The sequence below is a fragment of the Rhynchophorus ferrugineus genome, unplaced genomic scaffold (assembly GCF_030347505.1).
Source record: "Rhynchophorus ferrugineus isolate W39M unplaced genomic scaffold, kcgeb_rfMv2 rfM9, whole genome shotgun sequence".
Taxonomy (NCBI): domain Eukaryota; kingdom Metazoa; phylum Arthropoda; class Insecta; order Coleoptera; family Curculionidae; genus Rhynchophorus; species Rhynchophorus ferrugineus.
In genome coordinates this window covers 26,470,193-26,614,371 of record NW_027472588.1, presented here as the reverse complement: position 1 = coordinate 26,614,371, position 144,179 = coordinate 26,470,193, and the positions used below count along the sequence as shown (strand labels likewise).

Below are 144,179 nucleotides of genomic sequence, written 5' to 3'. Positions count from 1 at the left end.
CCGCTCATCATCGCTACTCCATCGTAGCTTTGTGCCATCAGTTTGTTGGGTGAATTATGAATTAAAGGATCTCTAATGCTTAAAGTAGTTCATCACATTCTTCAGGAGTTAAGTAGTTCCAAAAACGCTCAGTTGGCTCACAATCGCGAACATATCTAAAAATAACTACCAGTTGAGATTTTGCAGCAACATCAGTTAATTCGTGGCCATGATCGCCAAAAAATGAAGAATTTTTAGTATCCTCAACCATTTGTTCATGACAAACTTCAAGCATACACTGTAACCGGTCGTTATGTATTTCTTTTTAGGTACTTTTAAATACCGAAGCATTCTTTAGGTGCTCTCTTAAAGTTACATCTAGTTCAAAAATATATAGGTCCACGAAATATCCCCGGATTCTGGGAAGTATCGCTCTCATCATGTCCCCGAAGAGCCAATTCAAACGTTCCACAAAATTTAATGCAATGTATTATTTTTGATAAGACATACTTATTTTTTGATACATTTTGATTATGTTTCTGTTTATCCAATACGCAGAATTTAATTGAGCCATAATATTAGTTGAGCCTATTAATGCAAAGTCCATACCATGATGAAGATGGATTTTAGATTTTTCATGTCCGCCGAAGTTTTAATCCAATCTATTCTAATCCGTCCAAGCCACCAAAAAGTAAACACGGAAAAATCCATTCATTTTTTAAATAAATGTCTTTATTAAATTTGAAAATACATGCGTAACTTTTCGCTCTACTTGCATAAGATCATTCAATAATATCTGGTAATGGTCTACCTTTTCCTTTAAATTCCAACTTTTCTTCCTAATAATTCCATAGCATTTCCATTTCATTCTACTTCCATAATCACAGTTATAATATTTATTAAATGCCTGAAATTAAGCTGGACTAAATACAGCGAAATATCCACATAAATCGGCCTATTTAGAAGTGACAAGGGGATAGCAGAGCGCCGCGCGGGTGTTTGAAGGAGCTCGCAGAGCACGTTCGTGTGTCTCAGATAAATAATAGCGATAGTGACATCACACGCTTTTTTATCGTTTATTACAACAAGAATTCGCGAATGCTAAGTGGGATTTACTTTTTGGTAAGTAGTAGAAAAAATATTTTAATATTTTAGTGAGACTACATAATTATTTTTTGGGAGCTTCTTTTATTATTTTTTTAAGCTCTGCAGCACTGCAGCGCTTGTGCACCAGCCGCCACTTCTAGCATATTTTAAGAACCTCACTGAGAAATATTCAGGCGTATTTTCATAATAAACGAAAATAATGAATTTTAATCAGTTGGCAGTAATATTTAAAGAAAAAAGAGACTTTTAAATAAAGATTTATTGGGAGTTTATTCGGTGTAGCTCAAAACGAGCAGGAAGAACCACAAATTGCCACGCCACGATAATGAGCCGTTAATAATGAACGTAAAACCGTTCAATTGCATCTGTTTGTGTTTTCGTTTCGTATTTACATCCACATTCGAAATGCGCAAACATTATACTTATGTCGTTTTGTTGAATATTCGGCTGGCAAAAGAGGGCCAATTAAGAGGAACGAGCGTATTATTATAATAGTGGTTCGAAACGCGTATGTGTACACAACGGCGGCGGATCGCCAGTCCCGAACGACATTATCGTACGGTCTTGACACTTTCCCGATAATTGTTTCAATTTAACTGTGTCCGTGCTGCGGATATTGTTACCTAAGAATGGTAAATTGGCAGATGTACTCGCCGGTAATTATCTAAATTGTTCGCAAAGTAAAATTGCCAATGCTTTTACATAACTTTTTTATTAATAATATTTTACATTAGATATGCTTAGTACATACTTAATTTACAAATTAGTATATTACTACTGTTTTGTTGTAGTTGCATTAACATTCAAAGAAGGCGAGTACGGGAATAATAGATCAGTAAGCTAAAGTTAAGAATACGTTTATAGAATAAACAAGTTCGCGTAGTTTGGTTCGCTTCAATGTTCTGATTTTCTGAGTATTGTCCAGTAACTGTATTGCTTCCATGTTGCTGTGATATAGCGACCTTGTTTAATGTTTTAAAGCGAAATCTTGGATGACTTCGTATATTTATTTGATTTCGAGATCATTGTACAGCTCTTCGTTGATCATTGTACAGCTCTTCGTTGGTTACATAGCGATAAGCATTGGTAATTAATCGTAGAACTTTGTTTTGGGTGCGTTGGATTACTAGTTGGTTTGATGTTTTAGTTCAACCCGATATTTGCACCCCATAGGTCCAACGTAGCTTTATGAATGACATAAATCAATCTTTTTAATTTTTGGTCAAGTTGAGAGTATCTTCCGACTAATCCGTACAGTTGTTTGACTTTGAGTATAATCTGCTCCGCTTTTTGTTTAACATAATGTCAACTTAACTTACCATCGAGATATATTCCGAGGTATTCAGCCGATTCTGAACGAGGAATCGGGCTTTTGCGTTCATTCGTTTAATTTTAATTAACACTTTGAGTTAAGTAACGTTTCAAATTCTTAACTAAATGGTTGGTTTTGGTGCTACATAACCCGACATGGTGCTTGAAGATTATCAGAATTTGTTTAGAGAAAGCATTATAATTGATTTTATAGGAATACCTTTTGTACTAAAATATGTACTGAAATTCTTGAAATATTAGCTCTTGGTCTGGAGCCTTGCTTATTGATAAATTTAGTTAAACCAAATCAATTTACGGTCTTGTTAAGGTATTAACTAAAGATTCGCACAGACGCCCTCCCATAACCAAGAACTGACATAAATCCATTTCAAATTCTGAAATTTCTGATTCTTCCCCCTTATGTAACATTATCTTTCTTCCATATAATTCCTGTTTTAATAAAATATGTCAATTATACGATAGCTTTCGGCAGATATAGATTCTGCTTGTGAAGAAACGCATTTTTATCTTCCTATTGTCTGCTTTTTGTCTTCCTAAAACTCGAGACAGTACGCGAGGAGGTTTACTAACAATCGACAAAGTGTAGACAATGAGATGCGAATTGTAAGATAAATGATACTATGTTCGTTGTCATGTAGTTTGTTTATAGAACAGTAATATAAATGATATAAATGAATTTTAATTCTTGAACTATTGGCTTCTGGAGTGGAGCCACGTTTTTAAAATATCTAGCTGAATTATCAACAACATCGTAGTTTTAATCTGTGATCTTGCTAAATTCTTAACTAAGACTCCTCTATAACTCAGATATACAAATCTATATCAAATTAATTACTTTGCTGATTTTATAAGCATGATACGGTTCATTATGTAGAGATTTTCATCATGCCGAAGCTTACAGAGTTATCCCCTTAAAATGGCCTGGAAAATATAAAATAAAGAAAAATGTATTATTATTTATAATTAAATTCAAAGTAAAATAAGCAATTCGGTTTTTGCATAAGCTTATTATTCACGAGAGAAGAGAATTTTCCGCTATGAACATCAAATCAATGACATGCAGCAAGAAATAATAACAAATATCACTTGTTACGAAATACCTTATAAGGAAAAATAGAAGGAAAGAATTGTCTATCTATATCTTTCTCTATATTAACTAATAGTTTCCATTTAGGGTTATTGAGTTATTCAGTTTATGCACCCGCTCATTATTAACACTCAAATTTATATTTTCGACATTTTTAAATTTTGTTTGATCTGGGAAATCTGTCTGTTGATGAATACTATTTCTAAAATTCTTTTACATTCATATCTCCAATTGTCGATATTATTTCCGACGATTTAAAAGTGGTGATATTAATGTCAATACCAAAAAGTGGTGGAGAAAACCAAAAAAGCTCGACGATAGTTAAATATAAAATTTATTAGGCAAAAACCTAGTTCAAATTTTTAATGAATTTTCTGAGAGCTTACCAGTTAATGCTTACACGCGATTGGAAATTGACTGAAACTCGAAATTATTGAAAATACTATTTCGATATGGCATTTTAATATGGTGATTTCATGTCTAGCTAGGCAAAAATAAACTTTTCTATGGAAAATTGTGGCTGGCGATGAGACGTGGACCTACTACGATAATTGTATGTGCAAAAATGTATGGGTTAGCCTAGGGGGGGCCATCTATATCTATATAGAAGCAGAATGTTTATGGTGTTACTGTGCATATGGTGGAATCAGCAAGATGTATTGTTGGAAAAGCATCAGAGTAATGAACGGAAAGTCATCCTCTTGCATGATAACGTCCAGCTACGTGTCGTAAGAGTTGTGAAGGATACACTGTTGTAGCTTGAGTAGGGAAGGGTATATCGACTACACTACGGTAACTACGGTACTGCTATGTTGGCAGAAAGATTGGAAAAAGTTTTTGGAAATTGATGAAACTTTTTTTTATTAATATATATCTGAATACATAAAGGCAGTTAAAAAATCAGATTGCATATAATTGTATTGATAAAATTCGAAAAGCAGTCCAAAGGTGATTTAAAGCATCGAAAGGAATTACCAATATTAAGGATCATTGATATTGTATACTGGTTAGAGAATGTTATGAAACAACACAAAATGTACGTATAACTATTTGATGATATATATACTTTTTGATATGAATAATACTTACGCTATAGAACGTTATTGCTCGAGATATAAAATGAAATAAACAAATTCGACGGCCATTCAAACTGAATTGAATCAATCGAAATAAGCGCTGATAAGCAATTATCTCCTTGTCGAAAAAGCATCCCGGACGACCGAAAAAAGAGCAAAAACGGACAGAACATCGGTTCGGTATCAGCAGCATTCTTCACGATACACTTATAAGGAGCAAACGACAAATGCGTGTACGTTTCAAGTGTTATTACACGGTCCCCGGTACGTGGACGTGATTCGTTGGCATTTTCGTTTGTCTTTTGGTGGCCAAATTACGGGGAACACCGGTCGGAAAAAGTTTATACGGACGCCATAAAACGGCCCTTAATTGAGAGTTCGATAAAATGAACCCGATAGTTTTGTACGAAAACCGAAAACTGTTCCGAGAAGGCATCGAACCGACGAAACAATGCCGGGGATTTTTTCGCACCTCGTTCTTGCTCGCGGTCGTCTCCGAAGCTGTTCTAGTTTTGGTATTGTGCAGTATCGTCTCGAGACCTGTCCTGTTTTTCGTTTTCGCGTTAACGAATCAGGGACATCAAGATGAAGTAATAATAGATCGACTATTAGATAGAGTATTAGATCAATCGTAGATGAAGAAATTTCATGTCAATAAAACCATTTTCTTGGACAAAAACATATTTTTTCATTCAATTTAGTTTGTTGGAGTTTTTCAAAAAGAACCGAAAATAATTTGAAGTAAAATACAGAAAAAAAGGTTATTTGGAGGAAAATCTAAACCATCCGTACATTAAAAAAAAATTAATCTCTTGGAACGTCAACAATCTGCCCATGGGCAATAAGTATATTATTATATGATTTCCATTATATAATGTAACGATCCTGATATTTAGAAGCTCACTTCAGTAAGTGATCTTCTACATTTACAATAATCGCTGTACAATTTATAATCTAAATCTTATTCTAGATACTATTCTAACTTATTTTAAAGTCTATCCTAACTTATACTAATGACTATTCTAACTTATTCTAGAAATTATTAAATTTCACTCTATGTGTCTATTAACCAGTTCGTATGGTAGTTTGCGTTTGAGTCTACGCACTTCACTGTCATCGCGCACATTTAACTGTTTGGCGAGAGCATTAAGAGGCACTAATAGTATTTCAGAGTACTTTGCACTAACACTTCGAATCACACTCGTTATGGGTTTTATGTGGATATCGCGTGGAATCAGTTTGTTGGACACGTAATATGGGGCATCGACATTGACTCGCAACACTTTATTCTGAAACCTCTGGAGGATATCTATGTTAGATTTGCTAGTAGTACTCCACAGTTTAATACCATAGGTCCAGATGGGCCTAAGTATTGACTTATACAGCAAAACCTTGTTATCTAATGACAATTTAGATTTACGCCCTTTAGATCAGCCACTACATTTGGTTTAGTTTAAGCCCAAGCTGTTTGCGTTTGGTCACTATATGTTTTTTCCAAGTCAGACGTCGATCAAAATGCATTCCCAGATATTTAAGGCTGTATTCTTGCGGAAGTTCATATGGGTAGATTTTGTCTCATTTGCTTTGATACGCCACGTTTTCAATCACAATTCGACTTTGTTAAGATGGAGTTGGAAGTTTTTTGTGGCTTATATTGGATTCTCGTTTGATGATAAAACCGCTGTATCGTCAGCATATGTTGCCACAGTAGTGTTTCGAGAGGTCGATAGGTCAGCTGTATACATAATATATAATAATGGGTCGAGAACACTACCCTGCGGAACACTTGAATATATGGGCTGTAGGTCAGTGTATTCGTCACCCTGTTTGACAATAAAATGTTTGTCTGAGAGGTACGATTTCAGCAACTGAAAGTGCGTATGGGGCAAAAGCATTTTCAATTTAACGTGCAGTCCAGTGTGCCACATCTTGTCGAAGGCATCCGTACATGATAAGCATACCTGTTGCTGCTGTATAAGAAGATACTAAAAGCTAATATCGATCTACACATTACAAATATGGGGATGTACTACTAGAAGTAATATCAACATAATGCAATTATTTCAGATACTATATCCAGATACTATGGGAAAAATTATTTACACCGATACCTTGGGATTTCAACTATCATAGAGGGAATTAAGATATTCACAACAAGACATGAGGAAACACCCATGTACAACTCTTGGACAATTCTGCACTGGGACATAAAGTGGATTAAATAGTAAAAACACTGGAAAAGTATTATCGAAATAGTGAAAACTATTGAATATTGAAAATTTTTGTTTTATTAGAAACTAAGTAAGGGCCAATGTGATATACGCTGATGACATTGCCCGTTTTTCTATACGTTCTGGCCCAAACACTACTTCGTTCCAACTGCAATGCCATCTAAATAAAGTCGATAAATGGTTTAACCAGTGGGGACCAAACCAATTCCATTCATGTTACTTGCACACTGGGAAGAGAAACCTATCCGTCGGTAAAATTACATAATGAAAATATCCCAAAAGAGGAACATGCAACATATTTGGACGTTTACTTATATCCTAGATTAACTTGGCAGAAGCACATCTAAACTATGTCGATATTGAACTTTGTGGTGTGTATTGGTTAACAGATCGCCACTCCCACTTAAGTAATGAGAGAAAATGATGGTTGCAAAGCCCATCTAAATTATCAAGCCCATCTGGATATAAGACATTCAACTTAGCGGTGCATAAAGCAATAACAATATTGAAATAATAAGAAGATGCGAAGAGCGATGTCATTGCTCAAAACATGCGTATCTAGACCTCAATGTGACAACAATGAAGCAGGAAATAAGTCAGCATAGCATAAAGTTTCAGAGTAGACTTGGGCAATATATATATTATGTATATATATATATATATATATATATATATATATATATATATATATATATATATATATACAAGCTGGCATCAGTCCCATCAACAGATTTAGGTATAGGGATGGGAGCTGCGCCCATAAATTGAAGCTCTCTTATTAAAAAACGTAACAAACGTAGTAAGTACTTCAGTAGTTAGATAAGACGGTGGATTATTGTTTAGAGAAAGATTGTAATGCTCTAAATATTTTTTTTTCAGATATGTTCGCAGAGATGTTATGTAAAACTGAAATGTTGTGGCGGCCGATTTGGAAGTAGTTAGATCGAAACGTGAATACCGGAAATTGTATTAGATATTTAGAATATCGAGCGACAGTAGTAAATAAATCTATCAACAGCGATATTCAATCAGTAGAAAGAACCTTCGTAAAGGCAAACGATTATTATCTCGAATGATAAAGCGAGTTCTACAATAGCTCTACAATAATGATCCACCACAAGATTTAGTAACTCAGCTAGTAATTGACATCCCAGGAACTTCATTTTCTGTTGCCGAGCCCATAAATGATGAATTGCGAATACATTTAGCATTAAAGTATTTGTCGTGATGATATAAATTATTGAGGCTGATGGGAAATTATTGTTTCAACGGCTTCATGTGCTGCTCACACAAATTAGATGATAGGACAGAGTACTATCAGCATGGAAGAAATCGATGATTGTTCAAAGAAAAGGTGATGGTTAACGATCGAAAAACTATCGAGATATAAGTCTCCTATCAACTGAGAAGGTATTTATGAAAATCATGCATATGAGGTTTCAAAAAGCTCGCGAGACAAGCCGAGAACAGTTGGGACTCAATTGCAGTTGTGTAGATAAGATTTTCGTACACCGTCAGATCACAAAACTTTGTAGAAACATGTTGATGAATGTGTGAATGATGAGGGTGAATAGGAAATGTGCAAATGTCATATTTATTTAATTTAATTTTATTCTCCTGAGAATGATTGAACTTCTTCAGGCATATTAAGATGGTTCCATTAGCTGTGTGTTACACGTAATAATCGACGCTATTATGCGAAAAGTTTTTAACAACATATATGATATTCACTATGATGCTACAAACCTTTTGATCGATCTGATATTTGGTGATGATAGCGCTATATTCGCTGCTACAGATGTTATTCTAGTATTATAGTCTAGAATATTGAACGCATCAAACTATGATTGAAGTACGGCATTTAGGTACCGAAATCAGGTACCGAAAATATATATTGTATATATATTATATACCGTATATTTGATATTTGATATTGGTTGGTTAGCGGTTGCTAGAGATGTCCATTTATTTCGAAGAAACCGGGGATTATTTGCTTCGAAGTGCTTCGTGTTGCTCGTGAAGCTCAAAAGTCATACATTGTTTTATTGTTTTGTTTTAGACTTATACGCTTAGATTTAAGATTCGTCACCTATGTAAAGGTTATATACAGTTCTGGAACACTGCGATTTTATATCTCGACCATTGTTTTGCACCAATTGACACGAATATCTTAAGCTTTCGTCAAATTACCCGCATACCAACATGAACAAATCTTTTTCACAGCTAAATGTTCAAGCAATATTTTTTTGATGCTCGTCATATAAATGCCTAAGGATGACTCAATCCTTGTAGAATACGTTCTATGTACATGTTTCCTTTAAGCGATGCAAGATGATTTCTTTAAGGAATAGTCGCACCTTATATGTTTTTTGTTAGATTGAAAAAACCTTGTAAAATCCTACGCTCTGATTGAATTAATCCCTAAGAAAATTCATTCGAAGATGACAAAAGTTTATAGGTACTTTCGTTAATAGTTAAAAAGTGGGCAGCTGAATTTAAAAGTAATTACTCGAAGATTATTCACGTCAAGAATAGCTAAAAACTGCAGCAATACTGAAAACTATCGCAAAAATGCCTGATGTTGTGATGCGGTATAGGCGATAACGGAAGAAAGAGTGTTATTATAAATAAATTATGTACAAAGAATTAGGAATGCATACGTTCTGCGAATTTACTGAATTCAAATATAAAACAAATGCAGAAACAATTTTTGCTGTAATGTTTGGACAGTCTTAGTAGCAATCGGAACGATTGTGTGTAGCGATTTGTAACCAGGGATATGATAAGAGAGTTTATCACTAAACAGCTGAAATGAAGAAGCAGCAGAAGAAGTCCATTGCATCTATCGAGGTTCGTGGCCAGTGTAGTTTAGGACGCGGAAAGGATTCTCTTAATGTATTACTTTTAAAATAACCGAATAGTCGATAACTTTTCATGAGGTCATTATTATAGCCTGGAATGGATTTTTGAAAGAGTGCACTATAGTGTAATATACCACTATAAGCGTAACTATAGCGTAATGTACTTAAACTATATTGTTATACACTATAATAAATGTTTAATATGTATAAATATCATGTTATATATGTATATGTAATAATAAATATGTTTAAATATCATGGTATTAAGCATGGTATTCAATTAAAATATGATATTCTGCTTTCTTAATATTCTCTTTGTTTTTAATATCTCTAAATTGGCACTGACTCCATGAGCTCCCTCGAGAGGTTTGGATAATGTGTATCGAAGAGCTAAACACCATTATTTACGATAGTAGCAAGAATATAACTTACATATGGGTTCCATCTCACGTGGGTATTGAGGGTAATGAGAGAGCCGATCATCTTGCGAGGAGGAAAACATCGTTTTCGGAGAATTTTCTTCATTGGAACAGAGATCTGAATTCGCATTATACCGCACTTTCTAAAAAACTAGATCAATTAAACTGGAATTTGATGGCTAATAATAAACTATGCAAAGTAAAAAAAAATTATTTTACCGGAATCTTAACATTCGTGAGATGGGTAGGTGCAAATTAGGAATCTTCTCCCAACTTCGAATAGACCACTGCAAGTTAACCCATGAGTTTTTTCTTAAGGGAGAAAACCCAGCCATCTGTAATACGTGCAGATCCCTGCTGAGCACTTCTGACAGACCTATCAGCCTACTAAGTTCCATTCCCAAACTTGCTGAAAGAGCAATTCCTTATGCTCTTAATGATTTTATGAAGACAAACAATATCCTTCCAGATGAACAATTCGGGTTCCGCGCCAAACACTCAGCCGTTCATAGGCCCATCGGCTGGTCGCAAAAATCAACTGTGCTTTTAACCGACGTGAAAGACTTGGAGCGGTTTACTTGGACCTAACCAAAGCCTTTGACAAGGTTTGGCACGAAGGCTTAGTGGCGAAATGCATCCGATTAGGTCTACCTGATGACCTAACAGCTCTTATCAAATCATTTCTGTCAGGACGATCGTTCCAGGTGAAGATTAAAGATATTCTCTCTAGTCCGAAAACCATCGACGCAGGAGTTCCACAAGGCTCCCCCCTGGCACCCGCTCTATTTAATATTTTTCTTTCAGAGATATCCCTAGGAGACCACAAGTTGAGGCTGCTTTTTACGCAGACGACACTGCTTACTTTGCTTCTTCAAGAGTTGCACCGCACATCCGAAGCAGACTCCAAAAACAACTCGATGAGACGGTCCAGTGGTTACATTTCTGGAGGTTGCAGGTCAACCCATAGAAAACCCAGGCCATCTTCTTCCACAAGAAGCGTTTTGCACCGAGTATTTCGCGTCTTAAAATCAAGAACGCCAAAATCCCACCGTCAGAAGAAGCCACCTATCTCGGTCTTGTCTTCGATCGCAAATTTAGGTGGAATTCCCACATTCAAAAGTCCCTCCATAAAGGTCAAGGTATTGTTAATTTGCTGTTCCGGCTTATCAACCGGACCAGCAGGCTTCCTCTATCTATAAAATCTCTCCTGTACAAGATGCTGGTTCGATCAGTCGTTCTATACGGCTCCAGTGTCTATCTAAAATACGTTTCACCTAGCCAGGTGGAACGTCTTCAAGCCTTTCAAAACAAAATTCTCAGGAGAAGAATCAATGCCCCCTGGTTCGTCAGGAACAATCAAATTCATAGAGAAACAGACGTCCCCCAAGTTCACGATTTTATATACGAGGTTTACTCGAGATATTTCTCCACTCTTCGTCTCTCGGGCAATAGATGTATTACCGAGCTGGCCGATATTTTAGGCCAATAACTCATTCGGCTCTTCGTAGCCTTATTCTATCACAGCCGACACTATCCCGTCGAGCTCTAACTCCAAATTGTCTCGACCTTCTCCGGCGAGCGATTATCTCATGTACTGCAAGCTGCGTGGTGTGATAACGACGCCACGTCCTTGCCTGGCCCTTGTGCCTCTTAACGGTGTTACCGGTTACGGGCACCCTCCTTACTAACAGTAAGAAGTATCAGTTAGGGTCATTGGATCAGCTGATAGGGTGGGGTTTAGTGGGTAGCCCAGAGGTAGTCTTCACATAACCAGTCCAACTCGCTTATTCCTGCGGGTCTTCCCGACCAGGTATCCGTAACAGGATTCCCCTACCCGTTTCCAGGCTAAAAAAAAATCCCCGCTGAGCATCAGACAAATGATCCTGGTTGTGTGCCATGGGTACGCCCTCCAGAGGCGGTTCTTTGGCCTAGTGGCATCCATGGAGTAAATTCTTTAGTTGAAAAACCTTGAGCGGTTGATGAATTATAAGGTAGCCACCGGAATACTTCAGTATATATGATTAAGGCTATCAACATTTTACACTAATTTTTTTGTACTGTTACGTGTTAATTTATGCATTTTAAACTGTCCATATTTTACGCTTGATATTTTATCCTCTTACTTGTTTTCAAATAATCTTTTTGTATCTACATTTATAAGTATTCTTGCATTTTATTTATATTATAAACTTTTGTTTATAATAGTATTCTATCTTGTCTCTTACACTATTTATATTGTTTTCTGAACGTTATATTGTACTAAGTCCTAAATAGCCCATGAGGCTGACGGGCTTTTAATAAATAAATAAATCCAAAGTGGCAGTGATTTTTTTCCAGTAGCCTTATTTAACAGATTCCAATATAGAATAGTTTCTAAATTCGCATTTTTGAAATCATTTGCCGGGTATGATGCAATCAGTTAATATGTTTATTAATTAGGTTCATATAGCGGTTGATACTATGATTAAAATTCATAGTAAAATATGTTTTTCTTTCAATTCCAGCAAAGATTTTCTTTCAATTCCATCGCTATTGTCTATTCCTGACCGCATCACGGTTTGTACATCAACGGAGTATGGTAAAAGTTTTATAACATAAGGCGAGTCAAAGAGAATGAGGAAAAAAAGAGCTTGCGGTTTCGGGAGGCGTTTGACAAAAATCGGAACGAAAGTTTTGCATCTGTTCGATTACAGGCCGGCATATTTTCCCATTGTTCCGACACTTTTATTATCCGACGTTGGTGATCTTAATGAGACCGGTCTTTAGATATGGTTCAGGTGTTTCGGTTGTATGGAAATCTGTCGAAAACCGCACACTTCGTTAAAGGGTATACACATTAAGACCTCCTGTGTGAATCTCATAAAATTAGTTCAAATATATATATATATATATATATATATATATATATATGTATGTATATCATATATGTTATCTATAATTCAATCTCCAAATTATTTCATGAAAAAACCCTTTTTGATCAAATATTTATTAATATTAGGTGTTGATATTTTTTTTTGCTTTTTAGTAATTTTACCTTTACTAGGGCATTTATTGAGAAAAGTTGATAATATTCGATTCGATAATAATATACTCTATTTCGATATAAACCTAATTCAACATAATTACTTCGGAGAAAACTGTAGGGATATTCAGCTCTTTGAGGGGTGTTTAGTCATCCCTCTTCACACACCGTTAGAAAAGCTAGGATCTAAATGGTTATTTTTAATAACTCAAAAAGAGTTTACGGAAATGTTAGAATAACGTTTTATTAGGTTTCGTTAGTTACAATATTTTTTATTAAATCATTGCAGATATATGGCTTCATTTTTGGAGCTCATTTACACTGTAAAAAGAAGCATTGTCTAGAGTAATTCCTTTATTTTCGATTAATTCAATCAGATAGGCAGAAGAGGAAATTGACAAATGATGGAATTGTGAACAAGGGTTCGATAAATTAGAAATTAATAATTTGGAAATTAACTTAAACAGTGATTTTAACTTAGACAGTGACAATTAACAGAAACAACTAAAGATGAGTATATATTTAACATCGGATAAAAATAGAAAATCATATGGCAGGGTGTGAAAAATATGATAAAATATGTGTATAATTGTTTAGAGTATACCTAATATTTTGTTATATATATATATATATATATATATATATATATAGTATATAGCATATAGTATATAAGGATATAAGGATCTTGTATGAATAATTTTGATATTTGTTTTTATTTATTAGACTTAAGTTTGGAAAAATCAGTAGTTAATTTAATGGCTGCAAATACATACATAAATGACCTAATTGTGTTTGTTGTTGCTCTAATATGCATGGTAAAGTCAAATATCAATTTTAAAATTGATTTATATGTTATATATATTTTCTGTTTTTTTCTGTTTTCTGTTTTTATGTACAAACATTTATTCATTTATTATCTTTTTTAGCCTGAAACCAGAAAGGGGAATCATGTTACGGTTATCTAATCAGGAAGTTATCTCTTATGGAAGAAGATGACCTGGTTTTTCTAAAGGTTGACTTGCAACCTCCAGAAATGCAATCATTGCGTCTCATTGAGCTACTGCTGAACCGTGTCAGCTGTCTGCTGAAAGAGTATCTTTAATACATACCTGGAACGATCGTCCTGGCAACAAAGACTAACCGGACGTCACTAAGCTTTTATGCCAAACCTTGTAAAATGTTTTGGTTTAGTTTAAAAGAACCCATGTGAAATATCATCAATTCCAAGGGCCTTTTTAGGATTGAGGTTGTTGTCAATTTTCGTGGCAACTTTCATTGGAGAAATTAGATTTACAGCTACATCGGTCTGATAAACTGGATTTATATCTATTGTAGGATCTATTCTATATCATTCTGTTGGAATACGTTACTTAAATGTTCTGCGAATAATGGCCAGTAATCTTTGTCTGCTTCCGGGCTTAGTTCACTTACATATTTTTCAAACCAACTCTGTATTTTGATATTGACGAGTTTTAAAAAATCTTGAAAGTCAAACCAATATCTTCGTACGGCAAAGTCAGAGAGCCGAGAGAGAGTCTGTAGAACACGACACATGCCCGGCATTTCTGAACGATCTAATGCCGCAATATCGTTTGAGTTTCGTCTATGTACAGAAGTGGCAGTGGCTAAACCGGCCTTATTATTTCGCGACCAAATCTGTCCGTATCACCTGAACGAATTCGATAAGGGAAAGGCGATTAATGGTCGCGTTCCCGGCCGGCTCTAATCTAAATTAATTTGCAATAAAGTCGTCATAGAGCCGGAGCTCTTCGGGCGGACGCGGTCGCTCTCGGCATTCTCCCTCGTCCAACGTCGCTATAATTAACCGGCATCGGCCGCACGGACATCAAAAAATGACCGAGCCCGGCGAACGGACAAAAACGTCGAAATGTCGAACATTCCCCGTTGCGTTTTAGTTTAAATGTGAATACCTTGAATGTTGGCCGTCTACGAATTATCCGAACGCGACCGCCATTGATTTTTGTTCTATAAAATTACGCTGAAGCATTTCGAGTGACCGCGTTAACTGGAAAACGTTGACGAATATGGGCGGTTTTGTTCTTTTTCGGTCGCCGCATCGTCGAATGAACCGAGACGGGTTCTTATCGGTATCGCGAACAATGAAACGATACGAATCGGCTCCGTACGCCGACATCGTCTGTTTTTACCACTGGACGGCCAGCGTCAGAATCGTCGGAGTTGACGGCTTTTTTTTCATCGTAGAAAGTAGAGAAATTATTGCTTTTGTGTGAATTATCAACAGGTTAACTAGTTTTCTTTTATATTATACTGAACGAATAGGCTGCAATTGTTCTCCGTTTAGACAAATATTAGGTTGGCAAATAATTATTTTGATATTTACTAAGACTCTTGACATAACAGGCAGTCTTACATAACTAGGAAGTCTTTCTTCTAAGAGGATTCCATTTCCTTCTCTTAACCAAAAAAAAGATCAGAAGGTTAAAGCGGACCAACGTATTAATGCAAATATAACCGAACAGTAATAATAAATTAATTTGTAAATTAAGATTGTACTAAGGACATTTGATATAACATGCAATTAATTTTTAAAAAATTACAAAGACGCATCATCATCCATTAATTGTGCAACTGTGCACTGATCGCATTTTAAGTAAAATTTTGAAATATAACAAGATAACAGATGTCAAGCTCTAACGGTATCCCAGTCTCGATACAGAAGGTTTGTCAAGATACACATCCTGCAGTTCGGTTGTCTGCAGCGATTCTGTTTATTACTTCAGAAGTTGATGTCATTTTATTTTTCTATATTAACTAGACCCAGATAAGATTTACAATAGCAGACGATCCGTAAATTCTCAATACTTTGGTCCTTTTTCGTTATTCATCTCAATACATTAATTATCAATTATCAATTAAATAAAATCATAAAATCATGAAAATAATAGAAGCCTCAACATCTGTACCAGCGAATAAAGCTCTATTATCAGCGAACCTACTTATTCTGTAGGAATTTGTACACTACAATGTTGAAAACTAATGGAAATATATCTCCTTGGCGACCATCGGGTTGACATGAATTTGATAAATAGTTTCGCACTCGCCGGTAGTTAATGGAATCATCGTAAAATGCTAGAAGAAGTTTTATAATTTTTAAGAATACGTATTCAGCTTCTAATGTGCACCAAAGAAGTACAGTACACAGTCGAAGGAATGGCGAAAATTAATAAAAACGACAATAGCATGCATTTCACATCTAATACGTTCCTCCATAAACTGTCGGGAGTGCGAAAATCTCAACCATATAACAGCAGATTTGGTCTAAATCGCTACCGCTCTTCTCAAAATTTCATTTGTATGATACTATAGCAATACTGTCATCAATGATTATCTTTGGTAATACTTATTCAATGCTAATATGTGTATACATACATGTCTAACACTCCATAAAATATTTTTGATATAAAAGTAGCGTTTACTTAGTGGAGCTGAAGAAGAGATTCTAGAAGGCCATTTTTGTAATGCGTTGTTTTTCTTTTTCCAAAGATGAAAAAAATCAGAATAGGTTCTTCTTTTCATACTAGAAATTGTGAACTTTACCTTGGCTGGTCAATAATTGAAAAAGTCGATGAAATTTTTTAAAATATTGAGGTAGCTCGATATATTTCATTTCTTGACACCACTATGGAACTAAACTTCGACCATAAAACTGTTTTTAACATTTAACATAAGACCGGATATTAAAAGAAATTTTATATTTTATTAATATGTGAATTAAAACATTCAATCAGGAGAACGAAAAATTAATCACGTAGGATCATAAAGTGCGAAACGATCATGATCGAAGCCCGAAGAAGTTTCCAAAAGTTTGTAAAGCCCACAATGGTATCAAGGAAGGTGGTTTGGTGAGATCCAAAAGGAATTGTTTATCACAAGTTGTTCAAACCTGACCAAGCCGTCAATTCTAATCTCTACTGTCAACAACTAATACCACTGAAGCGTTCAATTAAAGATTGGCAAAAGCAATAGCAAAGACGATTTCATCTATCCAGACAACGCTAGACTACATAAATCTTCAGAGAATCGTTCAAAATGGAGGGAGATTGGCTGGGAAGTTCTAATATTACCTACCGTATGGCTTGAACCTTCTCTGGTCCGATTACCATTTATTCCGATATTCGCAAGTCTGGATTTAAAAGAGGCTAATCAACAACACATTGTTCCGTTTTTTTGCTTACAAGAAGTTCAGTACATAGACATTCAGAAATACAGTGAAATTATAGTTTTATTAGAGAAAGAGCAAAATGTGATCGAATAAAATCGGACATATATTGATTAGTATATGAAATGTTTATGAATTTCCAGACTGGTAACAGACTTATAGGACGATGCCACCCATGACGTCTTCTGATTTGGGAATAATAATTATTTCGGCCACGTTTCAAGTGCTAGGGACGTAGTTTAGACAGTTCTTGTAAGATTCTTCCCGTTATTATAGTTAGCATTAATTTATTTAATTATTGTTCCCTTTACTTCTGAAAATATATTTTTCGTGTTGTAGATTGGATTGGAGATGGATATTTGTTAAATATGTTTTTAGATGTTTAGAAAATAACATACATCCACTTTTTCTTGGGCATTTCTATCCCAATAATGATCACTATACTTAATAGATGGATTATGTTGTTCGAGTCTTTTTATCTGTTTTATTTTTTTCTAGAGAGAAAGTTCCGTTGCATCAGTTGGTGTTAGCTTTTGTAAATATTCTTGTCTTTCTTGGGTTTTTTCACTATTTATTAGCTCCTTCAGTTCTTGTGTTGCTTTATAATATGTGTAATTTCTGGTTTTCTTCTGTTCTGTTTGTTTTCTGTGACATTCCGTTTAACAGAATGTAGATAATAAACAGCTCTCATTGTAAATGGCCCGTATACTAATAGTTATACTGGTGGATTTTAAATGGTCCTAGCTGAATTTCTATCTTTCGTGATGTTTTATGTTTTCATGAATAATATAGATGCCCCCTTAATGTGCTTTATCATCTCGGCATTTTATGTGATATAGCTTGTATTTGTTGCTTGTATGGTTGTATTTTAGAAATCAATATTATATCTATCAACATCATCAATCCATAGCAAACGCTATGGGAGACTTTCCACTTCCCTGAAGTCTTTGAACTTGCTGTAGGTGAATGCGTGGTGACCTAAAGGGTCGTAGCGATCGCTACGATGGCATAGCGCAAAAATTTTATCTACGCAACCTCGACTGTGTCTGAAATCTGCCTGTTCTTCTCGGCCTTTCACACCGCGTTCCCTTTGTAGTATCATGATCTTCATCAACTATAGGCCTTATACCATTCACTTTCTTTTGTGTTGATGGTACTCTCTTCGATCACTGTATTTGTGTGAACAGGACGTGAAGCCGTTAAAACATTTCCCCAACAGCCTTAATAATTTCTGTCGTAACATGGCTGACTACAGAGCTTTTAAACCACACTTTATTGAATTTATTGTCGTATGCGATTCGTCGATTGTTGGCTCGTTATCAGAAAATAAAATTTCTGAAATGACAATTGCTGGCAGAGTTGTTAAACCCTGTGGTGGGTCATAATTGTAAAGTTGCTTGAAGAACTCTCTTTGTCATTCGATATGCTCATCATGTGACTTTCCATATTTCCATCATCGTTCCATCTGATCCTTAAATGTAGTCGTTAGTAGATTTATTCCTAGTGCTCAATCTCTTAAGCGTTTGGTACAACGTTCGATAGTCACGTTTGGATGCAGTTCATGGAACTTCCAAATCGGCGGCTATGTTATTCCAGTAGGCTTTCCTTTCTAGTTTTATTTTTTGTCTAACATATCTATTTAATTTTCGGACTTTCTTGAGATCGATTTGCTTGTTTTCAATCTTCTACCATCTGACATTCGTTGGATATCCCGGGTTGTGTTTTATCGTCAGCCGATGGGAACACTTTACTGGTACATTCGACAGTTGTTTCGGATATTTAGTTTTTCATTGTATCCGCATATATATCGCTTAGGTGTTCTAGTAGAGTCATGATTGGTTGTATGCGATTATGTACACTTTGTCCGTTGGAGTCGTAGCTGCACTGTTGTATGGAGTAGATAACGGTCAGATCCGCAGGGAGGTTCTCGCATCACCCTTGCATTATTTACATTATAAACAAAATATAGTCCAACACCGCTAAATCAATTCATTTTGGATTCCTTGTATGTTAGTTGATGTTTCAGAGGCTGTTAGAATACAGTGTTACCCACCACAAAGTTATTCAATAAAGCAAATGACACCAAACCTAAGCCGTTGTCATTAATTTTTCCTAATTTACCAATACTTACCAATACCAGCTCTGGCTAAACTTTTATGTGCATTAAGATATCCACACTGAATAAATGTACTAGTTACAGTTAAGTCATTTTTAGCCATATCTGAGTTTTGATTTATTGATTTGGTTTTGTGGGGAGTCGAGGGCGCAGGAAAAAATGTCTTTGTAATTTGAAAGTAAAAATGACGATAATATTATATTTTATCACCTATTTTATTACAAATTCATTAAAAATGACTCATTTTAATTTCAACGGGGTACAGTACTGACCACAGAATTAATACAGTTGTTCTTCTCGCATACTTCTACGTCATTCGTCGAATATAGATACATTATCCCGATATAGATTACTTATTCATACGGACGAGCGTTTTACGACATGGAATTATGATGTCCTCGCAGGTACCGGATACCGAACTTCTTTTCTAATGATTTTCATCGAGAGCGGCGGCCCGATCGCATTGTCCCCCCGACGAAATTTCAATAAAACACAATCCCGAATTCGAATTGGCCATAAATCATATTCCGTACGAACGCGACCGGTGTATGTAAATGTACATCATTGTCATTATATAAGTTTATGTTAATGGCGCCGAATTAAATGCAATAACACAATCGAAACGGCCATTGAAAGGACCATTAGTCATTTTCGTCTCAACTTTATTCCGTTTCGTCCGTGTGTGTTTCATTTTTGTTCTTGTTTTTCTCCGTCTACGTCGCCCCGGCTCAAGTCATCCTAGTCCGAAGAGGCAGCGTTATTAATAGTTCGATTAATATTTCGAAACGAGCGTAATTGATAAATATACGGCCAGACAATAAGGTAACCTGTCTGCATGTGTAATGTGGAAGCCATAGCGTAATCATCGCTTCTGTATGCTATTTGATGGCGATAAATGACTATTTCATGCAAATTTAACGATATTTGCGATCATTTTCCTTGTTTTCGTGTGTTCCCATTGTTTTAATTGTCGGAAAGAAACCGTTCCAAACCCGTCTAACGATCTTGCTTTCCCTACTCAGTCTGGTAATATGTCGTTTAATTATTATCTCTGGTGAGGTAAGCACCGACATATGGATTTAAACATCAATTGAAATTTAGAATTTTTATTCTAAGTATTTTGTGAAAAATACTTAGAATAATTATTTATTTTTAATAATTAATTTTTATTAATTAATTATTTATTTGAAAATCACAGGTTCGCAGGCTAGTACTATAAAAGTGGTTACATTAAAAATGTTTAAACAACGTGATTTCTTTGTGCTCAAACCGTATCAATCTTTGCCTCAACAAAACATGTGGAAAAAGCAGACTTTTATTTCAATTTGGAGAATAAGATCATATAACATTATAGCAAGCATAGGATGCCAAATATCTTGGTATGCGCCTAGATGGGCAACTAGAAGAAGCACATACTCGCCAAATGGAAACAACTTTGACTTTTGACCAAATCTTTTGGCTTAGAGGGCGCAAATCCAAGTTATTATTATATAACAGGATACTATTGTATAAATTTATACCCAAGCCTATTTGGTCATATATATATATATATATATATATATATATATATATATATATATATATATATATATATATATATATATGGATCAAGCTTATTTGGGCTTATATATTTAATAATCTTTTAATTAATCTAAGTCTAATATATCCGTCATACAATAGTCTCAAAATAAAGTGTTGCGTGCCATTGTCGATGCTCCGTCCTATGTTTCAAATGAAGTGACGCAACGTGATATTCCTCTAGAACCAATAACGAGTGTAATTCAACGTGTTTGTGTGAAATACTTCGAAAAAGCGTCAGTGCATCCCATTGTACTCGCTAATCAGCTAAATATGTGAAGTGATAGAGAAATGCGTAGAGTAAAACATCTAACACCATCCGATCTGATTATTGGATATATATATATATATATATATATATATATATATATATATATATATATATATATATATATATATATATATATATATATAAGCTTTAGAAGAATACTAATTAAATCATATAGTGATATTGAAATAATATAGTGAAAATATTGAGTTAGAGGCGTATCGGACCATAAATCATGCAAAAATCAATAGGATCTTGATAAAATATCGACAGTGATCCAACAAGTATTTTAAGACCGTATCAAAAGCACGGATATGATGCAAAACAAAGAAATTGGATTCAATATCGACTTAACTCAAAAGCAAAATTCGATTTTCTTGCATTGAATCGCAATCGATTATGGAGTTGTGACGAATACATCTAATATTCATAGAAGAAACTAATGCTTCGTATATGGTGGGATCACATCGGGCTATTCTATTATGAGCTATTCCAAGTTACCGAAACCAATACTGGAGAAAGTTGTCCTTTTAACCTTAGTCGCTATGTTAGCAAGCCAGTGCTTTTTTCGATCACCATTTGTTCTGATCGTGGACCAAACCTTTGATACATTATGGCATGAGGGCCTCGAATACAACTTGGTAAACAAATTACCTAGAACCTCTAGTCCTATATTTTCAATAGTCGTCATCTGAAATTCATTTATGCGGATGTACCATAAGGTAGTGTCTTTGGACCAATATTATATTTAATATATTGTATATATCTAAATGAGAATGAGTAACAATGGCCACATCTTATGATGATAAGATGAGAAGAATATTGAGATAACTGTAAATAGAGCACAAATTGAGTGGACTAAGAAATGGCGAATAAAATTAAATGCTACAAAGTCTACACATGTGGATCTCATGTACCAATAAAATCTATTTTATTGGTCCTTACCAATGATATACGAACACAGCATATATTTGGGTATGATATGGGTATGAACAGAGTTTTGTATGTGTCAGTGCTGAAAACATTTTGAGGGTTGCTTGGACAACAATCCACAATAAATTGTTATTGCACAAGCAAGTTTTGAAGACAGTGTGAGCATTTGAGTTGCAATGTGAGACGGTGTGTAATTATGGGATTGCAAACGGTTTTCGAAAAAAAAAAGAGATATTGCGTGAACATAAAAATGTCGAAGTGTTGCAATCACTCGACAATAGTGGACTTTCCCGGATGATGAAGAGGCAAAAAACCCTTTGAACTAACATAGTTTTGTGTGAAAACCAGTCCACCAGTGGTGGTACATCCGTCAAATGCTAATTAAGTCTAAAATCTGAGATTTTGAGAACAATATGAATCAAAAATTACTAAACACTAGTAGTTAATAACTAGTTGTTGTATGTGTGATACGTGATTTGAATAAAACAATTTGGTCGATAATTCATGGCCAGGTTGAGTCATTAATTTTTGACAAAAATTCCTAATTGGGTAAATTATTGGAACACCTCAGGAAGACTATAAAATTGTTCAATGCGAAATTCCTATACTGCTTGAAATATGTCGATAAAATGTTGAATAATTGAATGGTTTTTCCATGTCCCTCATAACTAATTTATTTATATAAATTTTAGACACTATTCAGTGATATGCGGTTTTATTGTCACCTTTCTGGAAAAATGTCGTTTTACACGGTTAAGAGATTTTGATAGAGACCGGAACAAAATGTAGTAGGACGGGATAAGGTCCGGACTATAAAGTGGAGGCATCAAAACCTCCTAGTCAACTTCACCCCATTTTGCCTTTCCTGCTGATCAACCTTAGCGATTTTTAAAAATCGCTAGCATTCATTAGCATATCGTTGTTAAGGATAGAAGAGTTAGTAATATTAACATCGAATTAATAGAATTAAGGTCCGAGCTATGTTATAAAACTTCCCAGCCAATCGCTCTCAATTTTTGCCGAGTCATTATTGATGCGCGTGGTCTATCGTTGTTTTGATGAAACATTCTTTCGAACTAAATAAATATTTTATTGATCAATCTGATTTTTTTCATCGCTTGCTTAATTCGCATTACTTGTTAATAATAGAGAAGATGATTCTATTTCACTTCGTTTCGGCAGTATGGCGATTCGTCATGAATACCGAAATTTCTTCAATGAAAAAAGCAAATACCGGTGAAATATAAGCTCTTATTCCTGTAAGCATCAATCAATTTTCGATCGACCATGCGGCATTTTATGTTTCCGGAAGTAGAAAAGTAAAACAGGACGAAAATTACCTTCTGGAGCCTTTTCAAATATATACATACTACAGTAATAATGTTCATAAATCAATTAACACTGTTTTCTTCTGTTAAATACACTTTATTGAAATACAAGATCGTTCCTGGTTTGATTCTTCTAAGTGTGTCTCAATTGTTATCCAAGAATTGTAATGCCCTTGTGATTCTCTTGATTTTTTGACTGATAATATCTGACGGTATCGTTGTAAGTACTTATTCTTATAATATTTCGGTGCATCTACGATAATTCTTAGGCTTTTGTTTCCTGTTTGATATATATTACTTATTGAGGAACATCCTCATAACCGAAAACTGTTTTAGGGCTTGCCCGTACAAGAGTAACTTATTATGTGAATTTTAATAATTGATATTTTCTTCCAATAATCAATATTTTTGTTATTTCTTTCAGGAGTCTTTCAAATGCGATTCTTAAGGAAAACTGTACATGTTTTTCTTTGAGGTCGAATTAGAATTTTCACTGCGTTCAGCAAACAGTTGAGGAAAGAATTCAGAGATTCATAACATTTGGACATGTTTATAGAATGAAGGGTGAACGAGTTGCTCTCAGTGGCGAAATCCACCTTTTGGATGGAAAACTCAGCGAACAGCTCCGAAAAATATATAGATCAACATCATAAAAAGTAACATTGTCCGAAGCTAGAATGTATTTCGTGAGCAATGTGCGAAGTTCTGTAGCATCAACTGTCGCATATTGGTTGAGAATTAGACACTCGTCTCGAGCACAGGCTAGGGTTTGATGATGATGGGGTGCATTCTATTGATGGAAAATGTTTTTTCTTTTGTAAAAAGGATTCTTGTATTTGATTGATCTAGAACTTAATATAGTCATCTGATTTTATTGTTTTACCAACATGGAGGTAATCTGCGAACAAAATTTCATTTTTAAATAAAAAAACCGACACTAACACTTTCTATATGTGTAACATATGTGTGCGTTCCTCACTATTACTTTTGATCGTTTTACCGCTCGAATATTACGTAACATAATCAGTTTACAGACAGTGGCGATTAAGGTGCATCGCATCGCGTAAAATCGAGCGATTATCTTGGTTCCTGCATAATTCGAAACGAAAATGCACACCCGGATAGGATATGTAAATTTCGGCTAATATTCGTGCACTTCCTCTCGGAGTCGAGTGGAGGGATCGCGTGCCTCCGCGTGGTCTGTCCCCGGAACGCAATATTAATCGATAATTATGAGACATTAAGTTTCGAATGCCGTAAAAGGGGAAGCGAAGGCTCGTGCTCGCCTTGATGTAGGTCAAGCTCACGCAGCTACAAAAGGTGTCCACGCCAATAATTACCGACTAAATGATAACAATCCCGCCGCAGGTTGTTTCGAAATCTTTAATAACCGCCCGGCAAAACGAAGATGCGTTTGGCGATTTGCTGATTAACAGTGGCGTCGGCATGTCTCATGGAAACAATTGCAGACCAACGTGCTCTATATACAAGGAACTTTTTAATATAAATCTCCCAAAATCTTCCCGTGGCCAATAAGTATTTTTTATGAATTCCGTTATACAATATAACTATACTGACATGTAGAATATCGCTTCAGTAAGTGATCTGTAGTATAAACTTATAATCCAAATCTTATTCTACATACTATTCTAACTTATTCTAGAGATTATTATATGTTTATTAATTAGTTCGTATGGTAGTATGCGTTTGAACCTACGCATTTCACTGTCATCGCTCGCATTTAACTTTCTTTATCTTCAAATGTGGCTGTTTTTCGGGGATTTCGTCCTTCAAACGTTCCAATAGCGCTATGTAATGGTCGTTGTTGATGGTTCTTCCTTTTTCAAGGTAGTCAATGAAAATTATTCGATGCGCATCCCAAAATACAGACGCTATAACCTTGCCAGCTGACTGTTGCGTTTTCCCACGTTTTGGAGCGAGCAGTCCACTCGGATGACTGTCGATTGGACTTCGAAGTGAAATGATGGAGCCATGTTTCATCCATTGTCACATATCGACGCAAAAACTCGGGTTTATTACGCTTGATCATCTTCAAACACTGCTCCGAATCATCAACCCACTTTGCAAAGAGCTTTCTCATACCCAAATATTCGTGAATGATATGATATACAAGTTCAGTTAATCAAATCTTTAGAGTGTCTGCTATTTCATTCAATTTCAACTTACCTCTTTTGGGCGTCCACCGCGTTCACCGTCTTCGGTGCTCGTTTCACCACGTCTAACTTTAGCGTACCAATCCTTGATGGTTGATTTTGGTGGGGCAGTGTCCGAAAACTTGGCATCAAGTCCAATTTTTGCTTCAACTGTACTATTTCCCTTCAAATAGCAATATTTTATCAAGACGCAAAATTTCTTTTTTTCCATTTTTTCACGGTAACAAAAGTTGCTTCATTCAAAATGCTATAAATTCACAAACTAATGATCCGACAGCTGTCAAATTTATACACGCATCTTTTGATGGTTATCATCTATGTGTCAGGTCGGGGACTTTTCCATTGACCTGTTATTAGTATTATGATACTATAAACTTTCAATTTGCTATATAATTGGGTGTTTCTATGTTTGTTATGTTTATGTACATAACTGTAATATGGCAATATTGTTTTCGAACTAACTTATCTTTACGTTGTCCGGTGATCTGGTGTTTAATTTAATTTGTTACTTGATTATTGAAAAGTGTGCATTAGTTTCGATAATTATAGTTCTATTTGTGAAACTTTTCAATGGAATCATAAAACATATGGTACACTCTTTCCATTTTATAACTCGATTAACATTATCCTATTACATACACCCTACATGATAATTCATGGAGACGTAGACAGTGGGCTCCAAAAAATATCTTTGCTCGTATTATAATAGTTGAAGTAACGGACGGTGATTTGGCTGAAACGAGTCTGTTGTAGATTTAGATTATAATAAGATAATTTTATTTACCAATGATGCTCATTTATAGTTTAATGACTACGTCAATAACCAAAGCAGTTGTATTTAAAATTAATAATCAAGTCTATATTAATACATTGCTATATGCAGAAAAACTGCTTAGTATTTTATAGACTAATTGAATCAAGGTTTCGTACTTTTAAATGAATGGCTACCAGAGCGTTAGATCTAATGGGGATCGCTATATTTTCGATGCGGATGAGCTGTGATTTCAGCAATACGGTACGATAAGTTATAGAACTCGTGCTACAACTACAATATCTACAGCAATAAACAATAAACAAGCAAAAAGGCGATACACGATTTCTAAGACAACATTCGTGTATTATTATCAATATACGGTCCCAAATGTTGGAATTTCAGGTTGGATTACATGCGAATCAAACGCAATAGCCAATTTCATGCAAATTCATATAATTAATTTTTGTATTTTTAATAAAGCGGTAGTTTTTACAAGGAACAGATGCGGAGAACTTCCTTATCGTCTACATCTATCTTACAAACTTTCTCCGACAATAACAATAGCCACTTTGTCAATTATCGGTGAACTAAACCTCCTGTGTACTCATCGGCAGGTCTTTTATTAGGTCTGATGATGATATTATGACTGTCAGAGGGCATCCGATCCAAAACAACAATTTGTATTTGTTTAGTGTAATGGATCTGGTGACGGGCCGATTGGGTCAATTTTAAAATTTCTGCGGCACAATTGGTAACATAACCATAGGACAAAGCAACTACAATATTGCTGGTTGAATTTATTGGTTAATATTGACTAAATTGGAGAAATGACAAACGTTTGTTATTTCTCCAATTATAAGTGATGTTTTGGCTCCATTATCTCGTTCGCCAATCCAATGTCTCGTTCACTGTTCTTGTATTTGATGTACACGAACTCGTTGTATTCTAAGCCTATACACTTCATTTCTAGTCATTCATTATTACCATTTTCTACATTTAGTTAGTCATCAGTGCGCTTTATAATATATAATAGATTTACAAACTATACTTTATCATAAACAATCACTATATATTTCAACTTTACTCTTGGTAGCTATTTGTAGACTATAATTAGAATACGGCTTGATATTAGTGTTAGTTTTCATGTTGTCTAATCGAGATACCTATCAAAAAATATCTACATTTGTAGAAAATATAAATTTTTGTAAACCATTAAACGGCCAGTGCCTAGAATTTATCTTCAACGTTTAATATATTATAGATTCTAATTGATTTTTGATAATAGTGGCCGGTAGTTTTAATTAGTATTCAATATTTAGTTACAAAAAAATGACGATTAGATAAATTATTATAATTATTATATATATATATATAATATATATAATTATTATATATATTATAATAATATATATTATATTATTATTTTTATATTATAAATAAATAAAATATAAAATAATACTAAAAGAGAATGAAACAGAAGGATAAATTAATCAAAGAACAAGAATAACAGCGGCAACAATCAGCCGGTCGACGAAGGCTCATGGTCGGGACGACTACCAGATCGCCGAGAAGAAGAAGAAGAAGAAGAAGATCAATTAGAGATGTTGCGCGGCAGTTACTGCCTTAGAAGTAATAACTACATCATAAGAAAAGAAGCGTAATTGTGAGCGATAGTGGACGGGCGAACAGTGATTGGTCGAGAACTAGTATCGATGCGGCGATTCCCCGAATCGATCTCCTTAGCGGCTAATGGTTCTAATTAGCCGTCTCTGAGATTGTCGCAATGGGCGCTGCCATTCCATATTGAAGCCGGTCGCAGGACTGCACGTGCCAATTGTACCATACGTTCCTGTTTGGGCGCAGAACGCAGATCCGGCGATGCTTTGATAAGGCGATCGGCTTTTCGTATTGTTTGTTTTTCTGTTTCTCGTCTTTAGTGAAACAGTTGGTGAATTGGTAGTCTTATTTGTGTATACTAGAGTGTTACGTTAAAAGAAAAGGATTTGTAATTATAAAGATTACTTTATTTTTCAAATATTAAAAAAAGTTTTTCACTATATGGTCATTTCTCCTCAATGTTGTTCTTAAAGTCCATATCTAAAATTTCACATCCAAACTTATTTAGTATTTAATGGTTATTGTCCAATTGGTGTACTCCACATATATTTAAACAGCAAATAGTTTTTACGCATAGCTTTATTTAAACTAATTCAAAGAGTTTTTGTCTCCCTTCAACCTCAAGGTCCACTGTTATCGAGCAGTTGTAAAAATTTGACGTTTTTGTGTTCAAGAAATCTCACTTATAATCATTTTAATTTTTTCGCTGACCTTTTCGCTAAGTCTCTAGATTTTATCATTTATAATATATCATGGGACATAAAATGCTGTAAAGAACTTTTTGTTTTCATAAATTTGGATCATGCTGATCTTGGATTTCTTTTCGAAAACCCATAGTTTCACTTTGTTGACCACTCTGGCTTCAAAATATATTTATATAATAACAATTAGTTGTGAAATTATGATTCGGATTCTCGCCCAAGTAACTACCACATTTTGAGCCTGATACAAAGTTCTCCTCGTTTATTTTAACATGCTCTTTCCACTTGAGCTTGGCATGCAGTGTCATGCCTAAGTATTACGCCGTGCTCTAATATGGAATTACTCTAGAACCAATTATCAGTGGCAGGTAATATATTTAGTATGTAAACTCTACATGTGTAGATTACGTAATATTTAATTTTACTCTAAATTTATTATTCCACTAAATAATATTATTGGCAGCTGTTTCTAGTTTACTTACAGTTGTGTCAATATTTTTACTGCTAGCAAGTAAGCCAGTATTACCAGCAATGTAGCTATTCTTACTTTTTGATATTTAGGTATTCTTAATCAGTCTTACACTGTATATGTTAAGTACAATTTTAATCTACAAATGAATTTAATACTATTGTTCTACTTGCATCAACACAAGTCAGGCAATACATAGTGAGTGATATAATATATGATTTACCCAAACACTGATTATCCACAATGCCCATATAATTCGATATGGGTTGCTTTTCTTCAATAATTGGTGTTTTGCCAACGACTTTACGAACAATTTGGGTATGATCGGTAGTAATGATATAGTATTGGTCCATAGGTTATCATTGGCTGATTATCTAATATAGGGATCATAATTTTCGCAATATCCACTACATGAGTACATATTGCTGTGTAGCGTTGAACAGTAGTACGTTCTGTTGGTGAATTGTTTAAAAGTGTATATCCCAACAAATTGGCGATAATTTTTCCTTGATCTATTATTGAACAGGAACTCTCGAAAGAAGAGTTTCAGACCTTCTCTTGGCCTCTTGCTTTGATTCAGAATGAAAATCTTCAGCTGCAAATTAAACTCTCATTCGTAACGCCGACAGGATGCTCAACAATTTTATAATCCTTCTTAAAAGGGCTCTCGAATGTGTTTTGTTATTAGTTATGTATTGTTGTAGCAAATGTTATACCCATTGTATACAAGCTTGTCATGTCTTTAAATTAAATTTGTCAATTCGGTTGGTACAGTGTTCAAGGAGTCAGGACGTCCATGTACTAAAGCAATATGGATATCATGGATTCCAATCCTACTGGTGTATGGTTGTACATTTATGGTTGTGATAGTTTATAATTGTGATATACATACGGCAAGAGTGTAAAATCGGACAAGGGAAATCACCACAGTCATGCTAGTAATCAGGCTGATATACAGATATCTTCTGTGATGATCGCTTTTGGTCACTCGTCAGATGGCTGGTTTAGTGCCGAGGGCCATGGTTTGGTTGTTACGATATATATTGTAGTCCAGTCTATAAAAAAAATAGTAAAAAGTCCACTTTAAAACAGAAAAAACATGAAATTTAAATTCTTCTTGCATAGCTGATAATGAGGCTATCCAAAAGTCGATTCGTACTAGTACAATTCTTTAAATATCGAGACAAGTTATACTCCGAAGTAGTGTATGTTATCTTGTTAATACTGACTGAGTGGGGTATACACAAATTATTATACACTATTTGTTTTTATTTAATTATCAAGAGACTAGCAAACATCACATGATTAAGGTTTATATTTTTTAATTCTAATTTAATATGTTGTTAATATAATTTGAGAGTAGTTTTAAATTAACAGCTACTGTAATAATTCTCAGAAAAGCTTGTTAAAGTCGTAATTAATACATTTTGTGGTTTATTCTTTAATTTAGGGATTATCTAGTTTGATGATGATGGTGTTACAGTTCGAATCTTGATATTTCAATGAAGTGGTGTTGTGAAAAAGATACTAGTATAAAAGAATGAAATAAATATCTGTAATATATGTAATATGGAATTAGATAAACAGAATTTTGTAACAGTTTCAAATCATACGCATCATATTTTGTAAAATGGCATCAATCTCGATGGTAGCTTAAATTGGAAACATTATGTTAGACAAAAAGCAGAGCAAATTAGACCCAAAGTCAAGCAACTGTACTGGTTAGTCGGAAGATATTCTCAACTTGACTTAAAATCAAAGAGAATGTATTGACAGTCAATCGTAAAGCCAATTTGGACCTATGGGGTGTAAATATGGGGCATTGAAACAATATGAGCACTGAAACATCAAACCAATTAGTAATTCAAAGCTGCCAAAATAAAGTTTTACGTGCTTATCGCTAAGTGCTGCATGATGACCTCCAAATCAAATAGATTTACGAAGATTGAAGGAAACCAAACTACAGGGTCTTGTATAGTTTATAAGTGTTATTCTTAACTTTATCTTAACTAGTTTGTTTAACATATAATAATACCTCTAATTTGTAAATTAATATTGTACTAATCATTTACAATGTAATGTAATAATGATGTAATTAACAAAAAATACTTTTTAATTTTTTTAACATTTGTTGAATGGTAAATATGATTTAATTCTATTCTTTAATGTTATTTGTATCTATTACATTTTTTATATTCGTCAATTAATTTACGCACAGCATTATTTTATATCTTATAAGTGAAACAGTATTAAATGAAAAGATTCAGACAATTTATTTTATTAGTACACTAAATAGGATACACAAACATAGGACAAGAAAGATCAACTGAACGATATGAACTTATGTAAAGTGTACTTGTATTATTTTAAAATAGTATAATAATGGTATAAATCGAAAGTAGTAATACAATTGATTTATAATTAGATTAGGTTAGGATTGTACTAAGCGTATTTAATAAGTTATATAATATATAGTTTCTAAATTTAGAATATGGTCTCTTTGAGACGATACATAAAATTCTATTAAGTTAAAAAATGAATTAAATATTTTATCTTTAATCCATTGTGTTTCAAAGGAGATGACAAAAAATAGTATTTGCCAGAAACAATGTATATAAACATTATAGGTTCAATAAAATAACCTTGAAAACTATATACCATACCTTACAGTTACAGATTGTTTTGAGGCAAGCAAAAACGTCTCTGAATGTATTCGCGGTAACCGAAACCACTGGCGGTTTCTTGAGGCAATGCCGACATGTGGTTACAACTGAAGTGTCGCAGTTGTCTCGAATCAAAAAGGCCGCTTTTTACTCGTCAATAATCATACAATTAGGCATGAAATGAGGAAACATATTGCTTGACTTTTTATAAAATTATATCATATGCATTTCCTGCTTTCCGGGAACATGTGTTCACGAGGCATTAAACCAGTTGTATAGGTGACATCGTTTGTTTTTACATTTACCGGGACAATAAAATTACGGCAGGGTTGAATAAGAAGTTTTAGTGGGTTTTAGATGTAAGATTATCAATTAAACCATATCGTTACTGCAATTCTTGGAGCCGCGACATTCTATCGGATTAACTCAACTTAACTCGCAAGTGTATTGGAATTAAATTTAATATAAGTTGATGATCTGGACAGAAATCACGGAAGAAACAAGCGGGCGTTGGGCGTTGTTTATATGCGACGTCCGTCTTTGTTTTACTTCACAAATTGACATATATATAAAGGTTTTACTTAAATAGGTGAACCCGAGGAAATGTTTTTCGTGGTCCAACCAATGCTGGCTCTGAGACCACTTTTTTTTATTGTTTCGTTTGAATTGTCATACAAAAACATTTGATTGTCTCATTTCTACATCGCGATTGTTTGTTTCAGTTTGTTTATGACGCCATTTATCTGTGTCCGACATAGAGTACGATCAGAATTTTTGTGACTCAATTTTATAATCACTATTATTTGATTATAATGCATCTTCAGTCTGAAAAGTGTGGTGTATCCAGTCTATGTGCGGAAATAAAAAAAGCAACGTTTTCCTTGGAAGAAACAGCCCAATTGAGCTAGATTAGGAATGTGTATGTGAATTAACACTATATTTACGTACACAATTATTTATATAAAGTATCTGTGTTCTTATATAAGTATATTGTTTTTACAGGAATGCAACAAAAGATACAATCATGAAAATACTATTCACACTTTAAACCCAAAATGTGTCCTAATGGGCTGGTTACAAAATTACATTGAAGGTAAATGTGATTATACTACAGAAAAAATGAAAAATTTTACTGCAAATACATTAGATATATATAGAGTCAAATTGTGTTGCCCTTTAAAAAGTTGTTTGTAACTTGTCATCAATTAAAAACTATATTATTTTGAGGAAACTATATTATATTAATTAATATTTTGGCTTAAGGTTACTTAACCGAGATAGGTGGAATTTTTTTGGTGTCTACGCAGGAAGTCTGAGGGAACAGGAAAAATTTATTCTTCAACAATGTTAAAAAAATACATTAATACAAAATAAAATAATACAATTTGTATACCAACAAGTTGAAACTGACTTTATAGACAAGATAGTATCTCGTAATTATTTTATTATGTTGCTAATAGATCCTTAAGCTGTCTCTTTTAACTCCTCGATTTTGCCATAATAAGAGCACATCAGTAATTTTGATATATATAATACATTTTAATATTTTGTTACTATATTGTAAGTATTAATTTTTGCTGTGTATGTAAAAATAATTATTTGTTACCAAAAAGTAAGCACATTATTAGAAGTAATATTAGAATAACAGAAGGAATCAAATTCCCCCAAAATTTGTATGCATATATTTTGATTAGCTATATCTATTGGAGACAATATTAAGTAACAATGTAAAACTGTTTAACCTAACTGTTAAAGTGGATAGTTTTGACTTTCCTCTATATACAATTTTCTAATCATGGATAACTGAAATTTTATTTTCGACATTCATTACTTTTGGAAAAATCTGCAGCCGAAGCTAATAAAACATATTTAGAAACGTATAGTGATGATACTTCGCCATATCTTAATTGTCGCTGTTGGTTTTAAAGAATTCAAAGTGGTGAGTTTGATGACAGTGGTAAAGAACGGCCTGAAGTACTAAAAAAGTTTGAAAATAATTAATTACAGGACTTGTTCATGGGCTTAAGTCATTCTGTTGCATGACAATGCTCAGCTACTCGGTGCAAGAGCTGTGAAGATTATACTTTTACAATGGGAAGTTCTGCTGCATCCAGCGTACTGACCAGACATAGGATCTTCTGATTACTTCTTGGTCAGATCTCTGCTGCATGGCTTTTCCGGTACACGGTTTCGAACGGCTGCAGATGTATGAAAATGGGTGGAAAATATATGAGTATATATACTCATATATTGTACCAATATTTCTCAATAAACGACTTCTTGAAGTAAAAATTGAAAAATTGTAAATTTTTTTTTGATAATTTGAATACAAAACTGAGCGGATAACGTCCATAAATGACATCTTGTTTTGAGCAAACTTCGGTAATATCGTGAAAGCCATTAAATTTAATATGCCAAGAATTGATTTTATTTAATGCTGGGGGATTTTGGCACCAAATAAATATTTTTTTCATGAAAATTTAGAAATATTAATACTCTAATGTTGATAATTTTAAAAGACTTAGATTGATATTAGATGCCATATATCACACAAATGTTCCTTTTAATAACTCTATAGCAGGGATTAAACATATGTTACATACAAAATTTTGTATTTTATCATATAAATAAATTATAAAGGATTTACAGATGTATATTAATCACATGGGGATTTGTAACCAAATTGATGTTTCACTGGCAAGCCTTCACTTTTCAATATCTACCATTTTATCATGTGTGTCAAGAATGTCTGAATTTGTATCGAGTAAATAGCATTTGCAGAAAGTTTTACATTCTTATTTCAATTTAAGGAAAAATGTAGCTGAGGAATATCGAATGCTGTATGAAGTTTATGGCAACCATACCTCATCAATTCCAACATGTGAATACTGGTGTTGACGTTTTAGAAGTTGTGATTGCGGTCTCGAAGGCAACGCGCATTCAATACAGGCAAATAAATGTTAAGATGAGGATTTTAAGGCATTACTCACTCAAACTATAAATGAGAGTCGCTATTATCTACAGTTTATGTGTTTGAGCCGAACACTACCCGGAAAACGGCCGGAATTCGATCAAGGAAACATCAATCTTATTCTTCAGCATGACAATGCTTGGCTAGATGTTATAAAACAGTTATAAAACTACCTCGCGCGGAGCATTTTCTAGACCTTCTTCGTTCTGATTACTACTTGCCCCTACATATGAGTCGTGATCTGTCTTAGCAGCGCTTCCCTTCTTATGAAGACACGAAAAAAATAGGCCGATTTGTGGATAGCCACAAATGATACGTTAGTTTTTCGAGATGGAATCTGTAAATTTCCTGAAATATGGGAAAAAGTAGCCGATATCGATAGACAATACTTTGAATAAAATATATTGTATCGATTTTTGACGATAAAGCTTAAAATTGTTTTTCAAAAGTTTTTCTTGTCTGATTAATGTACTACTTAGGAGGCTGAGCTTTCCTCAAACTATTTAAAGTTTTGACATTTTCTAGATCTAATAGCAATTAAATTTACTTTTTTAGCTTAATAATTCAGTCTTTCTTACTTTCTTACATTAATTTGTTAAGTGAGGATTAGATTGCTATATATTTCCACATATAACGGGAGTTGCTGTAGTGATGAGTATCTTAAATAAAGTGATATCGTACCGGGTGTCTTAAATCATAAAATTATGCTTTAAAATGATAGTCTGCGGTAATTTCATTAAGAAGGTGTTAATTAATACACACATACAATAATAAATACACAAAGGACTATTTAATTGCTTGTTAACAGTGTCTACAGAGTGGCCGTTCGAATTCTTTTTTGAGAGTCTGAATTAGGTTTGTTACCGTTTTATGGTAAAGTTGGTCTCAAAGAGTAAATGTGTATATACCATTACTAATTGTTCCATTGTCATACAATATGCTGTTTTAGTGCAAAAGAAATTATTTATGATTATGTGGGAAAACCCACTGAAATATTAAATAATACCATAACATTTATGCTTAATTCAATCTAATAAATATATCTCTAAGAAATGAACAACATAGACGTATAAACAAAACAAAATAATTATACTTGATAAACCACAGCCAAGCAAGTACTTACAGGCGTTTAAACATAACATTAAATAATTTAAAAAGAACGTGGTATTGTTAACGAGAGCGAAAAAAACCTAATTAGACTGCTAACTATTTCAATTAACCAAACAACGGCTTCTCACTTTTATTTTTAACATTCCACCAATAACATACCGATTCAGCGTTTAGATCATTTCACAACCTAAATACCAAAATTACGCTTTGTATTGGCATTTTATGGTGCAAGCAGAATGTATATATGCTTTGAAATGTATAGGGATGAAAACAGACTTTTACTTTATTTGTTGATTTATAATTTACAATTGTAGTACAAGTACAATGTAAACTGTACCGTTTGAAAACAAACTCCCACCCTCAATAGGGTAAACAGAGCGCAAGTAGTGTTCAAGTATATTATTGTGTTATTAATCTACACACGCATTTAAGCATCCCAAAACAAACAATATCCGACTTCTTCTGAATGCCCTATGGTGAATCGTGCATCCCATGGGGGCTTTGTGCACTCTATTTATATTGAAAGTAATGAAGTCCTATAATTTTCTAGTTAAATGTGCTATTATCCTGTCGAAGGGACTCATCCAACAACTATATTTTCCAACTAATATGCTACGTCTTAGATACCCACAAATCACTTATTCTTATAAAAAAATAAAAAATCAATAGGAGTATACTAACAAAATATTTGTTAGTTCTAAATAAGGTAATCGCTCAAGTCGAAGGAAATTATCATCTGGCTGGCTGTAGGTTCTAATTCATGTTTTTGAGTCAATTATTAAAAAATATATAAAGAGATTCGTAAATTAAATGGAGTAATTTACTCTTTTATTATCACTTGATCTGGCTGAGTACTTGGCAGTAAATTCTTAATTGATTTGAAATTGAAACATTGTCAGGAAGATGGGAGCAGATTTACTAAGCGATGAACAATAATATTATTGACAAGAAAATTTTAAAAGTTATATCGTATCTTTATGGAGAACAATAGAAATATTGATTACAATTTAATGAATATAGGAATCACTGAGCCAGAAGTCCCATTTGGGACATCCAAAGATCAAGACGCAAAATCTCTACTTAAAATTCCATGTGAACTTCACCCGCTCTGACAAAGTTCAAATCCATTCACTGGCTGAAATGCTACTGATGGAACCATCTTCAATGTCTTGCTAATGGAAGCTCTACGATTTCTCAAAAATTGCATCTGTTCACTCTTGTCTTTTTTTCCATAATCCAGGTCAAGAAGGTCAGAAAATAGATAGTCACATTAAAAAAAATGGTTTTAATGTCTTTAGTCCTTAAGTAAATTTGTTGTTGATCGGTAGTAAGATCATTTCATATATTCATTATACTTGATAAACTTTAGCGAAGCAAATATTGACAGGCGTTTAAGCATTGTTGGTATTGTCAAATTTTTCTGTTATTTGTTTATTAACATTTTAATCAAGCCTCAATAATTTAATCAAATAAAATTACGTATCTCATAGATTTAATAGACTTTTTTCTATAAATACCTTCTGCTTTTGCATTAGAAGTAGCAGATTTTTTTTATTTATGACTACGATTTTTTAAGGCTCATTGTTCATACCTTCTACTTCACAGAATTCTTCATTGCTCGATTCCATTATTCATTTTTTATAATGAGGATTTTTTTACTTTAAAAGTGAAAATCACCAGTTTTAAAATACACTCACGACACATCTTTCATATTAAAATAGTAAACCAATTGGTTTAACTAAATGTATCTAAATGGGCGATAATTGAAAAATTATGTAGAATATATTGTTGGAGGGAAAACATAATGATGTGTTGCCCACGTTACCTTATATAAGATTTCATAAAATACGTCCATAGTAAATAATTTTAATAAATGCATCATGAAAATTTGGGTAGAAACAGTGCTATTCACAAGATCTACAAAGACAAACTGGCGGACGAAGGTACTGGCGATACTGATAAAATTTGGTATGTATAATCTGTCCAGAATAAATTGATTAATATTTTCTAACTCATGTACATACATGTCTAGATGTTTACATGTCATTAGTTGTAATCTGTGTCTTTAAATCTGTTCTTAAATCCTTAAATATACGCTGTTTATCGTATCTAAATCAAATAAATTAATTTCTAATACGATTTTGGAGAGAAACATATAAAACTTGCTTTAAGCATCCGAAAATCATTTGAAATACCCACCTAGTTACAAAGTTTACATATATAGGACGAAGTGTAGTGTCTATATCTTGGAATTTAGAGATTGATGAATAACATAAGTATTTGAAAGTTTTATTATTAGTTAATTTAGTTATATTATCCTAGTCTCTGATGTAATAATGTTTATATCTTGTGACTGCTGTTTTTCTATTAAATGCACCTACATACACAAGATCAAGTGGTTTGATTCTTTTGAGTCTGTGTCCTATTCTGGTATTATCCAAGAGTTATAACATTTCCAAATTAACATGAGAATGGAGCCTTTCCTCATGTGTCCTTGCGAATCTCTTGATTTTCTGAGTGTGATTTTATTGATTATCTGAAGGTCTCGGTGTAAGTAATCAGTCCTGTAGTATCTGCTTGCACCTATAATACTTTTCAGGAAATGTTTTTTTTTGTTCTCGAAATCTTGTATTGTATTTATATTAATTGAATTCTTATAGACATACTATATAGGTTTCAATATTTGGTTGAATAATAGCAATTCTTAATTTTCTTCCAATTTGTCAATATATTTTCCCGTATTTGAACTACAGTTCTTCCATTTCTTTTTTTACATGGTCCTTCCTGCGAATTTTTAAATTTCGAGATACTTCTATAGTTTTTGCTATTTGCATTGATAGTATTATTTATAGTTATCAGTTCTTGTGCGGTCTGATTATACGTAAGCTGCACATGCAGAAATTTACTTTCGTTAATTTTTATTTTCCAGGTTTGAGTCAAGTTATTTATATTGTTACTTTTCTGTTGCAACTTTCGTATGATATCTTTGCTATTGTTTCCGACAGCAAAAATCGCAGTATCAACAGCAAGTACAGCTATTATATTTTCCATTTGTGTTTCTCATATATAGAGTACATAATTGCCCTTGATAAACTTCCTTGTGGTAAACCTGCTTTAGCTTCTTTTATTCTAGGGTAGGTATTTATAGTATAATTTCACTCTAAATAATCTGGCTGTAATGTAAGATATTAATAGTTCAGTTTGTTGTTTCGGTAACATTTTCTGTAGTTTATAGACAAGGCCGTTATATCATACCTTATTGAAGACTTGTGCCACATCCAAGAATATAGCTTTTAAGAATATGTCTAGAACATAGTATTTTATCTTCGAAGGCTTTTTCAGTTACATCTGTTATTCTATGCATCCATTAACTATTGAATACTTGTTAATAAGACCTCACTGGTTTGTAGGTATTAGTTTTTTCTCTCTATAATAGTATTCGAAAGTGCCGTAACTAATTGAAAAGAGCATTAGAGAAAATTTTGCAAAAATTTCTGCAGCTTATCCGATTTGGCGTTACTTCAGTCGTAGATGCCACATTCTTCTTCTGCAATATTGATTCTATGTACTTAAGATTTTATACATATCTTAAATGGATGCCGGTTGTATTTACAATAGCAGAAAATCTTTCCGAAGAAATTTATATTTGCTGAAACAATATTCTTTATTAGCTAGCTTTTTAGTCGATATATTAATTTAAAAATGTCTTGATTTAATGGATAATACGAAATAATTCATGACTGATGAGCTTTAAGCAACTTGATGCTATAAATTATTCGTTTAAAATATAAGTTTTTTCTATAATGCCTTTCAATTTGATGGTGAAATTATAGTGGGACTGGAAACTTTTGTCTGCGGTTTTCCAATTGTGAATTCCAATAGATTCGATTTCTCGACTAGAAGGGTATTTTATTGAAAAACGACGTTAAATCTTTAATTTATTTCTAAATTGAGTGTTCTCCTACTGTATTAGAGGCGATATTACTTGGCAAGGTAAGTAAATCATCGTCATCAGGGCGAAACTTGAATTATTTATTATTATATCGTTTTCCATCGTACGTCTTTATATAATGTATCGATTTGAAGTTTCTTTTAATTCTGTGATGTCTTTATTTTAATAGTTATATATTGGGTTTATAAAGTTCAGAACGAATTTAGATACTTAGATAGAGGTTTTCAAAATTAATGCATATCATGTACATAATAAACAGGCTATTAATATAATAGCGCGTTAATTACCTGAACTGGATAAGAATAATATCTATTTGGTTGTAAAATATATTTCTATTCGAACGTTTGATACTTGGAATAATACGATAGATTAAAAATCGATGAAATGATGGTAGTGCCGTAGCCATGAAAGCCCGTAATATATGAAACGTCCTTTCTCTTGGCCACTGCAGCAGAAGCGGATTGGTGTTTGTAGTGGAAACAATGAGTAATATATACATTCCAATGTTGTGTTGTTTCATGTGAAAACATGTCGGTAAAACTGTCAGTAATGATAATGTTCACTTTAGTTCATACAGAGTGAAAGTCTTAATGAATTCCCTATGGCTGTAATTTATTACATCTCATATCAGATATTGAACTTGCACCAACACTCAAACAAAGCGACTTTGTGGTAAATGCATAAGTACATATTTTTCCAATTGGAATTAAATTAAACTATTTACGCTTAATTTAACAGTAATACTTGTACATTATACAATTTCGCCCGGTTTGTTTCGCATCAATCTTCTGGTTTCCTTCGCGTTGGCCAGAAAGTGTATTTTTACCATGTTGCTAAGATTTAGTGACTTCTTTAATTCTTTAAGGCGAAATTTGGAATAACATAGTAGATATATTTGATTTTGACGTAACTGTTTTGGCTGATAGTTTAACGTAATGTAATGGGTAATTCATCGAAGAACTTTTAGCTTAAATACCATTCGCTCAAAGTGGAATTTTATTTGTTTTATATTCTATATTAAATAGCAGCCGATTGTAAATTCATTAAAATCTTATTGTGTATTGACATTCTGGCTTTTCTTCCGTATCGTTAGTATAACTAGCTATATTTTATTTTCAGTTTTAAGAATTTGTTTTTGAAGTGCTCTTTCTATTTCATTTTTACATATAATGTCATAGCTAAATAATAAGCACTATTTTAGTCTGGTGTAGTTCCATTTAAGTACAGGACTAATGGATTTTTGCGAGCATTTTGTAGATCAAGTTGATAGGAACATATAAGTTCAGTACATGTAGTTTTATTTGCCATTGTTTGGTATAAATTATTATATTATCTTTCTGTTTGAAATGTGTATATTATACGTGGGATGTAGCCATCGTAATCCCGGAAAGTGTAAGTGTTTCATTAGCCGATAGAGTGTAGAGTGAAAATAAGTAAATTGAAATATTTGAAAACTGAAAATTATAACCTGTGTTTCTTTGCAGATTCTATTAAAACCGGTTCTGTTCGATTCCTTAGGTACTACAACATCAAAAATACTAAGAACTAAGTATATATGTGATGATAATAAAATATGGGTTGTTTTTGTTTATTTTCCATAAGAAGCGTTACGCACTGCGCGTCTCGCAACTTAAGATCGACAGCGCAATAATTCCATGGCTGGATAACGTCACGTACCTAGGTCTTTACTTCGACCGGCGGTTTGGTTGGCATTCCCAAATCCAGAAAGCAATCCAAAAAGGTTCGGTGATAGCTTCGGAGATTTCTCCTTGATCTGCCCTTCTAGCAGACTTCCCATCTCCATCAAATGCTTATTTTACAAGATGTTATTTCGGTCCATACTCCTCTACGGATCTAATGTTTACTTCAAGTTTGTTACACCCAACCAGGTCAAACGGATTCAAGTTTTCTAAAATAAGCTCCTCAGGAGAATACTAAACGCTCCATGGTTTATCAGAAATAATCAAATTCATAGGGAAACGGACACTCCAGAAATCAAGCACTTTATATCTCAATCATTCCACAAACAACTTAGCTCAAGTTCTTCTGAAAACGCGCTTGTTCGCGAGCTGGTCGACATGCTGGGAGCTTAACACCGCGTTACCGCTAAGCTCGTCCCGTTTCCAGACTGAAACGGCCTCATCCGTCGCTACAGTCATAACTTTTGCCCCCATACAACAGTATCCAGTTGCGTGTTAACTCAGGTTCTCGAATCAATAGAATCGCCGGGCCCTCGTGCCCAATAACGGCTATCCGATCAGCGGGTGCCATGTCCCCAAATTTAATGCAGTAGCAGTAGCGATCCACAGGGGTAAACTGTGAGGTGGTTTAGGTTTAGTGTATTGTATAAGCCCAGAGGCAGTCCCACATAACCCGGTCCAACTTGTCACTCCAGGGCAAGTCTCCGCGACCAGGTATGCGTCATGCATTCCATCGCCAGGAAAAAAAAAGGTTGGTTTTTGTGAATGAGATAAGTTACTAGAATTTGAACACGTAGTTTTACATGCATTTTCATATTAGATCTTGTACAGATAGAACATTTTTCATTAATGTTGAATGAAAGATATGCAAAAAGATGAATGTCTTTAGTGTCTAAATATTTAAACATTTCTAACTATTTATGCTTCTTAAAACGTTACAATTGTCAGATTAGATAGAGCTTTTTGAACGAATTTAGTATTCAAATGTTAAATAGTATTATAATGGTGGTGGTATTTTTTATTAATTAAAATCCTTTTTAAATTTCCAGCTTGTCGTGCCCTCTGGTGTTACCGAAGCGGAAAACTTGGATACGATTTTTTATTTGCGAGGTACCTCTTCTTCCTTCTGTCTCTTTATTTGTTAGGTAGCTTCATTATAGGAATTTCGCCTAGCTCTCTAACGGATTCATTTGCGATGCATATAAGCGGTTAGATATTTTACCTCGCTGTTAAGATAGTCTTGAGCACATCTATGCTCTTTATTTATTTTAACACTTGAGCGTAAACATTTTAATAACTGTTATGTCATTAACCAGTTTCGCCAATTGAAAAGCTTTAGGTACTAAAAAACATAGACGTTAATATTTCATACAGTGTTATTTGGTGCCTCGAAAACCTGTTTCAGAGTCCACATTGAACGTTAGATTTAAACCTCTAAAATAATCCAAGACATTGACGTAACTAAGTAAGAAAAATTGGTTATTAAATGATTATAGTGTTTGTAAAAAATGACACGTATTAGTAAGCTATATACTTTTATTGTTATACGTAATGATAAGTAGTACATGCGCGTTATGTTGACGTATTATAGTTAAAGAGGATACATTTGTACATATTAGCATTAAAAGCATGAATATAAATAGGCGATTTAAGGTATTCTTAAATTGGAAAAATATGTTTTACTTGAATTCTATAATATCGATGGATATTTCGATATCAATTTACCTAATGCCATCGATTCAACTGGACATTAAACTTCGTCAGATACCAAGTGAGAAGAAATTATATAAAAATATTCATATTCAGAAAAAATATAAACTTATAATTAATAAGTGAGTAAAATTGTGTTAACTTTCTTGTAGTGTGGAAATAAAAATGAATTTATTTAGAGTCATAATGCCGGTTCGGTTTGGTTAAAAAAATCACTCATTTTTCAGATTCTTTTACATATAAATAATGAAAATGAGATAGATTTATAGAGATTGGAAGATGTGGTTCTAGATCTGGAAAAGTTTGTGCTTATTTAGCATTCTCTCACTATGATTTGTGTGAACTTCGAATAGTTGTGTATGATCCTATATTCAGGAACGATTATGATATGCTTCGGTGATCAGATATGTTTCGGTGATAGAACGGCAAGAATGTGAATAATCTTTTACATAACAATTGTTAGTTCAAACTAGTAATTCCTAATAACATTTAGAGGGTCAACGGGTCATGTCAACGATTCCTGAGTTATTTGCAATTAGTTAGATACCATTTATAGAAAAATAACTTTTTCCTAGATTGTGTATTTCTGCTGGCCTCCACTAGAAAAGGCATAAAAATTGTATCTTGAAGAATTTTAGAAAATAGCCAAAGCGAGATATTCTCTTTTTTCTTAATTTAAATTCTTTCTTTAATTATCTTCACTATTTTACTGTTTCTCTATTCAAGCAGACTGGTTTTTCTCAAATTTGTCTTTTGTATTACCTTCTTTTCTTTTATTAATATATTCATCAAATCTTAATAATACATCACCTTAGTTTTGTTGAAGATAACAGACAAATTATATACTACAACGTATAACGACGTATAACACTACATGGTTACTAAAATAATATAAATTGGGAAAAGGGTAATTTTGGTTTTTCCTAATTCATAGTTTTAAATTCGGGTATCCCTAGTAATAGCTATATAGCCGTATAACATTATTTATATAAAAGCATCGTGATTCTTTAACTTTAATATGAGTTATTATGTTTTCAAAGGCTTAAAAAATCTTGCTTTTTTGCTTTCTAAACGGAAACATTCAGTATACACGAATCAGAAATTTTGTGGTATTTAGAGCGATGAGTGCTTAAGTGAATGTTAGAAATGCATATTAGCATTTTACTAATTTTTTTTTCTGAAATATTTTGTTGATTGCCATACCCTATGGTACTAAACATTGCCAATAAAATACTTTTGGAAATAGTTAGAACAGTTTAGTTTGAAGAGTGTTGTTACATCACGAGAACAGTACGTAGCTTACACACATCTTTAGTGACGCATAAGACTCAAATACTTTTTGTTAACAATATGGCATGGAGCAACGAATTCAGTATGATCAACACCATTTTATCAATTTTTTTTTGGATTAATACATTCATAAATAATTAAAACATCTTATTGGCTGTTATTATACCGTTATAAACGATTTTGGATCTGAGAAATCTCTGTTTAAAGGGGTTTTTAAAATAGGTTCTAGTTTTCGAAATATTCAATAAATTAATTATTTTATTATTTTTGACTATTAACGGTCCTTTATTGAATTAAGAAATATAAATCAGAAAGGAAAAGAAATTGAACTGAGTCTTTTTACTGATTGGGATCTGTTTCACTTGTTATGGTAATTGCTCATCATAATTTCATCACAAAATCGTTTGAAATTTGCGTTATATCTTGATATAGCAACTTTGTTTGCTTGTCTATCTTGTCTCCCAAGTTTTCTGAGAAAAAAACGAAGATGTAAATGCAGAAACTGTATTTTGAGAGATATTTGAGCTCCAATCTTGTGGTAATTTTGCAACGAATTTTCGATAATTAAATTGATGTCGATTGCACTGAGTTCGTAGCGTGTAATCCGGTGATTTATGGTTACCGAGAAAGTTGTGAACGCCATTTTGAAACGATGCCTATGCTGCTTCATCAGGCGTTAAACAATTTGTAAAATTTGCTTCAGCCATTAGTTTTCGAACATTAGGCCCGACAAAAATCCTTTTATAGATTGCTCACCGGTGATAAAGACGAAGTTCTTAAGGTATTTTTTGCACTTGTTACATTGTGTTTTTTTGTACTTTTTCATTTCAAGGTCCATTTTCATCAAGTGACCACTTGTTTAGCTTTGCTCTGCACTCAAACCAAAGTATTGTAAATATGCATCTTCGAGTTCATTTCATGCATGTCATGCTTTTGTTTTGTTGTTTGCTTTTTCCACGTTTGCTGGGTATATAGCATCTACAAATGTAACAAAAACACTTTGAATCAACTTTGCGAAGTTAGGATTTTTGCACTTTCCGAAACACAATCAAATCACTAAAATATGTTCCAAATTATGTTTAGTGCAATGTCCTCAGGTGATACCACCTAGATTGACACACAAATTGAAGATCTGGCTTCAGAACATTAAATAATGTTAAAAATTGTTTTCATCTGCTGGAGTTTATAAGACCTCTGAATTTGCAAAGTTGTATTATTAATTGAAATAAATTAAAAATAATTGTTATACTTATCCTGTATATAAATAATATTTTCGTATTATTGTAAAGTGTTTTACCTTTCGGTATATGTATGTGCATGTATGTGTCTGATAACTGTTCGATCCCGTGTCTCAGGAAATAAAAGAAAATCGTTAGAAAAATATTAAGCTTTCTAACGATGCTATCCATAAAGAATTAAACGTTGAAAGTAATGGACAAAAATGCCTGCTAATCATGCGGAAAACTTACGCTATTATTTATTTATTTAACGTCGTAACTGACATATACCCAATACTTATTACAGAAATCAAATGCCTCGCCCATAGCATTTTGTATTTATCTTGGGCCATTAAAAAGATGGCGATCAGAAATCGAACATTAGAAGAACATTCTCAATTTAAATTTTATACGTATAATTTTAATAAAAGAAGACCAAGAATTTTCTTGTATTAGTTAAAATTACTTTTAATGCACTTGATATCATCGATTTTTTCAAGAACATGGAATGATGGAACTCTATTAATAATGGGTGTTTCAGAAATTACCGGAATATTATGTTAGAGTATTGCACTTCACAATAAAGTTCGTAATTTTTGAATATAAATTATTAATTGGTATAATTGAGATTAAGTATCCAACAATTTCGAGGTCATGTCAAAAATATAATTATTATGGCAAATATTTTGAAAATTTTAATACACTGATGCATATGTACTTGATAAAAATACAAAATGTGTATCCATGTATATAAATAAAAATTTATGCAAATTTGTTCTGTGGAACATTTCTGTGGAAAGAAAAAAATTATTCAGCGTATCGAAACTCGTTATAATATGTATGTAAACAAAATGTATAAATTGTAATTTTGTAGTGTGATTTTAAGCAAAAAACTTGAACATTTCTCACCTATCAACTAGGCCATGAAAATATAACAAAGTTTTATTTTAATTTTAGTTTGACAATTTTATTAACATTAATTTTATTTGAGAATAATTTAAATTTTAAGGATATATAATAAAACAGTTAGTTTTAATTAAAAATATATGTTTTAATCAGGAGAACAGCTCGTAAAACTATCAGATTGAGCTTGTTGTGGCTGCTGTTTGTTCGAAAACAATTTTCATTGACTAAACAGATTGACTAAACAGAAAAATTATATTGGAGTTTAGATAAATTATTTTGAATACTGAATTTCTAGAATAGAACTCAATTTTTACTGAATAAAACTGAAAATCGAACCTTATTTTTATATGAAAAAAAAATTCTTAGAATATTAAAACATGTAACAGAAGAAAATAATCTGATACACTGCCAGCAGTTTGCATTTAGAGAACACCATTCGACCATAGATCAAATCCATCAAAAATGTTATTGAAATTGAAAATCACTATAAAAACCAAAAGTTTACTGTTTCCTCGATATTGCTCAGGTTTTCGACAAGGTGTGGCACCAAGGCTTTACAAAGTGAATCTGTCACCACAAGAATATTCACAACTGTTAACAATCCTATTTATCACAAATATATTTTAGATTTAAGTAAGATGCTTATTTTGAAATAAAATAAGTCAGAGCTGGGCTACTATAAGGTGGTGACAATAGCTGATTTCTAATATATTATGTTATAAATATGAAACAATCGCAAGATTGAATTAAAAACTTAACAATGTTAAGGCGCTTTAAGTTTAACATAAGTAACTATGTGCACGTAACCAATAAACATTTTACCAATAAATAAAATCAGTACAAGCAGTAATAAAATTATATATAAAGAAGCACAACCTTGTTAGAATACCTATTAAGGCAAACGATAAAACTAGTTATCGCTTTTAATGACTTCAAAATATCTGGGAACTAGACTCAGCTGGAAAGTTCATGTCAAGAAGAAACAAAAGGAGCTTAATATCAAACGAAGAAATTGTTTTGATTAATTAAAAGACATTCCTAGTTGTCAACTTATGACAAATGCTCCTATATATGCAAATCCTGAAACCCATTTAGACTTATGATATTTAATTTTGGGGTTATATCAATATGGTCAATATTCGAGTGATCCAATTTCTCTAAACTAAAACATTGTTGAAGCATCCAGGCGTTGTCGAAATAGAGGTCTTCACATGGATACTGCTGATCAAACCATCTCGAAATTTATTAATATTCACGAACAAAGGTTACCTAACTAACTATGAATAGCGATGTTATCTAGTTCCTAGACATCTAGAAAACACCAATTTAATTAGAAGAATCAAGAGTATGCGGCCTCATAAGTTTGTTAAGCAGTTAAATATACTTAGATATATATAAAGGGATAGTCTTGGTCTATATAGTGGCTTAATAAGTATTATGAAGACATCAATTAAATGTACCTGATTTGATTTGTAGGCCGCATTCAAACGTGGTTGTATAAACACCGATGATGTTCGGATAAGACCTCGGTTAAATATCTTAAATTACTATATAGCAATGGATGAAATATGAATTCCTTACTATTAATTACCCATTAATAAAAATTAGTGATCGTTCGGTGGTCGAATTTCGACCATGATTTATTATTTAGATCATGTTTATTACATAATAGAGTAAGGAAAATTTTTAAAGATTATATGTTATGCTACTGAAACTTCTGACTTGACTTAAATTATATATATATATATATATATATATATATATATATATATATATATATATATATATATATATATATATATATATATATATATATATATATTTAGGTACCTTAATTTTTAAATTTAATTGCATCGTTCTTTACTTTCCACTTCGATCTTAAAAACAGTAGCTGTAATTTGTATCTGTTTGTTAATGTATTTATTTCAAGGTACAGGTGGATAATATTTTGTGTCACTAACCCGACGACTATTACTGGTTTCTAGATTTGGATAAATTTATTTGTTACCCATATTACTCAAAAATGTTAGGTCTATTAATTCTTCCTCGACACAAGCTTTAACCGAACGAAATTCACGCCTCCAGGTGTCTCCGCTTTTTTTTAAACGGGAGGCCTTTTCGCTAAAGTGATTAATATATAGATGACTAACACAATCAAAACAATTTATTCTAAAAAAACACGGAAAATTTAGAGAACTATTATCAACGAATGTGTCACTGCTGAAGGAGTGCATGTTGATAAGCAAGGTTTAAAAATTACTTTGAGTTCAGATTTAGGTTAATCAATAATTTATACAAAAAATAATAGTGAATTTGAATTAATATTTACTTAAGTAAAATAGTACCAGGTGTGCCGAAAAGTCATTACGGACATTAAGCTTCTAAGCTATGCATATTATATTTTGCGAAAGTAACACCATCATAGTTTTATACCTCTTTGAAATTGTCAAGTTTCGAACAAATTGGTGCATTCGTTCGAATTGAAAACGTGCATTTGCTGCAAGCAATAATTTTAATATTTAATCAAAAGAAAAAAGTCGCTGATTGTCATCGTTTGCTGATAGAAACTTACGGTGAACGTGCTTTAATCTTAAAAATATGCGAGACGTGGTTTCGAAAATTCAAAAATGATTTCAATGTGTTAGACAAAAAACGTTCTGGTAGACTGTAAAAGTTTTGAGATACGAAATTGCGTAAAGAGTTATTGGGTGAGGACCCAACCCAAACTCAAAAACTTTTGGCAGAAGCGTTAATTGTAATCCAAGAAACGATTAGCGACCGATTACGGGCTATGAGGAAAATCCAAAAGATGGGAAGATTGGTGTCAAATCAATTAAATGGCAGGTAAATGGAAAATCGAAAAATCGTATGTGAAATACTGCTTGAAGGTATGATCAGAAGTTATTTCCGCATCGAATAGTGACGGGTGATGAAAAATGGATTTTTTTCTGAAAACCTTAAGCGCAAAAAACTACGGTTATCAGTTGGCGAAGCCGGCCGATCGACTCCAAGGCCAAAATCGTTTTGGTCGTAGGACAAGGTTCTGTGTTTGGTGGGACCAAATTGCTGTGATATATTACGGACTGTTGAAACCCGGTGAAATAGTTAATAAGGATTGCTACCGACAACAAATGATCAATTTAAACAATACATTGATCGAAAAACGCCTAGAATGTGTCCGAAGACACGGAGAAGTGACTTTACAGCACGATAACGTGCCGTCTTATAAAGCAAAATTTCTCAAGGGGGCGTTGAAAGCACTTGGATGGGGCATATTATTGCACCCGATGTATATCTTTCATTGTCCTATAATCAGCTTTTCGCATCAGAGAGACACGCGCTTTCATAGTAGCACTTTGTAGGCCAAATTTAAAGAAGTTAGAAAATTACTCGATAAATTTTTTTGCTCAGCGGACAAAGTTTTTTTTTTGGGATGGGATGCATATATTGCCACAAAAAAATTGGAAAAATATATAGAATTAAATGGACAATAGTTTGAGTAAGTCAATTTTACCATTTTCTTGAAAATTATGTTTAAAAAACCGGTAATGACTTTCCGGTACACCTGGTCATTAATAGCTTTATTATAATAAAACTGAACTATATTACAAATTAAGAGTTTTAAAAGTAAAAATATGGTTTATTTTTGATTATTAATCTGCTACTAGCACATAATACGTTCCGTAAAAAGCCATTGAGAAGGTGGCTTTTACAACGAGCCCTCGTTTCGCCACGAACGCATCTGAATTATTGAAGGCATAATGAAAACCCGAACGGCTATTAGCTACCCTTCATAGAAACCACCTGCTTTGATTACAGGGGAGATTCCTAGGTTTTTTAAAGCATAGAACATGTGGATGTTTACTCATGCACCACGTGGATAGGAAAATCGCAGGGCCGCCTACAAATATATGTTGTAATTTACACGTAATACATTTTTTATTAAATAAGTTTTAATATATATTGAAAATTATATTATATAATACTGAGTACCTGTCCTAGTACGCGATTAAATTTGATTATGGAACCTAGATATAAAATATGAAGAAAATGTTTGATTTTAAGGTGACAACTATCGACATTTTAGTACGTTGGATTAGTTAATGGTAACTTTAGTCGATTTATTATATATATTATATACCACAATTAAACATGGGCTAGTTCTATCAATGGGAGGAAGAGGTTCGCGAAAAAATTGAACTTGAATTTATCAAGGCAAATAACTTAAGTTGGACAAGATTCGATTCATCGCTGGTGACTATAATTGAAATAACAATTTTCTTAAGATTGGTAGAACTCCTATGGATTTATACTGAGTGGGTATTCCAGACTCACTAGAATTAAATTTGATAGAATATTGAAGAAAATCAAGTAAAAATATAATCAATATAAAACTTGACTAGAAAATGAATAAGTGAAAGTAATAACTCTAAAGAGTACCCAATAATGGCACCATCGCCAGTTAAAAATTGTGAAAATAGTGTTATTGGAATCAAATGTTCCATTTTTTAAAGCAAATTAAAATTCTATGCAAACCAACTGATAAATTTTATGGTCATAATAATTAAGATAGAGATGTAAATGTATTTGACAGTAGTTTACTTAAAGGTTAATTTTACATTAAATTAACTAATAGTAATTTTAAAGTTTATTTTAATAATATCCTACGCGACAAAAAATATCCTACCAACTTATAGGCACAAGCAACAATAATAATTCAAATATTTTACCAAATATATGCTAGACATGTTTTAACATATAAATTATCTTAAAATTATTATCTTAATATTCTTAAACCAGCCACTTGCTTGGTTTCTTTTACTTTGTTTAACGTTAGTGACAAAATTTGGTCTCATATATTTCTGTACATAAGTATTGTTCGAAATGTTTGATACTTCCCCCTGCTTGCCATTAAACACAAATACCAGGTTATAAAAACTTGATAAAATTATATTGTTCAATAAAATATAAAACCTTACCTTAAAACTTAACCCTTAAATTGGTGGAGATTAGCTCAATGAACTATTTGATGTACAAGAAGGCAGATGGTTATTTTATGTGTTCTTTTTGTAATCTAACCGTGATAATATTCACTTGTATTTAATTAATATTGTTTTGTGTATTTTGAGAACATAAGGTCGTTCAGTTTGCATTCGAATCTTTTAGGAATATAAGCTGACTTCATGCACACTTGTGGAACTAAATCCATCACATGATATTAAATATAATTTTCCTGAAACTGAAAATAAAAACAAAATTATTAGGGACTCATACACAATAAACAAATGTTATTTGTCTCGATATTACCTTTATAAGACACCTTAGATATCACATTTCTCATAATTTCTTTCTCCCTCATAACGAAAAAACACAAATTGTTTCGAATTTTGACCGACATATAATTACATTAGGGAACCACCAACTCACACCATCGATACACATAGAATATCTAATTATATCACAAAATTATTAAAAGAATGTATGAATAAGATCTGTACCCATACAAACCATCCAGTGCGGTCAAAACAATTACGTCACGCTGATTTCGAGCGTTTTAGCGCCCATTTAAAATTACCCTATTTCAAGAATCAATTTTTCTTTCAAATCTATTTTTTGGCGAAATAAAATGTATTCCAGACACTGTAAATAGGTATAAGTGACGTGAAATTTTTCTAAATTCGTAATCATGCATATTCTAAACAATTCACCGATCACATCTTGCAGCTATACTAAACATACTAGTTTTTTATTTTCGAATAATCACGGCCAAATAGTGATGCTGTATAACAAATATACATGTATTTGATTATTATTTGAATATAGTGAGATAATTAAATTATTACTCTTAGTATTGGGACTTGTCCGTGTATTTAACGAAGTTACTCAATATTACTTTGCTTTTACATAGAATTTCCCTCATCTTATGAACACTTATTCGAGTCATCCTCCAATTGGAAAGCCTATAAAAACGCTTATGGCATGACATCATGCTTCAAAAAATGTATTGTGTTTAAATAGCAAAGCGTTGTTGTGAGGAAATATAAAAGTGACCAATTTTATTCTTTTTACGTTATTTTCTTCAAGAATTACCAAGATTTCTTTTTGATGAATTTATTTTCACTTTGTTGTTCTGAAAATATGAAATCTAAATATGAGATATATAACTAAATCAGTGATGCTGTATAACAAATATATGTATTTGATTATTATTTGAATATGGTGAGATAATTAAATTATTACTCTTAGTATTGGGCCTTGTCTGTAAATTTAACGAAGTTACTCAATATTACTTTGCTTTTACATAGAATTTCCCTCATCTTATGAACACTTATTCGAGTCATCCTCCAATGAATGTCTTCTATAGTACTTTTTTGGAAAGCCTATAAAAACGCTTATGGCATGGCATCATGCTTCAAAAAATGTATTGTGTTTAAATAACAAAGCGTTGTTTTGAGGAAATATAAAAGTGACCAATTTTATTCTTTTTACGTTATTTTCTTCAAGAATTACCAAGATTTCTTTTTGATGAATTTATTTTCACTTTGTTGTTCTGAAAATATGAAATCTAAATATGAGATATATAACTAAATCAGTGATGCTGTATAACAAATATATGTATTTGATTATTATTTGAATATGGTGAGATAATTAAATTATTACTCTTAGTATTGGGCCTTGTCTGTAAATTTAACGAAGTTACTCAATATTACTTTGCTTTTACATAGAATTTCCCTCATCTTATGAACACTTATTCGAGTCATCCTCCAATGAATGTCTTCTATAGTACTTTTTCGGAAAGCCTATAAAAACGCTTATGGCATGGCATCATGCTTCAAAAAATGTATTGTGTTTAAATAACAAAGCGTTGTTGTGAGGAAATATAAAAGTGACCAATTTTATTCTTTTTACATTATTTTCTTCAAGAATTACCAAGATTTCTTTTTAATGAATTTATTTTCACTTTGTTGTTCTGAAAATATTTTTTTTATTACTCTTCGTGAGTCCACAATCTGCCCTATTGGCAATAAGTATTTCTTATGTCTATATTATATATACATGGCATGTAGAAAATCACTTCATTAAGCAATCTTCTGTATAAAATATTACCTTAATTAATTAGTCTTATTCCAAAGCTTATTCTAAAGTCTACATATGTCCAGTAATCAAATCAGGTGGTGTTAAACGTTTTAGTCTACGCACTTCACTATCACGTCGCATATTTAGCTGACACTCTTTCGAAGTACTTCACACAAACACGATGAATTACACTCGTTATAGGTTCTAGAGGAATATCGCGTTGTATCACTTTATTTGAAATATAGTACGGAGCATCAACAATGGCACGCAACACCTTATTTTGGAACCGTTGAATGATGGATATATTAGATTTGCTAGCGGTACCCCATAGTTGGATTCCATATGTCCAAATGGGCTTGAGTATATACTACTATACCTTGTTATCTACAATTGCTATACTACAGCAATACCTTGTTATCTAATGATAACTTGGATTTGAGCCCGATGAGCCAATACATTTGATATAATTTTAGTCACAATTTTTTTTTGTTTCCGTTTAGAAAGTATGTGCTTCTTCCAGGTTAGGCGTCGATCAAGAAAATCAAGAAATGCATACCAAGATATTTAACATGCTCTGCTTGGGGGAGTTGACGATGATTGATATTCACTGGTGGACATGTTCTTCTACGCAGGGTAAACGTTATATGCGTGGATTTTGTTTCATTGGCTTTAATGCTCCATGTCTGCAACCATAATTGTATTTGCTCCAGGTGGGTTTGTAGGTTTATTGATGCTATGCTATGCTATATGTTTATCGTCTGCATATGTTGCCACAGTAGTTATTTTTGTGGTGGGCAGATGAGCCGTATACAGAAGATACAGTACTGGACTCAGTACACTACCTTGCGGAACTCCTGAATATATGGGATTTAATTCGGTATGTTCATCGCCTTGATTTACAATAAAATGTCTGTCAGTGAGATACGATTTTAGTAGCTGATAGTCCGGATGAGGGAGAAGTTTCTTTAGTTTAACCTGCAAGCCCGTATGCCATACTTTGTCAAAAGCCTGAGATATGTCCAGAAAAGCAGCCGAACAATATCTTTTGGCATTTAGGTCAGCGTTTATTTTGTTTACAAGTCTATGCACTTGTTCTATAGTCCCATGCTTATTGCGAAAGCCAAACTGATGTTCTGGAATAATTTTTCTTTTTTCTATCATATAGTTTAATTTTTTTTATGTATAATTTCTCGAAAACTTTCGAGATTATCGGTAATAAACTTACAGGTCGGTAGGAGGTCACATCTTCTGGTATTTTTCCTGGTTTAAGAATCATTAATATTTTAGCTACTTTCCAGATACTAGGGAAGTAATTAATTCGTAGCATAGCATTAAATATAAATGTTAATAGTTTTATACCCTTTTCTGATAGTTCTTTTAAAATTTTACCGTTCTGAAATTATAAAATCTAAATATGAGATATATAACTAATTCGGTCGCAAAAGTGATATAACGTTCAATTTGCGAAATTTTATTCTATACTAAAAAATAACTAACTCAAATGATATTTAATTATATTGATTAATGTGTTTGTTATTAAAACGTAATTCATTATAAAATATGAACGTCCAGACACAAATAAAACGATTTGATAACCTGATAATTTCATAAAAACTTCGGAAAAATAACAGCGTCATTTAAATTAAATCATACATCAATTTCAAACCCATTTCAATCTTTTTTAACAGGTTATTGAATAAGTTCTCTTAGAACAAGCTATTCGCAAAGAGTAGGAATGAAAAATTGAGGCCATTTTAAGATGCCAACTTTCATAAGATGGACATTACGTGCCGTTTAATATTGATATGTTGGAACATTTTTTGCAATAAAAATAATTCAAATGAATTTGATCTTTCAAAAATAATGATTTGTAAATGGGTTTCGTGCATCTAAAAATGGTCATAAAACCTACTTAAAGGCGATGTAACTGAGGGAATTATATCAGCACCAGAAATTGACGACAAAATAGAAGGAGATGATTTTAAATGATCGTCGAGTTATCGAGTTAGATGTTATCAATGTCTATTTTCTAGGCACATTAAAAAACTTTATGTACATTGGAACAAAACATATTTGAATACTATATACATATTATTTAAAATATTATGTACTAACGACCCGCCCCGGCTTCGCACGGGTGCAATGCTGATACTAAATTAAATACACTACAGAAAAAATATGAACGTTGTATATAAAAACATAGCGGCCCGCTCCGACTTTGCACGGGCATAAAATATATATGCCTATATCACTCAATGAAAACATGATTAAAATCGATCCAGTATTTTTGGTTCATTCATTACTGCCCTTGGCCTGCACGCATTAAATTTGGAGTAAAACAATTCCTCTTCCCCTATACTTACTATGAAGATTTCCTGCTATCTTTGGAATATCTAAATTCATACAATTTTTATTACATTACACATTTTTAAACGCAAATTTTAAATTTGTAATATCTCCGAAAATATTTGTTTAATTTACATGCTGTAAGGAACCATATTGATCTATATTAATTGCACACTGTATTTAAGGTACTTAATTCGATAAGGATTAATGCCGTATTGCTTAAAATAGCTTCGTAAATAAGCCATTTTCTCACGTAAAAAGTAAACAATAAAAATGGTTAATGTGGGTTATCCCTAAAAGATAAACATATACCATCGGGGACTTTCTTGTAGACCTTTTTATGGTGTACAATACTGTAGTACATTAATTTGATCTAACTCGTAGGGTTAGGCAGCGTTTTTGCTAATTGCTAAATAAGCCTAAAAAATAGGTTAATTTACGACATCACGTTAGAAACCTCTAAAATTAGCAATGTTACCTTAGTATATTATGCATGTATTATACATATAAACCTTCCTCTTGAATCACTCTATCTATTGAAAAAAACCGCATCAAAATCCGTTGCGTAGTTTTAAAGATTTAAGCGCACATAGGGATATAGGGACAGAAAAGGCGACTTTGTTTTATACTATGTAGTGATACCATTTTATCACTAAATATAGTTAGGAACTTGAGGTTACAACTAAAATAAGGGGCTAAGGAATGATCTGGAATCGATAACTGAAGTTAGTTTTTTTAGTTTATATTTTTTTAAGCGCAAAAGAGATCGAGTAGACAAATCGCACTGGTAAATTAATAAATAATCAGTATATTACTGAATTCTTGATATTAAATGCTAAACCTTATGAAATAAGAGCAAGTTTAAGAAGAAAACAGGCTATTTTCACACAATAATTAGTGATTTTGTAGAAAATTATTTTTTTGAACCAAATGACTGTTGTAGCAGACCTTTCAGAAATTGTAAGTTCGAGTTTTCATATATATACCACACACTTTTTTAAACTAACAGAATGTAATGTATTTAAGAAAAAGTAATTTCACATTTTCTTTCATGTTTTTCAAAGTGATTTTATTCTTTTACATTTTGAGCACTAATTAATTATATATTATTAATTATATAAAAGTGCTGTTTTGGTTGCTTACCTTTTGCTATTTTTCTGCAAAAACTTCTCAAATTCCTGGATGAAAAGTTCACAGGTAATAATTCAAGTTCATAATAATTCAAGTTCTTTTCTTTTCTATTTGATATACTCCTTCCGAAGAAGTTCTGAATCAAGAGTAATCAAGGTACTTGGCGCAGTTAAAATAAGGGATAACAGCTTCATTCATAATTTTTGATATATGAATAGTTTGGTTTTAGGTGAATTCAATATGCAGTGATTTATTTTCGTTGACTTTTATTCTCTATGACTAGGTCCACTTATTTATGTTATCATGTGTTGCAGTTTTCGGGTTGCTCCTTCGTTATTGTCTCCATTAGGAAGTATCGCACTATAATGAATATAGGTTTTTATTTTCTATTTGTAGTAGGTTATATGTATAGAGTAGGTAAAGAACGGGACCTAAAACACTGCATTGAGTTACACCCGCTTTTGTTTCTTCTATTCTTTCTATTCTATTCTTATTCTTCTATACTTTTTCTTACTTGATGCTAAAGATTTATTACTTCGATAACATTTTATGAAGTTTATACCTGTGAGTGCCTTTCAGACTTTATCGAAGTGATATGTCCAGGAAAGTAGTTGAGCTTTTTCCTTTTCGTGCAACCGGTTAATTGTTGAATGTTTGTTCATAAAACCAAACTAATATGCAGGTATTACATTTAACTAAACTATAGCTGACTATATGTAATGTTTGACTACCAATAACAATTATAACTATAAGTTAAACATTTATTTGTATTAAGAGTCATAATGAAAAATGTCTAGTATGATAAAGTATTAATTTGGAACTTGTGTGATATTTAGAACTATAAATATATTTAAAAAAGGAAAGAAAATTACAGTAGATAACTTGGTTAAAAAGTAAACTATCGCTGATTTTATATTTACAAATATAATTTTCAAAAATGTATTATTTTAGTATTAGTATAAATAATTGGGTAAAATTTTTTTTCCAGTTTTGTTAACATTTGACTTAAACGACAACGGAATATTAAATAAAGCATAAAATACGGGTTGTGGTTTTCACTTGTTCCCATGAACATTACGAAATCAACGGTTTGCGATCGATTCGGAAGCGATTGTGAACCTTTTAATCTCAAAGCCCTGAATAACCGCTCGTTACAGTTCACTTTTAACCGGCAATAACGCGAACAAATAGAAAGCAAATGAATGTTTTGGAATAAAAGAGGAACGCTTGTCTAAATATCACTTCAACGTTTTCAGCAAATTGAAAAGGAGTTGGGTTGCGACTAAGTAATAAATGACTAAGCTGATTGTGTTCGTAACTGTAAATTATTGTTTTATATAGGCTGTCGCAGTATAACCTATTTGTTATGCCTCATTTATAGGTTTTATATAATGATTTTTTCCTTTTGATTTTTTAATTATTCTTTGTTAATAGAAGTTGTTAGTTTTTTAGTAACAGACAGAGAGAATAACTATTCAGTGTAGTCCGGGACCCCGTGATCGCCAGATACATTAAGCAATTACTACAACAGAATTAAATATTTTTCCATTAAAATCTCTTTTTCGTAAATCTGAGTAACTTTTTTAATAGCTTGTTTAATGGTGCCCACCTCCATATCCCTATGGAAATCACTATTTTTGAATTACCGCCGAGCAGTACTCCTCAATATTTGTTCAATAATTGCTGAATTATGTCCAGATTGCACTTCTTTGCATAATACCATATCTTTCCTTTCCCGTTTTCTAGTTGAAGCGCAGGATTTTGATAAGGCGTGACCTCAACGGCTTAATTTTAAATAAATTGAGATGTTATCCAGACAGTTTATATAATTGTTTCATCCAAATAGACAATACATTTTAGTAAATTTAATAACCAGATAGTTTTTCTTCTTCTTTATATCAACTTTCTAGTGCTATCTTTCTCTGCTAACATATTAAACATGTATATTATTTATTCTAAAAGAGATGCGTTAAATTATATTATGTGCGAGACTGATGTAGAGGAATATCTGTCTGTCAAAGTTGTTTCATTCAAACTGACTCTCCATTACTTTGTCCAATTATTAATTTTGTTTAGTCATATTTGCAATTTCATGGCAGTTGTGATCTCTACCTTGTGTCAGTTCTGTAATGTAAAAAAAATCTATGTTGAAATTCATAAATATTACCGTTGTACATCAGGTAAAGATACACTATCCTGTGATTTTAATATTTTCTAGCCGTATAAGTATCCTTATGCCTGAAAGTTCTATCATACAAGATTAAACAATTCTGTAAACTGGGTAACGTCTTCTTTATGTCCTACTGTATTGTTAAAAGCCTGCGTCACATCTAGATAACGGATACTATACTGTTATCATATCTTTGTTATAAAGCTGAGTGTTGTTTTCTAAAGCTCAAATTAATGTCTTTATAAGATTTTGTTGTTATCCTCTATTAGTGGCTTCAGTCTTCTTTAGGTCATTTCCAGTATTTTACGTATCTTAGTGATTTAGTATCTTTAATGTTTCTCAATAAAGGTCATTTTAGAGTGATGTATGTGATTAAAATATATGTATTGTACCAATTGTTCTCAGCAAATATCTTTTTAAAGTGAGATAATGATCAGAAAACATGCATGCATTTATATATAATATGATTTTATGAGCAGCATTGTTTAGCGATTGCTATCAGTTCTATATCAAAGTAAATGACGTTGACATTTCATTATAGCTGATCCTTCTCATCTATAATAGTGTATTATTGTATAATATTGTTTCAGCGATATGTTAAATAGATACATAAAGAAGACGCAAATATCCCATAATCTACGCATTTACAATAACCATCCCATCTTTTACTTCAATCATACTATATTCCTGGGAATCACATTTCATCAATACGTATCGTGGAAACAACACATAGTTAACACATTAAAAGACACACTTGGAAAAAATGATTAAATGAGTGAAGACACAATAAAACATGATATTGAATATAACTATAACTAAATATATTAAAATACGTCTCCCAGAGATATCATGGAGCTCCTCAAAATATTATCCTGCACCTATATATCAGTCTCAAACTAGATGCCTAGATGATGCTCTTAGAACAGCATTAGGGGTCTGTCATACCAGTTCTATCACTGCTCCCAATGCCTGGCTGCAGTTAAATCCCTAAACTAAAGAAGAGCTGGAGTTCACCTTGCGGAATGACATGAAAGTCCCTCTCATAAAAAAGAAAACAGACAACATCAACTCACATTAAAAAGTGATCACCAATTCCTTCATTATTACCTTTTTCACTACTAGCATACTCTTAGATTAGATTAACTCTTCCTCTATGTGCTTACAAATTAAAAATCTACGATCATCAGTTAATGTATTATTCTCGATACTGTATGCAAAGTGACCATATTAAACATAAATATTTCTCATGTCTGGGCCTCCAGCCACAGGGAAACCAAGAAAATGTTTGATCTCAAGACCAAAGACACCAAATAGTCTCTGTTATATAATACTGTAGCAATCTTGAGGCATGTCGAATTTCACATCGTGGAATAACGGTTTAGCTAAGCCACACGATAACGAATATCTGGCAACCCCGAGACGTTTGTCTGGGAGAATATTGAAGCTCAGTCATCGTTCAGTTCAGACCTCCCACCATCGACTGCTCAAGCCTCGTCTACAGGTAACATCTCTACCGCTGCCATCCCGTTTATTTATTTCTATTTCATAACATTTTATATACCTTCAATAAATAATGGTCACATCATGTAACCATAACTGTTTCATTTCGTTTTACCTCGATTCACCGAGCCATATAATCCACCATAAAATACTGTACCACCCTATAGAAAGCCCTATTCACATTTATTGAATATAAGCCTGATGATTTGATCAGTTGAACCTGAAGTTCGTCTCCATTATCATTTCCAATTCCAAATTTTGCCAGGTCATCCAAAATCAGCTAATGCTGAGACACTATAAGGCTACGCACTTCTGAAGGGAGATCCTCCCCATTGGTAGCTTAATTCGATTTCCGTCATATGTCACCCAAAAATCCTGTCGAAACTCTTTCATATTCTTGATATAAATGATATGAACCTATATAATACTAGCGACCCGCCCCGGCTTCGCACGGGTGCAATGCTGATACTAAATTAAATACACTACAGAAAAAATATGAACGTTGTATATAAAAACATAGCGGCCCGCTCCGACTTTGCACGGGCATAAAATATATATGCCTATGTCACTCAATGAAAACATGATTAAAATCGATCCAGTATTTTTGGTTCATTCATTACTGCCCTTGGCCTGCACGCATTAAATTTGGAGTAAAACAATTCCTCTTCCCCTATACTTACTATGAAGATTTCCTGCTATCTTTGGAATATCTAAATTCATACAATTTTTATTACATTACACATTTTTAAACGCAAATTTTAAATTTGTAATATCTCCGAAAATATTTGTTTAATTTACATGCTGTAAGGAACCATATTGATCTATATTAATTGCACACTGTATTTAAGGTACTTAATTCGATAAGGATTAATGCCGTATTGCTTAAAATAGCTTCGTAAATAAGCCATTTTCTCACGTAAAAAGTAAACAATAAAAATGGTTAATGTGGGTTATCCCTAAAAGATAAACATATACCATCGCGGACTTTTTTGTAGACCTTTTTATGGTGTACAATACTGTAGTACATTAATTTGATCTAACTCGTAGGGTTAGGCAGCGTTTTTGCTAATTGCTAAATAAGCCTAAAAAAATAGGTTAATTTACGACATCACGTTAGAAACCTCTAAAATTAGCAATGTTACCTTAGTATATTATGCATGTATTATACATATAAACCTTCCTCTTGAATCACTCTATCTACTGAAAAAAACCGCATCAAAATCCGTTGCGTAGTTTTAAAGATTTAAGCGCACATAGGGATATAGGGACAGAAAAGGCGACTTTGTTTTATACTATGTAGTGATTACAAAAATAAAAACAAAAAACTAACTAAAAAATAGAGATAATTAGATAATGCCGAAAAATCACATATAGCGATACAACTTAGACTTAAACTAAGCTAATAACAATTTGTTATTTTGTATGTCTAAGATGTTAAATCATAAATATTTTCAAGGAATCGCAATAATAAATAATTGGTAATAAACGCGATTTATATGATCTATTATCCTGTTGAAGGTAGATATATTTAATAATAATGGTATAATACATGTATAAACTATACTTTTTATGGTTTTTGAATTTGTGGTTATAAATAGGTAAATAATATTTTTACAAATACAGCAAAACTTTAAGGAATATATTAGAACTGAAATATCTTGGAATAAAAATAATTCTGGTCACTGTGATTGTTCTTGTTTTAGAGTATTCATTACGATCTGCCAAATAATATATAGAAATATCTTTTTAGCTAATTTGATTTGCGTCCCACAAGTCAATACATTTGCTTCAAGTTAGTCGGCGGTCTAGATGCAAATCTTAAATATATATATTCCTCTATCCTCTGTCTGGTATAGTCAATTTTGGGTGGATATGCTCTTCTACGCAAGGTAGAAGCTACAGTAGTTGATTTTGTAACATTGCCTATAATATGCCGAGATTGTATCCACAGTTAATGATAAAATAATCAGTTAATAAAAATTCATGATCTTGTTTAACAGTGAACTGGTTACCTGTAAGGTAACATTTCGGTAGCCGAAGGTGTGGAGAAGGATCAAAAGCATATTGATAAGATATGTTAGATATAAAAGTTCGTGAGAAAATATTTAGTCTACGGAAGGGAAATATTTTTATATTAGAGGAAGAAATGTTATATAATTTTACAATATAAAAACGTTCGATCACATCTTACAAAATCCATAAATAACTACAAGAATAATCTTAAATGGGACCTTACCTTAGCTTCCTTAATTACCAGATATTAATCGTCCTAATTATTATTTCTTTCGGTTACCCTTGATGGAGTGCCTGTTCGAGCTTGTGTATAGCGTCAAGAAATCTTCCGATGAAAAATCATGAAGGAAATTGTCATGAATAACAATATTTTGAAATATAGCGCCCCTATTTGATAGATGTTTAATGTATTTTACAATAAAACCCTAAATATATCAATAATCACTGAGAATGGTAAAACTGCTGAAATCACAATAGAAATGATTAAGTGCGGTGGAGAAACATTGTTTCAACCCCTTAATATGCCGTTCGTATCTTTTTCTGATAAGCTGGTGTAGTAAGATGCTCTCACTGTCAGCACAGAAAACAGTGCAAAAAAATTTCTCGACGTATAAGTCGCCTATTAATTGACCGGAAATTGTTTATGATGATCATATCAATAAGACTTCAAAAACAGAGATTCGGCATTTATGGAGTATACTATGATTTTATAAACAACTTCGGATTGGATATTAGTTGATATACATGTTTACGCTTCTAGCATTCTTCACGATATAGCTGAGAATTAATGAAGAGAACAGCATTGTATTGAAAACTGACGCCTAGCCTCCTATTGCAAATCTCAACGGGCTCTAGTATTTAATATTTAAGTATTTAGGATCAATAATATAGGAGAAGAAAGTGGTATATACCGGCGAAGTTACAGGCTTTCACTTCTCTAATATGATGCGTATGGAAGAAAGGAATTGTTACAATCAAACATAAGATCCACCCCTTTCGAGCGCCTATCTCCCACACTGTTTTTCTTTCGGTCTTTTAAATGCGATTCTTAAATCAAATTATGCATTTTTATCTCCGAGATAGTAATAAAATTTAGTCCTGCGTTTATCGCGACAATCTGTCACAGTTCAAGAACATATTCAGAGATGTACATTACAATAGTTTGGACATGTCTGTCGAATGAAAAATGAGCGACTTCCTTACAGACTTCTTTGATGAAATCGACCTTTTTGGTAGAATATAGGACATGGAGGAAGATCATAGAAAGGGTTCTGTAACCGCCAATTGCGGCGAGATTTAGCTCATTTAACAATCATTTTCGCATCCTAATGTTTGAAGTTTTAGTGAGCTAAAAAATTTAAAAAAATTCGATTATTTATCTTATAATTCATTGTTAAAAAATGTGTATTCTACCCAAGACAGGATAAAAGAAAAAGCTGAGCTGGAATGTATCAAGACAAATAACTTTAATTTGCCCAGAAACGATACATCGATGATAACTGTAACTGAAATATAGAATTATTAGTGAAGAGTCTTTAGAATTGAAGTGAGTGAGTGTATCAGACACATTAATTATGCATATATCAGCGGTATATCATACCATATATCAGTATAACACTTAAACACATTAATAAGGGCATTTAGTAACTTATCCTTAACTTATAACTTTGACTATCCAGTAATAGCACAATCACCAGTTGAGAAGGATAGTTGGGGAGGATAGTATTATTGAAGTCAAGTGCCCTATATATAAAATAAATCATAATTATCAATTGATAAAAACATTATGATGAAAAAATGATAGTATGATGATGATATCACATTTTTCAATCAAAAATATATTAGTTGTCCTTAACGTGGTGAAGTATAACCCATCGAACCATTTAATGTAGAAAAAAGTGGATATTTTATATTGGCTTTTCTAATCTAGCCATGATGGGATTTTTTGTTTGTATTTTTAGAATTTTTAATCGTTCAGTGAATATTCAGTAAATTCTGTTATAATCCCATTTTCTTCTCTCTTGTTGGCATTTGAGTCTTTTAAAAATATATGCTGACTGATGACATTTGTACGGCTAAAGGCAGCACATTATATTAAATACAATTTTTCATATTAATTGGTAACAAAACCAAAGCATTCAAGAATACCTAGAAAACTTGACATCGACTAAGGCTACAGACTATTCGTTGTGGAAAGCAACAAAAAAGCTTAGGAGATCCCAGCAGCATAACCCACCTATTCAAACAAGCGAAAATAATTGGGCGAGAAGCAATAAAGGGAAGGCCGATATTTTCTCAAAACACTTAAAAAATGTTTTTAAACCTATCCAGTCTCAGCTACATAAAGATGACGAAAATAAAATTACTAGCTTTCTAGATTGGCCATTTCAAATGGATTTACCGCACGAGAAATTAACGGTCAAAAAAGTTAAACATACAATAATGGGAGAGATTAATATTAAAAAAGCTCCTGGTTATGACTTAATTACTGGCAAAATTTTAAAAGAACTATCAGAAAAGGGTATAAAACTATTAACATTTATATTTAATGCTATGCTACGAATTAATTACTTCCCTAGTATCTGGAAAATAGCTAAAATATTAATAATACTTAAACCAGGAAAAATACCAGAAGATGTGAAAAATTATTCCAGAACATCAGTTTGGCTTTCGCAATAAGCATCTCACTGACAGACATTTTATTGTAAATCAAGGCGATGAACATACCGAATTAAATCCCATATATTCAGGAGTTCTGCAAGGTAGTGTACTGGGTCCAGTACTGAATCTTCTGTATACGGCTGATCTGCCCACCACAAAAATAATTACTGTGGCAACATATGCAGACGATACAACAATCTTAGCATCCCAAGATCCAGTCACAGCACCAATAAACCTACAAACCCACCTGGAGCAAATACAATTATGGTTGAAGACATGGCGCATTAAAGCCAATGAATCAAAATCCACGCATATAACGTTTACCCTGCGTAGAAGAACATGTCCACCAGTGAATATCAATCATCGTCAACTCCGCCAAGCAGAGCATGTTAAATATCTTGGTATGCATTTAGATCGACGCCTAACCTGAAAGAAGCACATACTCTCTAAACGGAAACAACTGGGCTAAAATTATATCAAATGTATTGGCTCATTGGGTGCAAATGCAAGTTATCATCAGATAACAAGGTATTGCTGTATGAGTCTATACTCAAGCCCATTTGGACATATGGAATCCAACTATGGGGTACCGCTAGCAAATCTAATATATCCATCATTCAACGGTTCCAAAATAAGGTGTTGAGTGCCATTGTTGATGCTCCGTACTATACTTAAAATAAAGTGATACAATGCGATATTCCTCTAGAACCTATAACGAGTGTAATTCAACGTGTTTGTGTGAAGTACTTCGAAAGAGTGTCAGTGCATCCCAATGTACTCGCTAATCAGCTCAGCTAAATATGCGACGTGATAGTGAAGTGCGTAGACTAAAACGTTTAACACCACCTGATCTAATTACTGGACATATGTAGACTTTAGAATAAGACTAATTAATTAAGATAATATTTTATACAGAAGATTGCTTAATGAACTGATTTTCTGCATGCCATGTATATATAATATAGACAGAAGAAATACTTATTGCCAATAGGGCAGATTGTGGACTCACGAAGAGTAATAATAAAAAAAAAAATTGGTAATTGAAAAAACTATAAACAAAACAAATAATGCCTAACCTCAAATGTTATCAACAGTATTATTTACCTCGATATTACGTTAATTACACTGTAGACATAATTAAATGTACTTGAAATAGTAAATACGTACATTACAATGGTCTTATTGTTGTGAATAAATTACTGATGTTCCAAATATACCGACGGGTTAACGCATTGTGAGATTTAATAAAATTTATCTAACATTTTTCTGCCTTGGAACGAAAATGTTCAACTGGTTTCGAGTTTTTGCCGATGTATAATTATATTACGAATCCTCACACCATCGATACTCATTAGAATATATAATGATAAAACAAAACCATTAACATAATGTATAAAAAAGGCCTGTACCCATAAAAAAACCGCTTAGTGCGACCAAAACAACTACGTCACACAAAGATTTGCCTTTTAGCGCACCTTTGAAATTATTCTATTTTAAACGTCAATATGTCATTCAAATTCATTTTTTTACAGAAACAATTTTTATTTCAGGTAGGGTAAATAGGCATAATTGGCATGAAATTGATTTTCAAAATTTTAAATGGTTGATTTAGTATACTAAAACTAATTCTAGTTTATTGGTGCTATCTTTTTAGGTCATTAATTTCTTTAGTTTGTGGTACTAAGTAGAGGTTTATTAAATAAAACACAAGTAAACTATAATTTTTTTTTAATTATAAAATTCTTTAAACTTTGTTGTTAAAATATGTAGAAAAATGATCCATTCTCAAATAGATTTTTTATATCATAATTTTCATTCATGGTTCCATAATCCAATAAAATTAATATTTCTATACTGTCCTATGTACAGTGGTAAGTAAACAAATATTTATAAATAAAATACTAGATATATCAAGGTTACTTAACCATTTTTTAAAGAATTGATCAGAGTGTCTCTTGGTGTCGGTTTTATTCAATTAATTAGTTTATCTAGTAGATTAAAGTTTGATAGTACTATCTGTTTAATCTATCGATTTCTTTACCTTGAAGTACTGATTAGAGGTTCATTAAATAAAACACAAGTATTTTTTTGTTATAAAATACAACTTTGTTGTTAAAATATGTAAAAAACGGATCTATACCCAAGTAAATTTTTTATTCCTAAATTTTCAGTAATGGTCCCATGTTCCTATAAAAGAAATATCCCTACAGTGTTGTATGTACAACATGAACTACAGCTCTTTTTACAAACTTCTTTGGCTTTTCAGCTGTATGTAGTTTTACTACAAAGCTTCGTTACGGAACCTTCATTAGTAAAACTAATAAAAGTGCAAATAAAAAGCGTGCGAAATAATAATTATACAAACAAAAATTAGTCGTACAAAGTTTAAAAATTTAATTAATTTTTGTTATTTTTTTTCAAAAAATAATTTCAATATATAATATATTTGCACTTTTTACAAACAAATTTACAGTTTATTTGCTAATCTCTAAACTATTTATCGAAAAAACAACAATAAATTCCGAGATATACCTAGAATTCTAACTTGTTCCTCACTTCATATAAGAAAAATTGTCAAATACAATATGTATTCCTTTATAATAATATGGTATAATAATATTATGTAATATTATAATAATAAGTATATAAAAAATTAAATATTATAATCTGTTTCTTTTAATCATTGAATGACAGTCAACTAAGTATACTGCTGTTCTTAAACATTTACCAAACACAAGTTAGATACCTAGTTGGTTTCTTTTAATTTTTAATTAGTTGAAACTACAACACAAGGCACTATAGGTTGTCACGTACATCGCTAAAGTAAATATTTTTCTGAATATAACGACTTCAAGGCACTAAAGACTAGACTACATAGATTACTGGCAACGTATATCGATTACTTAACCTAGACTAGATTTGTTAAAGTTCTTTACACAAAACAAAACAAAGTAAATATAAGAAAATGTACAAACATATATAGGTTCCTGCGCTTTACATATGAACTGGAATATATACTTTGGAAATATTTTGGGACTAATGTGCTCTCATTTAGCACCTTTGTGGTCTTTTGGTCATTTGGTATGGCATCATGATCACGGGAATCTCAATGGCACATTTGACCTATTTTTGCTTAATGCAATATTTGCTTGCCTGTCTTACTTTTTAATACAGGTAAACCCGCAGGCATTTTGTAATGCCATACGTATTAGTACGGATTAAAGTTCCTAAGACACATCCAGATCTTTGATCTTTATAGTTCAGATCGGTACTTTGTTGTAAGATATTTGTAGATTCTGAGACAGCGATTCGGTCATCACAATTAAACGATTTAAACGTCATCGCAATTATGTCCGTAAAACCGAACTTTTAACTGCTACTGTTCAGTGATGTGTTGAAATCGACCGACACGTCTGCGGATCGATAGATAGTGTTTATGACCGATTCCGGAACTGTGGGGTGTTGAGATTCCCGATGTCTGCGGAGGTCCACTTTACGCTGGAAGGCCTTCTCGCACAGGCCGCACGAGAAGGGTTTGTAGCCGGTGTGTTTGCGCATGTGCGTGATGAGATTCGAGGATTGGCTGAAAGCTTTGGAGCACACCACGCATTTATGCGGTTTCTCACCTGGAAAAAGAGAATCTCGTTAGTTTGTTGTAAGGTTTCGCTCTCGAGGGGGCAGGGGCGGATCGGGTTGCTAGAGGGGATGGGCTTAATAGGAGCGCTAATCTGGATTAGATCTGGCTAGTTCGGTTGTATTTATTAATTGAAATATTGGGTTTTCCTATGAGTTTTCGTAATATTTTCAATAAGGTAATTGATTTATTAGTATTTCTTATTATTTAACATAAAAATATTCTTGAATAAGTCTTGAACTTGAACTGAATAAAGGCAGAATAGCAAATACAATAATCACCATTTTAACTATGCAATGCCAAATTATTTAATATAATAATGTGATTATTAATATATTCTATATGATACTTCATAGTAAAGGGCTTGTTATATATGAAGTTGTTTCACTGCTTTGGAAGTAATTTTTGAACATCACTTCCCAAAAAACTTTTATTGGCTCCGTAGCTGAAGCAAAGGCTTCACAGAACTCTTGTTTTGTTAATATAGTTTCTTGTATCCTGTGTATGTTAGGGTCACTTGCTTTGATCCAAAATTATGGTAACAGACGACAGTTTCATCACTAGTGATGAATTAAAATATATTTTACTTTAGATGCCCTTAGTACAAGTTTAATTTAAAAATTAATTATTAATATTGTTATGCTGCACCATCAAGCAAAGCCAGTGCAGTATAAATATATGCGGCATAATTATGTATTTCCCAATTAAAATTAAATTGGACTATATGTTGATTGTTAGATATTTTAGTATAATCCCATATTTGCACTTCATAGTTTTTTAGGAGCATTGTTGGATTAACTGGTATAACTGGTCATTTGTTTAAGTATGATCTGCTGAACTTATTGTTCTATGTGATGCTTTCAATTTAACCTACCATCGAGATGGATGTCAAGATATTTCGTTGATTTTGCTTGAGAAATTGGACGTCTCTCAAGTGGTATAACTAGTTTTTATTTTAAATGTTCACCGTACCGCAGAACTGGATATGCTATTAAGTTATATTTCCAAGTTTATAGTCCATTTGTGTCCACTTGTAGTTTATTTTATACCTTCAGAGATACGTCTATTTCTGTAATGACCATATCATTTTACAATATTCCAAATACTGTTTCTTTATTAGAATATCAATAGTCATCAGCAATATCAATAAGAGTGGTTCCAAGATCCTACCAATAACGATGGAATGACGTTAAAAATGTTTTCTTGGGTCTTTCTCGAGTGTATTATTGTCCAGTTGCGAGCGAAATGTTTAAAAATTGCCATGATTTTAGATTTTTTTGTTCTAGCCCAAAACCAGGCGGTTGAATGCTGAAGTGACAAGTTGGATTGAATTATTGTGGACTGCCATGGGCTTTCCAATACAGTACGAACCAAAACTGCCTCACAGCTGACCCCTGTAGATCGCTAATGCTACTACATTAAATTTGTGGATATGGCACCGGCAACCGGGTAGGTATACCGACAGGTATGCCGACACGAGGACCCGTCGAAAGAATAGATAGTGAAACTAACTATTGATTCGCGAACTTGAGTTAACACACGACTGGGTGCTGTCGTATGGGGCGAAATCAGCAGCGACAGATCAGGTATTTTTTCAGAGTTTCCAAGTTCAATTTAACATATCTATGAAATTCTGATTATATTTAGGTCATTTTCGTCAGAGAAGAAATATTAAAATGACATAAAAGTTTTAGTGCTACCGATAACGAATGGATGGTGCTTCCCAAAGTGATTGAACACAGAAGGACATTTGGATATTAATGAAGTGCATATGTTATAAAAGTAAATTGTAATATCATCTGTAATGATGTATTATAGGATGATGTATTTATTTAAAATAAATTATATTTGATAAGAATGTTCTAAAAAATACAGTTTCTAACACGAATCTGATTTGACTATCATGACCTTAATTAAAAGAACCTTCAAGCCTAATTGGATTTGTTCGTATAGTACTGATAAAAAAGAGAATGTCTAAATTGAATAACATGTAGTTATTGCTTGTGATAGCCTATATTTATTTTCTGTTGCGTCACTGAATAATAAGTCAGCCATATTGATAGCTGCTCAACAATTAGAATTGTTTAAATGTACAGTAATAGTAGAAAACATATTACTCAACGCATAGTTTTCTATTGAAAAAACATTAATCTTCTTACCAGTTGTAATATCGTTTTTAATTGCTTGATGTGATCTTTCCACATATCTATCTATAGATCTGGTATTCACAAATTTTGTTACAAATTGTACATTCAAATTTATGTAAGAAGCTCTCATGTATTTGTTTCTCTTCTTAGCTTAGAACATTTAATTGAAATTATTGCATTTAAATTGCTTCTAGTCTTGGTCTTATTGAAACTTGCCAATCTTTTACAATAATTGAATTTAACTAAGTCAAATAACTCTTGAATCAAATCGATTAGCGAGTGAGCAACAATTATTTTAGGAGCTGTACAGCTCTATCTAGTGTTATTACTGATTTAGCTGGGATTAATATTTAACTGTTTAACAACGTTATCAATGATGGCGTATTTGGTTAAAGTTAATTAGTTTACCTAATTATTATATAATAGATTAATGAAAAATGAATATATTCATTATTTACGAGGGCAAGGTGAAAAGTTTCCGGCTTGATGATGTTTACTGTCTGGATGCACGTATCATTAGTTCGTATGGCAAGTTTCACCTCGTTTGCGCTTTCATCGTTAAAACATATAAACTTGAATATCGATTTGGTTTCCATATGTCCATAAATTTGATTTTGATGCTTTAAGTATAATGTTCGCAAAAAGGGTGAAACTTTAGGATTTCAGATATTGATTGCTGAGTTTGATCAGTAAGGATTTAAAGGTTAACATTAAATATTTTTCTTAATAAAAATGCATACATTTTGTCACTTTATAAGAAGAATTTCTCTTTAATAGATAATTCGAAGTTTTATTGAGATTAGGGGAAGTATCTGATAAATAGGGCGTAAAATATTTTTGTTCTTATGCAAATAACTTTTCTTGCGTATTTTAACATTAGGTCTATTGTTTTTCTTTGAGACACTTTTATAAAACATTTCAAATCAATTTAATCGAAAAATAAAACGACGAAGGTCATCAAACAAATGTAACACCATTACAGACACTTTAACTACTATGTTTCAAAAATAAAGTTATGTGAACTTAGAGTACTATCATTAGTGCACTATCAATCAAGGTACTACAATTTAAAAGGTTTTTTCTAAAACCACTGACAATTACCGTTATCAAAATTTTGCAAAAAAATGACTTTGTTAGTCAACTAATCGCCTAGCCTATATTTAGTCATAAAAAATGAATCGGTCGCTATACCTTATCGTTCGAAAGCTTTATATTTTAATTATCTCGTTAATTGCGCCTTATTATTTCCTTATCAACAACATACACTGCTAATTAAACCATATATTCGGCTTAGAAGCGTATTTAATCTTTTCCTACAAGTTGAAAAAGAAAATGGATTCATTTTGTTAAAAAATAATGCGTCAAATTTGTAGTTGTTCAATTAGGTAGTCGGGTATTTTCAGTCGTATCATTAAGAACGACATTTTATGATTTTTCTGCTTTTGATTTCTTTGTTTCTTAAGGTCTCAAAAAATGCATTCTATGAAGACGATTTCTTTAATCATAATTGCAGTCAAGTATTTTCTTTATTTCTTTTATTACAAAAGTATTCCAAATCATGTAAAACATGAAATCTACTTCACATAAGAAGTTAATATATACTGTAATATAATATCTATTCGCTAGTTCCTTTTTCTGTTATTTAGTTCTTACATAGACCTTGACTCTTTCGAATTCTCACTTTGTTAGAAACCATTAATTGGATTATATTTGATTGAAGTTCGGAGATATTGTACTGGATATAAATATATTTAAAGTAATAAAACTGTACTTTACTTATATGACGGTGAATTTATTTATTGATTATTGAGTGTTTTAGAAGAGAATACATATATATATATATATATATATATATATATAATTGTTTATCATATAATATTTTTTTGATATTCAAACATGGTTCGCCTTAGATAATTTTATAAACTAGGAAAGACTTTTGAAACAGAAGTGAAGTTAAAGAAGTAGTATAAGTGTGATTGCATAGTGATACTAACGTGGAACCAATAGTTGGTGATGCGTGAGGATTAATACCATTTGTCTAAAAGGTAGCGGGGTAACAATTTGCAAAAGCCAGTCTCAAAAGCCATCCGATCTCAATTAAATTATAAGATATACTTGTTTATAAGATAGAGAGCTTGTTTTATAAGATATGCTTGTTATTTAGATTCTCACGGGTAGAATAACTATACTAAATTTATATCGTATTTTCTGGTGCAACGACCTCAAGTTGACCAAAAAGTGCTCCTCATGTGAACACTGAACGCTCCATGGTTTTTCAGGGATTCGCATGTTCACCGGGAGTTCGGCGTGCTACCAGTCGGGATATTTATCTCAATATTTCAACAAATATTCTGGAATTTTCATTCAAAATCAAGACATCCGTGATAAAATATAATATATCTCGGAAAGAATTGTCAGAGATCCAGGAAATCCATAATTCATGAGTAGCTGTTGCTGGCTGAGTGTGAAGATGACACACTGGTTAGGACAAAACAAAAGTATCTATGTCCCCTTATTCCAGAATATAATTAATCTATATTAATTTACCTATATTATCATTTACCTTATATTAATGTAAAGCTTTTCGTCAACTCCAAGAATAACTATGAGTAGTGTTTTCAATACACCACATTTTCGAAACCGATGGTAGTGATTCATGCTTTTATATATACTTTTCCATCATCAAGTGTAATTAATGGTAAAGTATTTGCATTTTTATATTTCAACAAATATTACATATTCTAAATAGTTTTTAGTAATTTCTGAATTATTCTTTTTCCTACTTTGTCGAATATAGTTAATGTTGTTAGTGGTTGTTCTTGTATTTGACCTGGATCTTCGTTGAATACTTTATTCTTCAGTCACTTTTTATTTTCCATATTGAAATCCCCATTGATTATGGTAAATTAACAGTGATTAAAAGTAACGCCTTTCGCAAATGTTGTTTTATTGGAACGTAATTGGCCACTTTTAGAGTAATAATAAACTTATATGGGCTTGCTTTTATTTAAAATAACTGCAAACCATAATGTGTATAATAATGCAATGTCTGTTTACATTAGCAAAGTTATTAATTGATGAATTTGACCGGTACAAATTTAAGGGCTAACATTAAGTATTTTTTTACAACAGTTCAATAAGTTTTGTGGCTCTATAAGTAATAATAAACTTATAAAATAGTATTTTACATCGTTCTTTTTTTTCATGGTCACTAAATGAGAGTGTTTGAATAAGCTACTATAGCTTAATTACGGAAAAAGCAATAAGATGATAATCGGGATAATGTGGGATTTAAAATTATTCATTACAAACCCTGACGCTTTTGTAATACCGATGATGACACATACTTTTTATGAATAGAAGGTTCAGTGATCACATCCTAAAGCAATATAGATTATGTATCATACATATTTATCAGAATAATCGAAGAATTGGATACTATCGCGAAAATTTGAGAAAGTAAATAGACTTGTCAGCTGTTCAAAAATATCTGGAAGAATTTTATTAGCCTCTTTACCAACCAGGGTCTATCTGTACTGGACCTACTGCTTAACGTGGGAATCGAACCAGGGAATTAAACTTACTATCTGGCCAGTGACCAACTTCGACATGATCCCAGATGAACACAATAATAAATTATTGACTAACGAAAGCACACTTTCTTTTAGTAGCGTCTTTTTTAAAAATAACTAGTCATAATTTGGAATAACTTAGTGTGATCTTATTCAATTTCTTAGAGATCTCAATCACCATGAAACCATATACTATTTTGAGAACATGTCATTTTTCAACATTAGGGGTTTAGCTTAATTGAGTTCATCTAAACGGAGTTAAAGAAAGATATAAAAGGAAAAGGTACAAAATCAGGTCCATAACAACGATATTATGCATATACATACATTGCGGATATGCGGAGATAGTACATTACTGGAGGAAGATTCGGTATATGTTATTTATTTGTAATATGTTGAAGAATTTGTTACCTGGAATTGGATGATCAATCAAAATATGCATAAAGGAAGGAGAAGAAGAGGAAGAAGAAACTGAACATCGACCATAAAACTGTTTTGAATCATTTAGGTAAGAATGGGTACCAAAAAAGTACTTGTCAAACGAAACGAAATTTAGCAGTTTCTCAAATTATTGAAATAAATTTCAAAATTTCAATATTGAATATGAAAAAAAGATCGTGGTCGAATTCTGGAGAAGGTTTACAAACGGCAACAAATTCCACAATGGTGCTAAAAATATTAAAGGTTTTGTGGGATTTGAAAGGGTATGTATATCATGACTTGCGCTAACCTGGTTAAACCATTAATTTAACTCTCTACTACCACTAATTAATGGGATCTAAAAAGGCAATTTAAATTAATAAGAAAGGCGATGCTATCACAACTTTATCAGATACTACGTCTTAATGACTGTGCAAAAATTGAGAGAGATTGTCTCAGAAGTTTTGTTGCATCTGACATGTGTTCTTTCCAACTACTATTTCCTTGTGTCTCTGCAAAACTCTTAATAATGTAAAATGTAATAAATTTGACTGAAAAAATTGGTGATTTATTTAAATACCCTTAAAAACGAAACTACTTTTTCGTCATCCTATAATTTTCCCCATTTAAAAATTGTTTAGAAGTCGTTACCAGCCCTATTTAATTTAATTATATATTTCTTTCTAATTTTATGTCAAGTTCCATTCCAAAACAACACTTTATCGAAGTAAAATAGACTCGAAAGATTTAATTATTATCAATGGACTTTTGTTTCACGCAAGTGTTAGACGACGCTGTTGGATAACAAGGAATTAATTGTTATTAATTATTCGATACGTTCGACCATTGTAGGTAACTTTTTTAACTGTTGTTTTTCGTTTAGTGTTGGAAATGCCAAATTATGGTAATCAAGTATATTGGTGTTTTTATGTAAACAAAATTAGTTTCATCTAGTTTTGCATAACAACAGAATATATAGTTAGTTTTGTTTAATTGAGAAATTACCGCAAAACAAATAAACCAAAAATTCCTTTTTAATCTCAACAAATTAACTCGATAAAACGTTTTTATACTCGATTTCCAAATAAGAAATTGCTTTTGAGAAAACTGCCCGGTTTACATGATTCACTATCCTCCTTACTTCACTCGGGATTACTGTGATACAACCAAGTTTCCTCCATAGTGAAGAAACGATGCTGAATATATTTTTATTCCTTTCTTTTCAAATTGAAATACATTTATGTTCTTGACTTTAAACCATTTTTCAGGCCTAAAATTTTTTATATGCTACAATATAATTTATAACAATTTATAATATAATATATTTTGCTTAAAAATAATGTATTTCTCATATCTAAACAAGGCAGAACTACATGAAAATAAAATATACTTAAATGTTTTTTGTAAATTCATTGACAAAAAAAATGAATTAAATAAGGTTGCCTGATGTGTCCTTACTGTATTGTAGATGCGGGTATTAACAATTCGAAAGCTTTGCTTTACTGCATGTTCAACCTCGGCAGCTGATTTGTAGTTACATAGTATACATATTTATAAACAATCGTTTAACATTATATCTTAATGAGAATTGGTTTAAAATGGGAATATATTATGTAGAGGAAAATATATACTAAAACTGTTATTATTTGTAAGAAAAACGACAAATTGTTTTAAAGATACAATCCTAACTGAGAGTATAAAAAATGACTTAAATTGATTAATTAAAAAATTATTATACCGATATATCCTCGATGATATGACAAAATTTGAGAGTGCTTACGACATTTACATTTGGCATCATTACATCTATTAATAAATTAAGATTGACGTCAAAAGAAAAACCCATGATTTAAACTGATGGATCTTTATTTGAAAAAGAAGTAAAAAATCATTACTCAAAATTGAAAATACCATACCCAATACCATATGGTACATAAAAAATGGTAAAATTACCGATCATCGGTCGAAGCCCATCGAAGCTTCAAAAACGGCTGTAAAGCTTTCCTTAGCGCAAAGGAGGCGATGTTAAATATATGGTATAATTAGACGGGAATTTTTTACTGATACAAGCGATATAAAGTCAACAAGAAAGATGCTGCTCTCACGACAGTACATACATATTTTGTGAGCAATAATTGAGATAGATTGGCTAGGAAATGTTGATTTATTCACGGTATAATCCGTGATCTTGGCAGTCCCGTTTGAATACAATTCGTTGCAAAGTATGTTAATGGTTTTTCAAAATGAATTGATCATTAAAAGTCAAAAAGGTTTTTAAAAATGAGTTTACTAATAAGTAACCAAAAATCGTCCAATCCTTTTTTCATGAATTTCCCAAAATTACTGTTTGGATAAACCAATATTTGATTTTTTCAAATATAAGAGTTAAAAACTAGCAACAATTTTTAATATATAAAATAAATTTTTACTATGTAGAAGAATACTGCTTGCTGTTTTCTATAACAGAATACAAAATAAAAATTTATAAATGTTTAACAATTTGATATAAGAAATATAATATTAATATTAATTTAAAGAATTAGTTATAATTTAATTTAATCATTCAAGAGCAACAAGAGAATGTTTTAAAGTGTATTTCTACGTTTAAAATAGTATAGTAATAATAGTAGTGTAGTAAATTAATGTTTGGATAAATCAATATTAGATTTTTTCAAATATCAGAGTTAAAAACTAGCAACAATTTTTAATATATAAAATAAATTTTTACTATGTAGAAGAATACTGCTTGCTGTTTTCTATAACAGAATACAAAATAAAAATTTATAAATGTTTAACAATTTGATATAAGAAATATAATATTAATATTAATTTAAAGAATTAGTTATAATTTAATTTAATCATTCAAGAGCAACAAGAGAATGTTTTAAAGTGTATTTCTACGTTTAAAATAGTATAGTAATAATAGTAGTGTAGTAAATTAATGTTTGGATAAACCAATATTTGATTTTTTCAAATATAAGAGTTAAAAACTAGCAACAATTTTTAATATATAAAATAAATTTTTACTATGTAGAAGAATACTGCTTGCTGTTTTCTATAACAGAATACAAAATAAAAATTTATAAATGTTTAACAATTTGATATAAGAAATATAATATTAATATTAATTTAAAGAATTAGTTATAATTTAATTTAATCATTCAAGAGCAACAAGAGAATGTTTTAAAGTGTATTTCTACGTTTAAAATAGTATAGTAATAATAGTAGTGTAGTAAATTACTGTTTGGATAAACCAATATTTGATTTTTTCAAATATAAGAGTTAAAAATTAGCAACAATTTTTAATATATAAAATAAATTTTTACTATGTAGAAGAATACTGCTTGCTGTTTTCTATAACAGAATACAAAATAAAAATTTATAAATGTTTAACAATTTGATATAAGAAATATAATATTAATATTAATTTAAAGAATTAGTTATAATTTAATTTAATCATTCAAGAGCAACAAGAGAATGTTTTAAAGTGTATTTCTACGTTTAAAATAGTATAGTAATAATAGTAGTGTAGTAAATTAATGTTTGGATAAATCAATATTAGATTTTTTCAAACATCAGAATTAAAAACTAGCAATACTTTTTAATATATAAAATAAATTTTCCCTATATAGAAGAACACTGCAGTCTGTTTTCTATAACAGAATACAAAATAAAAATTTTTAAATATTTAGAAATTTGATATAATAAATATAATATCAATATTAATTTAAAGAATTAGTTATAATTTGATTTAATCATTCAAGAGCAACAAGAGAATAATTTAAAGTGTATTTCTATGTTTAAAATTGTATAGTAATAATAGTAGTGTAGTAAATTAATGTTTGGATAAATCAATATTAGATTTTTTCAAACATCAGAATTAAAAACTAGCAACACCTTTTAATATATAAAATAAATTTTCACTATATAGAAGAATACCGCTTGCTGTTTTCTATAACATAATACAAAATAAAATTTTATAAATGTTTAGCAATTTGATATAATAAATATAACATCAACATTAATTCAAAGAATTAGTTATAATTTGATTTAATCGTTCAACAGCAACAAGAGAATGATTTAAAATATATTTCTACGTTCAAAGTAGTATAATTATTAACTATATATCATTTAGAATAATGAAAATTATTTCAATTCATACGGTTATATACATAAGTTAAAAAAGTGAAAATTGTAACACCTTCGTTTAGTGATAAATAAGTTAAATAAAATAATTGAATTATAAGATGGCCATTAGAATATTTTGAATTAAATATAAAGTTAAAAGCAATGACAAATGTACTTTAAACCAGTACAGTGGTCTTGTTATAATATGAGGGTATTGTAAAAATATATTGTTATGTTTAGAAACAGTGAAAACTGTGTCGTGTTCTAAAACGATGTGGAGCGCTTCAGCGGGAGCACATACGGCAAATGTTATTGGCCTATAAATTAATTTTAAAGGATGTTACCGGTGTATTAAATCGCACCGGGCTGATTTATAACCAACTTCATGTGCGACCATAATTTTTTCGTTGAGTGTGCTGAAAATTTCTGAATTTGTACCCAGTAAAGAGTAAAGGGTGTTTAATAAGGAAAAAAAATAAGATTTGGATTTGAAGGCATTATTCGATGATGACCCATGTAAAATGCAAGAAGAATGCAGAATGCAGAATATGCAGAATTGTTGTGAAACCATTTCCGATCACTTGAAGAACATGGGAATGATCCAAAATTTGGATATATTGTGCCGTATGAATTGATGCCTAGAGATACTGAAAAGCGTTTAGTCATGTGTGAAATGTTGCTTCAACAATATGCGGCAATATCGCCTTAATTTTGTGTATAGTATTACATCAACTACAGTGGTAAAGCTGAATAGCCATGACTTCAAGCTATTGCTCTGCATGGATGTGATCAGCTTGGTGTGGTGTACTATAAACTGATAGAACCTAATGATTCTATGAATGGGGATGGCTATCGACTACAACTGATGCGTTTGAGCTGAGCACTTTGGTGAGAAACGGTAAGAGTACGAGCAGACACGACAATGTTGTTCTTCAGCATGACAACGTTTGACCACATGTTGCAAAACCGGTGAAATGTTATTTGGAAACATTAAAATGGGAATTTTACTTTTTTCGACATATGAGTCATGACCTGATACCAAAAAATAGGCCAATTCGTGGATAACCTCAAAAGATATACCGTTCTTTTGGGATGGAATCCGTAAATTGGCTGAAAGATGAGAATAATTAGCACCTATCGATGGATAATACTTTGAATGAAATGCATTGTACCGTTTTTCACAATAAAGCGTCAAATTTAACTTCTTTAAAACCTATTTTATAGACCAATTGGTAAGTTTAGGTCGTAGATCTGGATTTCAAAAACAATATGCAGGAAAAAATACTATATTGTTGTAGATAATAACTAGTTGTAATATGTGTTTTTAAATGAAAAATATGTGGTATTGTAAAACCTATTGGCTATTAAACAAATAAAAAATAGTACCATTCTGGGTTAGTATGGTCATCGAACGACACATTGTTTTGATTCCGACTTTTCCACATCGACTCTCGCGTACGGAAAAACATTAATATGGATGCATCGAACGAGACTTGATACAGGAAAGAGCATTGTATGGTTATTTATTATTATTCGAATATTTTTCTTGAATGCGTTATGAGTATTTGACTTTAATGACCGTCATACGTATTAATCAAAGCCACTAGAATGTGAGCAAGGGGGCGGGCGAGCGGCGAATCGGCCGAGTGATTGATAGTTAGCCGTAAAATGAATCATAAATCTGCAGATTGAAACGGGTATCGGTGATCAGAGGAGACGTATGCCAATTAATAATTTATTTACGGAGGGCGCGGCCATAATTTATGCGGATATACGCGGGAATCGTTAATGGTATGTGTGCGATGGGTTGGGACATCAACAATCGAAACAACCGAACAGTTTTTTTTAATAACTGGCCCAAAAAGACTGTCATTCATCTACATCTATTCGTTTTCTAAAACTGGTCTATTTGTTCTCATTTGTAGTAAATATATTTAAAAAAATATTAAACAAACCCATAGGCCTGCGCTGCGAGCTAAGAGTTTAGCTCGCTGACCCGCTGATCTCGCTGGAGTTGAAGGCTTTTTTTAAGTTTATAAAATAAAATAAGTGATAGAGTTTGTTAAGGTTAAGTGAGTGTTTGAATAACACGACCATAAATAAATGAATTTTAAAAGATATATTCAAACCAAAACAAAAAATACAGTAGATTATCCGTCGTTTCGGTTGTACTTAAATCAGTCAAGGACGCGTGTATTTTAAAATCAAAATCTGGCAACGTCGTACCGCAAAATGCAAGGCAATTTTGAATCAGATAAATCCTTAAATATTACATTTGAAGCGATGTTAAAACGTAAAGTTAGTGGTTAAAACATTCTTGAACGCAGTTATCCATTTTTTGCAGAGAAAACAAATTAATATGTCTGCTTTATTGGAAAGCTTATACAGCTGTGAAAGAAAAACTCGATATACGTAAAAATTTCATCCCAACATAGATTAACAAAATTTGAGAATAACAAGAATCGTCGGTTTTCTTTGCTTACAAGATATTTAGATTTTCGAAATCAGCTAATGATTTAATTTGATGTCTGATGAGGAAAAGGAAAAAACGAAAAATTGTTGTTGCTTAAGGACTGTTATTAATTGATATGGTTCTGGAGACATAGTATATTATTGTACAAGAGGTTATTCTAAAGGTTGTTAAGAATTTTATGTAAATTATAGTGGTATTAACTTCCGATTAATTTCAAGTGTCATTGGTAAATGCATTTCTTAACAAAGCACTAACCGAATATTGCAGCTAATAAATAAAGATGCAGCAACGCATCAAGATTTAAAATGAATGTTTCATAGAATATTAACAGTTAAAAAATAACTTCACAAAATTCTAATTTCTCATTTGTTGTTGAGTTGTTAGTTCCTACGTGGGACATAAGACAAAGTAGAATAGCAATAGATAAATGAAGGCCATAGAGAACAAATTAAAAATAAACTATCAGTAAAGTCGAGATCGAAGAGTGAAATTATTGTTTTGGTAATATATAATTTAGATGAGAAATATATATAAAAGATGAAGACTATATGAATACATAAATGAAGTAAAGAAAATATGCAGGAGTTAAAATGAAACTAACTATATAATTACATAGATGGAACACATATGACAAATAGAAGAAATTTGGAATTATTAACAGTATATTTGTAAACATTTTAAAACATTGATAAATATTAAGGTGTTTAATGATTAATATTATAAAATGTGTGACTATATGATTTTATAGACTTAAGTCTCGGAAATTAGTGTTTAATTTAATAATTGTAAATACTGTGGATCTAAATTGTTAAAAATAGATAACTAACTGTGTTGTTTTCCATAACGTGAAGGTTCAAATAGAATGAATTCTTTTCCAAGAGGTTCTGTTCTAGCCGATAAATTGTTTTTTAACGTAAATAATGATGAGCTCTTACATTAAGTTTCACGTAGGTAGGTTTGTTTTTAATAGTACAGACCAGATAATGAAAGAAGAAAATATTGCTACAAGTTCAGTGCTGGGATTAGCTAGGTGCAAGGTCTCCTTTTTCCAATTATGGGTTTATCTGGACTGGACCTACAGTTTAACGTGGGCTCCGAACCACGGTCCTCAGCATTAAGCCTACCGACTGGCGAGTGACCAACTTAAAAATCATTCCCAGAAGGCATCTGGTCTTACCCGACCTGGTTACTGGTGTGCCTGGGACCATTTTCCTTGTCAGATTTTACACTCTTGCCTAGGATAATCACAAATTTTAAACAACCACAAATTCGGACCCGCGGCTATCGCAACAGTAGGAGGACCGTCCTATCGCCTTTACCACTGCGCCACCAAGCCGGCTTATTCTGCTATTGTTATTAGGTTATGTTATCTAAATGGTGCTTTTAGGAATCTTTTTTAATTCAACAGTGAAGGATGCGATATTTTGATAATTTTAATATTTATGAAATGTATATACAGTAGTTAATTTAACTAAAATTCATATTTATCATATAATCATATTTGGTGTTGGTATTTTTAAATACTAGTAAATATATAGCCTATTCAATAAGTCAATAGAGGTTCTAGGAGCAATTTTACATATATTTTTATGTAACATTTTTCATTAATGTTGAAAGGAATATTAGTTAAAAACTAAATAAAGTAAAAATTAAAATATTCGTTGACAATAATAATTGCCACATTAGATGTCTTGAAAATATTTCATACAAATTTTAATTATTTTAAAAATAACTAAGTCTTCTTCATTAGATCGACTGTAATTTGTAAACTAAAAGCTTTGAGATGTATCGGTGCTTTTCAACATAATTATTATCTATAAATCACATGAAAAATAATCTAGTGACAGATACTTATTGAGTGGTGTGTTATAATACGATATCCATCAGTAACTAAGTTCTGAAGGCTGTGTTGCCATTTATTCGACTTGTTCGCGATTAAATGAAGTAAAATAATATGAATTTTTAACACCGGTGTTATAATAAAATAAGTATTAGACGTAAATAACGTAATTATGTAGAATGTATAAAATAATTATTATTGTAAATAAATTGACATAATTGTACATAAACTAAATAATAATTTATTTCAGATAGTGGAATTTGCTTAAATAAATTTAACTCGCAGAAATATTATTTGCGCCCAAGAATTATGTGTTAATTGAAACGCTTTGTCAGCGAACTCACTGAATCATTAAAGCACAGTCGAAACGATTTACGACATTCATAAATCACCCTCACGGTCTGAAAGAGGAATACGAATAACTTCTGTCCATTCCATGCCAACTATCCTGACCCGTCCGGACAATAATATATTTTTTTATCATAACCCCTATCTTAAACGGGCATTTTTGTTTGTATCGCAGGAGAAGCGGGTTGTTTCATTCATTTAATTGAACGATGATTAATTAAAATTGATATATCATAAAGTCGGCGGGGTAATGGTGGTCTCGAGAGACCACGCCGGACGTCAATTGACGGAAAATATCCGTGGTGCATCTGATAAGAATAATAGCCGACGCATCAACTAATTTCCTAATCGTTGTTTGTCGTATTAACATAATGTGTTGTTATTATCGATGATATTCGATCTACGAAGCCAATTGTATCGACTTAAACTATTGTCACGTCAATTACCAATAGAAAAATAGCTAATAAATAGGTTGTTTGAGTTGCTCAATGAAGAAATTGAGTTATTTAAGGTAACAATGCAAATAGGACAATTTCAATTATGTATTGTAGCAGTTTGTTTAATAATTTGGTGGAGATCGATAGCTACATATATATAATTATGATAGTAGATAATAAAACATATGCATATGTATAGGGTGTTTCAAAATATACATGATATTTTTATGGTTACTATAGTTTCATTAGCTGTGTGTGAGTACGAAATTATCTATCAAATTTATTCATATCCGAGCTGATGTCTGAGATGTCACCTCTTTACTGCTCTTCAACATAGTGGATGGAATATACATCATGGACAACTAACTCAATGGGATCCACTTAGAGCAAGTGGAGGACTGCAATGACTTGGGATCGATATCGCTTAAATAATAAACGGAATCGGCGAAGTGTGAAAGCGAGTAAATATTATAATTAAGACTTTTTCCACCTTTTGAACACTTAACTGGTCATTCAGTTGTGTATGACTCAGAAATTTGTACACTGTTACAGTCTGGCATCTGTAAGTTTGCGATCAAATGCGATGCTTAGTACAAATGGAACCTGTTCCTCTCTCAGATCGTATTGGAAATGTTTCTTATTTGTTTGTTTAAGATGCGAAAATTAATTGCATTGAAGAATAAATTCAGAGACGCAGCCTATAATGGTTCGGAAATGTCTGTCGAATGAAAAACGAATTCCTCACAGCTTTCTGTGACGGAATCCGCTTTTTGGTTGGGATGGCTCCGAAAGGGACGTGGATAGATATTATTGAAAAAAATTGAAAAATAAGAGTCTAAAATTGTCCTAGGCTCGAACAGCTGCTGTCAATCGCTAACTCTGGCGAGATTTGGTGAAGAATGTTTAAGGTCCTGTTATAGTTAAAAAATAACTATAAAATATAAGAAAATAAAACGTTTTCATGGTTGTTAAACAATATTTAACATATGAAAGTTGTCGTCAACCACAGTTTGAAAATTTCTTCTGTTATGAAGAGAATGATTGAAAAATTCAGGACTGGACTATTTGTTGATGCTCAACCCACTGAAGCAGTGCTTCAAGGTATTAACTAAAATCTGGGAACATCAATTCGAAGCCGTGAACAAGAACTGGCAATTTCTGGAAGCTTTCTACGGTGTACCTAGTAATTATATATCTGTATTTCCGTGTATATAAAATTTAATTGACACAAAAGCCGAAATCTAAAAATCATATAAAACGTGCTGGAATGGATTTATGAACATCAACAAATAAATGTTGTTATTCTTGGCAAAATAATCCTAATACCATCCTATAGAAATGACACACATTCTCGAAGAACCTGAACCTTATTACTAGATGTTATTTATTTAGAAATAGAGCTGGCAGGTAATAACTGTTATTAGTATTCTACATCATGAGATGATAACCGAGTTTGTTCTGCATTAAATTGGACGATATTTACCAAACATTTACACAGTTATTTTCAGTGATCAAAGTTGGCCACTAGATCACATGAATGAATGATAAAGTCAAACGTGCTAGAAAGATTATAAGCAGGAGTATCAATGCTGCATCATCGAAATTCAACGATATTATATTTTAGCATAAACGTATGATGTACTATTCCATATAAAATTTTATACAATTTATTATTTCATACAATTATACAGCTTAAAAAAAAATATCTGAGTATCAATGCTGCATCATCGAAATTCAACGATATTATATTTTAGCGTAAACGTATGATGTACTATTCCATATAACATTTTATACAATTTATTATTTCACACAATTATACAGCTTAAAAAAAATATCTGTATTTTCTATTCAATTAAAATCTTACAGATAGGCTGGATTATCTAATTTGACTATTTTAAACATCCTTAATTTCAAAAAAACTGCCTGTAATATAAATATTAACATTCAGATGAATGGACTTATCCCATGATTATCATATGGGAAAACTTATATTGGATGTTAAGATAGTCCACTAGTATTTTTATGGGCAATCTTCTTGCAGTTCTACATATGTTAAGTCAATGTCGTACATTTTGATACATATTGGATAGAAATATGACTGTTGAGATTCAGTAGACAGATTTCTTTTAAAAATTTGATTATGTAATATCTTTTCAAGTAAAATCCAAGTATATATTACCTTTTATATAAACCTATATTAAACTTGAATCTGCGTTGATTATTTTATATGTTATTTATACTACTTATTAAAATGTGATCGTATTGTTGAGTTCAAAATACTTGAAATGTACGAGTGAATATTAAAATGCCATGCGATTGTTTTGGAAGGATATTTAATTACTTTACCTTTTTTTTTGTTCTGACATAAAAACAAGGCCGTGGAATGCATGACGCATACCTGTTCGCGGAGAGTTGCCCTGGAGTGACAAGTTGGACCGGGTTATGTGGGACTGCCTCTGGGCTTACCAATACACTAGACCGAAACCGCCTCACAGTTGACCCCTGTGGATCGCTACTGCTACTGCATTAAATTTGGGGATATGGCACCCGCTGATCGGGCAGCCGTTATCAGGTACGAGGGCCCGGCGATTCTATTGATTCGCGAACCTGAGTTAACACACAACTGAATACTGTTGTATGGGGGCAAAAGTTATGACTCTAGCGACGGATGAGGTCGTTTCAGCCTGGAAAAGGGGGGAGCTTGGCGGTGACGCGGTGCTAAGCGTTTAATATTCTCCTGAGGAGCTTATTTTGGAAAACTTGAAGCCGTTTGACCTGGTTGGGTGTAACAAACTTGAAGTAGACATTAGATCCGTAGAGGAGTACGGACCGAATTAACATCTTGTAAAATAAGCATTTGATGGAGATGGGAAGTCTGCTAGAAGGGCAGATCAGAGAAGATAGCAGGTTTGCTATCCCCGAACCTTTTTGGATTGCTTTCTGGATTTGGGAATACCAACCGAACCACCGATCGAAGTGAAGACCTAGGTACGTGACGTTATCCAGCCATGGAATTATTGTGGTGTCGATCTTAAGTTGCGAGACGCGCAGTGCGTAACGCTTCTTATGGAAAATGATGGCCTGGGTTTTTAGGGGGTTAATTTGCAACCTCCAGAACTTGAACCACTTAATCGCATGATCGAGCTGCTTCTGTAAACTTTCATGAATTGTACAGTAATTACTTTACCTCATACTTATAAACCTATTAAACTTTGGGAAACTTTTCGAAACTATGCTCCTTCGATTTCAACGTGTTAATACTGTATTCGACCTTTTAAAAGAGGCGATTTTGACACTGAAGACAAAAGGCATTCTGGACAGACAAAAGTATGTGACGACGAGGATTTGAAGGCATTACTCAATGACCATTCATGTAAAACGTAAGAAGAATATACCTTAGGTATTTTATACATTATGAATTGAAATCAGGAGGCATTAAAATGCGTTTAGTCATGTGTGAAATGCTGCTTTAACGGAAAAATCTAAAGGTTTTTTGCATCATTATTATTGTTAATGAAAAGTGGATTTATTACGATAAACCAAAAAAATCATGATTACCACCTGGTCATACACATCAATGGCAAAGCTAAATATCCATAGTTCTGGGCTAATACTCTGTATTTGGTAGAATCAACTTTGTATGGAACAGTTGATAAAATCTAATAAAACCCTAAATGGCTTTTAATAATTTGCGAAAAAACGCTTGAAAAACAAGCAAATATACAACAATGTTATTCTTCATGTTATTTACATGTTACACAACAAGTGAAAACCTATTTGGAAATATTGAAATTAGAAATCCCTCTTGTCGTATTCTTCAGACCTTGGTCCTTCTGATTACCACTTCTTTTGACATATGAGTTGTGAGCTACCTGAGGAGCGCTTTACTTCTTATGAAGATACCAAAAAATTATTTGATTTGTGGATAGTCTCAGAAGATACATCGTTCGTACAACTTTCCTGAAAGATGGGGAAAAACAGAGGCTATTGATGGACAATACTTTGTACCGAATTTTCACAATAAAGCTTAATTTTAAACTGAAATCGTTGAATATTTTATAGGCTTAAGAATAATTGAAAATATTTTGTAATGTAATTAATCGAACGTGTTATTATGGCGCCTTCATCCAGTCCTTATAAAATACAAAAATATATTTCACCGAACCTTACGTAGGTATTCCTACAGTTACGCAACGATTTAATTGCATCATAATCGATCAATACCAATAAAAATCATTTAACGTACAAGTTCTGCGTATGTAGTAATGCCCAAGTAGGCGACGGTTAAGTGCAAAATTATTTCGTATCGGTTTTAGAACGAAAAAGATTGTGGGTTACAAAGGTTCGTACTTAAATTTACGACATCTTCAACAAGCAATGATAAATTTGGATTTTCCACATGTCTTACATCGAAACTTCATTAGAATTAATCGATATATTTTGCGCCCTAATTATCGGGCACTGGTTTAAATGCATTCATTAAACAATTATGTTTGTTTCGCTACATTGTTAGATCCAACACTCTGGCAGATAATTAAAGTATTAGAGTAAAAAATATAGGGTAATATAAAAACAAACAATAATATAATATAATATACATAATATAATATACGTAATATAATAAATTAATATAAATTTTTTCGCAATGTTTTGATAATACCGAATTTTTAAAGAATATTGAAAATCCAAATATCGTTATAGGTTAAACTTTGATGCAATAAAACAAAAATGCAGTAAAGAATCGTATCAATTTTCAAGTATATTGGTTCAGTTCAATTTTAGATATTATGACAACCATCTCGAAAAAACCGCGTCGCTAAAACATCTACATCTTCCAAAATAATTAGAATTTTTAAAAATCCTCTTAAGAGCGTATTTTTAAAGAGAAGTGTGATGAGATTTAAAATATAGCACAAATTGTATTAAAAATGTTAATAAAATTATGGGAATCTCAATTGAAGTTTTATATTTAAATATTATGTCTTTTTTGACTACTTGTTTTGGCTTCAGTATACATGGTAGTCGTAAGGAATATGAGTAGATCTTGAGCGACATGCGAGCGCAATAATATATAATATCTTTTGTCGGTACGTTTTTTAATACCTAAGTAGTGTGGTGTGTGTATCATATTTGCTGTCCTAGGTTCGCTAGGATCGTCGGCTAGTCTTTTTCCTATCCCCGTAAATGTTCCCAGCAATTAAGTTGTCACTTTTATATATTCTGTTTTAGTGGTGTTATCTTATTTCTGTGTTTCCCACCCTGTTTAACTTTGTTACACTTCTTACTTACTTCTAATAAAATCTAAATCTTGTCTTTCCATCCAAATCCAAAATTTTATTTTTATACTATAGAATATTGTATAGGGAAGAATCACACCAATGTTCAAGTAATCAGTTCAGAAAAAATTGAGATAACATGTCAAAGGTTTCGTTAAAAGTAAGTTAAGCGAATCTTGGTCGTCGGACCGAAACTGCGAGGTCAGTAATATATAATACCTTTTTTACCATTAAGTAGTGTAGATGTGTGTATTGTATTTGCTGTTCAAGGTTTTTATTTCTTTTTACTTTTCCTGTAAATGTTTCCACCAATGAAGTTACCACTTTTATATATATTCCTTTGGTGGTAATTTCTTATTTCTGTGTTTCCCATCCTGTTCGTTTTTATATACTTCTTACTTACTTCTTCTAATAGTTGTTACAATTTTACTTTGGTACCACAGAAGAGCGTATGAGAATAATCACACCAATTTTCAAATAAATTGGTGCAGTAGAATTTGAAATAGCATGTCAACGGTCCCAAAAAAGTATTTTCGAGAAAAACGTGCTTAAAAGTTTGTTCTTAGATGTCGCACTTTAGATGTGTGTCACTAAACCAGTTATATCTCACTTGTTCATATTTATTATACTTCTTACTTAATTTTTTTAAATAAAAATCCAAATTTTGTTACAAATTTACATTGATGCCATAGAAGAATGTATAGAGAAGAAACGTACCAATTATCAAGTAAATCGGTTCAGTAGAACTTGAGATATCATGTCAATGATCTCAAAAAAAGTAGTTTCGAGAAAAACGTACTTAAAGTTTGGTTTTTAGATGGCGCAGTTTAGATGTGTGTCACTACACCAGTCATATCTCCGAAAATAATTCAAGTTTTAAATATATGAACTTGTTTTGGTTTCAGTAGACAGGGCGGTAACTAAGGAAAGGAAATTGATCTTGATTAATAGACTCAATGAACGAAGTCAGTAATATATAATACCTTTTGTACCACTAAGTAGTGTGGGTGTGTGTATTATATTTGCTGTTCTTTAGTCTTTTTACTTTCCTTGTAAGAATACCCACCAATTAAATTCACACATTTACTATTTTACTGGTCAAATATTGTTACCCAGTCCAAAAGCCTCATTTTTTCTGCTTCAAAATCAATTCTTCAAAACTCAATTAGTTCAAGCTTCGAAGGAAAATGATTATAATGTTATATAAACAAGAGCAGAACTGCTGGTGGACCGTACCTCATCCAAAAGAGAGACATCAAAGGTTGTTACTCGTTCCAAAGGTTTGATATTTTACACTTTTGGTTAGATGTGTGTGAAAAAGTTTGGAAGGTATCTTACACCAAGAACAAGACACTGAAATGAACATTTTAGATCATTTCTAAATTTTAACTTTCATATTGAACACATTGAGGTGACAATTTTATTCTGGATATTTTCAATTAAAATATAATAATTAAATAATAAACGTATAATTATTAATTAAGTATTAATTTATTTATTAAAATAGTAGATACATAAATTAATAAATTACAATACTGAATTTGCACAGAGCAATCCTTTGAAAAATCACTCGATATAATTTCGATTTTAAATTTTTTGAAAATAAACAATACGCGTGTACACTTCAAAATTATGCGTTATCGTTTTTTGTTAATATGCAATAACACTTTTACTTCATAGTCCTAGGCTACCCGAATTTCTTCGCGGAGTGGCTTCCAAAGTAGTTTCAAAGCAAGGAAAGAATGCTAAATGTATCGGTATAATTAATAGATAAGATAGAGTAATATAATATATAGATGGATAGGCAATAAGGATAAATATATAGATGAAAATAAATTTAAAATAGATTCACTTTGAGTTAACAAAGTGATTCGGAACATTTTAACAACAAATGGCACACAAATTTTTCACAGACTTTTTCTCTAAATTATACTTATAAACATACCTCACAATTTGCATAAATTTCAAACAAATAATTAAACTTATCTCACAAGCATCTCTTTCTCATAATTCCCATTTATGCATAATTTGACTCATTTAGAAAATATACTTCTCTTTGTTTCAATTTCAATTTTCTATTAATTCTCTCGACTAATTCCGAAAATATTTTTAGAAATTAGATACATTTTGGGCTCATTGTTTCTCATTGGCTGAATACATTTTATTAAATTTTTAATTTCGAAGCTATATGAATCTATAGTGGAAACTAATTTCAGGTGTTTCCTGTTGAAGTATCATAAAATATATTTAATAAGTCTCTCCACAAACAAAATTTATTATGTTCTATTTATTTGCCTATATTTGGACCGATCCATAAAATGGCCCAGCATAGTAAGATCGGCCGTTTGAAGATTATTCAGTGCACAAATTTTCTCTACTGCAGTTTCTCTATGTCAGCCTTAATGACACATAACATCCTTTTTTTGTCGGAAACAAACAATTATATATATTATTACCAAATAATTTTAAATTCGTGTAAAGTGTAGGTTTTGTTCTAACCATGAATAATTTTATGACTTTTTTTAAATAATTATTATTCGATATTGGCTATATTGGTATCCGTCAAATATTCAATTTTCAATATCTAATGATGCAGAATATAGTACTGAACTACCTCTGAGCTATAACCTTTTATTACGAAACGAAACAAATTATTTTTTCAATCAGATTGTTTGCATAAATTCCTATAGGCATTCATATACATGGTTTGCTGTCATTGTTGCATTATAATTATCTATTGAAAAATCTAATTAATAAATCACTTCAGCAACAGGTCTTTGTAACGACGATCCAGAATAATCAATTTTCTATGTAGATGTAACAGACTCATCATTATGTATATGACTAATAACATGTCATGGAACTTTAACTATGTGTTATAGTTCTTGTGGTACCCGATATATTTAGGCAAAAAAAAATCAGGGTTCTAACAACCGACAACTGGCCGCTCTACATCTCTAGATTAACATCCTCGGATTATCTATTACATTATAGTACTAGTTCTAAAACTTATTCCTCCTTCTTATTATCATTTTTCTGATTCTTAATTATTTGCTGTTTTTTCGTATTCTTTCTCTGTATCAACCTCAAACGCATACAATTCTAATTTCAAAATTAATATTTTTTAATCGAATAATAAAATAGTTCAATTCATTACTCTAATTAAACTATTTTGAGAGTCACTACATCTAATAATTATTTAAATATCGTCATTCGCTATTGAAAGAATCATAACCCAAATAAATGTCCCAAACACCTTATAACTCTTACAAATCTACCTAAAATAGAGGAATAAGAATAATTTAGTCTTACCCACTTGCTTCTTTCTTCGTGCTTATCTTTGACAGTGCTGCGTAACTCTGCCACTCAGCTAAACTGTTGAGCTTCTTTAATAACAACACAAAGGACCAAAAATATTCCAATATTCCTCAAATTCTTATCGCGTTCGTTTGTTCACTATTATTTTCTCGCACGCGAATGTTTTCTGGCATATTCTTACACGGCGTGACCGCAACGCTTTGCTAAAGAAGTATCGATATTAAGTTCTCCGATAACGTGTGCCGCGAATCCCGGTCTTCGGCATTAAGCCTACCGACTGGCGAGTGACCAACTCAGAAATCATCCCAGAAGATATCCGGTCTTACACAGCTTGCTTAGTGGCGTGATTCGGATGATTTTCCTTATCGGATTTTGCACTTTCGCCTAATGAACAATCTCACTGTCACAATCACCAGCTGGATTCCAACCCATGGCTATCGGAACAGTAAGACGACCGTACTGGCCACTGTGCGAACCAAGTCAGTTCAAGTAAACTATTATTTATATTATTTGGTTTCCGTCTTGTGTGTTATTCTCAGTTTATTGTTATTTTATATATAAGCTTATATTACCCGAATATATTAATTATTTCTGTTGATTTATATATACCGCTGTGTTATTTTTATTCACTTATTTTACATATAAGTTAATTGTTATATTGTTATTTGTTTCTGCAACGTACAAATTTTAGTTTTATACAGTAGGCAATAAGTAATAAGACACGTTTATCAAACCACTGAACAGGGATTTGGGCAAGTTTAATCCACGCGAGTATCAATTATATTATTTATTTTAATTCTGCAAATTGGATTCAATTCTATAGTCGATTCATTTCATTTTAGATAAAAGTGAGTCTGTAAAAATAAGATTTCAGAGGTATATGTCGCTCCGACGTGTGTTGAGTAGGAAAACCGAACAAGAAACAAAGAAATTTTACTCGACTGAATATTCTGAAATGTGGAAGGATAGCCTTGATAGATAGAAGATAGATAGTGCTAAAAATCACTAAAACTCTTTGGTAAAAATTATAGCATATCTAGATTTACTTGTCATCAATCAGGTATCATAAGATTATGTCAAAGACTGAGGGGCATTTAAAAAGTACTCATTAAAATCTCCTATTGTATGTATATGCTTTTTAACCCTTATATTTCGATAAATAAATTATATTTGCTATCTGACATATCTTATTTTTGCTTCTATAATAAAAAAATATTTCAAAGTTCACAATTTTTATAAATAATCCCTTCGTATTACTTTGTAATGAAATGATTATAAATAAATAAATTATTGCTTTAAAATTTAATATTTTATAATGGTTGTTGGTAATACTTTTAATATATTGTAGAAAATGACATTTGTACTAATAAAATTAATCAAAATTTTTAATCTAATTTAAAGGGATATTTTGAGTCAATTTTTGAACCCAAGAAAAAGAATATATATATATATATATATATATATATATATATATATATATATATATATATATATATATATATATATATATATACGAATAGAAATATACATATACAATTATTGGTAAAGTGGCGTCCCTATGAGTAGATTCTTGTTAATATACATGCTAATTAATCATTTTTATGTTAATTTTTGTTACGCCATGTAACTGTTAACCATGTTATTTACTGTACACAATGTTTAATATGCATCATAGAGAGAGATAGACAGATTATATTTAATGTATAAGTTTTGAAAGAATCGAATTACTAGTTGTTTCTAATTCATACGTGTATGTTTTCCAATATTTATATAAATTACGGTTTACTGTTTGGATTCCCAACTAAAACACAGAGGTCGGAAATGCATAAATAATGACGCGAAGCTTTTCGACGTATAACTAAAGTCATGAAAGTATAAACTTTACGAACATTTATTGTACAGCGCCGCAAGCGAAGGCTTCTAAGTAATCTCGCTTTAAATAATAGAAAAAGAAAACTTTTGCACGATCCATTAATTATTTAAACGACGATCTGTTACCATATCACTGTCCCGTTTAACTGTCAGGTTATGTTTATTCTTGAGTGGTTGGAAAAGTACGATGACTAGGATGGTGTCGTTGTGATTAGAGGGAGGAGAGGATGAATTAAGGATTGTTTGGTGATTCCACTTACCTGTATGGATATAAGTGTGTTTCTTCATATCAGATTTTTGGTGGAACCTTTTACCGCAGTACTGGCAGGGGTACGGCCTCGTGTCCGAATGAATCAGGAGATGTGTAGATAGCGTTGACGACCTTTTGAATGATTTACCACATTGCTGGCACTGAAACAAAAAATTGCATGCTAATTAATAAAAGTTGAACTGAATTATTATCTATTTTGAATAATTAATATATCATTTAAAGATTATGTTTATCATTTTACAACATTCTTTAGCAATAATAAATTAGTACAATTTCTAAATCAGTAATTATTATATGATTACTTCTTATTAAATCTGTAGCTATATGTTTCTTGCATATAATTGATGTAAAAGATTACAAAAAGTATTTTATTGTATTTTTTTATAAACCTGAAGAGGAAAATTCTTCCTGTATTCTAAAATATTTATGCTAACGTATTTGGAACCGATATATAGTTTATTCAAAGTTTTTTAAGTAATGCATCATGGACATTTGTGACATCCAAATATTGCAATGTTGCCGCATCGACTCTGAGTTTTAGTTCAGTTTGGCTTTGACATAAAAACAATTCTAGTCTAAATAATATAATTGAACAAAAATGTTATCAAATATAATTTATTAATTATTAACATTATATTATATCTAAAAACTACAGTTAGTTATACAGTTAATTATATATCACTATTGCTTTCTAGAATTTTTAATACATCTGACAGCCGGTCGCCGTCTGGTTGTCAGATGTACGCTAAATTATTCAAAATATTAGTTATAATTACTACAGGTTATAAACAGGCAAACATTATTTTAGCCCTCTATTTTGATAAATTTTAAGTCGCTCCGTAATATAACATATTACTTTGTTTGAAAATGCCAAAAACAATAGATATTCAGGGTCACAAATTCATTGCGGCTTTAATAGGTTATTTCGAAAACGAACTAGATAATGGAGGCCCCCTTTTGCTAGTAGATTGCGTTAGAGAGTTAATTATTGATGATATTAAATAATATAAGTCTCTACAATTTTATTTCAAATGTTCTTTAGCGGGTTGCTGCCGCTCTAAATATTAGTATATGTACTGTGAATAACACCGCTTATAAAATGAAGAACAATACGTTAGATTCACCCAAGAAAACCCCTCTACATACAAAGTGGGTGACGAATCCTAACCATCTTGATATTGGCTCTATTCGAGACCAAATATACGAAATGTATAAGAGCAGTAAGTACACAAACTATTTTATAAATATAAACACAACTTAATAACATTATTTTAGGGAAAATTAACTGTCTGAAAAGTATATATAAAATAATTAGGGACATGCAGCTTTTTGAGGGATGTAAGATCTCCTTTTATACACTCTTACAGGGCATAGGGTTTAAATGGTGTAAAGATAACCAGGATAACTCGGAGAGGTTTAATAGAACTTCCAGACATTACCTTGAAAATAATTAATTTTTTAAAGGCATAAAATAACACCAAGGAAGATAAACTATTTGAATTTGTATATCTTGATGAAACTTGGATATTTCAAAACAGTTCATTGTGGTACTCTTGGCAACACGGTAACAAAAAAAGTGTAAAGACAATAAAAATTGATAGAAAAAGGTAAAAGTTACAATAGCAGTCAATTAGGTTTTGTTGATCATTATATTTATTAATAATTAGTTGCAGATATATTGCTGGTCGAGAAGTATATTCCATCAAAAACTGTTTCGAAATGTGGAAGAAAGCATTGTCAACCATAACACCTTGGGTTTGGATGGACTCGATGAGACATACAGAGGAATTAATTGATAAATGATGGAATTGTGAATGTGTTTCAGACAGATTAGAAATTAACAGTTTAGTGATTGAATTGGAAAATGAGTGGGAAAGTGACTGAAGGAAACTTTCAGGATATGTGATAATGATGTGCAATGCTAGAAATTCCTGAGACAGAGTGATGAGACTGGAAACAAATATAGAGGAGATAATAAAGCTGTTTTCTTTTGAACTTATTCAATAGACGATGGGGATCAGCTTATTTATCAAGAAAATAATAAAAATTTTAAGAAAATTGACAGAATAATACTGAATTGGCGATTGTTCGGCATCACTCAAAACGTTCCTTGGCTTTGTTTAATATTAAATCAATTTCTAGCCTGTGCATCTTTGGCACAATCATCGCAATTCAGAGTCTAATAACACTAAGCACGTACCAAATTTCTGTAAACTAACCAAATCTAATTGGATTTTTGGGAAAACTTGGAAAAGTATTCTATATATGTTGCTCTTGAAAATTCTAGTAGAAACTGTATAATACAGGAGGTTGTCAAGGGCAAATTGGTTCGCACCAAGGTACAATAGATACAGACAAATAATTTTAAAACTGTAAGCTCTCCAGATGATAGCACTAAAAAAATTAGTAGTATATGGTGTATAGTAGGAAGTATATGGTGGCATGATGTGTTCCACATCACTTTAGCTTTATATTTGGACTCAGAATAATGACAAGTTTTTTTTTATAAATATTACTACATGTATTAAGATTAACAAAATATTATGTAAAATGACAATCACAAAACAGCATTTAAGTCGTCTACGAAAATTTTAAAACAAACCTCGTTAACTTACAAATCATTGTTTTTGAAGAACTAGATATTATTTCAATTTGAATGTTTATAGTCCCTTTTAAGTGTAATTGAATACCAACTATAGACTTTCTGCTGTTGTTATACATTTTATATGACTTGCAGTTAAAGAACAATTTAAATTTTCGTTCTGTTCTTATGAAAGATGACGAAGAATCATCCTTGACTTGAATTCATTGAACACGGTAGAAGAAAAAACTGACTTTTATATCTGAAAAATAGCTTGAATAATAAATATTGACCCAAATCCGATGTGAATTAATTACTACAATTAAAAAGATAAATATTATATAACTTTTTTCCGATTCTATTAAAAAAATCAAGCACAATACCAGAGAAACTTTTCACCGATATAAGATATAATTTTCACTCCCTATTTTACCCAGTATTATAATTAGTATTTTTGGATTTTAACGGTGTTGCGTGTCGGTATTTCGGACAAATTATTTATTCTTTTCCTTGGTGACAATTAACGGTAACATTTATTTTCTTTTCGTTCGACGCTCTTATTATTCAATCCCAATGAAAAGAAATAGTAATAAAAAAAAACTAAAATTAATCCTGCCGATTCCCGGCCACAATCGTGTTTTTACCCATTAATTATTTGTGGTTTTATCCATGGGGCTGTGTTGTCCTTCTACCTTGGGTGTCTTTAAGTTATACGTTTAAAGGCAACTAAGTGGCGTATTTCTGTTTTTTAATTGTCAGTCTGATGTGATTACTGTTTTATAATTAGTAATAGCGCAGGTTCTTTGTTTTCGTTTTTGTCTTGGAAACGTTCATTGTCACGACATAATGAATTAAAAATCGTGTAAAATAATTGGCGGTGTTTTTATGGTTGCTACTTGTGTCCTATTAGAATTACTTATTGTTGAGTTCTGAAATGTTGTTATGAATTTACTGGTTTTATTGTATATTACTGGTTTATGTACATATATATATATATATATATATATATATATATATATATATATATATATATATATATATATATATATATATATATATATATATATATATATATATATATATATATATATATATATATATATATATATCTAAGATAAGATTTATCAGCTAATAAAGCCTATTTTGGACTTAAGGGGTGCAAATATAGGATTGCACTAACTAACTGACTACCAAACCAACGCAGTCAAATCAAAATTCTTCGATTGATTACCAGTCCTTATCGCTATTAAAGTAAATGAGTAATAAGTAGATTTCGCCTTAAAACATGAAAGAACGTTTTTAAATGAGAATAAAGTGGAAGCTATATAACTAGTGGACACTACGTTGTTGTGTGATGTGTCGTTTGCATCTCAAGTGGTCAGAATGGCTTGCTCCAGTTTTAATTCTTTATAAACTTTTTAAACAAAAAATAGACTCATAATTCCCCATAATTCAGCCGTGTTCGTTTAAATTAAAACGTTAAAATTTAATTTAAATTTTATCTTTAAAAATTGTTTAGAAAACGACGTTGAATAAGTAATATAAGTATTTAGAATTATGAAATAATATATATGACGTTGTTGATATGCGCAACAATATTAGCAACAGAATAATATTTTTTTCTTAAATAATGAACATTTGTGTATATTGTCGTTTATTTATGTAACATCCTGGTTTATTACCTGTAATCATAAAAGGTTTAATATAGTACAAAACGTGAGATAAGAGCAAAATATTATCTTTTGTCTAGATTTTTTGATTAATATAGATTTCCTTTGATCATCTCTGGTATCTTCCGTGATATCGAAATATCAGATACCAACAATTTTCGGCAAGTTTTCGTTTTTTATGAATTAAAAATGAAACGAAAATCACCGAGTGTTGTAAAACCGTCAAAAAATTGAGTGTTAAAATCGTTAGACCGTTAGAGTAGATACATTTGTATCGGTTACGGTACTACCTGCCATGATAAGCGTAAGTCATATAAGACGATATGGCAATGTATACGAGGGTTTCTATTAGTATTTCTGAAAGATCGGAATTGATTTTTTTTAAATATTCCCTTATTAAAATCAAGGTACTCTTCCATGTGTTGGAACCAATTTTCGTAATGCTTTTTCCACTCCATATCAACGGCTTCTTCTGACCAACTACGTAAAGTTCACACTACCAACACCAAAAATATAGAGAACCTTCTTGTATAAAATTCTGTTAAGATACGAGTATTATTATAAATCAAACTAATGAAGTGCGGCTTCAGTATGAAATTGGTTACAAATGTAGCCTATGCGATTTAATACACAGTAACAAAATCTGTTGTAAATTCTTTAAAATTAATTTATAGGTCTGATAGTTAATTCTTTACTTAAGATTTTGAAAATAGTCTGAAAAAAGCCGTTCCACTTATCCACTTCTTATATAATATTCAAATACTGTCAAAAAGGTGTTATAGCTTAACGTTTTTTGTTATACTTGGTATTAAAAAAGAGTTTGTAGAGGTTTATCTATAATAATATACAAAATAAATTAAAAACAAGCTCAATATTTGAAAATCGTTATAATTTGATAATAAATCATCAAATCAATGATGTTTGTTAAACGTTCGTGTAAATATTTATGTTGCACCATGTCCTATCCCCACTTCCGCGACCAATACTTTCGAAGCGATAGATTCTTCGGTTGGACGGTTCTTTCTCTCTCTTTTTGGATGTATTCACCGCCCATTGGAAAGTAGTTCACCGAATCGATCGTTAGGTTTACTGAACACTTACAAGATTTTCATTTAAGGTCTTTATTATCCGCATAGAGCTGCTTATTGAGCTATAAATAATGCACGGCCGACTCAAACTTTACTAAAGGCTAAATTTACGACATTAAATCCACATCATGTTTATTCAGTGGCGTTTCGAGCCCGATGCGCTTGATAACAGTGTTTTGTTTCCAATCGCTGGGATTTGTCGTTTAGTAATGTTGACATGGTGATTTTAATCAGAAATTTGATAGTCCAGGTAAAAATTATTATTTATTATTAATACTATTAATTTTTATTTACTGAAAATTCCTTTATTTAAATATTTTTATTGATTTTTTTATGTTAATTATACGTTAAAGTCTCTTTTTTACCTACCAGAGTTTTTCTGGAGTAAAATGTATACAATTTTTAAAAGCCGGAGATACGAAATAATATGAACAGCATGCAATATAGTACATCTTGTTACATTTTAGCAGAACTCTTTTCATGTAAATGATGCGAAGCTTATACATTGCTCAGTTTACACGCAAAGTTTTGCAGACTATATTTCAGTTTATTATATGCTTTGTTCTGATGGTTGCTCTTCTGTTAAGCTGCGAAAGAAGTGTAATAATTGGAAGAATGAGATAACGCCCGATAAATCACCGTTTCATATTATTTGATACATCCCTTATATATTGATTTTCATGTATTTACTCTATATGTTTTATTTTTTAATCAATATGTTTTTTATCTAATAAAACTTAGTTTTTTAAATTAGATCAATTGATAGCATTTTAGTGTTATATTTTAAAATATCAAGAAATGTTTAATGAGAAGTATTGTCCATTCATGTAATATTTATTACATTTTTAGCATTTCGATTTTATTTCTTATGTTACTTTTATGAATACTACGTTAATATATTTGTAATTATATCAGATTTTGTTGTAGTTAACATTTATCCAGTTAAAGCAGAATGATGTTTAAATTCAAAAATATAAATTATGGTTAATGCTCAACCGCTGCTTGTATTATCGAAATATTGAAATTAACAATCAATTAAAAACTTGCTTTCTCTTTTGTCGGTGAAGCAATATTTCACTAGTCAATTTTCTAAAATGTGTTTCCATTTTTCTGAATAACAACAGTTCGTTAACTCACACTTAATGCTGTTGTCAGTTGTACTGTTGGCTTGGTTTTTACGTAATTATCTTATTTATTATGAATTTAGAGTCTAATGGTATTAGATGAAAGCAATTATTAATAATAATAAACGATATATCAAATTATTAAGTTTTAAGTTTTATTACACTTTTACAGAATCTTAGAATTTATTAGTGTTCAGATCTCTTTTCTATTTTACCCTATAAATTCCCATGAATTCCCGAACGAACGAGTTTTAATAAAATGTGACATACAGTGTTGGAAGTTAAATTAAAGAAGCCTTTTCTTGTTCTTACTTTCACTTACTAAAATCTCGCAGTTAGGCATTTGACCACCAAAACAAGACGATGAGGCACACACTGATTTACATCCAATATATTCAGGAGTCCCACATGGTAGTGTACTGGGTTCGATATTACATCTCCTATATACAGCTGAGCTACCGACTACAAAAACTACTATTGTGGCAACACATGCAGACGACACGTCGATGAAATGACGATCCAATAACGATTTATCCTCCAAATACACTTAAATAAAATACAACTGATAAAATTTGTAATGAAAACATGGCGAATGAAAGAAAATGAAAAAAAAATTCTCTTAGGAAGTAGATGCTACATTTCTTAGCATGGATCTACCATATACATGAAATTTGGATTTAAATTAAATCAATTGTATTGGCTCATCCAAATCCAAGTTATCATTACATAACAAGGTACTGCTGTATGAAAAAGTTCTTCAACTTATTTGGTCATATGGAATCTATCTATATGGTACTCATCATTACCGGTTCCAAAATAAAGTGTATTGTTAATATTCGCTAATGTAGCAATACAATAATAAGAAGTTCAATTCAAAGGGTTTGTGTTTATTAAGTACTTCGAAAGAGTGTTAGCGCGCTTCACCGTGCTTTCTAATCAAATAATTATGCAAAGAGATAGTGAAGTCTGTAGACTAAAAGGCCTAACGCCATCCAATGTGATTAATGGACAAAGAATAAGCTATTTTACGTAGGATCACTTAATGAAGTGATTTTCTACGTGATATATTACCTAGCTATCATAAGAAACATTTATTGCCCAATGGGCTGATTTTTGAACCACTATTGGTAATAAAAGAAAAAAGATTTTACGTATGTCGATATCTGTAAATCATATTAATATATTTATGGAGATAGAAATAATATAAGTATTAATAACAATTACTGAATTAACACAACTAGTTGCTTTATACGTACTATGTAGAACTTTGATACTAATAAACTTTTATAGAACTATTTTATACCAAATGTTAATGTTAAATATAGAAAAAAAAAGTTTAATTATAATTTTCATAATTTTTGTTGTTTTACTTTGTTTATATTTTTATAGGTTTATTACCCCTATAATATTATTTACATTAATAATACTAAGATTTCTTTTGAAAATAATTTAAATTTTTTCTAGTACACCGCTTTGAAATAAACTATATTTCTAGTGATATTTATTGAATAATTATTGAATGAAGATAATATAATGATGATATTCATTTAATAAAAGTATTTGTAAATAAAGAATATATACTGTTTGCTTCTGAAGATGTTTCCAGGTGTTTACGTGAACGCCAATCAGAACTGGTTTGTTGTTCGTCAAACGTAAAAATTTCGATAGCAAAGATGATATCACCCTAGCCAGTTGGCAATTGTTGCATAGCAAAGTTGGCGAAGTTCTTAAAAATCTGACATAGTTCATCTCACTACATTTACACGGAGTTTATTTAAACATAAAACAGATTTCAACCACGTACCCTAAATCTGATACCAAAAAGGCCGATATTTGAGTTTCACTTGAATTAACAGTGAATAGTCTAATGGACCCAGTTTGCGCTTGTGAGTCGCTATTGATGCAGAAGTAAATAGTGCAAATATTAAAGGGAATGAGCTTGGTGTGGTATACTATGAGCTGATAAAACTATGGAAACCGTTTAAGCTGAGCACTGCACAAAAAACCATCGGAATACGAGCAAAAGTTCAACAATCTTATTTTTTAGAATTACAACACTCGACTGCATGTTTCAAAACGCGATGAAAACATACTTCGAAATGTTAAAATGGTAAATACGACCCCACTGGCCGTATTCTTCAGACCTTGGTCCTTCTGATTAATACTTGTTCCAACATATGAGTCGTGACCTGTCTGAGCAGCGATTAACTGATTATAAAGATGACTAAAATAATTGGTCGATTCGTGGATAGTCTAATAATATATGTTTTGTTCGAGATGGATTCCGTAAATTGCTTGAAATATGAGAAAAAGTTGCGGCTCTCAGACAATGGCAAATACTTCGAGTTAAATACGTTTGTATCGACCTTGAGGCATGTCGAATTTTACATCGTGGAATAATTATCTACAAAATACCCAGAAATATAATCCCAGATGTTGAACACGGGCGGGGTGCCAGCAGCGCCAACTAGAACCCGATAACCAATAGCTGGCAACCCCGAGACGTTTATCTGGGATGTTATTGAAGGGTATTTCCAATCATTCAGTTACCAACCATTGTTTGGTTTTAGACGTGCCACCATCGACTGCCCAAGGCTCGTCACCAAGTAACACCACCGAGCCACATCATTTACCCTAAACGTTGTACCGATTTTTCACAATAAAGCTTCAAATCAAAAAAAACTGTATACATTTGATTATTAGCAATTGTAATTTATGATTGCTTGGAAAAGTACATGGAAATATGAATTTTAATATATTTTTTTTAGACAATATAGAGTTTTCTGAACATACTCGTAATTTTGTTAATATATACGTTTTAAAGCAGGTTAGTCGATTTCTGGTCGGACCACCACTGCCCTCAAGAATCACGAGTGGACTTTGTAGTTGTAATGATCCGGCCAGTCCTCGACTAATGTCTCAAATAAATAATGCATCGGGAAACTAATCGAACACTGTTCATTAAATCTAAGCATATATTTTTGTTCATTTGGCATTCTCAAACTTGCCGTAATGGATTCAATTATGAAAGTTTGATGTTGTCGGTTATTGATCCTCGATATTAACTTAATGTTTTCCCTCGTCCTGTCATTCACTATTGCCGCGATGACTAACACTTTCGCGGCATTATTTATTAATGAATCTAACGTTTTCGAGAGCATTATATTCGATATTTTGAACTGTCGCCTTTTTTATGTCGATATGTCACTTTAAAGTTCTTATAAAAGAATTAGATGAAAGAAACACCCAATACCATACATTCAGGCCAAAATCCGAGAGAACATTTAAATTCGTATTAAAAGGATTACATCACGGGACGGACTTTAACACCATCAAGGTAGCACTAGCTGAAAAAGGCCACGAGGTCGTAAATATTCACAATATACGACATCACACGACAAAAAAACCTCTGCCTATGTTTTATATAGACATAAAACCTAATGGAAACAATAAGGCGGTGTATGAAATCACCAAATTGGAAAATAATATTATTAAATGCGAACCACCACATATAAAAAGAATTATACCACAATGCACAAGGTGTCAAGCGCACGGGCACACAAAGACTTACTGTCGCAAATCATATAGATGCGTAAAATGTGCAGGAGAACATAAGACAGGAGATTGTACTCGTAAAGTTCGCGATGAAAAAGTGAAATGTGTCAACTGTAACGGAAATCATCCAGCGAACTACAAGGGTTGCGCAGTTCACAAGCAACTACAGCAGAAACTCTATCCTGCCTTAAGGGAAAAAAGGCATCAACAAAAACAATCCACTACTACCAATCTACCACTACCCAACAGAACAAGTCAACCAGACATAACTTATGCCCAAATAGTTGAAAATTGTTCAGCACAAAAACGAGAGACAATATCTCAACCTACTGAAACTAGCAACATCTCAAGATTAGAAAATATGATGGCCAAACTAATGGATCAAATGAGTACGATGCTTGGTCTACTCACAACCGTCGTAAGCAAACTTGCCTAATGCCTGAAACCAATAGCTACAAAATCGCCGTCTGGAATGCCAATGGGCTCCAACAACATGCCAGGGAACTAAAAATGTTCGTAATTGAACAAAATATTGACGTTATGATGGTTTCCGAAACACACTTTACGGACAAAAATTATTTGAAAGTTCCTAAATATAAGCTTTATCATACAAATCACCCTGATAATAAAGCACATGGAGGTACAGCCATAATAATTCGAGATGATATAAAGCATTTCGAAAAAGAAAAATTCCGCAAAGACTACCTGCAAGCCACCAGTATAACCATAGAGGAAGCCCATGGACCATTAACAATTTCTGCGATTTATTGCCCACCCAAACATAACAACAAGGCAGAACAATTTCAAGAATTCTTCCGTACGCTAGGTAATAGATTTATAGCAGGAGGAGATTATAATGCAAAACATTTAATGTGGGGTTCAAGAATAATAACCTCAAAAGGTAGAGAACTGCTCAAAGCCATAAGGATAGATAACTTACAACATATCTCTACTGGTGAACCAACATATTGGCCTTCAGACAGAAATAAAAAACCAGATACAATAGATTTCTGTATTACAAAAAATATTGATCCAAAAAAGTGTCAAGCAGAATCATGTTTCGACCTGTCTTCTGATCATTCACCAATAATAGTAACAATTTCTTCAAAAATTACCATCAAAGATAAACCCCCTTCTCTGTGCAATAATAGAACTAACTGGCCCTCATTTAGAGAAAACTTAGACCAAAATATCTCTCTAAACTTACCGTTACAAACTGAAATGGATATAGAAATAGCAGCAATAAATCTTACAAAAAATATACAGGAGGCAGCATATTCCGCGACTCCCAACATTGAAACATTTCCAAGAAAAAATACACATATATCATGTACAATACAGAAAAAGATAGCAGAAAAAAGAAAGTTACGACGAAATTGGCAACAGCAAAGGACTGAAGAGAATAAAAGAAAATTTAATAGGGCCATAAAAGAGCTGAGAGATCTAATCCAAATCGAACAGAACCAAGGCATTCAAGAATACCTAGAAAACTTAACATCAACTGAGGCTACAGACTATTCGTTGTGGAAAGCAACAAAAAAGCTTAGGAGATCCCAGCAGCATAACCCACCTATTAAAACAAGCGAAAATAATTGGGCGAGAAGCAATAAAGAGAAGGCCGACATTTTCTCAAAACACTTAAAAAATGTTTTTAAACCTTTCCAGTCTCAGCTACATAAAGATGACGAAAATAAAATTACTAGCTTTCTAGATTCGCCATTTCAAATGGATTTACCGCACGAGAAATTAACGGTCAAAAAAGTTAAACATACAATAATGAGAGAGATTAATATTAAAAAAGCTCCTGGTTATGACTTAATTACTGGCAAAATTTTAAAAGAACTATCAGAAAAGGCTATAAAACTATTAACATATATATTTAATGCTATGCTACGAATTAATTACTTCCCTAGTATCTGGAAAGTAGCTAAAATATTAATGATACTTAAACCAGGAAAAATACCAGAAGATGTGACCTCCTACCGACCTATAAGTTTATTACCAATAATCTCGAAAGTTTTCGAGAAGTTATACATAAAAAAACTAAACTATATAATAGAAAAAAGAAAAATTATTCCAGAACATCAGTTTGGCTTTCGCAATAAGCATGGGACTATAGAACAAGTGCATAGACTTGTAAACCAAATAAACGCTGACCTAAATGCCAAAAGATATTGTTCGGCTGCTTTCCTAGACATATCTCAGGCTTTTGACAAAGTATGGCATACGGGCTTGCAGGTTAAACTAAAGAAACTTCTCCCTCATCCGGACTATCAGTTACTAAAATCGTATCTCACTGACAGACATTTTATTGTAAATCAAGGCGATGAACATACCGAATTAAATCCCATATATTCAGGAGTTCCGCAAGGTAGTGTACTGGGTCCAGTACTGTATCTTCTGTATACGGCTGATCTGCCCACCACAAAAATAACTACTGTGGCAACATATGCAGACGATACAGCAATATTAGCATCCCATGAAGATCCAGTCACAGCATCAATAAACCTACAAACCCACCTGGAGCAAATACAATTATGGTTGAAGACATGGCGCATTAAAGCCAATGAATCAAAATCCACGCATATAACGTTTACCCTGCGTAGAAGAACATGTCCACCAGTAAATATCAATCATCGCCAACTCCCCCAAGCAGACCATGTTAAATATCTTGGTATGCATTTAGATCGACGCCTAACCTGGAAGAAGCACATACTCTCTAAACGGAAACAACTAGGACTAAAATTATATCACATGTATTGGCTCATTGGGCGCAAATCCAAGTTATCATTAGATAACAAGGTATTGCTGTATGAGTCTATACTCAAGCCCATTTGGACATATGGAATTCAACTATGGGGTACCGCTAGCAAATCCAATATATCCATCATTCAACGGTTCCAAAATAAGGTGTTGCGTGCCATTGTTGATGCTCCGTACTATATTTCAAATAAAGTGATACAACGCGATATTCCTCTAGAACCTATAACGAGTGTAATCCAACGTGTTTGTGTGAAGTACTTCGAAAGAGTGTCAGTGCATCCCAATGTACTCGCTAATCAGCTAAATATGCGACGTGATAGTGAAGTGCGTAGACTAAAACGTTTAACACCATCTGATCTGATTACTGGACATATGTAGAGTTTAGAATAAGCATTAGAATAAGACTAATTAATTAAGATAATATTTTATACAGAAGATTGCTTAATGAAGTGATTTTCTACATGCCATGTATATATAATATAAACAGAAGAAATACTTATTGCCAATAGGGCAGATTGTGGACTCACGAAGAGTAATAATAAAAAAAAAAAAAATATGTCACATAACTCAGCCTATTATATATTAGAATACCTGTTGAAGCTATAAATGTAATCTGTACCAAGGAACTCATAATTCTATTTATTTAGATTTATTTTTTATTTATTCTTTAGTGAAATACCTAAAAATCGGACGTGGCTCATGTAACAAATGAGCTCATCTCAAAAATGCTGACCTATTTACAGATTGGTGGTAAAAAACTCTCTTCTCTAGTTGTAGACTATAAAATATATTAGATCCAGACGGCATTGATGCAGTTATATTAGAGATTGCTAGAATATATAATTGAAAAACTAGAATCACCAGTGGATGTGAGGAAAACACCATTTCGGTGGTCTGCAGAGATTATATAGGCCATAGTTTAGAATGACCATTAAGGGAAACACTTCAGTAGATAGAATAGGGCAAGCAGTGCGTCATTTTAGGAGTTTATTACTAGATATTAGATTATTAGGCTAATACTACTGACGATTTAAAAATATAAAGCAGTTTCAGTTTCAGTTCGACTAGTTGATTTTATATTTCTCAGTTTTACACAATAGTTTTAGTACATATCTTTATGGTAAGTAGGTTTATGATATACCATTTATTCATTATCTATTTTTGTATCTATTGGTGTTCTATAATTATTTTTTGAATGAAACTTTTTAATAATATTATGAGGTATATTATTTTCTCCTTTAGATTTTAAAAATTGTTGCCTTTTATCCATAATTTTTTTTTTGAACAACAACCACATGATAAGATAAGGTTAAAATATCTGAAATATTAACATTTTCTCCAACGATAAGTTTAGATATGTTTTACTGGAGTGTATTTACAGCTTGCTGAGTGGCTATAATGCTTACTAATGAGAAGATCGTAGTGCATTAAGTAATTGTTTTGTATAGAATATAATTTTAGATTAATACATTAGTTATTCAGTCATTAGTCTAAAAATACCACAGGACCAAAATTTTGTATCTATTGGTGTTCTCTGATTATTTTTTAAATAAAATTTTTAATAATATTATTAGGTACATTCTTTTCTCCTTTAGATTTTAAAAAGTATTGCCTTTTATTCATAATTCTTTTGAACAAGAACCACATGATGATTTAAGATATCTCAAACAATGACATTTTTCTCCAACGATAAGTTTTAGATATGTTTTAGTGGAGTGTATTTACAGCTCGTTGAATGGCTATAATGCTTAATAATAAGAAGATCGTAGTGCATTAAGTAATTAGTTTGCACAGGATATAATTTTAGATTAGAATATTAGACATCCAAGTAAGAAATACATTAGTTATTTAGTCATTAGTCTAAAAATACCATAGTTTATTACAAATCAAATTGACATTAAAATGATGGTAATAACATAATGACTTCCTATAATGTCGTTTTTTATTGGTATTTGTCTGATATTTAAATTAATTTTTTTAAGTTCAACTTATGTAATTCAAATGAGTGAACGACGTTTTAATATAGACTTCTAAGCAGGTGGTTCCCCATTACCATTGTGTCTTACTAACAGTTTTTTAAAATTTTTTGCATAATAAATTTTAAAATATGCATTTTTATTCATTTTTTAAGTTGTTAAAAAATTATTTATAATTTTTAAATGTATGAGAAATATTATTCGTTAGACAACTAACAATCTCGACTAGTTTTTAATATAACATATTTTCAATTTTATAAATTTTGCATTTATAATTGTCAAAATTTTAAATAACAAACCTGCACTTTAATCATAATTTTAACTTAATGGTTCTTTAAACATTGTTGAAGCTTTTACAGAAAGATTGAAATTGTTAATTGGGATTGAAACAATTAGATATAAGTAAGTAAAAAGATACTTACTGTAAATTGCTTGTCACCTGTCGGACCTCCGTTGCTTATTCTTGCATGTATATCACGGTCTTGTTCCCAGTTCCATTGCGTGTTGAATAGCTTTACTGGAGTCATACCGGTTAGAGAGATAGGTGGATCAGGTCTTGATTCCATGTTTCTGCTCTCTTGCTCACATATACTTGCTGGCGACCAGATACTGTGCGTTCTCGTTCTACCTTTCAAAGATAGATTCAGGGGTGCATCATCATCTATAACAAAAATTAATATATTCATTATAATCGTAAGATTTTTTTAATCAGATTACAAATTAAATAGTACAAGAAGTTAGTTATAATAATATCCTGGAGTCTGGAAAAAGTTCGGTACGTTTTACTAGTAGAAGTAAATTGTTTTATTTTCGCAATATTTTTACCAAAAGGTGATATTTCCAACGAGATTAACTGCATCCATCAGAGAATACGCCCCGAACTATTTTCTAGGCCCAATATTTATTATAATTTTATTAGTTAGGTGCCATAGATTGGTAAACACCGAAAAGATACAATTTATTAAAAGTGAGTAAATGAATTATTTAGTTTAAGGTAACCAGCTCTACATTGTAGCAAAAAATACTATACTATGACGCAAATCAGCAATCAAAATTTAATAATAGCCTATATTATGACCGGTATAAATGGTCTGATATATCAACAACAAAGGAAACATTACTTGGAATATATGGTAATAACATAGTCATTATGGCATAAGCTATAGAAACCGTACAAGTGGCGGTCAACAAGATTTATCTGTGGATTGAACTAAATTAATAGAATGATAAATACAATTAAATGAAAATTAATAGTTTGAAATTTGTCTATGTCAATTAGCGCCGAAGTGATAAAAATCTAATTATATGAAATAAGGGATACCAGATATCTTGGGTTAAATTGGATACATCACGTTGGATAAGAAGCAGAGCAGATTAAAGTCAAAATGCACTGGTTACTTGGAATATATTTCCAACTTAACTTAAGATCAAAAAGGCAAGTTGAGCAACATAGGATTTAGTGTCGATATATAAAATATAAGTAAGTCATCACTTGAGGCTTGCATAAAAGTAAGAAGCTGAAGAGTTCTGCTCCTCAACTCCGAAGCAGGTTTGTGTTCAGAAATTGGTTTGTAAAATGTTGAACATGAGATTGTAGAGCACTAATTGTAGACTTGTTAGAAAAAGTATATTGGGGTTGTAGGAAAGTAGATTGTCAGTAAATGGTGATCTTTTTTTAATGATTAATTGTGCACAATAGAATAGAAATAGAAAAGTAATAATTAGATATTGGTCATTCTGGTGGATGAAAAATTCTATTCTATTATTTTAATTTTTAATTTTTAAAATACACAACAAAAAGCTGAAAAGGAAAGAGCGCAGTGATAAAGTAAAAAATAATGATTGATTAAATATGTATCTTTCATTAAAAACAAATTGTCAAGAAGTAACAAGTAATCTGAAGGGGTTTGTAATTTAATGATAGTATTGTTCTATAACTTACCAACTTTTGCATTTTCAGGTACATATCCGGTATCACTGGAAGTAGCTTGATCGGGACTAAGAGACTCCGGTCTGGTCACTGGACTATATGGTAGGAATAATCCAGGTATTGTATACCACATATACGGAGGATAGTTTGGGACAGATTGCCGTATGGAATTTGCGTACATAAGTGCTCCCATGTCTGCAAAATATACATTATTTTCACATTTAATTGATATGCTTTTTAAACACAAACTTACTAGATAGATAGTTCCTATTTAAGTCTTTAGGATAAACTAATGAGAACGCACTATGACGTGAAACTGAATTTTCTGGTGTATGTGGAGGTGAAGGGCTAGAACTAGAACTTCTACTTGATATTCCGGCCGCAGCGCTACTCGTGGGACTACATGGCGATGATCTTGGAGGTGATTCATCGGCATCGCCGTCATAAAGCCTCGATATTCTCGGCATCCTGAAACACAAAGAACATTTTCATTGAATTACTTGTGGAAAATTATTTGCGGAAATAATGTGCATTTGAATTTGTTTCTGGAATAGTTAATAAATTGATTTAGGGTATAGGCAAAATAATATGAATATCATGCCAATATATAACATCTTGTTGTATGTTTCATGAGCGATGGTATCCGTGGATTTAATGTCATTAGACAGTATAAACAACACATAGTAGAACATCATCGACGTAAAGTAATAGAAACCCAAAGTTAACAGACAAAGGTCCATGAACATAAAAAGGATTGTGGTTAGACAGCATAAACATGTTGCGACAAAAGCAGTACGATGGGAGCTTCATAAAGACACTCATGGAAGGGCTGCGATCGTGAAATCCTTTATAACGGAAGCCAAATTAAATAAAAGGTCGTAAATAAATAAGTCGTTGCGAGCATATTATGTTATGTTATAACTTAACGTCTTAAGATGTTATTAAACGTTGAATTTGCAATTGCATTCTAATCAGTATTCATTATTTCTATAAACATATTTGCAGCAAGCTAATATTGAAAATAATTATTTGTTATTAGTTAAGAAATTTCTTTATTATTTATGTTGAAAAATCAGAAGATATACAACAATACCATTATTTCATCTTACTATTTTTTGATATAAATAACTGTCAAGAAAAATTTTAGAGAGTAACTTTTGAAAATATAATTAACAATATTATTATAATATAATTGTGTCTTCCTGCACATCATAATTGTCGGTTTTGGCTTTGACTTTGAACAATGATTAAAATGTGGCAATTGACTGGAAATGACATTTTAAACCCTTTTAACAAAGCGTTTGTATTGTTCGCTTGCTAAAAAAATAATTTTCTATGGCGTATTGTGACTGTCGATGAAACGTCGATCAACTACTATAATACCAAGAGGAAAAAGTCAAGTTATGAAATTTTGTTGAGCATATGGTGGGATCAGCAAGGCATGGGGTATGACAAATTGCTAAAATCGACTGAAACTGTTACTATAAATAACCTACTAACTAATAAACTACTAACCTCAATTAATGAGACTTATTGAAGACTTTCATGACAACTTATTGAAGAATACAAGAGTTATACAACCTTACGATTTTTTATTTTTACATTTTTTTAAATAATTAGCAGTATTATTATAATATATTATAATATAATTGGGTGTTATTGCTTCAAATTAAAATCTTTATAATTAGTGATTATGTTCTCAGTCATTAACTATATGAGTAAATGAATTTGATTAAAATAAAGCTACAATTCAATGATTGACGATAAGAATAAACATTGAATTAAGGATGAAATAAATAGTCATTCAAGTAATGAACTTGTAAGATACAATAAATTCAGCGAAACTATCAATAATAGCATTTTCCTTTTTGTTTAATGGATCTATCTGTATTAGACGGCGTTGTACGTGTGTTGTAGCGTGTGCGCTTCATCGTCATCATCGCAGTATAATCAAAGCAACTAATGTCCATTTCCCATACATACCCTCCCCCCATTACATCGCAACAATTACAGTGACAATCTCGGGGATCAATGAACGAAATCGTCGAACGTTGCGTGATTGGAGACCCCGTCGACCTAGGGGAGGTAGGTGGGAGGCCACCGAATCGTCCTAGCTGGTCGCAAATTGATTTATAATCCTTCCTCGCCGGACAATATTCCAAATGGACCCGCGACGGTTTTTTCGACGCGTCATTCGCGTCAACCTTTATTCCATGCAACGATGTTATTTAACACGAACAATGTACGGTTTGTAACAGTCATTTGGGCGTTTTCTAAATAAACCCATCAGTTTCCGTGCCATAGTTGACATCTGATGGTTAATTGGCTTAACAATATTTCACCAAATTATCAGTAATACAGTTTTTCATGTAAATTCATTAACTCGCTCAAATAGATCAGTGGTACCACTGTTGATATTTCTTAATATATTAAATACTTCAATGCTATTCATTTCTTATTCATTATGTTTTGTTAAATTGCATAAAAATTTAACGTTTTTCTTCATCACAAGCTTTATTGGAAAAATCGAAAAAATTTATTTTATTCAAGCAATTATTTAACAATAGCCGCTACTTCGTCCATCTTCCAGGCAATTTATCGATTCCATGTTAAAAGAACGATGTATCATCTGAGGCTATCCATGAATAGACCCATTTTTGGTATCTTGGTAAGAAGTGATGCTCAGATAGGCGATGATTTATATGCCAAAATAAGTAATAATCAGAAGGAGCAAGTTCTGGATAATATGGCGGGTAGAGGATCTCTTCTCATTTTAAAGATTCCAAGATTGAGGCTATATTGTCGAGCGTTGTTATGCTGAAGAATAACATTGTTGTGTCTTTGCTCGCATTTCGTGTAGTGCACGGCTCAAACGCATCAATTATCGATAGCGGATCTCATTGATAGATTCATTAGGTTTTAGAAGCTCTTATAATACCACACTAAGATTATTCCGTCACGTAACTACAGAAAATTAATTTGGAGCCATGGTTATTAAAGCTTGACGGTGATGTTGATACCATGTGGTTCTCATATGTATTTTTTTGCTTCGAATCGATCTATTTTTTATCACCAGTAACAATACAATGCAAGAAATCATTTCGATTATTTTGTTGAAACTACATTTCACACATAACCAAATTAGTTTTTGTATTATTCCCATGTTCTTCAAACAATTGGAAGCGCTTTCTTGTGTTACCCACAGCAATTCTGCATATTCTTATTAGGTTTTACATGGATTATCGTCGAGTAATGCCTAATTATTTGGCTCTTCAGAGCGCCCTTTGCCTTCGGTGTCCAAATAACCACTTTTAAAACGTAGAAACCAGTATTCACAATGTTGAAATCAATCAATGTATACAGACGTTAATTGAAAGAATACCCAAATGCAATTTTATTTTTGATATTACTACTGCCGGGTTCATTAAATACTTTTACAAAATAAATAAAATTTCAAATGTCGGGTTTGGTTTCAGTGATTTAAAACTGATGCTTTTAATGTCAGTGATAAAGAACGGTTTGAATGAACGGCCGAATAAACCGAACAAGTTGAAATGCAATGAATTGCAATACTTATTTGACGAATACCCAGTTCAAACGCTTAAAGAATTATTAAATCGCTTAAAGTTAGACGCATTAACTATTTACCAGACGTTTATATGCGGTGAGAGTGATCCAAAACGAGGGAGAACATGCTACTACACAAATTGACTGAAAATGCCGTTTTGGACTTCCAGGCTTCATTAATTGACAGCCAAAAATAATATTTTTCTATGGCGTATTATGCCTGACGATGAAAAGTGGATCTACTACAATTCTAATCACAATAACTCATAGGTTAGTCCAGATATAATGCCTTCTGATTACTATTTGATCAGGCCGATACTGTAAGGCTTATCTGGCACACGGTTTCTATATGCTGAAGAAGTGTGAAAATGGATCTTTAATTAAGTAACTGTCACAGCAGCATAGTTTTTTGACATGGTATCGACAATTTACCAGAAAATTATAAAAAAGTTGTAGAAAATGATGGAACATATATTGATAGAAATATAGTGTACCTGTTTTTCTCAACAGGCACACAGAGAAAAATGATGATTCATACATGCAAGCATCTTCAATTGATACAATTGATACTGAATAATTCAGTTAAAGAAATATGAAGCTGACCGCTGTGGACGCCCAAATCAACAGTTAAGAAAGACAACGAAAAGTTCATAAGTAGCTTTGGGAAATTGCAGAATTAGAAAGAGAAGTTTCTAGATATAGTTGACATTTTAAAGGTGCCAAGAAGTTAGTATTTTGTCAATTTGACACATATATACATTCGACCATACATAATTTGTCTTTGTAATTGTATATGAGGCCACGTTTACTCATATCCTACCAAAAATCAAAAAATATACAATAAAAAATTACATCAGAAGTAACATAAGCTCAGAAGAGAGCAATATATTTTGCCATTAAAATGAATGGTTTTAAAGGACAGGAAACTTACTAAATACATTATTAAGTAAATGCTGTGATACAAGAAATAATAATAATATACAAGAATAATAATATCTTAGATACGAAGCAATTAAATCCCTTTTCTAAAAGTGACAGGATATTTTCTGTGAGATAGTATCAGTATGTCCAGTAATGTTGAACATTACTTTCTCCGATATATATATATATATATATATATATATATATATATATATATTATAGATATGGTGTTCTATGTTAACATTCATTATGTTTGATTTCTTTTTTTCTCAGTCTAAATATTTTAAGTAAGTATAAGTAAGTTTAATGTAACTAAATAATTAAAAATGTAGATAGATAAAAGCCATATATATATATATATATATATAACATAAAGTAAAGCCATGTAAAGACAAAATGAAATTTTATTATTCATTATATATATATATATATATATATATATATATATATATATATATATATATATATATATATATATATATATATATATATGGGTCTCTCAGTTCGATTCATGAGGAACTAATAAATTAATTGACCGTATTCAATCAAAAATATATTGAAAAGTATTTGTATGTATCATTTTTCTACCCGCGGAAATAACCGCAGAAAAGAAAAGAGTTTCAGAGAGAAAACAAGTTTCTTAAAATCCTTCTCCAGTAGGTTCCATTCTAAACATTATCTAAAACAGTGAATAATATAACTTAAACTACAGCACGACAATATACGCTAAATACAGACATTCTAAAACAAAATTAGTCGATTTATATAGTTGATTATTTGGGCAGTTGGAGCATGATTAATTTGGTAATGGTAAAAAAACATCAAAAATTATGAAAGAGTTTGAATAATATTGTTAAAGCAAAATTAAATTTCAAGACGCTTTTATTAACAACTGGAGATTTTTAAATTATTTAATATTTTATTATGAATATAATACTAGTAGAACTATAATAAATTTATTTTAAACATCGTGATTTGAAACAAGCTACACGATGATTATTTATAATAATTATGTATAATCTATTTATTACAACATACAGATATTTTGAGATAGCTCAAATCAAACTTAAGTTATTTTATATTTAATTGATCACTTGTACACTAAGTTCATTGAAATGAAATGGAAATTGCTGTAAAATGAAAAAATATAATTGTATTATGGTAGCTATTATCTCTTGAGCTAGAAGCTGGAGAGCTAAATCTTAAAAATAAGTTGGATGAAATATTTTGTTCTTTAATATACTGATTTTATCGATTATTTTTGGTGATTTCAGACGTCTTTGCAAAGATTGCTCTTAAAATTTACAGTAATAACTTAAGTTTTTTTGCTTTACCACATTGGGATGAATACACGAGTATAATACACTTTGCAGACCCAAAAATATTGTCTCTAACATTGTTTTTTGTTGATTGATTTGGCTGGCCTATTTCAGGATCGAAATATTTCGTATCTACGTTTTAAAATGATTTTTTTCCCTAAATTTAATTAAATGAATTCGAAAAATTGCAATAGATGCGATTGAGTTGAGTATTTAAGAAAAATAATGGTTGCAACTTTCCAGATTATATTATAAATAACATAGAAAAATATAGTTGGTTTTAAAATTCAATCAATTAGACTGTCGTATTCCAAGTGTCATGGATTATGTAAATATTTTTGCAGTAAGACACAAGGAAAGTATCCATTCCCATGTTAACGCCAAAGTGTTCTAACTCTCGGATAATATTAAACGAGGACGAAGAATCAAACGTGTGATCTTGTGTGGTTGTATACTGTACTGTACTAAATGGTACAAACACTAACGTAACTTTTATTTTATTAGAGACTAAGTAAGGACAGTGGGCCTTCTTAGGTAAGTATCCAGTTTCAAGTCACTGTAGAAACAAATTGTAAGTTGTCGGCAACGACTAGTAATAACATATTAACAAAAAAAAATAGTTAACATAAAATTAGTAGGCTATAATGGAGTAAGAAAAAAAAAAGAACTCCAACATTATTATTGGCGCCATCAAAGACCACATCGATTTAAACCGAGTTTTTTCGTCGGGAAGACGGAAAAAATAGACTTCAAATTAAAAGGCATATCAATGATCTCGATCGCGGCCATTTTTGGTTGAGCCGAAGATTTTCCTCATGAATTATACGGAACTAAAGAGTCGAAGGCAAGCGGACTCATGAAACATTCAGGCCGTCGTAGATGGACGCGTGCTGTAGAAATGGAAATCGCGAGTTATTAAGCCTGTCGAGTTGTTTATGTCGACGATTTGCTTGCAGATCACAGACATGTTCCGTCGATGGATCGATAAGCTTCAGCCTTCACAGCGAATCACTGTTCGAGCCAATATCTTATTTTTATTGATATATAATGTATTTATAAGACAGAATAAAAAGAGTGATTGGCGAGATAATGGGAAAAGGTATATAACAAAATTGAAAGGGTAAAATACAACATATTTTGCTTTAACATTTTTATGGGAACAGATATGTCTTCTATAAGAAAGTAAACAGAATAGAGGAAGTGTTGTGTCAAGTCTGCTTTAAGAAAATCAACTACCTCTCCTCATAATCGTAATAATCTAGTTAATTAAAAAGAGAATATACTACAAGTAATAAAATATTTTGAAACAAGATCAGAGTTATATTTTTTCATATTTACCATCACATATTTAAATAAATTAATAAACAAAATACGTAAGTCTTCGTAGTGAATCATTCTTCGAGTCAACATTTTACTATTATTTATATATAATATATTTAAGGTACAGTATTATAAAAGCATTGAGTGATATTGGCAAGGCAATGTTGTTTTAGTAGAATAGAAGTGTTGTGATAAGTCTATTTTAAGAAAATTTACTGCATGTCTTCATAATCAAAATAAACTAGTTAATTACAAAAAGAAAATATTACAAATAATATAATATTTGAAACAATATCATAAGCAGGATTTTTTATATTTTTACCATCTCATATTAAAATAAATTAATAAACTAAATACATAAGCCTTCGCTTCTCTAAAAAAGTGAATAGAATAATACAATTATTATAGTGAATCTGTTTTACGAAAATAATTTACATCTCATAAACTAGTCAGTTAGTTATATAGAGAAAATAGTACAAATAATCTAAAATCGGGAAACAAGACCGTAGTTTGTTTTCTTATATTTATCATCACATACTGAAATTAATATATAAACTAACTAAAGAATTTAACATTGATTAGCATAAAATTTATGGTTTTTGAAAAATAAATACTTAATAGTAGCTAATGAAACATATTAAATGTATTAATTAATTAAAGCTACAAAGAACATAATATGATTCGTATTCAGCAGGAAAATGTGTACTGTTAATATAAGTTGGCGATCGGTCGCAGTTGTTCTGGACTCAGACAATGCTAAACTTCTATTTTTCAGATTGTTTTCGATCATCTTGATTCATGTATTTTTCGGAGTTAATTTTTTATTAATTTGCATACGAATCGATGGGCTTATTACTTTGGTGGTAAATATCACTTTTTCTCATGTCTTACTAATCGCAAGTAATCGAACCATGCTGACTATTGAAACAACGTTTTCCTACCGGCACTGATTGTTTCCGTCATAACTTGGTCGGCTCCAGGGGTTTTACCACTCTATGATTTGAATGTCTCAAAAAGTGTTTATTGAAAGATGCGTTTGATTGCGATTGAAAGACTAAAATGTAATTTCACTGACAATTGAAAAACAACTAATTTTCTGTAGATAGTATTACATCGTGAATGGTCGAGACACTAAAATTAGAATAACACTAGAATACCATATATATATATATCCAGAAGAGGAAAATCTTTGATGTTAGTAATATGAATTAATGGTTGATAATATAATATTTATTGAATGATCTGACAACGTTACCTGCAAAAAAGATTTGTCCTAAATAGTACAGAAACAAATATCTATTTTGATGGCAAGATTATTTTTCTGTTTGCATACATTCACTAATTAAAATGATAGTAAATATTTCTGTTTGGACACATTAATCATTATTAGATTTTTCTATTACTCTATACTATTTTATACCGAGAAAAACTTTATACAGACAAACAAATTGGGGTTTATTAACTACATTTGCTGATGATACTGCGATGCCTGCTGTTACAGACAATAGCGAAGAAGCCATACAGCGAAGTAATGCAATTCTTGGATACTGCCAGAACCGAACACAGACTCAAAAGAATCAAACTACATAATCTTGTGTAATGTAAGAAAATAAGTTAAGTGTTACATAAACATTATTATAACACAGACTAAGATACGGCCGATGGGTTCCTAGATGCGAGTTATTTTAAAGACAAATTGCAGTAGGTTAGTCGACAGCGACTAGTAACAATGTCTCACATATAAAATATGCTGTTTGATTGAGAAACTAAGGACACCATCTTAATATGAGTTTAACAAATAAAATAGATTCAGTAAGCCAAAAGATAACTTACCTTGGCGAATCAAATCTTTCCAATATTGTTCGATTTCTTCCACACAAAATCACTAACGACAAAGACAAAGAAAAAAACGAAATCGCGAAACGTCCGAACTTGATCACAATCACGTATTAAATGAACTTCATCAACCTGTGACGAACGACACCTGACTGAAACTCAGCTTTCAGAAAATCCAGGTATACACTCACTATCACGCCCCACCAAGTCGTTTTACCTGTGAATCGAGGGTTTATGACACGTGCTACATAGCTCCGCCTCTCGATTTAGGTGATAGGTCAAAGTAATAACACGAAGGCGGAGCGAAACCGAACAGATTGGTCGGGATTGGTGGCTCCGATCCGGTTCTATTCTCCGGAAACTTTAAGGATGTCGCTAATTGATTTGATAACATTTTTTTTGCAAGGTGTCAAATTCGATATTTATAAAATATTACGGTTGATAGTCGGCCGCCCCGATTGCCAACGTGAGGAGTGGGGAACTGGGTGGAGTGGCGGTGTATTAATTAATTGTTGTTGGACCCTGACAAATAAAGTATTATGTAGCTGTCTAATTTTTGGTGGGGTTTTGTTTTTATTTGTCCTTACAACCATTCGATGTATAGCACTAAAATATATTGGTAATAAATTCGTTTTAATGGCCGAGGAATTAAATTAAAAATCTTTGTTTGATTTCTCTTTTTTGTGTTGATATCGATGTACGATGACGTCAGTATTGTTTCAATGTTAATATTAATTATGGACGTTATTTGATTGCGTTCCGTATAGATAACTGATTAAAATGGTGTTCTAATAATATTTTCTTTATTTTAATTTATTCTATTATTACTTTCTTAATGAAAACTTCTATAAAATCGTTTATAACATTCTTGCTTTTTTTCAAATTTTCTCCGACGATAACAATTCCTCGCGTGCTTAGATGTGTTGTCAGGTCTGATAACGATATTATGATTTTCAGATGGCATCCTTGCCAAAATTATTTTAACCATTTTCACTAAATCGTTATTCTAATGAAGAAACGTTTGCAGTTCATTTCACCGTTGGATTGTGATTGATTGTGATAAAATAAATTTGTAAGAATTGATGATTCGCATCTGATAGTGGAAATAGCCCCTAGTATGTGATAAATTTCTCCTTGTACCTACAGTTGGATAATATTTTGCTGCTAATACCGATTCGAATGGTGCCAAAAAAACTTTTATGGTATATACTACCTTGAAACTGAATATGAAATCGTCCTTAACAATATTTTAGACATATATTTTATACAACTATTATATATACATTATACATAGATATATACTATATATACAAGTAATAACAAGTACATTTTAACTGGTAAGCAAGAAGAGATTAGCGCCTTGTGTCAGAATGCGCTAAACTGCTGGGAATGATGGAATTGGCGCATGCGCACAATATTGGCGCTCTCTTATTCCCATCCTGCAGTGTATAATAGGCCATTTCAAAATTAGCCGTTGGTCGATTGAAAACAAATAATCTAGAATATTTAGATTAAAAAGAATAATTATGTAAAATTTTGTATTGCATTAACAAGTTAATAACAATATTAATTACATTGTTGTGTTATTCTTAGTATTGTAACATACATTGGTTATAAAATATGGAAGAACAAAAGTAAGTACGGAATGTAAGGTTAAATTTTATAATGTTAAAATAGTTAAACAGCATCAATGTTCTTATAGTGAGAATATTAAGCACCAAACTTGTAACAAAACATTTAGGACATCAAATAGAAGACAACATATTAGACAACAAAGAAGACAATTATTCTTTTTGTTGAAATAAAAATGTTGCAAAGGGTATGAGATAAATAATATGCAATTGTGCTAGAAGTAATGTTAAACGTAATTATAGCTTTTATACACATTTTGTTGTAATTAACCATGCATTCGTTTTAGGTTAGTAAATATACAATCAGTTCAGTAGTCGATTCATTACTGTCATTATGTAATGTAATTATGTCAAATGTAATTATTCTTTTGTTGTCCATCAAAAATAGTAGCAAAAATTGCGGTAACTGATAAAAATATCTTCAATCATGATATATTTTAGTAACAATTTGATTTTTCTTTTATAGGTGAAGTTGTATTATAAAAATAGAAAAAATTAGAAAGGATTTTGCAGGATGAAAGAGTAGTGGAAAACGATGCTTTGAAAAGATCAAATTTAAAATTATTTAGTAGGAGTCGATCTCAATCGAATAAACAAAACGTATAACATTAATCATCAATGACACCCTAACGATCTAGCGACTACTACTCTGAAGATGGAGGAGTGAAACAAACAAGGAAAAGACATATTAAAGACAAAAGAGCGTAGGTAAATAAATTATTGTTTTGTAAAAGGAATGATGTATTGACGGTGACTTCTTTCAGGTGAAAGGTGTGCAAGATGAAGATTTTGCTATATATATATATATATATAATATCATATCAATATAATCTCTATATGAATATGAAAATTTTCTAACAAAACATGAGTTTTTATTTTCAAATGGTTCCCAATTTTTATTTACTCAGTAAACAAAATTACAACACTCAATTATTAAAATGTGCATTTTGGTGGGCGTTTAACTTAAAATATTTCATAAGAAATAAATGATAATTTTCATATTACTATGTTTACTATTCATTGTAATGAGTTCATAGCATTTCCTTTACTATTGTAACATGTTTGATTATTGTTTTTTTATTAAATTTTATTGGGCTAAATTTCTCCGTCACGAACGATATACAAAGAAAAATATATTAGAGTAAACTTCCAAACACCGGTTACAAAACAAGGTATATGCGCTTGAGTAGAGTTTGCCACGTCAGTGCTTGTTTACTCAAACTATTAATTCAAATAAATGAAAAGGAATGCGTGTGCTAATCTGAAAGTACCTTTAGTTTACAGTATCCTCCCTGTGACGTGTCGTTGTTGTGTTTGTGCGAACGAGCTCGTTCCATTCTAATTATATCTACTCCATTTCCAGTCACTTTCCAAAGAAATTGTTAAAACTATTATCGTTTTGTGTCATATCGCAAAACTAACAAAACAAAACTAATTTAACAACCCTAATATTATGTACATTTTTTTGAAATTGAAACATCAAAGCACATATTGATTTAAGTCAAATAAGTTTCTAAGTTTAATTTGAATGTTAATATCGGAGGATTAGGTGTTAAAGACAAAGCACGTAGGAGAAAGCCAACAGTGTGTGAATATACAGACTTGGTTCAAAACAATCGAAATCGTCATGGGAGATCTTTATAAATTATAACCGTCTAGATGATCTGATGAACTTCGTATCAGTTACATCTATCTCGCATAGTAACAATAGCCATTTGGTCTATTGTTGGTGAACTAAACAACCTCGCGTGCTCACATAATATCCGATTCAATGCTAGTTGAACATTTCGACTGAATCGTTGTTCTGATGAGGGAATGTTTGTAGTTCGTGGACATGGATCATTCACTCTTGGGTTGAGCATCCGGATTTCACAAAAATCTATGACTGAATTATAGCAAATAGAATATATTTACAGGATATTGCTTTGCCATAAACTGTCACTACATATTTCAGTTTTATTATTGGTAAATATTTACTCGAGCACAATTAGGATACAACTCGAAATTACAATTAGCACATACTTATATAAAGCTTGTCATATATGTAAATATTTTTCATTTGATTTTAAAATACCTTTATTTTTATGAAATATTAATCCTGGTAAAGTATTAAACGGTATTGAATTTTATTCCAAAATTAAATTTTACTGCATCAATAAATATCTAAAAATCAACAAAAGTGTCGATCCTTTATGACAGTAAAACTATTAATGGAAATGACAGTGACTATTTGTGTCTTATTATTTTCTTTGCAATTATAGCCTAAACTACTATATAACTACACTATGTGCTTTCGCCTTCAAAATTAGCCAAATCGGTTCAGCTATTCCCGAGTTTTAGCGAGTTTCAAAATTAAATCGAATATTTATCAAAATTATGTATATTTATTAATAAAAAAATAAGTTATATATAAAAAAGAACTAAGTAAAGGAAGCACGTACCAAAATTGAATTATTGAGTGATTCCAAAATAAATGGAACCCAATATACATATGAGCCAAATCCTAAATTATTTGTCCATTAATCTATGCTCATACATAAATATGTCGGCTTAGCTCCTTTCTTTTTGACGAAAACGAAGGACCTGGAGACGTGGAATTTGACCGGTTGAAGCTTATATCGAGGAAACATTTTTAGGTCTAATTCTTTTGTGTAATATGCGCTATAAATAAATATATTCCAATAAAACGAAGCGACCGAACCAAGTAATCATAAATAACCGTCATATCGGTCAGTTAAATATATAAACAAATATTTTTTTACTCGAACTCTTATACGGTAGATTATTTTGTTAAACATTATTTTGTTAATGTGTTAAAACTTTATTATACGAAGTTATTTAAAATTCTTAAGCAACCAGTGTTATTTAAGATTTTGTGTTATTTTCGGTTATTGCCGTATTGTTTGAACTATTAAAGAGTTACGGTATATTTTACATTTTTTATAGAGTTTTTTTTACTCTTTGTGTTTCCGCATTCTGCCCTATAGGCAATAAGTATGTCTTAAATCACTTTATTAAGCGATCTCCTCTATAAAATATTATCTTAAATAATTAGTGTTATTCTAAAGTTTATTCGAAAGTCTATATATGTCAAGTAATCAGAGCAGGTCGTGATAAATGTTTTAGTCTACGCACTTCAACATCACGGCGCATATTTAGCTGCTTAGCGAGTACGTTGGGATGCACTGACACACTTTCGAAGTACTTCACACAAAGATGTTGAATTACACTCGTTATAGGTTCTAGAGGAATATAGCGTTGTATCACTTTATTTAAAATATAGTACGGAGCATCAACAATGGCACGCAACACTTTATTTTGGAACCGTTGAATGATCGGTATATTGGATTTGCCAGCGGTACCCCATAGTTGGATTTCATATGACCAAATAGGCTTGAGTACAGATGTATGAGAACAAACTCATACAGCAATACCTTGTTGAGCCAATACATTTGATCTAATTTAAGTCCAAGTTTTTTCCGTTTAGAGAGTATGTGCTTCTTCCAGGCTAGGCGTCGATCTAGGTGCATACCAAGACATTTAACATGCTCTGCTTGGGGGAGTTGACGATGATTGATATTCACTGGTGAACATGTTCTTCTACGCAGGGTAAATGTTACATGGGTGGATTTGGTTTCATTGGCTTTAATGCGCCATGTCTTCAACCATAATTTTATTTGCTCTAGGTGGATTTGTAGGTTTATTGATACTGTGACTGGGTCTTCATGAGATGCTAAGATTGCTGTGTCTTCTGCGTATGTTGCCACAATAGTTATTTTTGTGGCGGGTAGATCGGCCGTATACAGAAGATATAGTACTGGCCCAGTTTTTATAGAGATAATAAATTAATATGTGATATATCGGAGGATATATGCATCTGTGAAAGAAAATCCGGACATATGCTAAAATTTCATCTCAACATAGATTAACAATATTTGAGTAAAACAAGAATCGTCCATCCAGTCATTTTTTGTGAACAAAGAATAGCTAAGAGTATTGTTTTTGCTTAATGACTGATATTAATAGATATGGTTGTGGTGACATAGAATATAATTATACTAGAGTTAATTCTAATGATTATTAAGATTTTTCTGTAAATTTTAGTGGTATTAACTTCTTTTTCTATCTTATATTTCAATTGAGATATATAAATAAAATACGAATATATATATATATATATATATATATATATATATATATATATATATATATATATATATATATATATAAAGTAATGAAAATATGCACCAGTTAAAATTCAACGAACTACATAATTTGCATAAATTGAACACAGAGGACAAATAGAAGAAATTAAGGTGTTTAAAGATTAAAATAATAGGATATATGGTATAAGAATATATTTATATATGGTATAGGAATGTATTTATGATCAAATAACTAACTATTAATTGTTTGAAACTTGGGCCTATAAAGTACAAATTTCAAGGAATTAAGGATAATCAATCATATCAATTTCAAAATGGTTTTATTTTCATATATTCTGTGTTTTAATATCAAGCATGTGTTATTTCATTTATTTTTCCATGTTTATGTTTATAACATGAAAGTAAAGAAAGATCATGTAATATTATATGGGATGCTTTAAAGTTGTTACAGTTCTGAAAAGAATTTTACTTATGAGACTTTGTTGTAATCTTCAATAGTGTAGCAATTTAAACTTATCAATATTTTATTGACTCTTGAAACTTAATTCAAATTAGAATAAATTGTTAGGGTTAGTTCTTGAAATAGTTAGTGGAAAACAGTTTTAGTAATACATAATTTTTAAATTACTCCCTTTGCTCTATTACGAGAAAAACATTACTTAATGAATAAATAGTGGTAAAAATAAATTTACAACAATGCTCCATTCTCTAAGAAGGTTTCGGTCTCTATCGCAACACAACGGTTCTTGGCTGTCGCCTATACTAATGCGTCAACAAAGTCGGCTATTTTATTATTTTTACTTTATTGCTTTTTGAAATTATATGGGTATTTTATTAATATTCATATTATTCTATAATAATTTATATTATAGCTGTGAATGTATAAGTTATATTATATAATTTTCAATGAATTTAAATTCTGTCCTTTACAAATTGATTATTTCATTTCAAACAAATTTTGAATAAACATTATTTTGTTGTCCTTTTCTATCCTTTTGTTCTTTTTTATGTGTATTTTTAGTGCTTAATATTAACTGTAATAAATCAAAAAATACCGTTGCATTCATCGACTTGCCGCCTAAAATAAAATGCGGGGTCATCTATAGATTTCGCCAAAAAAAGGGACACGTCCTTGGATTCAGGAGGTGGAATAACACCGTTTGTAATTCGTCTGGTACTATCTTGTTCCGATCTTGGGGACCGTTATTTGTACATTTGCTATTAGAAGTTTATCCGACCCCATTTTTGATCTCTATCCGGTTATATTGATGGACTCTTGAAAATAATATCGTAGGCTATCGTAGAGAAATATTTGAGTATTGCCGAAAATTCAAAATTCAACAACAACTTCTATCTGAACATATATAGTCTATTCAAAATAACAGTGAACTGACGTCATAAACATGTTTAATGTATTGAGAAATTTTAAATCGCCGCTTATTATTACTATGATTGAACATTTCAGAGCCACACAACATATTGCACCACGAATAGGTTACTCCGAACAGAAATAAGAAAATGTACGCCCATTTTTGCCAGTAAAATTCGTTAGAGCGGCAAGCATTTTTAATGTTAAATATTAACTTGCTGTGGTTTTTACTGAAAATATTTTTCAGCGTGTTACAGCTGCACTAAATATTAGTATAGGCACGGTCCAGTGACTCTCAAAAAATGAAAGATATAATCTGGAATTCACCGAAAAAAAAACCGCCCTCATAAGAAGCTGGTGACGAATCAACATCAGCTTGATGATAGCTCTATTAGAGATCAAATATAATGTATAAGAAGGGTGAGTAGTTTCTTCAATATAATTTAATACAATTATTTCAGAGGAAACTGTTAGTCTGAAAATTATGGAGGACGTCTCATCGAAATTCTAGATATTGTATTTAAAACAATACAATTTTTATAAGCATATAATAAAATGGAGGAAGACTTTATTTCAATTTATGTATTTAGATGAGACATGGAAATTTCAAAATTGGACCAATATACCCAATGGTCGTCACCCATGGCAAGATGATAATAAAAATAGTGTTATAACAACAAAAGTTGATGGTAAAAGGTCAACTTTGGCATAATAATTGATTAGGTTTTATTAGTCATAATATTTATTAATAACTCATTGCAGATATATTGTATATCAGGTTGGAAACAGGAATTTTGAATAAATCCTTTGCTTGAATGAACTCGATTGAACACATTGCAGAAGAAATTGACAAATGATGAAATTGTGAACAAATGTTTTTTGAAAATGAAGGGAAAGTGATAGCATAGCTATTTACTTGAATAAAACTTTCTGAATATGAGATTATGATTCAATGCTGCCAATTTTTAATATAGGGTGACGAAAGTAGAAACAACTAATGGTGAGTACATAATTAATATACGATACGAACTCTAGGAAATGTTATAGTGGATTGTAAAATAATTATGTGCGCATATATGTGTGTAATTGTTGAGAATATACAGGAGCATTTGATTAAAATATGCCAGAGGAGAAAGAATAGGAACTGCTTTGCAGATATGCCAAATGCATTAAGGAGAATCTAGTGATTAAATCTAGTTTTATCAAGAAATATATGATCAAATAGTAACAGAAAAAACTAAGAAGAAATTCATTGATATCAAAATGTCTTCGCAACGAAACATCTGTCGAAGGAAACAAGAACAATACTATGTAAATGCTATGTGAATATTACTAAAATTTGTTTTCAGGATATTTTCAATGTAAGATCGAAATATATTTAATATATAATATTAACTAAAGTAACGGTGTAAAAGTAAATGTTTGTATACTAAAACATTAAAATATATGTAAGCTATCTCAAGAACTAATACTCACTAACCTTTCTAAAATGGCATTTAATTAAATCTAATTTCCATTAAGTTTCAATTGTCAACAAAGTAATAATAATTACTACATCATCAAATATTATAGCAAAATATCATAAATTAGATTATTTATTATTCATAATATAAAATACGTATTAAAATGATAAACTTGGAGAATAAAAGACCAATTATCAGAGTACCACCTATAAAAAATGATCGAAATGAATGAGTTCGACGCATCGATGAAAAAGCTGAATTATTCGAGAACGTTTAGTTAACGTTTTCTAACCGAGTGATATAGAATCTACAATAAATATGAATTCTGTTAGTGAGCCCGATGTAGCTGTAAATCTGATTTTTCCAATGGACGTTGCCAGAGAAACTGAAAACAACCTGAATCTTGAAACGGCTCTTGGAATTGATTTTACCTGGAACGTATATATTCAGTGCTTGTTTGAGAGTGTTCCGAAATGTTTTAAGGTTGCTGGAATAATTATTCTTAAAAAACCTGACAAATCGGCAGAGCAATTTTTATTTTACAGGCCTATTCCGCTCCTACCTGTGTTATTAAATTTATTTGATAAGCTGTTGTTAAACGTATTAAAATGATATATAAAAAATACTAAATGTCTAGTTTGAGTTTTATAATCACCACTCGACAATCGACTCAGTGAACAGAGTAACAGCGTTTGTTGAAAGGGCACTTGAAGAAAAGCAATACTGTCCCGCAATACTCCTGGGGACCTTATGCTTTTGACCAGGTCTGGTATTTGCAGTTAATCTACAAAATAAGCAAATAGTTATCGTGGAATTACTATAGACTGCCGGAATCTTATCTTGCCGAAAGAAAATTTAGAGTCTGTCATGAAGGGGTATACTCAACACCCGACCCTATTTCAGCTGGAGTTCTACAGGGCAATGTCTTAGGACCACTCCACAGTACTTTACCGAACATTGCCGACGACACTGCTATCATGACAAAAGATGCATTTCTGTTTGACGCTGTAGATAGGAGACTGAAAGATAAAGCTTAGTAGCTATAAATCTGTCCAGGTTAATTTTATGATGGGACGAAATGACAAAAACCTAATTATGCAACTCGACGGATGCGCGATTCCTCAAGCCTCGCAAAAAAACCTCGGAATACATCTCGATGGTAGGTTAAATTGGAAACATCATGTTAGCCAATAATCAGAGATTGGACTTATGAAGCAAATTTACTTAAAAGCAAAGAGATTGGTATATCAGTCAATCGTAAAGCCAATTTCTATCTTTCTATCTCAAACTAAGTTCTACGATTAATTACCAATGCTTATCGTTATGTAAACAACGAAGAGCTGCAGGATGACAAAATTAAATGGATATACAAAGTGATCCAAGATTTAGTCTCAAAATATGAAATCACCTTGCTAAAGCACAGAAACCTGAAAACAATACAGCTAACACTCAGGACAACACTCAGGAAATCAGAAGATTGAAGCGGACCAAACCACACCCCCTTATTTAGAGTATAAGTGGATTATTAATGTTATAATAAACTACAGTTATAGTTACAACTGTTACTACAACTACAGTAGTTCATTTAAATTTGGGAAATAAATACTGACGTATTAATCCCGTATTCGCCTTCGCTTTGCTTGTGTATTAATCCAAGTACAACAGAACAGTAGTAATACATTTATTTGAAAAGTAAGATTATACTAAGCATATCTAATGTAAGATGTAATTAATAAGCTTTTTTATTTAGGAAACCGCTTGAAAGATATTTTCCAATATCTGTGGTGTTAATTTTTAATTGAAAATGAAACCATTTAAAGAACATTTTAATTATTTTTATTAACTTTTACTATCAAAATAACTTACAAAAAGTTGAAAATAATTTAAAAGTGCACGCTTTTACTTTTTATTTTATATTCATAGGTACTATCTCTTAATAAATCCCAAATATAGTCTCCCATCATATTTTCATTGTATTGGCCTTGATAACGTTGTTCGAGGCTCATAATGTCCTGGTGAAAATGTTCTCCTTGCTCTTCTAATTACGCTCCCATGTTGTTGTTGAATTTATCTAAATGAGCATGCAATATATGAACTTTTAATGACATCTTGCAGCCCATGGCCTTAACATCTGTTAACATATTTTCAACTAACTCTTTGTAGTTTTCCGTTTTGTTATGTCCTGAAAATCCAGAAACGACTGCTTTGAAACTGTTCCAACTTGCTTTTGAGTACGATTCAACAGCGTTGAAATTTTTTTATCGGCGAAAATCTGTCTGATTTGCGGATCATTAAAAGCCTCAGCCTTAACTTCTGCCCTTAGCCTTGCTTCTGGTTATTTCGGAAAAAATTCTTCAAGTAATCAAACGCTTCAGAAGTTTGACCTAGTTTTTTAACAAATTGTTTCATCAACCCTAACTTAATGTGCAGAGGCGGCATTAACACTTTCTCTGCTTCAACAATTGGCTTAAATTTTACGTTTTTTTCTTCGATACGAAGTTCTGTTCTTACAGGCCATGAACGTTGAGTATAGTGCTTAGTATCCGTTCTGCTATTCCATAAACACAAATAAAATGGATACTTTGTATATCTTTGATTTGAAGTCCCATAAATAATCCCACCATTTTAAAATCTCCAAACAGTTGCCTCTTATACTCGATACTTTACAAATTCAAGCAAAACTTTAACACTTTCATAATTTTCTTCGTTGTGTTATAAAACAGCTTTTAAGCTTTTTGTAGAGCTCTCAATGAATAAACGCCATTCGCTAGCAACACAAGGTATGCCAGTTTCTTCGAACATACCTTTTATGTCATTCCAAAAACAAAGTCGGTCTTTTTTTGTAAAAAATGTTGCGAATGTTTCATGCCTAGTCCACTGATTCGTGATATTAACATCATCAAGCAAATTCCACTGTTTTAAGTGAGAGTCTAAAAACTTTTATTTACTTTTTGGTAAATTTAAATGCCGAATTAAATCATTAAAATCTTCTGTAGTAATACGATGGTGTTTTAGTTGTTTTGGTGTAGGTAAAAACTCCTTATCGGAATTACTTTTATGAGAACAAAGAGATGAGCTACTTTTCCGCGATAATATTTTCGGTGGCTCAGGTACTGGTCGTGTCAGATCATGTGCGACTGGAGCAAAAGAGGATTCCAGATCAGGATATTCGATAGGTTTTGCATTTTTACCTCTACGTCTCTTACTCAGATTCACCATGCGGAAGTAGCAGTCGTTAACGTAATCTTTTGATTCCCACCAAATTCTTGGTGTTGCAAATTTCATTGATCTTTTCTCACCTCGATACCAACCCAAAATATAGAAATAGAATTTAATATGTTTATTATATTTAATTCATCATATAATTAAAATTTCCTGATTACCTTCCAAACATCTTTTACAATAATTACAAGCAACATGTGGAGTCCATGTCTTATCTTGATTCCGAACAGGGCGTTTAAAATATGCTTCGTAGGCTTCACAAAGAACGTGAGATATATTTAATTCGTATGTTACATCTCAAACTTTAATACATTGCCCATATATATATATATATATAAAACAAAATGCATCACCATCTTATTTACACTTTTGCGACGACATTTTAAGGTATTCTAGACTTGTACAAAACACCTGATCCTTGATTATCACTCTAGTGCCATTGATCAGCACTGTGCGAACGCTTAAACACCACTCTGATTGCTTATGCAACTTTTATTCAATTCTTAATTGTAATTAAAATTTATAAAATTTCTAATATGAGTATTATTACTATAACTATTACAAAAGCAAATTTTTTATACCAAAAAGGTATTTTCTTTTCGTTTTTGTTCACAGCTAAGCGGAAAATCATTACTTTAGGATCATAAACTTTAGGACAAAGAACGAAAATTAAAACGAATCGTACATAAATCGTAAATTCACCGTACTTTTTGAACATATTATAGTAATATATCTACTATGTTATCAAACCCATATATAAGATATATTATTAGTTTAAAAAGGTGTAGTTACCAATAGGTTAGATCTTGATTTAATACTTGCTTATAAAAACATTATAATATAGAACACCATCAGTGAAAGACAAAGAATGAATATAAGACAATGTTTTACCTGTTATTTTAGAACAATAAATAATACACAATAAAAGGATCACAGTTATGCTGTTTGTTGATACATCTCCCGCATTTTGTCAAACACTAATAGTTATTTGTTTATAGAAACTGTACTTTTTTCTATTGTTAATAAAACTGTTGGAAGTAAACAATCGACCGCTGCTTGGTTGATACTGGTATGAATTCCTGTTTATTTATTTGTAATTTCAGGCTTAGTAAATTCAGTCTGTTAAAATACCACGTTTCTGTGGTCATCGGTAAATATTATGATTTGAAATTGAGATTAAGATTGTATATTTATAAATAAATAAATATGGATTTCTTGTAATAAACTTATGTATATATACTTTAACTATAACTTTAACTGAAGTTCAGCTTGTGTAACGATAAGTCGAGGGCAAAAGAGAAAAACTTGATGATGGCAGAGGAGATTTTACCGAAACCTAGTAAAAAAATACAGAGCCTTCTAAGAATCAAACGCAGATGATAGCATAGAATATTATCTTAGTATAGTATATAAATATTTTTTGTATATATCTTTATCTTCTGTCCTGTGTGTTTGTAATAGAGGAGAGGAGTTCACTCATAAATGAATGTTTATATATTGATATATTTTATGTTGGTATATTATTAAAAAAAAAACGCTGTCTTCGACAAGAGCTATAATGAAGTTAATTCCCATAACACCGCTAGACTAAGACAGTCATCCAACCTAGCAGATATTCGCTGACATATTTCTTTCATGGGTTATAGTGTGTATTATATAATACACTATATGTTAATTTATGATAATTTGAAATATTGTTATTGTCAGTTTTATTCAAACTATTTTTAGTTAACAGGTCAATTGAAAATTCCCTGGCCAACCTTAGTAAAACACATTTTTTTGGCAAAATTAGTTTTTTTATTCAACATGATTCCCTTCAAGGGTGATACACTGATTATAGCGACCCTACAACTTTTCGATATCATTTTTGTAGTAAGATTTGTCCTTTGCTTCAAAATAGGCCTCAGTTTCGGCGATTACTTCTTCATTGGACGAAAATTTCTTCCCAGTGAACATTCTTTTGAGATATGAGAACAGGAATTAGTCGCCGGGAAGCAGATATGGAGAATACGGTGGATGAGGAAGCAATTCGAAGACAAATTCATTGATTTTTGCCACCGTTTTCACCGACTTGTGACACGGTACATTTTCTTGGTGAAGCAGCACTCAATTTTTCTTCAAACGCGGCCTTTTTTGATCGATTTCGTCCTTCAAACTGTCAATAACGCTATGTAATAGTCGCTGTTGATGGTCCTTCCTTTTTCAAGGTAGTTAATAAAAATTATTCCATGCGCATCCCAAAATACAGACGCCATAACCTTGCCAGCCGACTGTTGCATTTTCCCATGCTTTGGAGAGGGTTAATCGTGTGAAGTCCACTCGGATAATTATTGATAGGACTTCGGAGTGTAATAATGGAGCCATGTTTCATCCATTGCCACATATTGATGCAAAAACTCGGGTTTATTACGCTTGATCATCTTCAAACACTGCTCCTAATCTTCAACTCGTCGTTGTTTTTGGTCGATAGGGAGCTCGCGCAGCACCCACTTTGAACAGAGCTTTCTCATACTCAAATATTCGTGAATGATATGATGTACACGTTCAGTTGAGAGCTTTAGAGTATCTGCCATTTTATTCAATTTCAATTTACGGTCATATAAACTTATTTTGTGGATTTTTTAAATGTTTTTGTTGGTAACAACCTGTTGTGGGTGTCCACTTGGTTCAGAGTCTTCTGTGCTCATTTCACCACGTCTAAACTTAGCATACCAATCCTTGATGGTTCATTTTCCTGGGACAGTGTCTGGAAACTCGGCATCAAACTAAGTTTTTGCTTCAACTGTATTTTTTCCTTTTAAAAAGCAATATTTTATCAACACACGAAATTCCATTTTATCCATTATTACAGTATTGTGGTAATTATTAAAGATTTATGACTAGTTTGGATAAAAAATTATTTAGAATAGTATGGCTACGTAAACTTATATTTTAAATTTTTTGCAGAGAAAACAAATTAATGTGTCCGCATTATCTGATGGTATATACAGCTGTGAAAGAAAAACTCGACATACGTAAAATTAACAAAATTCGAGAATAAAGAAGAATCGTCTGTTTTCTTTGCTTACAAGTTATTGAGATTTTCCAAATCAGTTTTTTATATCTATATATGTCTGACGAAGGACAAGAGAAAAAGAAAAAAAATGTCATGCTTAAGGATTGTTATTAATTGATATGGTTCTGGAGACTAATATATTCTGTATATTGTGTTGTGTATATTGTACTAAAGGTTTTTCTAAAGGTCGTTTAGATTTTTCTGTAAATTTTAGTGGTATTGACTTCTGATTACTTTCAGGATTCATTAGTAAAGGTATTTCTGAACAAAGCACTTACCGAATATTGCAGGTAATAAATACGTTAATTTGTGCATCAAGAGTTAAAATGACGATTGCATGGAATACTACTGTTACAGAATAGTTTGATAAAATTTTAACTGGGACACGTTGGACATATGACAAATTAAAAAGCAATAGATAAATGAAAGCTACTAAAGATGAACTATCTGCAAGAACGAGATCGAAGAGTGAAATAAATAAGCTAAGAACAAAGCAATTTTATTTATAAATTTAGATATGTTAAATACATTATTCTGATAATCAGCTTGGTGTATTTAATTGTTTTTTTGAAGTATATATTTTAGGAAGGAAATATGGATAAAACATATCGACTATATGGAGATATAAAGATGACTGCAAAATTTGCAGAGATGAAACCTACAGTACAAATAAAAGAAATTAATTTATACTTTGTTGATTATTAAAATATAATAAAAATTAGATAAATTATGTAGTTGTGTTCGCTATTGTTTTAATATATGTGCTAAAGTCAAATATCAATTACAAACATTTTTTTATATATATTCTCTGTTTTAATATACAAACATTTATTGCTTTATTTATTATTCCATACTTATGTTTATAACATAAAAGTAAAGAAAGATCATGTATACTTGTATACCTACATTTGATTCTCTGAAGCTGTTACAGTTCTGAAAATAATCTTACTTGATGAAACTTTGCTGTAATGTTCAGTAGAGTAGTAACATACACTTATTAATACATTGATTATTGAAAAAATATTAGTTAGTGTTAGTTCCTGAGATAGTTTGCACATATTTTAATATGTTTTAATATACATATATACAGAGATTTGATATATATTTATCATTTTTATTAATGTTAATAATTTTAATTTTAATAATTAACAAATTTTTATTATGACAAATACATTAAGGATCTTATATTGAAAATGCTATGAAAACAAGATTTAGTAACATATCATTTTCAAATTAGTCCTTTTACTCTATTATGAGAAGAATATGACTAATTTAATATATATAATATAAATTGGTTTCATGCATTAAAATTTTACTAAACATATCTGCTGTAGATGTATTAAAAAAAGTCGCTCTTAATGAAAAATTCTACACAATTCGATTAGCAAATTGATATAAGGATATGTTGGCGTACAATCATAACTAAAGTTTAATTGTGAATAGTGATATAGAGTAGGGTTTTTGTTTGAGAACTGTAAAAAAATTTAAAAATATTATAACGATATCTATTTGCATAAACTAGATAATGGTGTTAATGGATATATATTGAATGAGAATATTTTGAAAGTGGGTACATAAAATAATAAGAAATAATAGTGAACTCTGAATGTTTGTTAAGAACGTGTGCCTATTACGAGAAATTATGAGGGCAAAATAGCAAAAGAACCAGGTATATCGGTGATACCTGGATGACAATTGGATTATAACTTGAACAGGTCAATTGAAAAGTTCCCGGCCTACAATAGTAAAACTCATTTTTTGCCTTGATTTTTGGCGTTTCTTTTGGCTTTGTGATCTAATTTGAATTTGTAAATATTTAAAATTAAATTGAACAATGAATTTGTTAATAATTGAAATAAATTATTAACTAGTCGCCTAAAATTCAGGGATTTTTAATAAAGGCGGGACAATGTATTATTTAAACGAAATTTTTTTCTTATTATTTTTTAATTTTATTTTAAAATCTCTTTTTACCAACGAGGGTTTTTCTGGACTGCACCTACTGTTTAACGGGGGCTCCGAACCACGATTCTCGGCATTAGGCTTACCGACTGGTGAGTTACCACCTTAGAAATCATTCCAGAAAACATCCGGGCTTACCCAGCCTGATTACTGGCGTGACTGGGATCATTTTCCTTTTCAGATTTTGCACTCTTACCTAGGACAATCATAAGTATTAAACAATCACAAACATACGTTTACGACTATGCCCCAGTACGATTCGATCCCGGGAGGATCACAACAGTAGGATGACCGTCCTGTCGCCTTTACCACTGCGCCAATCCAGCCGGCTTTATTATTTAAAGTCTCCTTTTAATCACGGTTTACCTGGATTAAACTTACTATTCGTTGTGAGTTTCAAAATATTTATTGCTTATCGGATTTTGCACTGTTGCCTAGAGGCATTTTCAATTACAATCACAAATATTAAAGTACACCCATGCATTGCCAGATTTGAACCTGTTACCTTAACCAATACGAACACCAAGCTGGCTGAAACAAACTTTGTATTGGGTATTAGATAACACATTAATTATTAATAAAATTATTTTCATAGACCTTATGTATGAATATAACTGCGGATAGACAAAATAATATGAACACCATATAATATAGTCTAGCAATCTTGTTGCATATTAGGAACACTGCTTGTGTGACGCGTATGTATTGTTCAGTTTATGTATCAAATCTTGTAGTTTATATTTCACTGTATTACACCGTCGAAGAAATGTGCGATTTCAAATACTTAGAAGAAAGGAAGAATCCTTGATGCAAGGTTAGCAGGGGTGCCTGTGACGAAAATAGCTAAATATTTTAATGTTTCATGGGTTACAGTGATCCACGGTAATAACATGATACACAAAAAATGGTAAAACATCGTCGGCAAAGAGGAACAATGAGCCAAACTCGAAACTCGACAAATATTAAGAAGCTATAGAATAAAAGAAGAAATATTAAATGCGATTTACTCGGTACAAATTTAGATATTTTCATCACACTGAAAATGGAATTATTAAAGAGTGATGACCAGTTTGGATAAAATTACTATTATTACTATTTTTAATTAATTAAATAATTGAATTAATATTTAGAATAGTATGGTCACGTAAACTTATATTTTAATTTTTTTTTGCAGAGAAGACACATTAATGTGTCCGCTTTATCTATTGGTATGTACAGCTGTGAAAGAAAAAATCGACATACCTAAAAATTTCGTCCCAACACAGATTCATAAAATTCCAGAATAACAAGAATCGTCAGTTTTCTTGGCTTTAAATTATTTAGATTATTGAAATCAGCTTTTTATTTAATTTGATGTTGGACGAAGAAAAATTTTGCTTAGCACTGGTATTAACTGATATGGTTCTACAGAGAGGAGTATATTATTGTACTAAAGATTATACTAAACGTCGTTAAGATATTTCTGTAAATTTTAGTGGAAATTACATTTGATTAATTTCAGGTTTCATTAGTAAATGCATTTCTTAATAAAGCAGTAACCGAATATTGCAGGTAGTAAATATGGTAATTTGTGCATCAAAACGTAAAATGAATATTGCATAGAGTATTAACAGTTATAAAATAGTTTCATAAAATTTTAATTGGGACACAAAACAATATAAGTAGAAAGCAATAGTTAAATTAAAGTCATAGAAAACAAACCAAGGATGAGGATGCAAGAGCGAGATCGAAGAGTAAAATAAATGATCAAAAACAATGCAATCTTATTCAAAAGTATAGGTAAATAAATTATTATTTTAAACAGCCTGGTGTATTTATTATTTTTGTAATATATATTTTAAGTGAGAAATATGGATAAAAGATAAGAATTATATGAATACATAAATGAAGTAATAAAAATATGCAGGATTTAAAATGAAATCAACTACATAATTCGCATAGGCGGAACATATAGGACAAATAGAAGAAATTATGAATTATTAACAGAACATTTATAAACATTTTAAAGCATTGATAAATATTAAGGCGTTTAATAATTAATGCAATAAGATATATGACTATATGACATTTTATTCTTTAAACTTTCTATCAATTATTTTGCTTATTTTGGAAAATCACTAGATAATTTAATGATTGTAAATACATTTCTTTAATATATATTTCTAAATTTTAAAAAATAAACTACCTAATTGTGTTCGTTATTGTTTTAGTATATATGCTAAAGCCAAATATCCATTTCAAAATTGTATTATTCATATATTCTGTTTTAATAAAATTTTTTCGATTATTGAAAATTAATGGAAACTAGATGTAATTAAATGCAATTTAAAATATGTTGGTGAGTGTTAGTTCTTGAGCGAGCTTGCATATGTTTTAATATGTTTTGAAATACAGATATTTATTATTTTAATTAATACTATATATCAAATATATTTCTGATCTTATATTGAAAATTCTGTGATATCAAATTTTAGTAACATATAATTATTAAATTAGTTCTCTTACTCTATTATGACAGAAATATGATTAATTAATCGAAAAGATGTTTGCCCAAGTGAATTTTTTCAATTGTTCGCTTATTTATTGTAACTAATCCAATAAATATAAACTTTCATTTGAGATAGCTGACATTTACATACAAGTTAATTGATATTTGCTTAAAATAGCGTTGGTTTTTTTTCAAATTAATTAATTGTAGAGCTTTTCAACCGCGGTGCCGCAAGCTTTCAAAATATGGACTAATTTATTCGTTAGGTATCAGACGTTTCCCCGAGGACTATTTATTCAATGCCGTTCACGAAAGCGCATTACGGACAAGCGATGAACAACGTTTTATCGAAATGAAACGGTTTGTCGACGATCGTAGAAATAACATCGCTTAAATATTAATAGGGAACGACAAAAACGGGCGAGAAACGTATCGGTCGTGCCTCCCCAAAGGCCGTATTTATTTATTGATGCCATCGCGGTCAATCAAAACAAAACTGGCTCGAAAGCGATTTTCAATCGGGCAAATGAATTAATTTGCCGTGAAAATGGGGTGAGGTTACTCGCGATCGACGCTTTTTAACTGGTTCGAGTAATGACGTCGTAAAAACGGTAAAACATTAGTTATTACTTATTAGATGTTCCCATGCATTCTCATTATTTTTTCATTTTAAAAAGGCATTTATTGAGAGAAATTGGTATATTAATTAAAATATTTGTTCCGTCTTTGTGGCAATATGGTGGTACCGTGTTGAGAAAACAATATTGGTTTCACAGCGATCCAGTCATGAATCCATTTTCACACTTCAAAATCATTCAGCATTACAAAACTCGGTGCAGGCCCAGCCATGTGACACCAACCTGCGCGACTGGGAATCAAAAAGCCCATTTGAGCCGCAATAGCTTATCCTTACAACTCTTGCATGATCATTATAATCAATCTATATATGCCGCTTTTGGTCCTCCAGAACTTCAAATACTTGCAGTGAAGCGCCACAGTTGGCGAACGGCTCAATTTGTTCTAGCTTCGGATCAGGTTAATATTTTTATGCTCCTATTTTTTTGATATCGCTTTTTATGATCTTGATCTATGTCTTTTTCAGAGCTGTTGCTTCTTTCACCCAAAAGGTCGATTCTGCCACATATGCCTGTGACGAATTCGTCCACGTTTCATTCGACACACATGTCCAAACTTGCCGAAATCCGATGGTCAGAAGAAGCCACCTATCTCGGCCTTGTCTTCGATCGCAAATTTAGGTGGAATTCCGACATTCAAAAGTCCCTCCATAAAGGTCAAGGTATTGTTAATTTGCTGTTCCCGCTTATCAACCGGGCCAGCACGCTTCCTCTATCTATAAAATCTCTCCTGTACAAGATGCTGGTTCGATCAGTCGTTCTATACGGCTCCAGTGTCTATCTAAAATACGTCTCACCTAGCCAGGTGGAACGTCTTCAAGTCTTTCAAAACAAAATTCTCAGGAGAATAATCAATGCCCCCTGGTTCGTCAGGAACAATCAAATTCATAGAGAAACAGACGTCCCCCAAGTTCACGATTTTATATCCGAGGTTTACTCGAGATATTTCTCCTCTCTTCGTCTCTCGGACAATAGATGTATTACCGAGCAGGCCGATATTTTAGGCCAATAACTCATTCGGCTCTTCGTAGCCTTATTCTATCACAGCCGACACTACCCCGTCGTGCTCTAACTCCAAATTATCTCGACCTTCTCCGGCGAGCGATTAACTCATATACCGCAAGTTGCGTGGTGTGGTAACGACGCCACGACCTTGCCTGGCCCTTGATCCTCTTAACGGTGTTATCGGTTACGGGCACCCTCCTTACTAACAGTAAGAAGTATCAGTTAGGGTCATTGGATCAGCTGATAGGGTGGGGTTTAGTGGGTAGCCCAGAGGCAGTCTCCACATAACCAGTCCAACTCGCTTATTCCTGCGGGTCTTCCCGGCCAGGTATCCGTAACAGGATTCCCCTACCCGGTCCCAGGCCAAAAAAAAAATGTCCAAACTAATATAATCTGCGACGCTGAATTTCCTCAACTGTGCGGTGATAGCAACAAATGACTTTATTTCTAACAGAAGCTTCCTAGCTTCGAGCATCTGTATTACTTCTATGTTGTTGTGATTTAGTAACTTTAATTCACGCTTTAAGACGAAATATTGGATAATTTTGTAAATCCATTTGGTTTCGAGATCATCGTGTAGTTCTTTGTTGGTTAGGTAGGGATAATCATTAGTAATTAAACGAAGAACTTTGTTTCGGCATCGTTGGATTAGTAGTTGGTTTGATGTTTTAGTGAAACCCCATATTTGAACCTTAAATGCACAAAAATGCTAATAAACTAATCTATTTTATTTTAAATCAAGTTAGGACTATCTTCCAGCTAACCAATACAGTTCCTCAATGTTGAGTGTGATCTGTTAGAAAAATCGGACATCTGTTAATTAATATTTTTTAATTATTCTAATTAAAACACTATTTTAAGCATTCCACAATTTGTCTAACGCTCAGTAAGTATTTGATGAGATTTATGTTATACTATGGCATGTCCAAGATCGCTTCAATTAGTCATCTCCTGTACAAACTTATAAACTAGTATTGTACATATTCTATATTATTCTAAAAACTATTTTATGTGTCTATTAGTCTTCACACTTCACTGACATCGCGCACATTTCATTGTTTGGCGAGTACATTCGAGTACACTGATAATCTTTCAGAATATTTTACACTGAGACTTCAGATTACACTCATTATGGTTTTCAGGGGGATATCGGGCTGATTTAGGTTGTTACTGACATAGTATGGGGCATCAACGACATTACGTGGTATTTTATTTTGGAATCTCTGAGGCATGACTGTGTTGGCTATTAGTTTGCTGCATTTGTTATTAGTATTTCATAGTTAGATACCATAAGTACATATGGACCTAATAACTGATTTTTATAGCAATATCTTATTATCCAAAGATATTTTGGAGTTATGTCCTATTAGCCAATACATCTGTTTCAATTTAAGCTCAAGTTATTTATCCCTTATTAGTACAGCTTTCTTTCAATTTAAGATTCGAGCTAGACACATCACCAGATATTTAATATTATCTACTTGCGGGACTTCATTATTATTAAGACATACTAGAGGATAAGTCCGTCTACGCATAATAAACGTCAGATGAGCAGATTTTGCTTCATTCGACTTGATAGGTCATATTTTTAACCACAAAGGATTTTTGTTGATATGAAGTTGGAGGTTCCTTGTAGCTGATATTGGATCTTAAGATAAAATCGCTGCATATGTTGCCACAGTAGTGGTGTTTGAAGTGGATACGTCAGCTGTATACAGAATATATAACAGTGGGTCACTTACCTTGAACACTGCCTTGTAACCTGATTTTTTTCATTTTCGTTCATTAATTGGAACACTTGAATATATTGGATATAGTTTCACAATGAAATGTATGTCTATGATATATGATTTTAGTAGTTGAAAGTAGGGATGTGGCAAAATATTTTTAACTTGAAGTCCAGTGTCCCAAACCTTATCAAAAGCTTAAGATATATCGAAAAATGCAGCTGAGCAATATTTTTTTTCGTTTAAATTTTTATTTATTTAACTGACCAATCTGTGAACTTGCTTCATTGTTCTGTGTTTGTTACGGAAACCAGCGTGATGCTCTGGAATAAGACTTCTTTCTTCTGTGATTATTAATGTGGAAACCTTGCATATCACAGGTAATGGGCTTATAGGACGA

General features: G+C 31.7%; 1 protein-coding gene and 1 pseudogene across 2 annotated transcripts; both read right to left on the bottom strand.

The window, feature by feature from the left end:
- Window positions 1–67,805: 67,805 nt before the first annotated feature.
- Window positions 67,806–133,960, bottom strand: sens (senseless). 2 transcript variants are annotated; one of them, XM_076415435.1, is made up of 6 exons: window positions 133,799–133,960; window positions 112,347–112,561; window positions 112,106–112,288; window positions 110,586–110,824; window positions 95,396–95,546; window positions 67,806–69,296 (listed from the first exon to the last, which is right to left on the bottom strand). In XM_076415435.1, exons 2-6 carry the CDS (start codon window positions 112,558–112,560, stop codon window positions 69,040–69,042), a joined length of 1,044 nt encoding a protein of 347 aa, XP_076271550.1. In that variant the 5' UTR covers window position 112,561; window positions 133,799–133,960; the 3' UTR covers window positions 67,806–69,039. The 2 variants fall into 2 exon arrangements, with proteins under 2 accessions (XP_076271550.1, XP_076271551.1); XM_076415436.1 differs by lacking the exon at window positions 133,799–133,960 and adding an exon at window positions 121,054–121,212.
- On the bottom strand, window positions 132,398–133,288 carry LOC143203162 (uncharacterized; annotated as a pseudogene).
- Window positions 133,961–144,179: the final 10,219 nt, after the last annotated feature.

What these genes read in the sequence shown, in the direction of transcription:
- sens (XM_076415435.1), bottom strand. Translation starts at nt 112,560, where the DNA reads ATGCCGAGAATATCGAGGCTTTATGACGGCGATGCCGATGAATCACCT. An exon ending in ACCTGAAAATGCAAAAGTTG is followed by an intron (nt 110,825 to 112,105) that starts GTAAGTTATAGA and finishes TTTTTGTTATAG; the next exon opens with ATGATGATGCACCCCTGAAT. An exon ending in CAGGTGACAAGCAATTTACA is followed by an intron (nt 95,547 to 110,585) that starts GTAAGTATCTTT and finishes TTTTTGTTTCAG; the next exon opens with TGCCAGCAATGTGGTAAATC.